This window comes from Ostrea edulis, chromosome 2, assembly GCF_947568905.1.
Source record: "Ostrea edulis chromosome 2, xbOstEdul1.1, whole genome shotgun sequence".
NCBI classification, from domain to species: Eukaryota; Metazoa; Mollusca; class Bivalvia; order Ostreida; family Ostreidae; genus Ostrea; species Ostrea edulis.
This window is the reverse complement of record NC_079165.1, coordinates 13,392,567-13,536,745: the sequence shown is the minus strand read 5'-3', so window position 1 is coordinate 13,536,745 and position 144,179 is coordinate 13,392,567. Positions and strand designations below refer to the sequence as shown.

General features: G+C 34.0%; 4 protein-coding genes, 1 long non-coding RNA gene and 1 pseudogene across 5 annotated transcripts in view; 3 read left to right on the top strand and 3 right to left on the bottom strand.

Annotated features, from left to right (window-relative positions):
* Positions 1-34,255, bottom strand: part of LOC125678817 (low-density lipoprotein receptor-related protein 4-like) — a 141,342-nt gene extending 107,087 nt beyond the window's left edge. Inside the window, exons 1-3 of the mRNA XM_056157235.1 lie at positions 33,978-34,255; positions 7,169-7,613; positions 4,421-4,673 (exon numbers count right to left, since the gene is read on the bottom strand). Coding sequence (XP_056013210.1) covers positions 4,421-4,673; positions 7,169-7,613; positions 33,978-34,047 — 768 coding nt within the window. The 5' untranslated portion in view covers positions 34,048-34,255. The remainder of the gene's footprint in view (positions 1-4,420; positions 4,674-7,168; positions 7,614-33,977) is intronic.
* A 12,742-nt stretch (positions 34,256-46,997) lies between these two features.
* Positions 46,998-50,290, top strand: LOC125678565 (patched domain-containing protein 3-like). The gene is made up of 3 exons (XM_048917122.2): positions 46,998-47,991; positions 48,149-48,355; positions 48,450-50,290. The coding sequence occupies exons 1-3, from the start codon at positions 46,998-47,000 to the stop codon at positions 49,835-49,837; spliced, it is 2,589 nt and encodes an 862-aa protein (XP_048773079.2). The 3' UTR covers positions 49,838-50,290.
* A 7,762-nt stretch (positions 50,291-58,052) lies between these two features.
* On the bottom strand, positions 58,053-81,496 carry LOC125678818 (patched domain-containing protein 3-like). Its single transcript, XM_056157234.1, has 5 exons — positions 81,232-81,496; positions 79,748-79,954; positions 79,227-79,655; positions 78,459-78,800; positions 58,053-58,138 (listed from the first exon to the last, which is right to left on the bottom strand). Exons 1-5 carry the CDS (start codon positions 81,419-81,421, stop codon positions 58,053-58,055), a joined length of 1,254 nt encoding a protein of 417 aa, XP_056013209.1. The 5' UTR covers positions 81,422-81,496.
* A 3,565-nt stretch (positions 81,497-85,061) lies between these two features.
* Positions 85,062-111,231, top strand: LOC130052391 (uncharacterized). The gene is made up of 7 exons (XM_056157233.1): positions 85,062-85,270; positions 94,620-94,780; positions 99,754-99,957; positions 101,948-102,129; positions 102,238-102,412; positions 104,457-110,936; positions 111,059-111,231. The coding sequence occupies exons 1-7, from the start codon at positions 85,062-85,064 to the stop codon at positions 111,229-111,231; spliced, it is 7,584 nt and encodes a 2,527-aa protein (XP_056013208.1).
* A 13,245-nt stretch (positions 111,232-124,476) lies between these two features.
* On the bottom strand, positions 124,477-127,716 carry LOC130052102 (uncharacterized). The gene is made up of 2 exons (XR_008800464.1): positions 127,637-127,716; positions 124,477-124,762 (listed from the first exon to the last, which is right to left on the bottom strand). It is a non-coding gene; the product is annotated as an uncharacterized LOC130052102 (long non-coding RNA).
* An 826-nt stretch (positions 127,717-128,542) lies between these two features.
* LOC130052390 (patched domain-containing protein 3-like) lies at positions 128,543-130,107 on the top strand (annotated as a pseudogene).
* The last annotated feature ends 14,072 nt before the right edge of the window (positions 130,108-144,179 follow it).

Sequence of the window (144,179 nt, the reverse complement as noted above, 5' to 3'; positions counted from 1 at the left end):
CGAAGGACCGTCCCATTTAGTCGCCTCGTATTACAAGCAATGGGTACTGAGGACCTATTCTAACCCGGATCCCCACGGGACAAACCATGATAGAAGTTGCACTAAATTATTCGTGTAGGTGTAGAGTACCCTAATATTTAGCAAATGTATCATGGATGTCATATCTTGTACTGGCGTACGGATCTTCATAATTAGCTAAAATGTCCTTGTGTGCCCCAATTTAAGTATAAAATTCACAAATCGTTGTTTTCAATGGGGTTAATGGGTAGGATTCTATATTTTTTAAATCATAAGTTGTATACAAAAAATGCTTGCATTTCATTCTCTAGCAGGTATTTACTTTCTCACTTTAAATACTCGCTGTTCAAATATAATTTAAATGATAAAAATTATTGATATTATTATTTGATAAACATGTTCAGTTATCAGTACTGATATAGTATATGGAATATAAGTTATAATTTCTTAATTATAGTTCATGGTTTTCTTTTTTGAATTTCAGAATGAAAGGTTTATTTACAAGTTTAATTCAACTAAATATCATAATTAATAATAAGAAAATAAATGGTACGCACTGAGTGTATAGCTATATTACACATATAGGCTTAATAAACATGACATTATACGAATACCGTTGACTGCTAGAGTTTGTATATGAAAATAGAATATACTAGTAATTTTAAGTAGATGTATTCCAAGTTTATGTTCATTGATGGACTGTGTTATTGTGATTGCAATAACTAAACCTTTGTGTAATTATACATATTTTCAGCGTCTTCGCTTTAACTAAGCGGTTGACTTTAATTCTATGTTGTTTTGTTTCAGTCTTTGGGGGAGGGGATGATTGGCACAGCGTCTAATCTTAAATTCAACTATTTGTGTCCACATTGTTTGGCTACCGACGGATGTACTGAAGTGCAGTGTTCGTGGCAACAAATGCATCGCGTCGGAGATTTTGTGACCATATTTTTTTCCTTCTAAATTTGGGACCCCTTGAAAGAGGTACATGGTCACCCCTTTCTACTACCTAATACTGCAATTAAATGCAGAACAATGTGGCATTTTTCAAAGCTATGTAGTTAATACTTAGCTGTACCATATTTATCTTTATGGTTGTTTACATCTCAGTGGGTCTTTTTGACGTCATCAGGAAGGGAGATAAGCCGCGACCATCAAAGATCATTTTCGTGATCAAATACATTTTATCAGCTGTTATGACGTTATATTGAAGTGAAAAAAAAAATGAATTCTTCTTTGATAAACCTTGATTAATGAATCCCCATACACAACTCAATTTCTTCGGAATATTGTTTCACGTGACCTTTCAAATACCCGGATTAGCTGACCCCCACTACTTATTATCTAAAAAATATGTAGCAGTGTGACAATTTTGTAAATAACTTTTAAGTTTTATGATTTAAAGGAATTGAATTTGCAATTGATAAGATTGTATAATAAAGTTCTACTAGAAACTTATGCCAAAACAATGGCAAGCAGCTTTGATTTTATTTTATTTCCAATTTATGTAATTAGTTTTTCCCGCCAAAGGTTTGGTGAGCGTTTGGCGCCTCTTATAGTCATGTGACTTTACACCAGGGTTGGAATTTTTCATATTGTCTAGTGGGTTTGAAGTGTTCAGACGTTTGAGTTTTAATTATAGTTGGAGCTATTTCGCCATCATGGTATGTTTGGTTTTTCTTTGGTTTTATGGAAGCAATAGCATCGCAGTTGGCGCTCTAAATTATATTGCTAATATCTAACAAAGTGCATGTTTAACTTTTATTGCAGTTGCACCAAAGAAGCTTTGATATATAGATTACAGCTTTGCAATTGATAAATATTAAGCCTAAAGTCCATAACTTTGGTAAGTTATACTATTTAGACTGTTTAAGCAATATAAAAGTCAACTAAAGCAATAATATAAATAATTTGTTTTTAATCTTAGTTTTCTCACTTATTAAATATAAATAAGTTCGGTGGATCACTTTTATAAAATTGTGATTAAAGTGCTTGAATATCATTTGATATAACTTTATGCTAAGTTTCAAGTGATACAATATATGTATAAAATTGTATATGTATTTGGCGTCATTTTGATATGCGGCTTTCTGTTTGTTAAAGGGCATTTCAATTTATACTATTTATTGTGCAATTAACTGTGCAAGTTAATGGACTTACATGGATGAAATAAAAACATGAACATTTAACAAGGATGTACGCTGTTGTTGTGTTTCTATGAACGCATCGTGAGTTACACACACACACACACACATATATTTATATATATATATATATATATGTGTGTGTGTGTGTGTGTGTGTCCCACAATGCACCGCGCATTGTAACGTAGCGCAAGGTGACAAATTCTTATAATAGTACCTTACCCGTAAAGACGCCATTTTGATTAAAACTTACGATGCCAGGCTATTGCTGTATCTATAGTTGTAAAAACAAACGGATTCCTAGTGTGGATTTAAAGTTCTTCATAAAGTTCAAGTTTCTTTATTCACTCAAACCAACAATACGTGGTACATGAAGTCAAGTACATGTGATACATTCCAATGGGAAACGAGATACAGGGAAGAGATACACAAATATAATCATGTTCACATAATGGCAGGACAGAAAAAAAAAGGAAGCGAGGAAGAAAAACGCAAACGAAATTAGATTATATATATGAGTTATGGAGGACATACTAAATCATATATTTTTGTTGTACACAAACATAGGTTTCTCAATGTTTTAACACTTGTAGTTGACATTATTTCAGAATATTTAACCACAATTGGATTTGTACAATGCCTTGAATGTAAGGATTGTTTTCTTATGGCACGCATTGATTTGCATTCTAAAATAAAATGAAACTCGTCTACAATTGACCTGAATTACAAAGTGTACAAAATACCTAAAGACCCTCACCTGAGACCTAATTGGGTTTCCGCCATTAAGAGAAACGATTGGGTGCCCATGGAGCATTCGAGGGTATTTGCCAAACACATTTCATCAGCAGTAAATAAAGTTATTTTATTTATTTTATGTTTATTCTAGATGTTAAGAAAGATACACGTTACCGCACTACGTGCCCTTATACTACGTTATAGAGAAAAGATACACGTTACCGTACTACGTGCCCTTATACTACGTTATAGAGAAAAGATACACGTTACCGTACTACGTGCCCTTATACTACGTTATAGAGAAAAGATACACGTTACCGCACTACGTGCCCTTATACTACGTTATAGAGAAAAGAACCGTAACCCTGTATTTCTGGTCGGCAAGGTATCGCCGCCATGAAGTTACCATGCATGTTGGAAACATAAAGCTTCCTAGAAATGTAAATTAGGTATAACTGAGGATTTGTAAGAACACACACACACACACACACAGAGAGAGAGAGAGAGAGAGAGAGAGAGAGAGAGAGAGAGAGAGAGATGAGGCGACCGCCACCTAAATAAAGTGGCAGCCGCCATATAATTTAAATGACGGTTGCCAGTTAAATTAAGTGGCGGCCATCACATAGATCATATCTCCCCACTTTACTATATTCGATGGTCATATTCCTAATTTTTCGCGGGGCCTCCGTGGCTGAGTGGTTAGAGCATCGCGCTCAAAATCACACGGCCTCTCACCTCTGTCGGCGCGGGTTCAAATCCCGCTCGCGCCGGTAAGTGAGAAAGTTTCCGAGTTTACTTTCGGAAGGTCGGTGGTATCTTCCCAGGTACATTGTATCTGGGTTCTCTCTTCCACCAATAAAAACTGGCGCCATCATATAACTGAAAATTTGTGTGTGGCGGAAAACAACAAAACGAACAAACAAACAAAAGATAAGACAGCTTTTAAGTTAAGATAGCTTCACGAAACTCTCGTAAGACAAAGATGTGCCCTAAGAGTGGTCTGATACATATCTTAGTCTTCAGATAGCTTCATAGACATGCCACCAGGTATTTAAGATACTGTCTACAATAGAACCACACAAATAGCTACCAATGAATATGTATAACGAATATCGTAAGATGCCCAATTCACAATTAACACGCCTATCAAGTATTAATCCCTAATGCTATAGTGTCGTGGATTTGGCTTTTTGTTTCTTTACCAAAGAACTCTCCAAAGTCACCCTCTACCTAAATGTCTGATTTGCGAAACTTCTGTGAAAGCCTAGCAAGATAATGGAAGCTATTGTGATTTCTGTTCGATAAATCAACCGGAAAGCAACTCAGTATATCTACATGCTAGATTCTTTCCAAACAGAGATTTCTATAAGATCTAATTTAAGGATTCTAACTCTGCTGAAGTAAGTTATGTAACTCATCAATATAGAATGCTTAAAAAAAACAGCAATGATAGGCGGACGAAAATAGTGGACAATACAATATGCCTACGCCTGATCATTGTATGACCACGCCGTATACAGTACCTGGTGGTATTGAATTCCTGTCACTTGACCCTTTTTAATTCGTATTACAACCCGCCTACTGGATCCATCGTAGTTACAGGCTTCCAGCTTATATCTACCGTTGTCTGCCCAATAGAGTATGTTACTGACAGTGTCGACAGAGAGAGCCAACACACGAATCAAACCCGTGTGCGCTATCACGACCCTGTCGCTCCCATCCATGGAGGCTCGCTCAATGCGGGGATTAGGACCATTGTCGGAAAAGAACATCAATCTGTTAAAACATTTAAAAATGACAAATGGCGATCAAGAAGTGTTTATGAAACACTGATAACATGCATCGATGGCCAAACTCCAAAATCATGAAGTGATAAATTTGGTGCAAAAATAAAGGTCTTGTCAAAGTGATACACATGAAACATGAAAGCTCTATCCTCACCTATTCAAAAGTTATGACCAAGGTTAATTCTTTTTTTTATCAACGGCGGTCAAACCCCAAGGTAAAGGTAGCGAAGTCAAACGTGTTGGTACCAAAAAACAATGATTTTTTTTTCACACGGAATAGAAACGTGAAAAATAAAAGCCATATCGGCATATATGCATATATGCTTTCTCCTCCTAGGCACCTGATCCCACCTTTGGTGTGTCCAGGGGTCCCAACTATCTATTTTGTATTGCATGTAGGAGTTATGAGATTGATCACTGTTTGTTATCTTCACCTTGCATTGAAACGATATGGCAAAGGTTGAAGTTGTTTCGGACAAACAGACAAACCTAATACTATATGAGCCCGAATATCAGATTATGGTGTCAAAATGTTCACAAAATTATGTTATCGTGTATGAATTAAATGATTAGAAAAGCGTAAAAAGGATTGACAAGGAATTTGATTAGCACTAAAATGAGAATTTGAAATCGATGCATACATTTATAGAATTATTGACAGTACTAGCCTGTCCAACGTATAAAATATTGTTTGTAATAATCCAAGATTGACTGCGGAATGTTTATTCACTGTCTGTGTGAGTACGCATGATAATTTCATCATGATGGAAGGTGAAGATAACGAACAGTGATCAATCTCATAACTCCTATAATCAATACAAAAAGAAAGTTGGGCAAACCCGGCCCCCTGGACACACCAGAGGTGGGATCATGTGCCTAGGAGGAGTAAGCATCCCCAGTCAATCGGTCACACCTGCCGTGAGCCCTATATCTTGATCAGGTAAACAGAGTTAACCGTAGTCAAAATAAGTGTGCGAAGAACGGCCTAACAATCGGTATGAAACACATCAGACAACATTTGACCCAGTGATAGGTTGTATTGGCAAACTAGATCGTTATAACGACCATAGACTTTACGAATTCTGCTTTTAAACGAGACTGTTGAAACCCCTGTAACATTAGTTTGTTTGTCTGTAACCTGCCTCGATTTAAAAATTGGCCATACGCAGAACAAGCTCTTCCGTATCGAATGAGTTGAGAGATGTACACCATATGCAAGTGATATTGGAATATTGTTACATAGATATAGGAAGTTGGCGATGGAGAAGCTGAAATCATTGCGTTTATCATAAAGTTGAGTTGTTAGTTTACCGTTAATATATACTTTCAATGAAATATATAAGTATGAAGCAGAAATGGACGACTCTGTGGTGGCTTTTATTTTGAGTTCACTGGGATATATCGAATTGACATATGAATAAAAATTATTATTGTAAATAAATAATACATCATCGTTATTCTAAACGTCGAATTGAAGGCCACAACAAGAGATTTTTTCTCACGTAGAAGATTCTGAATACATTATGTATCATAGAAATAAATATAGATATCAGCTAACAAAGGACCACAATTTGTGCCCATGGAAATTCCAACATACTGTTGGAAGACCTTATCATCAAAGACTACGAAGATATTGTCAATAAGGAAGCATATTTTTTATTTCAACTTCAGAGTACTTGTGCGTGGAATCAGAATGGTGTTTAGCAAAGTAATTTTTGGATTTGTTTATCGTGAGGATTGGTCAGGTAATGTGTTGAAAAGTCATACGTTTTGATGTTGTTGATTTGAGAAAAGTTAATTAGAATTGTTTAGAATCCGCATTTGATTTGCAACATCTCTGGCATATGTAGACACACAATACGTTTGAAGTTTCTCCTTCACAGCTGTTAATATTTTCGTGAGGAGCAAAATTAGGGACTTGGTAGAACACTTACTGGGTCCAGAAATATGATGAATTTAGAAGTTTACTTGCAATAGAATTATAAGTGTTACGTTTTACTGTGTTTGTAAACTATACAACAGTACATTTGTGACCAATTCATCTCGGAAAGTCTTCATCGTCCGTATTGTTGTTGGATGAAGACTGTTATCGGCAATTGCTCCAAAAATATTAATAGTATTTCTGATAGTGACATTTTTTTTCTTGATTAATTGTAAAGTACAAGTTATTGTATAAGTCAATAAATGATATTTAAAATAACATAACAATTGGATCAGATATCGAAACGATTCATTTAGTAAAAATATTGTGGTTTTAGTACCATGCATGATTAATCCGAACCATATATTTGGTGCTTGTACCAATGTGTTTTGTTGTATATGTATTTAAATTAGATCTCGCAATGGATCAATATTTTCTGGAGACTTTAAACTTAAGTAGGTTTGAGTTTACTATGATATTCCTGCCTTTACTGTATTACAAAAAATACAATATATCTGTTCATGGTCATAGTTCTGACGTCATCAATGTGTACAACATTTTACCCATCTTCAGGATCTAGCGCTATTCCTTCTGGCTGTTTCAAGTCTTTTTCAACAACGACTTTATATATGGTGGCATTGCTAGTGTAAGCTGCTTTCATTGCAATCCAGTGCAGTAAGGAGTCACACCAATACAAGTTCTTTGAAACATAGTCAAATGCGATCTGTCCAAGAGATCCAGACCTCCCTTTGAACGTGATTGAATGTTTTTCTATGCGATTCTGCCAAATGCTGAAGTTTGAAAATGCGTTAATTTCATTTCCTATGCTTGTAAACATGGTGTTTTTATTTGGATCAGACGTGATGCTGGTAATCTCGACTATGGGAGGAAGTATCTCGGTAGTAACGTTGGCATAGTGCATCACCTGAACTCTGGGTATTTCTGTGATGGTAATTATCATGGCAGGATTCCACACTCCCAAAATGAGACCCTTGTCTCCAGGAATACCTTCAATAAAAGAGTCAATGAAAAGGTATAGTTGTTTGCTATATATTTGCGTTATCATGAACTAATTTGCAAGCTACGCAGGACACTTAAGGTGACGAATGAACTCGGTATGATAATGAGATCATAATGAGCTGATAAGTCATGACAGTTGCTCCGCCTTGATCAATCCATATTTGGATACACATACAGAAACTCTATTTTTAGGATGGTATAAAAATTTATCGGAATATTGTCTTTATTCTACGCTTAAAATAAATCAATTTCCCCTGATTTGACAACACATCAGAAGGCATTAGACGTTTTCGACTGGTCGTTTTTCTGAAGTAACAGAAAATTGTTTAGATAAATTTTCATTCGACTGGTATTTCGTGATGAGTAACAAAAATCCGTAGAGTACAAATCTCATCGAAGAAAAAGGCGCGATGAGTAGGATCATGTGATCGAAAAAAATGGCGGAGGGAGACGAGCACAAGTCGTAAGTATTTTTCACTTGGCTTTTTGTCATGCTATTTTAAAGGTATTTCATAATAAAATAGATGTATTTGAAATAAGAATAGATAAGGATTTTTTCCCTGAGCTTATGATGTCAAACAGACACTCAGAACGTTTACTATGGACTTGCTTTGAGTGAGTCCGAAATTCCTCCAACAGTAACGGGCTGTTTCGTCACGTGCATATGATATATATTATATCATATTGTATTGTACTCTTCACTGCATAGCATTTTGTTACAGGTTCTGGCAAGAAGTTCAGCTAAATTATCAGGATGGCTTCTCCTTTAAGCAAGTGTTGGACCAAAACACAATAAGAAGATTAGAGAATGGAGGTAATTTTTGAAAATTCTAAATGAAAGTGATAGGTACTGTAAGTGTTATGCAGATTAATTAAACTTTGAAATGGCAGATGAAATGTACAACTTTTATAGTTGAATCCAAACACATTTGTCCATATGATATCACTGATTTCAGGCATTTAGCTGTTGTATTTTACTACAAAAAGATTGCCGAATTTAATTAATAAAAATAATATTATAATCTCGGTTGTCATGCAGATTCAAAGTAGTGAAAACATTTTCTGATATAAATAATAGGATATTCTATCTTTTAATCACTGCATTTTTATCTATTATAATTCACTTATCTCCAGATGAAGAATTACTAGCACAAATGAGAGAAAAATCAGGCATCTAAAGTTAATGCAACCATGGCAACAGAATGTACAAATTTTCTTGAGGATGAAGCAAGTAAGTAAAGGAAAGGTGCAAATTACTATTTCAGAAACTGGATTTATTAAAAAATATTGAAATGTTTAGAAGGGGGGGGGGGTCGTTGCTAAAATTTAAAGGATTTGTAGGAAGTAAATTTAGCAAGCTAATTGGTTGGATTTTTTTCTTAGACAATTCATGATGTTAAGGGAATTTATGAATACACTGTATTTGCCTGGACATATATATACTTAGGCAGTCCTCAAAAATTTTCCATTGTAGATATGTGCCTGCATTCAAGGAAATGCAGAACTGAAGGCATTTGCAGAATTTTTAATCATAACACTCAATGTATACATATGATTGGATATTTTAAACTATTTGGTACTTTCTATAGTTGTTTGGGAGGTTGGTGTTACCCAGAACACGCCCCCCCCCCCTCCTTAAAATTTTCAAATTGAAGGTAAATCGTGGTCGTTAAAAGAAGCAAGTAATACTTTTTCCACTCTCAAAGACATATAAAACAAAATATTTTAAATTTACACCTTTTATGGGAGAACGTATATCCTGAAAATTGTGTCATTTTAAATTATTCATTTTACCTCATTAAAAAGGACAGAAAAAGTAGTACAACTGACTACATAGGAGACATATTTCAAGTGCTATAAAATCAGAAGGCACTTGGGACCTCAAGACAGCAAAAGCCCCCCCCCCCCCCCTCCCCCCCCCCCCCCATGAGAATAAAACTCTTAACCTTCTTTTTCCTTTTTCCTTTTACATAAGTAAACATTTTTGTTTCAGGCGATATTGAAGATTCCTCTGCCAGTACTTCTTTAGGTGAGACTACTAGTACGTCATGTAACAATGCATGCTGGAGTAGAGAAGCCACTGAGTTTTTGATTCATCTGTATGAAGAATATGAAGAGAAAATGGAGGATCCAAGAAAGAAGAACAAAGATATTTGGAAGTTAATTACACAGGGGTTAAAAAATGGTGGCTTTGAATTTTCGCAGACCAAAGTGGAAGGCAAATGGAGAAGTTTAATCGCTTCTCATAAAACTCTGAGGGATAATAAAACTAAAACTGGGCAAAAGCGTAAAACTTTTCAACATTTTGAAATAATAGATGCCATTCTGGCTAAGCGTCATGATGTTCATCCATTATTGTTATCGGGCTCCGATGTAAATACATCAACAGCAACTGTTACAAAATTTTCATTCTCTGTTAGAGTCGAAAGAATGATTTCAAGGGAAATACAGACTCCAGCACTTTAGACAAAGAAAGGGTGGCCTCTGAAACTTCTCCCGAAAATAGCAGAAAAAGCACATCTGCATCAGCATGCAGACGACGTGAAAAAAGAAAGTTTGCTAGTACTTCAGAATCAGGTACAAAGTTGATAGAAGTTGTATTAGAAATGGAAAAACAAAGAAAGGTTGAAAGGGAGGAAAGAGAGAGAAAAAGAGACGAGCGAGCAAAAGAAAAAAATGACCTCTTAAGACAATTTTTGGAAATTATGAAAAACAAATAGAATGGTATTCATGTATTGAAAACGACTATATCAGCAGTATATTTTCTTTTTCAGGTTGCTATAAAATTTGTGAATTGCCACTACACATTTTGAAGAAATTTTTGAGTTTGTTCAAAGGGATGATCTTAATTGTAAATTGTTTTTAGTTTGTAAAAAGTTCAGAAATGTAGTCTACCTCACAAGAACTGAAATAATCATTCACATTGAAACACTTACAATTGACTGTGGCATGAAGTTGATGCCAGACTTGGAAAAAGTGACAATAATTGGACTAAGTGGTGGGCAGAAAACCAGTAATATACAGCCAATTATCAACTTATTTGATGTGAACTTTCAAAAACTTGAAAGTCTTGTCCTGAAAGGATTTTTTTTTAAAGAATAATTGTTTTCAGTTACTGAGTTCTTTGTCACATGTAGAGTTACAGGTTTTGAAATTTGTGTTGTGTGATTACAGAACAGTTGGAGAACTGAAATGTATTCTAGAAATAATTCCCACTCTTAGATATTGTGATGTTGCATGCAATTTGGAAACTGTTTTGGACTATCATGTTTTTGCAGAATTAGCCAATGAATTGGTTGGTCAGGTGAACTTAAATCTGAATACTTTGGAAATGGTGCCATCACGTCTGCTCAGACACAAAAGAGCAGAGTACAGAGCTAAGTGGCCAACAGGGCAGTTGTTTGTTAGGCTGGATTTGCTGCATTCTACTAGATTTTAGCAAAGTCATATTTGTTGAACATTTGAATTGTTTGCTGTAAATTGCTATTCAATGTAGAAAAAATCACTTACCATTGGGGTCATTTGTGGCTGAATTTTACTAGATTTTATCAGTCATGTTTATTTAATATTTGAAATGTTTGCTGTGAATTCCTAGTCAATGCAGAAAAGATCATCTGGGTATTTTCTGGTCAGTTGTTTTATACTTGAAAGTTTATTCATGTATAAACATTACATTGTTGATTTTTTGTATTTTTATTATTTTTCAGTTTCACTTGTTTATATTACTTTACATATGAAAAGATTATTCAAATGTACAATTGTCTATATTTTTTCTACAACTTTTCTTTTTACAAATTTTGCTCAAGTAGAGTTTACATTTTCTTATGCCATTTTTAGTTATATTTCTTATTAAAGAATTACAATTTTATGCCATTTTCAGAGTTCTCATTTCTCATAGGATATGAAAGTAAAAAAGTCCCGATAGTCTCAACCAAGTTTGTGCACATGACTGTAAACGTTTACCATCTGTGTATGCTACTGTACAGTTGTTGATTAACATGTATTTGTAAAGTTCAGTGAACTTTGATAATATTGCCTGTATGGCAAAATAATCAGAGCAGTTAAGGAGGAATACTACACTAGAGAAATTTGATAGTATAACAAAAAGATGGGGGATTTATATTGAAAAACTTCCAAAATTTACTCTATTTAGTCAAAAAATGTCGTTTTCGTACAAATTAATATGAATATAATTTAAAACTCCTCCTGGATTTGAACCAGCGATCGACAGATTATGTGCTACTTTAATAGGCAATTAAATCCAACATGAATAGACAAATATTGCCGATAGTTTTATTTGAGTTTTAAAAGGAAGTTGGCCATTATAATGATGTAGTACGTCTCCTTAACCCTGCTTTCATTTACAGTGCTCAAACCTTACTTTGTGGGTTTAAATTCCCTTTTATCAAGTGTAAGAAAGGCGAATAAGGTTTCGGATGAAACCGCAAGAACCATAGTCCAGTGTTAATTGCTCAAAGATGGCAATGAAAGAACCTGCATTCTGCTTGGATTTGAATATGTACATGTATATTAAATTGCACATAGATCTTTATCTCCTTGATGTGAATGAGAAAAATTTAAAAGACACAAAGTATTTTGAAGTTTTATTATTTTCATCAAATGTTGGTTAAGTGAAAATTAACATTCAATATCTGCTAAAAGAACATGCTTTTTCATCTCAAATAAATAAAATTATCTTGGAATTCAATGTACACTTAAAATGTTACATACTGGAAATAGTTAAAATGGAGTGAAATATGATATAATAAAGTTTTGTTCTCTATTTGGACAGTTTCCCAAAATACACAAAACACATGTGTTGTTTGACAATTGTCACATTTCAACCCCATATAGTATATTTATTCATGTTGAGAATGAAATTATAAAGCTCTTGCTATCTGAAGTCTCTTTACTGATCCCCGGTAGAGTAAATTCTCATCAAAATTTTCTGCACCTGGCAATTGTTGAGGTACTGGGTCATCATTCAAAAATTCTCGAAAGTTATCATCGTTCATGATGCAAATATTGTGCAGAATGCATCCTGTAACTATTGTGTGTATGATGCTCTCCACTTCATTTTGTTTGATGTGTTGCAGTCGAGTAAAACGTCCTTTCAATAGCCCAAATGCCCGCTCAACAGTGCTGCGTATACTGCTGTGTGTATAGTTGTAATGCAGCTGCACATTTGTAAGACGACCATTGTCCCTAAAAGGAGTCAATAACCAAGACATGTTAGGGTATGCAGAGTCCCCTAGTAAATGTCCCTCGCCACATAATGCTTGACCATTCTGAAAGAGTGGTGATTGTCGTAGAACTCGAGCATCATGCACTTTCCCAGGAAATCCAGCAAATATGTTGGTGAATCTTAAACCCTCTCGAACTACCGCTTGCAGAACAATGGAATAATAATCCTTACGATTATAGTAGTCTATTCCTCTGATTGATGGTTTTTCAATGGAAATGTGTGTTCCATCAATCATTCCAACAACACCTGGGAAATGTTTTAATCCCATGTACATATCCTACATTTCTTGTTGCTCTTGAGGTGTAGGCCATGAAATAATTATATTCAATAGATAATCGTGTATAAATGTTATCAAATTACGTATTGCGTAGGAGGCTGTATTTTCGTTCACACCAAATCTGTCAGCTATGGCTGCATATTTATCCATGCTAGCCATGTACCACAAGAATATCAAGAGGCGATCTTCTAAAGGTATCTGTGGCGATCCTCCTGTAGAATGTCTGCATAGAATCCCTGATACATTCTGTTCAACACATATCTCAGAAATTTTACCTCGGAGACATTCTACACTTATTCTGGAGACCCTGAAGAAAGTTTTAAATTCATCAACACGAAAGTGCAATGCAACATTGCCTGTGTAATTCTTCTGTCTGTGTCTCTCTTGTGGTAGGATACACTGGTTTGTTGATGAACTAAAAGAATATGAAATACTTCAGAATTAAGCCTAATAGTTTAGGATTTTATTTATGAGTATCCAATATTTAAAAACTGAATAAGTAGGCTTCCATTCTATTTCTATCCTAAAAGTACTGTTGCCCAATCTTGTAAGTTGTAACTGTTATTGTCAACTGGGGAGGGGGGGGGGGTTCATACCGACACCCCTTAAAAAATGCCTCAGAATGTTTTGACATGCGAAAATTACTCATATATATATATATATATATATATATATATATATATAAAAGAAATGGGTCAGACCCCCCACCCGCGCTAGATCCGATGCTGAAAGTATTGTTAAACAGAAATTCCTGTCTTACCCACTCTCAATCGTTCTTTTATCTATGGACGTTTGCTGTTTGCGGCTGTAATTCCCATTACTGGCATTCGTGAAATAAAGGGTAAGACTGAGGAATTTCGGAATAACACGCATTAGCTGTTACAAGACTACATACGAATCTACAATACTTACAAAAGTAGCAATAACGAAGCTCCAATGTTTTCTTCATCGTTATCTTCCCCATCGTTGGTATCAGGGTCTTCAATAATTAAAAAAGATGCTGTTTTCTCTACCAGATCCATATAGTCTATGAAGCGGAAGTGACGTATCCTACTTTCATTTTTATAGATTATCGACGTTTAGTCAAATTTCTGTTCGACTGGTACACCTCCGTTTAGTAAATTTCTTCTTCTGCGCAAGTGGGCGGAGCTTATTTTTATTCATCGGAAACGTACCAGTCGAAAACGCCAATTATGATGAGAAATACCCCGGTGAAGTTTGTCGTATGGCTGGAATCAGCGTCTGAAATGCGCTTACTACGCACATGGCAAGACGACGTTCAGAAGATGTCAGCTGTACAACTTTGAAATCGGAAAAATCAAGGTAAATTCTTGTAATTGAAATAATGAAGTATGAATACCTGAAACCAAAGTTGTCAACAATGAAAGTAGACAACATTTACGGTGTTTTATACATTGACACAATACTTTAGAGGTAATATATAGTTCTTTGTTTACGTACCGCACACGTCACACGTAGCCGATGTGTATAGGCGTAGCATTAGGTGTACACACGCAAGACAGGCCTATATGTTAGAGAATTGATGCTCAAATGGTACCCGTTGTTTCTTATTTATATAAACATGAGTACAGGTAGGTATCAGTAAAATCCAAAGGCACCTGAAATATGGACATCACATGTACTTACCCTACCCCCCCCCCCCCCCCCCCCCCCCACTCTTTCTTTTGATTTTTTTTTCTTGCAATAATTTCTCTGAAATAAGTAGATTCCCTGTCTATCTCATCCTTCTTTCGATTTATGTAATCGTTTCATGCATTTTGTAAGCTTCTACCGGTATGATTTAATTTATTTATTGATTCACCAAGCATGTTGGCATACAATCATGTTACACAATATGAGATATGTATAATGATGACAAACTAAATACTAACAGTTCATATGAATATATGTAAACACGTGTATATATATTTGGTATGTACATGTGACGTCAAACTGTATATATAATTTAGTATTGCATGTATAACATTAGCAGCCTATAATTTATTACAAAATTTGTGATGAATTAAGAATATTTCTTAAAAATGGAATATACCCCCTCCCCAAGTAGTGGAGGAGTACATGTATGTGTCACTTCTGGTTTTCCGGTAGCTTGTATGATGACTGTATTCTAGATACATATTTTGTTGAAAGCTATTTTGATTTTCAAGTTGTCAATTAAAACTATTTCTAAAAGAAATCCAACTCCGTCGTGAAGTATTCCCACAGATTCTTTTATGTACACAGTGATATAATACACATATTCATTGTAAAACAAGATACATATACACCCCCCCCCCCCTCCATCATTATGTATGTTTCATTGCAAGAGCAGATGTAGCATGGGTCCAGACTCCTACCCAAACCCACTCAATTTGAAAAGTAATTGCTCCATGACATTTTCATCCTTTTTAAAACTATCAAATTAAGTTATCCCCTTCCGTAAACTGTGTCTCATTGCAAGAGCAGCATGGGTCCAGATATAGACAACCACCCCTCAACAGTGTTTCATGAAAACATACATGTAGTGTATCATATTTTTGTATATATTCTACATCTATTTAGTAGATACTGCATGTTTGTACCCTTGTTTAGACCCCCCCCCCCCCCCCCACACACACACATCAAATGCAGGGATTGACACCCGAGACTATATTCCTGGATCAGCGCATGATTTGCACCGCGAATCGTCAGTTACAAAATACGCACTGAGTTTGGTCTGTTATTAAGCTCAGAAATATAAGAACTTGCTGTACTAATGGCTAGCACGTATGATGTGTTCGAGGTAATGCAGAGAATTCAACACCGCACCGATCTCTGTGAAATTAAATGCATACTTCTTTGCATCAGATTAAATTTTCAAAAAATATATATAGATACTGGTGTGTTGTTGCATTCATACCAAAGCGAATTTTTTTTTTTTTTTTTTTTTTTTGAATATATGTAATACATAAATTACACTTGTTTGTTTAGCACATTCACATTGAAGGAATTATTTCGTTTTAGGCCTAGATCGAGGGTAGATGCATATACATTCATGTGTGTAGTCGGATTAAAACCAGCTCCCTTCTACTAATGGTCCCTGACGACGATAGGGGAAGGGGGGGGGGGGTAATCAGACTGTCATTCATGAGGTTAAGATTGGAATTTAAACAATCTGATTATAATCAGATCTTTGATCCGCTCCGTTATTGTTTTGTCGTTACAAACGTACAATGTTTGAATACAAACTAGGCTTTAAAATGTTTCTGAAATTAGCTTTTAAATATAGCTGTCTTGGTTACTGGGAGTACAAGACCAACAGTCCGGTACAATATATTTATTACCAGACTGTTAACAGGCACTGTCCCTTGGTGCCCCCTGTAATCAAGTCAACAATTCATACCAGTCTGATTAAAACCAGCCCCCCTTCTCCTATCGTTAACCTGACGACGATAGGAGAAGGGGGGTTGGTTTTAATCAGACTGCAATTCATACCTTCTTTACTGAACACTTCGTACAATTAATTGTTTTCATTTATATAATCAATCTATTATAACCTCCCTGCATTAGCATAAACCATTCGGAACAACTGGATCCTGCATATACATGTGTTTTATACTTGCGTACTGTACTAGTTAAACTATAATTATACTGATTTTATTACAATTTTATATGCATTCACACAACACTTATCCGCTGTCTCAGAAACTGATGTGTGAAGCAGTTGGGCTATTTTATTGTATATACCATGTTGTTAATTTAAATCTTGTCTGCAATAAGTTTTTCATCAATAATTATAGATATGTGCAGTGCAGAAGTGTGAACTCTGACAGTATTAGTACTTTTGAATGATTTGTTATTTATTTCCATTCCTTGTTAACCTGTACATGCCCCCCCCCCCCCCCCCCCCCCCCCCCCCCCCCCCCCCCCTTCCCAAGGAACCTTGATTGGCGAATAAACAATATATATAGAGAGAGTTAAAAGATTAAAACTAAAGTAAATGTTTCTTGGTTAAAATACATTGGTTGTCCTGTGAACATGTATCATGTATACATTTACATAATAAATTGTAATTTTCCCGCCGTGTTACTCCCCTTTCCAGTATCTAATTTTGGATCAATATTCTACATCAGTACTGCGTTTGAATATTAATTAGATAGCGTGTTTACATGAATATCGAAGATAAAACTGGACGGCGGTAAGAGGAAAATAAGGGTATTGTGATACCATGGGATTATTTGAAAGCTTTGATCAAGGCTTTATCTAGAAATCACTGTCCAAATCTTGAAATATTCTTGAACAATACACTGAACTCGAGAAAAAACACAAATAAACAAAGTGCAGGGGTAAGTTTTCATCTTGCGGGCCATTTTTAACTTATTTGCAAGCGGATGATGCAATTTGGACAGTAAATACTCGATTCTGTGAAACTTATATATTTATATTATGCCATGTTTTTATTGGTTTATGTACAGCTGGCTGTGCGCCGTGTCGATTTATGATCATCTATTTGCGTCTTGTACAATCTGGTCAAATGACGTCATATGACCCTTGACATCTTAAGTAAACATGCGAAGTGAAAGTATAGGAGGCGTATATATGTTGTGGTATTTGAAAAGTGTCTTTAGTTTTGTAATATTAATAAATGAACTACACCCAAAACAATAGGATATAAAGCTTCATTTTTCTGAATAATTCTTACACATGACCTTAAGTCACACGCGTATTACTGAATCGAATGCTGTCTGACGTGTTTCATACTAATTGTCATTATATCGTTCGTTAACTTTCCCTCATTTGAAAAATTTGAAACTATTGAATGTTGTCCCCCCCCCCCCCCCCCCCCCCCCAAATTAAATCCAGGCAAGAAAAACCATTTAGAAAAAGCAATAATTCCAATGTAATTTATTACAATTGTTTTGATTTAACAAAAATAAAGCTGAACGAGAGTTTACACATCGATAAATCCGAAAGCGCGAGTCTTCATACGCGCCTGAAAACAAATAACGTAGTGCGGTGTTAATACAATGAATGGCTTGGAATTATAAGAATAACATTCTTTTTGAAGAATTTATCGGTGTTTAAACTTAACATAAAAGTGTTCAGTGCTTCGCACTTTTTATGTTAATTTTGTGAGTCCGGAGTTTACACATCGATGACTTCTTCAAAGAGAATGTTTAATCCTATAGTAACTGCCTGATGCACCGACATAGAGTAAACTATTGATACTAAATTGCAACTAAATGGATATTTAGAGGGAACAGGTAGCGCTTTACCAGTATAGTAAATTTCCTGATCTCCGGGGTCTTTTCGTTCCAGGGTTGGACCAAAATTATCATAGTCAAGAGTATCGTCTTTATCATTTGAAAGCCTTTTTGATTATCAATTTTAGTGCACATATATCAGGTAGACATTAATATCATAGCAAACAACAAACCATAAGCTGAGGATATGTGTGATATTGGAATTTTAAGAGAGGGATAGAGAGGGATAGAAAAGAGAGAGAAAGAAACAGAAAAGATAGACAGAGAGAGGCAGACAGGCACACAGACAAAGATGAGATAGTTTTCAGAAAACATCTACCCGTGGGGAACCGGGTTAGAATAGGTCCTCAGTACCCTTGCTTGTCGTAAAAGGCGACTAAAGGTCCTACGGATGAGACCGCAAAAACCGAGGCCCCGTGTCAAAGCAGGTGTGGCACGATAAAGATCCCTCCCTGCTCAAAGGCCATAAGCGCCGAACATAGGCCTAAATTTTGCAGCCCTTCATAGGCAGTGGTGAGGTCTCCATATGGTGAAGTATTCTCGAGAGGGACGTTAAACAATATTCAATCAATCAATCAGAAAACAGCTGGTTCCACCTATTCCAATGGGTATCAAACTTTGTGATTTCACCATCTTTATCAAAAATGAATTTTTGTATTTTTATTTTGGTGATACTGTATAAAACCTAAATGGACATCTAAGAAAAGCAAATAGGAAAGTAACAAACTTGTTAATTTCCAAGCACCAGGATTCTGACTCTATGGCTTTACCTAAATGGCCATAGATTATAAAAATAACATATTCTCTGTAACCACTCCAACATTTATCTGAGAGGTCTGATACGTACTGGCATTGACTTGAGGTAGTACCAAACAGATACGTAAACTTTTTCCTCAAGTTTATTTAATTATTTATTTATTTTGAAACTTTAATACACCGATTAGATAGGATAACTTGTAATGTAGGGGTCCCGAGTTCAATCCCCGATAGTTCAAATGATTTTTGTCCCTTCGTTGCAAAAATAACTTTTTGATTAACCAAAGTGTTGCTTAATTGAGCTCATATAATCACCTTAGAGTTTACATAAAACTGAACTAGATAAGAATATATTTAAGGAAGTAAGTTATTACTTACCGTAAGGAAAGGGATTGAATAAGATGTCATTCAAACACACATGTATAATTTAAGAAATACATATTGCATCTACATGTAGTTCCAGTAGATGCAGATGGCATGGGGAGAATAAGTAATACATATTGAATGGGACATAACATTTCGATATTGAAGTCAAATGCCAAGGTTACAAGTCAAGGTCAAAATACTTTCTCATAAGTACCTTGATTGGCAAGTCATGTATTAACAATTGTTAGTTTAAGGCATATTCTGACACATACTTAGTAAGCAGAGCTAATATTGAACTACAGGGTGAGGGGGATCAATGCCTCATGAATCAATCATAAATTACAATCTTTGTTGTATCTTATTAAATTTATTTAACTTGAACAATGTTTTAAGATCAATGATTCAATTTTAATGTCACACTTAATTCAAGTGGCAAGGTGAAAAAGAAAATGTACACGATCGTTTGATTAATTGATTGATTATATCTTGTTTTACGTCTCTTTCGCTTTTTCACTCATATGAAACCAAAATCGGTGAAAGGCTTTACATCTGGGCCTTTGCTCGGCGCTTACGGCCTTGAGCAGTGAGGGTTTTTTAGCGTTCCACACCAACTGTGACACGGGACATCCGTTTTTAACGTCATCTCCGAGGACCCGTGAACATTCACATCTGATGCCGAGTGGTTGGCGATGGAACTGTCACTCCCGGTTTTAACGACTTAGGTCTCTAGCGGCCGGGATTCGAACCCCGACCTTCCGCGTGCTGGGCGAACGCTTTAACCTCTAGACCACCTAGGTCACGATAATTTGAAAAAAGTGAAATGTTGAAATATGCATTTTCTAAATAGGGTAGTTATTTTGGTGAATGTTGATACAACTTTTAAGACATACAATGCAATTTATGATATATGTAAAATACACATATAGAAATCATACACATTTTTAATCAAAACGATAAAAAACAAAAAAATATCATTTCATTGAGTGAGATAGCAACGAGTCAAACAAAATTTTGAAAAATAAAGAGGAAGGATGGGTGTTTCTCGAGGTTTTCAGTAGTGTCCAAACGGTGGGAGAGTGTCCAAACGGTGACTAACAGGCTTAATCTCATATAATCTGAGGTCATAACACATCTGCGGTGCACAAGACCTAACAACCCCATGATCAGCAGAATGACCCTACAACAAAAGGCAAAATGATTCTCTCTCTCTCTCTCTCTCTCTCTCTCTCTCTCTCTCTCTCTCTCTCTCTCGGGAGGAGTGGACGAAAAAACATATAGACAACAATGACACCACCACCATTACCAACAACAACAAATACAACACTTTCAATAGCAACAACACCACTACCAACCAAAACAACAATAACAGATATTGTGTCCTGACATGAGTGACATGCACGTGTTACCATGGCAACCAAATTATGATAGTTTTAAATTACTTTTGCCAAATTAAGTGGATGTGCCAAAATTTGAAGAAGAAAAATCGGTGACAGTGCGTGCCGGACCCCTTATATAAATGTTTAAGCGGTTACGGAGAATGGGTCTTTAAAGCTTGAGTCTGTTCTGCCTTATTATGAAAAACACATAACTTGTGATGATCAATGTTTTATCTAGAGTTGTTTTCAAACATATCCATTCCAGTTTATCCCATATGCTAATTATGATCGACTTTAGGAATTTTGAAAATATGAAGAAAAAAAATCATCTTTTAAAAATCTCTGGAGTTTTTTTTTTTTTTTTTTTTTTTTTTTACAATTTTCATTTAAAAGTCTCTCCATTGTTATATCAGCAGAGGGATTAAAGCTCCTGGAAATTTTTTGTTTACTTTGTCATTTGTTTTAGGAATTTGTTTAGTGAAGTTACAAATCTCATGATTATTTTCAACTTATTTTTTGTTCTTGTTAAATTGTTGTTTAAAGTGCTATATTTTGCTTATTTTAAAGTACTGTTTTACTGAATCATTGTCTCATGTACACACAAGTATTTTTTTTTCACATATCAGTATTATCTTTCAAGGTATTAAAAATGTGTTTAGACTTTCGTAAACTTCTGATCTGTATCTTCAAGTTATGACCAACATGATTTACCATTTTTATTTTCAATGAATGAAATTCATACTCTAGCAAAACTGACATGTACTTTTTGCAATTTTATTCACATCTGAATACTTATTTTGTGATTTCTAATTACATGTTTTGATATTCAAAATTTTCAAAGGTCCAGCATTTCATTTCAAATAGTCTCTAGTGTGATCAATTTGGACATGAAATCTAACATACATACAGTGCTGTATTATTGTTTGTAAGATAAATAAATTCTAGGATTTTAATTGAAAGTTTGAAATATATTTTTAATGTATTTTGTTAATTGATACATTGCTATAACAAGACTGTTGTCCTCTCAGTGCTGAAAATCTAAAAAAAATGTTGGAATCCTAATAGTCCAAAATAAATCTACATGTAGGTCATATCGCATTTTGCATCGGTCCCAACTCCCCAATAAATCTTGACCGGTCCCAAAATATGAATGCATCATATTAAAGACGAAAAAAAAACCAAAAAAAAAAAAAAAAACCAACTATGCATAAGACCGGAAATTGTTGCTTTCTTTTGACTGTTTTTGAATTTAGAAGGCCCATATCTGTATCATTAAAGCGTTTTTGTATTCAAGCTGAAAAGTGATATGACGGTAAGCGGTAAATGTAGTACGGTCGAAAGCCGAAAGTCCCGGATAACGATTTTTTTTTTCGAGATTTCTCTCTTAACGCTGCATTTAATAACACACAATTTGCATAGGGTATTGTTTGTAACCTAGGTACATAAAAAATATAAACTTTTTCTGAGAATTCTTCAACAAAAGTACCAAAGCAGAGTTTTCACTTGCCAAAAAGCGGTAAATGTAGTAGTAGTACTACGTTTTATGAATGTCGGAACCCAAACACGATCGATTGATTGATTGGTTGCTGTTTTTCTGCCAAATTTTCAGTTATCTGGTGACACCCAGTTTTTATTGGTGGAATAGAGACCCATATACAAGTACCTGGAAAGAGACCACCGACCTTCCGAAAGTACACTGGGAAACTTTCTCACTTACCGGCGCGAGCGGGATTCCAACCCGCGCCGACAGAAGTGAGAGGCCGTGCGATTTTGAGCGCGATGGTCTTACCACTCGGCCACGGACAATGACCGATTTCAAAGCCCCTTTGCAAATACTGGGTTTTAAGTTACCCAATTCATGCAAAACTATTGATTAAGACTACATTTTATGTTTCTATGATTATTTCCACAACACGGAATAATAAAAATTGCTGTATTTTGTGATCGTGATATTGTTTTAATCGGAACATGTAGGTCCCCTTAGTGTGGTAAATTCGAACCTAAACAGCGTACTCGTACATGTAAAACGATAGATGAGGAAGTCTGTGGGTAATTAGTGATGATTATAAAATTAATCATTGATTCTGTTGCCCAGCTCACCCAGTCATGATATTTTGAATAAAAATTTTAACCCCGCAAGTATAGAAACTATATTCCCTGAAGTAAATAATGTAACCCGAAAACTGTGCTTTTACAATATTCTGTCATTTTGATGAAGAAAGGAAAAGGAATTGTGATAATACAGTCTTTAATCGTCTTGATAATGGAATGATATTAAAATTTGCCGTTTCTCTTCGATATATTACATGTACATGTAAATTACATATGACTACTTTAAATTACACTTTGTATGCATTAGTAGCCTACACTGCATCAAAATCGTAATTCAATTATAAAATAATTCAATAACGAATACGCTTCAACAACCGAAGTTTAAGAACTTCGCTTAAAATAGACATAGAATGGCGGTGTCAGAGACACATGCGTTTTGGTGTCATGTTTTGGACTTTCACTTTTACAGTGCCAGATAAGGTGTGGTCATAGTATTTTCATGCCATGAAGCATAAATTATTTTGGCAACTATAGTGCCAATATACATCTGTGGGTAAATTATTTGATTCAATGGAGAGGGTCATGTTGGACCTGGGTGGTGGACATTCCCCTCCAAAATACCAGTTATACAGTGGAAGCATCGATTGACGAATATAAAATGGACATCTTTGATAGAATGATGCTGCCAGTGGATATAAATGAAACTCTAAGACTTTTGTTAGATACAATCTTGTTGTAAATTACAGATGTGGTTCAGAGTGATAACAGACAAAATGCAGGATGACATCAACATACACAGTGCTTTGGAGGGCCAACAGAAAAATTCCATGTTTCCCCAAGTGCCCAAACTACGAAAACTGTGCAAAAAGTAGTTTCCAGCTTTCCTGTATTGTATAGCATTGTGGGTGGGTGGGTGGGTGGGTGCGTGTGTGTGTTTTCCGCCCAGTCCTGAACCTGTGTTGCTGAACAGACTCATTGATTTATATCAGTACACATGTGGATGTGAATTACAGGATTTCAAACTTTTAGAATTTACCAAGGACCCCTTCATAAATTCTGTTACACAGATTGTTTGTGAGGAAGATCTTGTCCCATTTGAGTCCAAGTGAGTTGCAGTATTTCAGCGGTGGAAGAAGTGACAATGTGTAGAATGTTGATGATGTCTACCCAGTTTGTGCTAATCACACTGATAAAGCTAAAAATGTTAACATAACATAAAAAGAATATCTAAAAGCAAAATGACAAATGACTGTATTTGAATGTTTACTTAAAATATACGGTATACCGTAGTAAAATATAAATAATGTTGCAAATACAAATAATTTTTTTTTTTTAAAAACCTGTCTGCCTCATTTGATTTTCTAAAATATGGCCTGAGAACATTTTTTTTTGGTTGGGTCTAAGACATGCATACATGCACAGTGTCACATTATAACTACATTCAAGAACCTGGCACACTACAAATAGCTTTAACTAAAACGAAGTAAGCACGATGTGTTTGTGCTACTTCATCAGATACACGGGCTCCAACATGGCAGCCGAACCAGAGGTTCGAACAGTTTGTTCCAAAGAAATACAGATAAGTAGCTGTATGAACGTTTATAATTTTCAGTTTTAGACTTGGTGAATATAATTTTGACATACAATCATTCGAACTGGTTTTGCGACAACTTGCATCTCTTGTATATTGAAACACATTTGGGTTACAGTGTATTTGGCATTTGGTTTTTAAAAGACATACGTTTGTGTATTAGAACTTCAGGACTGACTAAATCAAAGGCTTTAAATCAATAAACAGAACCTCCATACATGTTTTTAATCATTTATTAGTAAGATCAGTCGACGCTGTCTCACGTCAATGGCTTGGGTTAAATCCTGATTGACTATCTGTAATTATCTTCTTCGTGAATAAATATTCATTAAAGAAATTGAAAACACGCCGTCCAATATTACTGACAACTGGCAAAATAGAAACTGGTTTACGAAATGTCATCCCCCTGGTATCTACACTGGAACTACCCTAGCTCTTTTCAGGCATTAACAAATGTACATGAAGATATGTATTTGTTATAATTAAAATGTGAAATATCACACATACCATTAAATAACAACTTAAAAAGTTTAACGGACAAAATATAAATGCCTATGACTTTCGAATATGTCATTTTGGTGATTTCCTTTGCAATAAATGTAACTGTAGTGTGTGGAATTCTAAATGAACCAGTCAGTGTTAGTTGTTCGACCTCCGGTAAAGAAGAACAAAATGTTTGTCTATTACATGTTCTTTATTACAAACGAAATCATTAAAACAGGTAGCCCTAGATTCAAAATATGTAATAGTACTGTTGTCAGTTTGTAAATGTGCACATGATGTCGAACTTTGCTTCAATGACAAAATTGTTTCACTCGGGTTCACATGTCCTTTGGCCGAGTGGTACATTAATCGATTGCCTCATTCACAAAGCCTTGATCTTACAAGGGACTCGATTTCTGCTCGCTCTGTAGAGAGCCCAGTTATCCGCTGATTTGGACCGTAACGCTCTCTCATGTGGGAACTCGCAATTATATATCTCATTCAAAATTTCATCATTGATCCATTTCTCTGATATAACTTTTATTCGCCTTTCTTTCACACCGCATTTCAGTTACATATCTCAATTGTTTAAAGGGAATTGATACTTATCTTAATTCCGAAAACCCCGGTATTTCATATGAACTTTATTTTCCCCACGGACAGCATAAACTAGATGATGGTCATTTATACATACAAATATATTACGTCACAAACACCCCGTGGTTCGGACGCGTATATATGGTCAACGAGGATGTTTGGGTCTTTTGTTACTCTTGTGTGTTCTTTGATTATATGAAAAAATCCATGCATTTTCATTACGTTTTTAAAATTTGAATTCTTATTATCATTAGCATTGAATCACCCATAAATAATTTTTTTATAGAAGGTAATGTCTCCACATGTTTCTCAAAATGTCCACACCATTCACAATTATAATTTTGAGACCTATAGACAATTTCATAAGTGAACCGTCGGGAGTTACCTATTTTTATGTCAAAATTTAAAACTTCAGTGTCCACTTGTTGCAAACCAGTACAAAGCAACTACACCCAGTTGCGGATTCCCCCACCCCCTAAAATTTCCAAATTTAAGGTAAATCGTGGTAGAAAAATCTAGACGATAAAAGAAGCACAATTATTTCCACTCTCGGAGAAATAAATGACAACATCTTTTGATTTATTGAATTCCTTTTAATGGGAAAACTTACATTTTTCCAAAATCCCTTAAAATTTGCGTCATTTTATTAATTTGACCTTATTAGAAATGACAGAAAACAGTAAAAATTGCTGTAAAATCCAGAAACCTTCGGGGGTTCGCCTCCTGGGCCCCAACTCAGGACTTTGCCCTAGGCCCCGGACCCAGTGGGGGCCTTATGGCGGTCCCCAGACCCCTACCTCATATAATTGCGCTCCATCTAACCGCAATTCCTGGATCCGCCCCTGACACCCGCTCTAGGCGGGTCATATTATGGAATGACGTTGTGTGTATTTCATACTTTTAGCCTATGCAATAGATCGTACCTTTCAAAATTACAAGGTCTGCAATGTCTGACAAGATTAGTAACGCTCCAGTGACCTTGTAATTAATATACCCCCTCAGGTGATATCTTACCCCGACGACGTCGTGGTTTTCCAGATCGATACATTAGATTATGATGATCTAAGTAAAGTGCATGGTTTTAGATGGAGTTCTAGATTTGTCATTCACAGTAACAGGAAGTTTTATTCGCGGAGGTCCTTTGATAAGTTCGCGCTCCTTTGTTTATTAAATGCAGACCACGATGAATCCATGTATACATGCGATCGACACAAAAGATAGACAAGACGCATATACAAATAATTTCAACCCTTTTCAACTACCGCAAAGATAAATTCGCCGTATTCTTTATTGCACCCCCCCCCCCAAAAATCCTAAACATTATGTGTCATTGTGTATCAAGAATGAGAGCAGGGGTGATCGTTTGAATTAAATCTGACTTCTACATAAAATGTGCTGGAGCGTTCAATGTCTGCAAGTCTGATAACTGTACGAATAAAAGCCTTGGTTAATATTCCTACGCTCTTTATATGCCTCACTAAAATAAATTACTTTCTGTCAATTAAAAAAAAAGAAAAAAATACGCATGATAACATAGCATAAGGTCGCTGAACCTCTAGCGGTTGGGGTATACTAGTATTTAATCTGTCGATTATATGATTAAAAACAACAAACCGGAATCAATTCTAAGAGGAAAGGGTGTCATCGGCCGATTCACATACTATTTCAGTTTAAGTTGGATTATGAGATGTGTTTGTCACTGATCAATTTATATTTTAGATGGGCAAAAATTGGGAGTTGTGGAAAATGTCTGCCATCACTTCAGCTACTATCTAAGGATCTGACTTTTTACGTGCCTGTCTGCATGCAAAGAATTGTACAGTATATTAAGGACGGGGTTGCAAATTGAGGCAGCAGGCACACCTGCCCCCCCCCCCCCCCCCCCCCAGTTTTCAAAGTGGGGGTCTCTACCATGTTTGCCCCCACCCCACCCCACCGATACCAGTTATATGTAATGTATCATTACAATTGAACTACATTGTTCTAATGCCTGTTTCGTTATCATTTTAATCAGGTGCCTTTATTGAAGTGTAGTTTTGTATTTCTTTCATCGCAAGTGACGCTTCATCGTGTCGATATTTCCACAAACACACTTTCTGTCTCTGTTTCGGCAATCAGACAACAAACTGTATGTCATCGATTCGATATTCTAAACTTTTGCCATGTCTGCAGTTTTGACATATTCATAATGCAACCTTGAAAGGGGTTGAGGGCAGTGACTTTACAATTAAAAGCAAAAATAAAGAAAAAAATGGGATCAAAGAAAATGAAACAAAAACATCCCCCAACTTAAAATCTTTGAAGGAGCTTATCCAATTTCAATGTTGTTTTTATCCAGTACCCATATTATAATAGACCTAGGTACAACTACACATACTTTTCCTCATAATTATTTGATCAATTACAAAAGATGATTGAATTCCAACAAGAAAGTATGTTGCACTTCACTTGGTTTCTGTTATATTCAAAGTTAATATATCCTTAAATGAAAGATGGCAGTTCCTTATATTTTATGAGATTGATTAAGAATCATTATTTTGACTTATATTTTAATTGGATAATTTAGTTATTAAATTTCGAAATTCGAATTCCAAATCTCAAAATCCAATTGAAAGGTGACGATAACGAACGGTGATCAATCTCAAAACTCCTATCAGCAATACAAAATAGACAGTTGGACAAACATGGATCCCTGCATATACCAGTAGTGGGGTCAGGTGCCTAAGAGGAGTATGCACCCCCTGTCTACCTATCACACCCGCTGCGAGTCCTATACCTCGATTAGGTAAACAGAGTTACCCCTAGTCAAAATCAGACCACCGCGGAGGTCTAGAGGTTAGAGCATTCGCTCCGCAGGCGGGTGGCCGGTTTTCGAATCCAGACCTAAGTCGTTAAAACAGGTAGTGATAGTTCCATCGCCAAACGCTTGGCATTATGTGTAAATGTCACGGGTCCTTGGAGATGACCTTAAAAACGGATGTCCAGTGTCACAGTAAGTGTGTCACGCTAAAGAAGCCTAGCCTCACTGCTCAATGGCAGTAAGCGCCGAGCAAAGGTCTAACTTTGAAGCCCTTCACCGGTCTTGGTGGCGTTTCTAAAGGAGTGAAAAATTCGAGAGAGACGTTAAACAAGATACAATCAATCATGATCAGTATGCCAAGAACAGCCTAACAATCACTATAAAGCACGTCATAGAGTATTATAATAAGTTGTATTGGCAAACTAGATCGTTATAACGACAATAGAATTTGCAAATGCTGAATTTCAACGAGACTGATAAAACTCTTGCATCAACTTGTTTATCAGTAGTCTGTCTAAAAACTGGTCAGACACAGAACAAGCTCTCGTGTATCGAATCAGTTGAGATATATACACACCATATGCAGGTGATAATAGAATATTGCTACATAAATATGGGGAGCTGAAGATGAAGAAGCTGAACACATCCCGTTTGTCATAAAGTTTGGTTGTTAGATTGCCGTTAATATATTTTCAATAAAGTATCTAAGTATGAAACAGAAATGGACGGCTCTGTGGTGGTTTTTTTCTTATATCGTATTTCGACTGTCGATTTAGCATTTTGGGCTTTTGTATTTATACAATTTTAGAACGAAGGATAAATAAATGTCTAATATATTGTCCCGCTTACTTCATTATTGGAAAACCACGGTCGGTCGCACTTCATTTACCTCCCATGGGACACAACGTCGATATCTTCGCATAACTCATTGAAATGCACGACCTTACGTGACCTATCGTGGACCAATGGCAATCGCCGTATATATTCCACGAACTCAAAGTGTCAGCAGTAATGGCGGCGCCCATGAAAGTGTGTGTGTTTTGTTGTTGTCAAAGATATATAAATGAAAGCTCCAGATTTGGCATCCAATATGGTGATTATTTTGGCTGCTACGTCACTTTCATATGCCCCCCCCCCCCCCCTGCTATGCTTATTATAATCACTGTTACATAGCATGTCAATAAAATCCGTCATACATGATACAAATTAAAAATTAGATGCACATTTAAATCCAATATGTTCTTACAATCCCGTTCACATGTCTTATTCCAATTATCGTAGGTGAGACTTGAATTGTGTTTGTAAACACGAGAGAGGTATGTAAAGGTCATAATTACTTATTCAAATTGTGCCGACAACACAACTGGAACAAGTTACGACAGTTAATCAATACGCAGGTAGATTTAACATACATGTAACTACATTTATAGGCCTATAAACCGATGAAATACCAAGTCTGTTTAAAAAACACATTGCTCTCGTATGATGGATAACAGTGGGGAGACTACGAGTGCTGAACATGTAAACTTGTACATAGACTCGTACGCAGTAGTAAACGCTTGGTATCACAGGGTTTTTCCTTCCCAGTCTCTATAGACACAAATACAACATCCGCTTCAATAATACAGATAAAGCATCTCGCTGAAAGCTTTGTAACTTGTCCAACTTAAACATAGTCAAATTTTCGCCTCGAAAGCATGTTTTTCTATGCTCCCGAACACTGAAAATAAGGGACTTTTTCATTTGTTAAACATCGCAATAAGGAATGCTAAAGCGACCAATCGCATAAAAAATCCGAGACACACTTTCGAGCGAAAATATCAGCGTTTTGTCCCACGGGAGGTAAACGTGGTACGACCGACCGCGGGTTTCCGACCATGCGCTTACTTTTGCCGTAACCATACCGTCATGAAATTGTCCTTTAAAGCGGTAGGTAATATGTAATTTCAAAATTTATAGAAATTGCCCACTTTGTAATACTGTTTAAATAGTTGACGAATACTTTATCTTAGAATGTAAATCCCTGTTCAATTGTGGAAAGAATTTTGACTCCAAAATATTGTTATGTACCACACACACTGAATTTTAGAGAATTAATGACACATCAAACTTAAAAACATTTTTAAAAAAAACTATACATAATTATTTCTAAAATTGAGAAGTTAGTCTGCTTTTCTCCATAGCATGTATATTTATTGAATTTCCGAATCTCTTTGTATGCAATATGCCTTCACCTCTATTTTTGCTAATTAACATGTATGTGCATGTATTATTTGTATACTTGGCAATATTGTTGACATGACTACAAAATTATATCTATGTACCTCATGTAATTTGAATGAATAAAGAAAATGAATTGGTAATAAACGTTGCTTTTGATAGGTGAATTACTTTTGATAGGTAAACTATTTTTCTTGGTCTAAACATACTATAATTTTCCATGATAATATTGAAGTTTCAGATTCAGACATATAATTACACTATATCATATAATAATCATACTACATATATTATCATAACTTCACAGATTTTCTTTTTCTATGAATGAACAGAAAATTTTATTGATAAGCTAACTTTTGCTTCCTGGATTAAAAAAACCCTAAAAGAGCTAATTGCGTATGATGTGACCTCATTCGGACAGTGCATGACACATACATTGTAATGCACCGTAATTTCAGCTGATGAAATCGAATACAACAAAAGCATGCAAAGATAAAACACTACAACTAAGAAGTCACTAGATGTAAAATCATCGGGAAAAAGATCAAATAATGGTGGTAATCAAAACTTCTTCATAAACATTTAAATGCCCCAGATAATTATGTGTTGTCCACCAGGGTCAGAATTCTAGAAAACAAATTACCATTATACCAGTAAACCAACTTTGAGTACCTCTTTTCGTAAACAAGGAGCGGACCACTGGATGAAGACGCCGAGCATTTCATGTTGATATGTATGCAACGACAACACATTAAATGTAAGAATATTTTAATTTTCCAAAAGAAAGAACTTGACTATCATGGGACGTTTTTTTTTTGTTTTGTTTTTTCGAAATACACAAAACGTGAATGCAGCTATGAATATCTTTCATATAAGCAAATAAACCATGTCATATTTGATACATTTTCACCTTATGTCAACAGACAATTAATTCCATAACATTTTGTTATGTTGCATTGAGAGTTATGAATACCCTATTCGAAGAAGCCAAGGCTAGTCCATACTTGGATTTTTCAGACTGAGTTCTATGATTATAGATGTTGCCCACTACACACTCTACTCCACCGCGAGTTAAGAATGATTCATGCCGTCAGTTCCTTAAACTTAAATTGACTAACAAAGGAATGCATGCCGTCAACATAAGCAACATTCTTCGTCATAACAAAATCCAGTCTTGTATTACAGCATATATATTTCAAGTTCAAGTCGACATCCTATATTTCCTACAACTATACTTCTACTATTGCATCCATTTCTTTAGAATTACAAACAAAATTTACAGTGTGTAGACATATATAGAACATCTTAAACATAATCCGCCTGCGTGTTTATGTTCTTCGTCTTCTCTCAATTATATTCCAGCTGGACATGTCGTTACTGGTGATGATGATAGTGCAGAAAATGAACTACTGAAATCACTTATTTTTAAAGGTCCTCAATTCAGAGAACCCCGGTATTTCATTTCGTGACAGTAATGTACTTCATCTGTTATAACTTCTCTTAACGATCTTGACAGGCAATGGTCTAAATATGAATAATAAGTTGATACATTGTCAAAATGGATAAAAAGCATAAGTTGAATATTTAAAATCACATATTAGATTACGGTCGACAGGGGATACTCACACCTACTTAAAATTTGTTGAATGCGGCGGAAAACATCAAAACAATCAATCACTCCTCTTAGGCACCTGATCCCACCTCTGGTATATTCAAGGGTACGTGTTTGCTCAACTCTCTATTTTGTATTGCTTATTTGTATTGCTTATATCCCGTGGGGATCGGGTTAGAATAGGTCCTCAGTACCCCTTGCGTGTCGTAAGAGGCGACTAAATGGGGCGGTCCTTCGGATGAGACAGCCAAAACCGAGGTCCCGTGTCGCCCTGGTGTGACCCGATAAAGACCCCTCCCTGCTCAAAGGTTATAAGCGCCGAGCATTGGCCTAAATTTTGCAGTCCTTCACCAGCAGTGGTGACGTCTCCATATGCGTGAAATATTCTCGAGAGGGACGTAAAATAATATTCAATCAATCATGTATTGCTTATATAGGATATTGATGACTGTTCGTTAATTTCACTTTTCACACATTAAAACAAACGTACGTACATGCATCATACATCCTTCTGCGTTTAGTAAACTAGAAGTGATAAAACATAAGATATGTTACGCTGGGAATATATTTTGGTTACATCTAACAAAGCATATAGTAACATTGTCTTTATAAGCCTCATTATTATATATGTATTTTGAATGAACTTTGCTTTAATTCCACATTTAATAATCCTACTGAAACTCAGACTGTCCTTTCAAGAGACGAAATTCTTCAAAATCATACTTCAGTTTTAAACACATTTGATATCCCGGTCAATGAGCCGAATGAAAATGACCGTATTGATACTGGATTCCTAAACTTCGAAACAACCCTAACAAAGAAATATGCATTGCTGGATCAAGTGAATGTTTTACCAAGCCGCTATCTTTTCTCCTTACTTAAATATTAACACTATTGCACGGAAAAGGTACTGCGAGTGTCATATTTTGCTGATACTTGCTATTATTGTGCTGTTGGTGCTGATAAGTTCTGATGATTAATGATATTTTTACTGTTGGTACCGGTAATTTTTCTTGGTGCTGATAATTGTAGATATTTACAAAGTTTTATACTGTGATATTTACTGATAAGTGACAAGTGAAGGTAACAAGTGATCAATCTCAAACTCCTATAAGCAATACAAGATAGAGAGTTGGGCAAACACGGACCCCTGAATATACCAGATGTGGGATAAGGTGCCTAGGAGACGTATGCATCCCCTGTCGATCGGTCACACCTGCCGTAAGCCCAATGTCTTAATCTGTTAATAAATAGTCAAACTCAGAAAGCTAAGAACGAGCTAACAATTGGTGTGAAACATATCAGGCAATATTTGACCCAATAATAGGTTGTAATGACAAACTAGATCATTATAACGACCATAGAATTTGCATAATGCTGACTTTAAACGAGACTGTTGAAACCCCTCTACCATCAACTTGTCTGTCAGTAGTCTGCTTCAATATGCCAAGTATTGTCGGAAAGTGTTGTCGGTACTGAGAAGTAATGATAAATTTTGTGGTTATTGGTCGCCTAAATGTGGCGCAGGCTAAATAAACATGATAAAGGATTTAAATGTTTAGTGCTCATTACCCTCTCTCCGAGTGTAATTTACCTTTATAAGAAATGCCATGTTAAAGTAAGATGGGACGTTTAATCATATGTATGATCACGTGGTTTGTTTAATCTAAATAAATTGTTCATAATAACACAGATATGCTAATAATTTAACAAAAGACTGTAATCTAAACTTACCAAAACAGACGTCTCCGTGTATAGTTATAATCGTTAAACATAGTGTTAAATGAATTATCCACCTCATCATTAATGCCCCGTGGGATTCCGGATTAGACTATGTCCTCAGTACCCCTTGTTTGTCGTAAGAGGCGACTAAATGGAGCGTTCCTTCGGATGAGACCGTACAAACCGAGGTCCCGTGTCACAGCAAGTGTGGTACAGTAAAGATCTCTCCTTGCTCAAAGGCCGTAAGCGCAGAGCATAGGCCTAAATTTTGCAGACCTTCACCAACAATGATGACGTCTCCATATGAGTGAAATATTTTCAAGCGCGACGTTAAATAGTATAAAACTGACCAACCACATTTAATGATTAGGTAGAACAAAGCAATCGTACAAACTGACAGAGGGGGGAATACCCCAAATGATTTCAAACATTCTTTGGCAACATACAGTTGATCAATGATGAAGTTTGGTTCTGCTCTACTGAAATGTATTATATTGTAGTTCTCTACATTGCGGTATAGATAGAAAATATAATCAATTGTCATGTATTTGTAAAGTTATTAAAGGTTGTGTGATCTGCTATTTAACTGAGTTTACTCGCGTAGAAGTTCTAACTTCAGCATATAATGAAAATACCAATACAACTGTTATATTTACAACTGACCATAATGCTCTACATACAATGTCTCCTTCTTTACACCTAGAAACCAGAAAACAAACTCTAAAGTCTAAGGCTTTTAAATATCATACATTTTTTTCCTAACGAGAGGGAAACGTGTTTCATTATGCATATTGATAAATATATCCTGTTTATATGGCATTGGGAAAATGTGTCACAAGATGAAATACCTCATGTTTGATATATTGATTTCATTCCATTATATTGTTCATAAATTCATTATTTAATTACATGTAAATAACACAAATAGCATCGTAAGCTGTTCCATCCCATTCATATTCATTGGGATGAACGCTGATTGGCAGAGAGGGGAGTGTGAAAGGTCTGTGTGGTTTGTGTATGGGTGTGTGCTTCCAGTGCTTCCAGTGCTACGATTGTGATTATCTTGTGTTGTTTTACTGGTTGTCTTGCTATATAAAGTTCGCGCCAAATTCCAGACGTATGCCACAAAACACTATTATATATTTACGTAAAAAAAAACCCACATCCAATAAAACTTAGTTTCACGGCAATTTCCATTTACATAAATCATAGACATTGATTGATTGAATGAATATTGTTTAACGACCCTCTCGAGATTTTTTTCACGCATATGGATACGTCAACATTGCTGGTGAAACGTTGCAAAATTCAGGCTTATACTCAGTGCTAAAGACCTTTTAGCCGGGAGGGATCTCTATTGTGCAACACTTGCTGTGACACGGTATCTCGGTTTTTCGATCTCATCTAAAGGACTGTCCCACGTTGTCGCTTCTTACGGAAAGCAAGGGGGTACTTTATAAAGAACAAGGTACGGTTGTATACATAAAAAGGCCCAAAAAATTTCTCTCTATAAAATGTGTCTGGAATTAACCTTAATCAGCGTTTTAAGAAAGTAAAATAAATGCCAGGTATACTATGTCAACAAAATCAGAATGATAGTCCTAAATGGATAGCATTATGACATCATGAATAAGACATTTCCCGCCTTTTCTCAAAATAAGCCTGAAAACTGTCAAATGTCATACAAATTATTGCTCAGGAAAAGATGTGCGCATTTGTCGAGCAAAATGAAAATGATATATATTGTGTATTATTTTGAGATGAAAAACATGCTTCAATATGAATTTGCTCGACGCATGCGCTGTATGTTTTTTAAAAGGAAAACCACCTGAATTTGTGGATATTTTCATTGAAAATGGCATTTTTGCAATTTTATGCCAACTTCAAGCTCTCGTCATATGACACAAATCATTTTGCTGATTAAACTGAGTGAATTTTGGGTTTGCTAAACTATTCCTTAATTGAATGCCAGGATTTGAGCTCCAAGTGAAATCATCAATATTTTGGGCCAGATGACTATAGAAACTGTACCTACTTCTTTGGCAAGTCCTATCAAAGTATATTTGTCTTTACGGTTCATTAATTCTCTATAGCTAATAATATTTCGACAATAAGTTAAGCGTTTTCGCAAGAATCTACACCTTTCAGGAAGCAAATACGTACAGCTGAACAAATAATGGAATTTATCACCCAGTTCTAGTTTGTTACAAAGAGTACATACTCGTTCAGACCTATCAGTACTTAAAAACCTGCCAGATTCAAATGACAATTTATGGCTACTGCATCTAAAGCGACACAAATTATACAGTAAATCTTGTGGTAGTGTAGTTAAATAATTTTCAAAAACAAAACATGTCTTGCACATCCTATAATTAGAACACTTGGATGAATTATATATTTCATCTTTCTAGGTTTCAACAAATGAGTTATACAAAAATTGTTTAACCGTTTTAGATAAATAAAAGTTGACATCAACATGATAATCGTTCCAAATCTGGATATTACCAGTCCTAATTCAGATATCTTTCATACAATTTAACTATTTTGAATGATATGCTTTTCCTTTATATAACTTGTATAATATGTTGTACAAAGTATAGGAGATCTTTTCATGATTACCATTTATAATGCGTTCCCAGAAACCAATCATTCTTGCACTAATAGGAATGGACATAGATATTCTACCAAGTTCCCCATATATTATACAGGTTGGTTAACATTTTTTAACTTTAGTATATACTTACAAAATTCAAGATGCAATCTTGCAATGATATTATTATCTTCATAACCTCATGCATCTGCTCCAGACATCAAGATGGGAGAAATCATTGAATCAAACAATTGTAATAGTATATGTATAGGTAAGCATAATTTTCTAGATTTACTTAATACATAGGGCATGGCTTTTCTTGCTTGTTGTACAAGTTTGTTTTTGTTAGGTTTAAATCCCTTCTCTACCGTACCGGTCAATTTGACCGATGGCGCGTAAAAACAGGGCAACGCAAAAGGAGTGCCTCTAAATCTTTGAAACTACGGTCATAAGATATATGATCTATATATCAAATTTTTGAAAATTTTCTGTATTTTTTGACTATGTAAAAATCAATATAGTAAGTAAAGCCATTAGATTAAAAAAAAAAAGCATTTAAAGTGAAGGATGGCTTCGTCTAAATATGACGCAACGCTTTGTCGCAAGGTCATTTTCCCCTTCGAAATGATTTTTTTTTTTTATTTTCCTTATGAATTCAATATTTTTTATATTTTTGAAAAGCATATATTCCCTGCTTTCAGAAGATATAAAAATTATTTTTAATGCCTGGCAAAGTTATAAGAAAATAGCTATTTTTTGCACATGTACGTTTTCTTACGATTTTATTTCGCAATGTTTAAACATCGGCGTTTTACCTATACTTATATATGGAAATAGGGAAAAGTAAATACAGCCTGTAAAAGTAGAGGAAATTCCCTTTTTGATGGGCCCTTATTCGTGTTATAATTGTTGGTAGTTTTTATATTACGATCAAATGAAATTGGGACATGCTGCGCGGTTGTCTTTAAAATTAGTGACACAACGTCGTCGCTAAAAACGATCGACGCGCGTTGCACAATAACGTGGTGAAAACTATAAAATTTGTATTGTCCTCTTTTAGTAAATTCAGTACCTTTTGATACACTAAAACAATATACTCATATGTATGAAATAATCAGCCAGGTATTCTCTGATTTTTTTAAAAAGCATAAAACCAATATTGGTATATAACAGTTACACAACCTACATATAACTTCATAAAACACCTATTGAGAATGTTACATCGGCAGAGTAAAAAAAAAAAGATAAATAAAATACTTAAAATTGAGATATAAACGTTATATTTGTTCGGAATAGTAATAATTTTCCCCTGCCAAACAAATAAAACTAAAAAGAAGTTCGCATATAGCCTATAGGCCTATACTTTTATTTTTCCGTGATCGGGATCGCGGGCACCGCGGGGTTTTCTGAAAGTGTGCACGGGGAACACACGTGTTTCCGTTTCAACGAAAACATCACAGCTTCATTGTGACAGCGAAGGCTTGTTTTTTACCTCTTTAAAACGACCTGATGTCAGAAGAAGATGCCTTAGATCTCCTGTTGCAGGATGACCCAAACGATCATGCATTCAGTATAAACATGTACATGTAAGTTGATGTAGCCACATAGGCCGACTAGAAACACAAATTGCAGTTTTGTCATGTTATGAAAAATTAACGATTAATCAACGCGATTTGATGCCATAATTTGTCGTTTCATGAAAGAAAATATTCATATTTTATGATATCTAAACCAAGTGAATAACACCCTATTGTTTATTAAGAGCAAACATCATTTAATCTGTCCTGGTCCGGCATTAACCCGTCTGATTAACACCCTCCTTTTCTCAGAATTATCTCCTTACCTGACGCTCGAGTGTAAGAAGGGGGTGTACAATGTAAAATGAGAAGGGGGATGGGGTGGTTTTAATCGGACTGGGCATTCATGGCCGCTGACAAGAGGGCTATTTTCCAAGAGTTTTCCATGTTTATTAAAAATTATCTTTCTATGAAAAGAAAACAATCTGTTAGGAAAGCACATATTACGTCATTGTATTGAGAGAATTTATTATCATAATTTGAATTATTATCTTCATATTGTGAAAGAAATATAAACGAAATGTGTGTTTGGGCCGAAATGGGGGGGGGGGGGGGGGGGGGTAAGTAACATCAATCCACCAAGTCTGATTATGACAGGCTAATGAAAAATCATATATAGTTCTCTTTTATCCAAATGCATGTATTTTATATACACTTAGTAGCTGATGACCATAAATTACATGTGATCCATACATGCTGGTACTGGTATGCTATGAGCTATGATCTTGCCTAGATTTTCTCTAATTTCGACTAAATCCACACCCCATCAGAGTGCCATGCAAGGGGATTTAGACACTGTGTACCATGAAGAACCAATTCAATTCTACTTTTATATCTAGGGTCACATACTTTCCCTCAGAGTTGAAGTATTCTTGCTGGACCCTGTAGGTTTTAACCCGAATTTCTTCAGTATTCCCCCAATGTATATGCTAGGCATAATGCTGACACCTACATGATGCATATCTTTTTTTTTCATTACGCACTCTGCTACACTCGCAATGTAAAATTATACGGTACCAATTTTGATGCACCAGATGCGCATTTCGACAAATAATGTCTCTTAAGTGATGCTCAACCGAAATTTTTGAAATCGAAATAACAGAAAACTTGTATGCCCCAAGAGCTATTTTAGGGAAAGACAGGGTGCCAAAAAAGTGGAGTCAAATTCGTCTAAGGATAAGAGCTATGCATGAGGGATAAAATCCTTTATTTTGAAATGCTGGCAAATCCAGACATGCATTGGAAGGATGCTGATGTGAAGGACACAGGGACACCTGATCCAAGAACTGTGGCATTTCATTTAGAGCAACAACCTGGCATTCAGTTGGTATGAATCTTTGAGGTCGAATATAGGGTTAAATCTGTATACATCTGGTTAACAATAATTAATAATAAATAAATCCAGATAATACGTTCACAAATGGAATCATGGCGTCATGATACACTTATATTCGTTTTTTACTGTTTTTACTGCATTATTTTTTGTCTCTTTTTGTATGTATGTGAATACATACAAAAAGAAACACACACAAAAAAAAAAAAAAAAAAAAAAACCCGGAAAATCATTATTCTGTTTCTAATTATAAGGTATGATAAATTTTCTAAATGCTGACTAATAAGGTATGGTGGCCATTACTGATTTTATTTGCAATTTCCTTTCAGATATGAGACCCGATTAATCAGAGAACTGCAGATTTTATGAAGCTGTTTTGACAGAAGATTTAGTTTTCTTCATCTGTATTGCCACCAACCACTATGCTGAGATGGTCATATCTAGGGGAAGGATTGTCAGTATGCTTCTTAAGGAAGTTCGCACCTCTCACTGAAGAGGAATTGTACAGGTATTACTAGTTTTAAAGTACCGATATTGTGACAGTGATTTCCAGTTTAAAACAAATTATAAAATACACAATGAAAAGATTATCTTTACCAAAATTAATCTTGCTGTGCGTCTAGCACATTTATTAGATGTGTACTGCAATTACCTCTGATAAAATTTCATAAGTAATTAAATGCATACTAGTAATCTTCGGAGGGCCTTGACTATAGAAAACATTTACAGAGCCAATTGAGCATTCAAAAGCTCTGACGATACATTAGTATTTAGGGCTAAGTATTAAGAAATCCCCCCCCCCCCCCCGATTTTTTGTGCATTATCTTATACATGCTTGCTGTGAATTTCCAGTCGATAGACAGATATTGGTCAATGCATGCCCCTATCGGAACAACCCAGTACAGTGTATCAAGAATGAGGTCTAGAAATAAGTTTTAAGAGGTTGAATATAAGAATATTTTTGTTAAATATGATGCAAGTACATTTAAATCTAGTGATTGAAAGTAGGTACTTTAACATTCGTATACGTTGAACTTGGAGAGGAAAAACGGATAGTAATGGCAAAACGTCATATTATTAGAAAATGATGGACATGTACAATGTATATAAAGTACAAAGTTTCCATTTTATGACCTTTGACCTTAATTCTCCTCATCATATTTTTGTTAAAAACCTTTTAAGATGATTAAGATTTATTTAAAGATTATATTTTTAAAATAATGTGACATTTACTAATCATCATTCAATGTAATTATGTTTAAATTGTGTCGAATGTATGCAGAAAGGCAAATTATGGTCAAAATTGTACTATGAGTGTTGTTACTTAGCAACCAAAAATATTTGTTTGTCAATAAAATTAATTTATTTTATTGTGATGCTTTTGTAGTATTTTTATTGGCACATCAGCTCATACATTTAAAAATTCCTATTTTTGACTATAATCTAGTGAGAGGGGTCGTAATATATATATTTCAGAGAGAAAAAATTGCACAAATGTGCACTTATATGACCTTTGACCCCGTAGACATCTTTGAGGTCATGGGATACCTTGACAAACTTTATAAGCAATTATTCCCTGTTCAATTCCTAACAAAATCATATGTCATATACCTATTCCAAATCGTGATACATGCAGATTTTAGTCGATGTAAACATATTGTCATTTAGTCTTTAAAAACCTCTTAAATGTACCGATAGAGAAAGGGTTAAGCAAGTCTATCTTACCCATATTGGTAGTTTTGAGTTATCTTTCTTTTCATTCTACCAAAACATCAATTGATTCGAAATTGACATTGTAGATGTGAAATGTTACGTCTTCATGAGGCTATGGATATTGAAAGGGTTCATATTGAATTTTACGTATTTGAATACAAAGTATATAAGTAATGTCATGGTATATTTTGAAGTTTGGGTATTGATCTATGAAACTATTTTAGGTAAGGGTGATTTGCAATATTGATGTACATTTCAACAACAGATGTGTTAGAATGAAATCATATGCGATTCTGGGAATTAAAAAAACACATAAACTTGTAATATTTGGGTCAGTGACTACGCAATATAAAGTATAAAACAAAAACTATTTTTCGGTCATGATTTGGAATTTTAAAAAAAGCCCAAATTATATCATCCCTGAAAAAAATCTTTTTCTTATAAAACAAGTGTTTCCTGATTCTTTCATTTTAAGTTGTTAAAGCCTGTTTAATAATACATCTAAATGTTGTTTCCAATTGTTAACTAAATTTTTAAACAAATAAATAAAAAGGGTTATATCCACACACTCTCTGAATGTTAACTATGATAAAAGTCACAGGTACATTAACGTGCTAAGACTCGACCATTTGCACTTATGTAACAAAAATGAAGTGGAGGATGGAATTTCTATTTGTATGTATACCATTGAAGGTTGTTTTAACCTGTACTTCTTCATCATATCGTGTTATCAAGCAAAGCCCCCGTTTCCTATATCACTTCTTCTCCAGACAAGCATTCTCAAAAAGAAATTATTTACTGTGGATGGCAATTTGTCAAAATATTTTAATTATCCATGTATGCATCTTCTGAAAACATATAATCCGAGAAAAATGAATGAGATTAATATTTTCCTTTAATGGTTTCTCTCTCTTTTTTTTGTTTGTTTGTTTTTTTGTTTTTTTGTTTGTTTGTTTGTTTCAACGTCCGGGCCAATCCGTTGCATTTCACTCAGAGCAAGAATTATATTACAGATATATAATCGAAATAGTTTTTATTTGCATTTCACTTACGAGTATTGCAAAAAAACAAAACAAAAAAAAATGCACATTGCAGGCTTGTGTTTGGTATAGGACAGGTTATTTACCGAAATACGTCAGAAAGACTTCCTATTGTGATCATCTATACCATTAGACATCTTTTGTATATATATATATATATATATATATATATATATATATATATATATATAATAACGTCTATGCTTCGAATAACTATTTGAATTTAATTTTTAAAACCCGAAAACTTGTTTAAAAATTTCCACGAGAGTATCTTTTTATTATGGCCTCTAAAGAGTTATGTTTTACAAGGTACATGCTCATCACCATTAGGTTATTTTCAACATTTAGACATGATGATAATATTAATATCCTTTATTTATACAGAATTGCACAATTATTCAACAAATTTGTTTACATTGTGGTCCTGTCCATAGCATATATACATATTGCGAACATGTATAACAAAACATGACCCCGTGGGAATCCGGGTTGGAATAGGTCATCGGTACCCCTTTCTTGTCAAATGAGGCGACAAAATGGGGCGGTCCTTCGGATGAGACCGCAAAAACCGAGGCTCGTGTCACAGCAGGTGTGGCACGATAAAGATCCCTACCTGCTCAAAGGGCGTAAGCGCAAAGCATAGGCCAAACTTTTGCAGGCCGTCACTGGCAAAGGTGAAATATCCATGTGAGTGAAAAATTCTCGAGTGGAACGCTAAACGTATAAAATCAATCACTCAGTCACAAAACTTGAAAATAGCACAGTTTAAGTACAAATGTAAATACAGATAAGAACTACATAAAAAGAGACCATAAACACATGAGTATTATTGAGAATCAAAATAATGTTTGAAATTTAAAGATGTGGTAGTGATGCTTTTCTTATAAAATCTGGTAATGAATTCCACAAAATTGCTGCTGAAATAATAAAAGATCTTGTAAAATATTCTGTTTTGGCTCTTTTAACATACATAATTTTATTGGAGACAAATTTATGATAGTATTCATTTTTAAGTCCTTTATTACAATATTGCAATTACTATTGAAGGAGAAGGCTCACATCTGTATAGGCCCAGAGTGCTGTCTAAGCCTTGCTATGATTTACCTAATAAGATATTGTCTAATAAGATCACTTTCTAGTTTCTAAACAATATGCATAAACATGTTAATGGAATAGGACGTGCAGGAGGCACAGGCTGTATATCCCTTTCCTTGAAATAAACATTCGTGTAAAGTGTCACATCATGTTTTACAGCGTAGTAGTACGTGTACATTTCACAAGGTTTAAGTTTCATTATTTCGTGCGGCATAACATCCCATAGGAATTACAATATATATACAAAGTATATGATATATAATACAATTACATACATAGTCAAATAACGTCACGTATTATTGATTTTCTAATTATATTCATGTTTTTCTTCGCCAAGAACAAATATTTTCCTGAACTTTCGAGTTTGTATAACATAGCAATGATAATAATTTAACTTGAAGAGACATAGACTTCGGGAGTGGCAATTTCTTGATATACGTTTCATAAGTAAAGAATGTTTAATAAATAAAAACGTTTTACTCCATTATTCAGTTTTTCTGTGAAATAGTCATTGTAAAATGAAGACATTTTTGATGAATTTGTTTACACTTATGCAAGAATATAAACATTTTAAGAATTCAATTTCCCTTGAATCTTTTCGATTTTCAGAAGATTGTATGTACAAATATAATTTAAACATAGAATTTCCAAGTCCAAAACAATAGATAATTATTACGGAAACGGTTTTGTAAAAATTATTTCTTAGTTATTGTCATTAAATTGGAATAAAATGAATAATAAAAAATAAATAGAATATAAAATCCTTACATTAGGTAAGAATTTGAGATAAATTCTATTTAAACTTAAAATTTTAAAATTCAAAAGGATAATTTCAATTTATTACAGAAACCATTTTGTAAGCAATATCTCTTTGTTACTGTCACTAACTCAAAATTGAAATAAGATTTTTAAAAAAATGAAATCGTGGCATTCACTTAGAATTCGGGACGAAGGCATTAGGACAATGCTATATTTGTTTGGAAGCACACCCATCAAACTATCCGTAGAATTTACTATTCTAAAATTTTCATAATCGCTTGCTGAAAAAAATGATAGTAGGTTATCTATAAAGAGATTATGGGAAATTTTCAGATCAAGTTTTTCACCATACAAGATGGAAATTAAATTGGGGATCAACAACTTTTAATATATTGGGTATTAATTTTTCAGGTGACCTTACTGAACTTGAAGATATAAATTTCGGAATTCAAATACCAAAAATCGTTGTTCTTATTGAACAGTGGAAAAGAAGGATTCTTACTCCCATTGGGCGGGCTACTGTCATTAAAACCTTGCTTATTCCAAAATTGAATCATTTGTTTATATCACTTCCTACTCCAAAGAAAGAAACAATTTCTTATTTATACAAAATTATTTTTGAATTCCAATGGAAATCTAGTGTAGATAAAGTTAAGAGGTCTCTGATAACACAAGACTATCTATCAGGTGGTATCAAGATGGTTGATATAAGCAACTTTATTACATCATTGAAATGCTCTTGGATTAAAAGGCTTACTAGGTCCATGGATGAATATTTTTTTTGTCATGTATGGAAATGATATTTTAAAGAAATTATATGACTTTGGAGATAGTTTTATTGTGGTACAATTATGTGGTAAAAGCAATGTTGTTTGGAAGGATGTTTTTAATGCTTGTTTCTTTTATTTGAAGACCTGTCAAAATCTTCCAAATATTAAAAATAATTTTCATAATATTCCAGTGTGGTACAATTCTAATATTATAATTGCGGGAAAACCTGTGTTTTATGAGAAATGGTATGAAAAGGGGATTAAAGCTGTTCCAGATTTTTTTGATACTGATTGTGACTTCCATACCATAGAAAAATTTCAGTGTTTATACAATATTCAAGAAGTATGTGTAATGAAACACAATAGCATTATTACTGCAATTTCAAAATATTTAAAATGTCTGTCAATTGATAGACACTCAACCAAACAAAATGTTAATCCATGTATGCCTATATTTTTTTAACCAGTTTTATTACATGAAAGATGTTCTAATATTATTTACAATATTTTAAATGCAAAAGAAGATATCCCAACTTCTATGGGCAAGTGGAAAACTGAACTATCTTCATATGGAGTAGATGATATTTCAGTGCAAGATGTGATTAAAATTTGTTTCAAAATATCTAGTGATTCTTCTGTTCAGTGGATACAGTTTAGAATTTTACATAGAATTCTTCCTGTTGGTTATTATTTGAAAAACATTAGTGTTAAAACAAATGATCTCTGTAGATTTTGTACAAGTAATATTGAAACAATAACACATATATTTACTTCTTGTAATAAGACCCAAACACTGTGAAGTGAGTTAAGTCTTCATATATATAGAAAAAATTCAGAAAGAATTGGTTTTAATGTGTCAAATATAATATTTGGTGAAATTCCACTGCCTTTAAATAATAAAGTTATAAACTTTATAATTCTATATGCTAAACAATACATATTTATCTGTTTAATGCAGAATAAAGAACCAAATCTTGTTGGATTACTATGTCACTTAAAGTTTAAATATCATGTTGAGAAATATGCTGCAATTCAAACATTTAAAATACATAACTTTGATAAAATATGGATGAAGTGGGAAAATATGTTTGCAATTGATTAATTATTACTACACGTACTTGTCATTATTTTTAGTACATGTATTATTGTTATTATTATTACTTTCACTATTGTACAGCAAGTAACTTAAACCACAGGGAGATTGAAGCATGTATGCATGTATGAAAGGTATGTTTGTGTAAGTGTCTGATGTACTGTATGTGACCAAAAAAAAAAAAAATGGAAAAAAAGAGCTTATGGGAAAAATGGAAAATAGGTCCTTCCAAATATCCCATATAGCGACACATGTTTCATTTTTTAGAAAAGGTGAAATCATACAGCAAAGAGAATATACATGATGTTAAATTGATTCTTTTGTTTTTTATTTTCATTAACACAATAAAAGTATTAATAGTTTGAAAATGCTTTATTGCTATATAATATATTATTCGCGATTGCACACCGCATGCTATTTCCTGACAATATGAATTAATATGAATAATCTCTCTGTACACACAATCTCTCTTTCTCTTTCTCTCTTGTCTGGCAGAAACGTAAATGATTTAATAGCATAAATACAACTACTGATCGATCTTTCCTCTTAAACTGATAATGCAATGTGTTTTAACAACCTGACGCATAGCGACAAAACATTAAGGAAGTTATATTAATACAGAACTTTCTGTCGTATTTCTTTGTCGTTGACTGTAGAATGTGGTATGTATACATTTATTTAACATTACATTTAATAATCAGATATCAAACAATCTTTGTCGATGTTTGCTTCCGCTGAGAATATTTTGAAATATAAGTATTGTCACAGAAATTACAAATGTTACCGAAATATTAAATCTTAATCAATTAAACAAGTAAAAGGTCAGCATTTGAATCTACCCAAAAACAATATTACTAATACATATTAAGCATAAACATAGACATACATGTATGTATAAGGTTTCCATCTCTACCAAATCATCTTTGTAGCCTTCAGCTTGCAAATGGTAATATTATTTAACGGTTTAATTTTGACAAAGTTCCAATTCGTTTGATATCAGTTTTACAATTGTTTTATAACCCTCCTCTTTACCTCTATTTCAGATTTTCGAGATTTGCAAAAATGGGAAAATGTGAAAATTGCTATGAAAAATATGAAAGATTTACTGAAGACATCTTTGCAAAATTGGGTGGTTTTATCTCAAAACATCCGATAACAATTCTAGCCATCTGCATTTCAGCAAATCTGCTTTGTTTGCTTGGTTTCATAAATATATCGGTTGAAAATGATGTGGAGGTCCTGTACACCCCAGAGAAAAGCCAATCATTTAAAGACCGAGAATTTTTGAAAAATGTTTTTTCTGATCCAACAACCAGCAATTTTGAATCATATCAGTTGGCGACATTTGGCAGATATGCAGACATAATGATTATTTCAAAGAATACGTCAGACATCATGAATCAGTTCTACGTTGATGAAATAAACAATATTGATGACTTCATCAGGAATTTGATAACTATTCAGGAACCAAGTGGATCAACTTACAAGTATGCTGATGTATGTGCCTTAAGCAATTCTGGATGTAATATATTTGGAAACATCGTTTTGACACCAAATTTTCAACAACAATTCGTGTCTAAAAATGTATCATTTCCTATGTTTAATTCAAATGTAATTTCTCCTCTTTTTGCACGTTCGGAAACCAACAATTCCATGCTTCTTTCCACTATCGGGGTAAAGTTGCGATACTATCTCCGACAGAATACGTCATTGTCCGAGATGTGGGAACAGGCATTTTTAACACAAATCACTAATTTAAAAACAAACATAACAGATATTGGGTTTGCAACTTCCGATTCTCTTGGAACAGAGCTTGACAAAAACACAAACGGGGACATCAAGTTTTTCTCGCTGACATTCACCCTGATGATGACATACGCTTGTCTGGCGTCAGCCTCGCCTTGGCTGAAATGTAATAACATAGCGAACAGACTTAATCTAGGGATAGCGGGAGTCATTGCACCAGTCTTGGCGATCGGGTCTGCCCTTGGATTTGTTTGTGGAATAGGGGTGAAATTTACCAATATTGTGGGAGTTATGCCTTTCTTGATAATTGGTGAGAATATTTTCAAATGTGTGCTTAACAGAATAAAGTTCATAGAATCTGTTCAATGTTTACAAAAATCTAATCATATACGTATTTCATTACATGTACTTAAATTATAATTGTATGCAAATATTGTTGCATGTTGCATAATGAAAGCTTCTAATAGGAATAGGCATTGACGACATGTTTATTTTGATGTCTGGAATGGCTGAAGCACCATCCTTGTCGACTGAGTCAATAGAAAACAGGATGAAACACATGCTGAAAAAGACCGGGATAGCAATAAGCATAACGTCTATCACAAATCTTCTGGCATTTGCTATTGGAGCATCCTCTGTATTCATCAGCATCAGGAATTTTTGCATATTTACCGGTAAAATGTTGTATTCAACAAATTCTGAATTTTCTTTGTACAGTCCATTTTATTTTGTAAATACCCTTTCATCGATAGTGTATTTTTCTTTCAGGGGTGGCCGTATTATTTTGTTATTTCAATCAGCTATTTTTCCTATCGCCGGCAATTTGTTTGAATGAAAAACGAACAAAGGAAGAACGACATTACTGTTTATGCTGTCTGAAATTGAATAAAGAAAATTCGGGAAATTCAACAGTCGAAGACAAAATGCAGACAAATATTTGCATGTCCGGTAAAATCCCAGAAACACGAGAAGATGTAGAGAGCTTTCTGGAAAAATATCCTAAACAAATTGCTATCAGAGTGCTTTCTCATATTGCAGGAAAAATTATAATATGCATTTTGTTTTTGGTATATATAACAGCCGCTATCTATGGAACAGTCCATTTGAAACAGGGTCTTCTTTTGTACAATTTAGTTTCAGAAAATTCTTATTTTTATAAATACAGCTCTTGGGATGACAAGTTTTTTACTGTCGAGCTGGTCATTGCGATATGCATTAAAACTGAGCAGAAATATTCCCTACCCTCAACACAATATCACGGCTCGGTAATCATATCCAAAGCTAAGCAAGATCCAGCGATAGATGACACTTTTGAAATTAACTGGTTACAAGCTTACAAGCGATCTCCATTCTATAACAACAATACTGAAGTCAATTTCATTAATGGTTTGAAATCCTTTCTAAACAGCGCGCCCCGTTTTTCAAATGATGTAGTTTTTGACATTTCTGAAACAAAAATCATATCATCAAAATTTTATGTGAAAGCTATCAACATAAAATCTACAGAGAGTCAAGGATCTTTGATGAAACGATTGCGTGAAATAAGTGAGTCTGCGTCACTCCCATGCTTCTTTTTCACACCGGCCTTCATATTTTTTGAACAATTCGTACAAATATTACCCAGTACTTTACAAACTGTTGGTATAGCAGTTGTCGTTATGTTGGTTGTGACGCTTGTTTTCATGCCTAAGCCGTTGATGGTTGTTACCGTTGCTGTAACATTGGTGAGTATCATTGTTGGGATATTTGGTTTCATGTACTTTTGGGATCTGACCTTGAGTTCAATCACAATGATCCACCTCGTCATGAGTGTAGGGTTTTCGGTAGATTTTAGCGTACATATATGTCATGCATTCTTATCGGCCAGATTTGAAAATGATGTGATAAAAAAGGCTATAGATAAGGCGGGTGGACCTGTTTTCAATGCCGCTCTTTCCTCTTTGCTTGGTATACTAATGCTAGCCTTTTCTAGTAGTTACATATTTCTCTCATTTGGGAAGGTCATGTTTCTTGTGATTATATTTGGACTGATTCATGCAGCCTTATTCCTTCCTTTGCTCTTGTTTGGTTTCATATCATTGGCAAATAAGACAAGGGTTGCGAATGCCGAGAAGAAGACAGGTTCTTCTGTTAGAAACCTGAATGCGACGAATTGATATATTTTCATAAATGAATTTAATGAAGACTAAAGGATATTGTCAATGTGATGTCTTCTTTGTGAGTAACTGTAATGTATTCTTATATCATATCGATTGATTGAGTGATTGTATATTGCTTAACGTTCCTCTCGAGAATATTTCACTCATACGGACACGTCATCATTGCCAGTGAATGGTTTCAAAATTTAGGCCTTTGCTCGGCACTTATGACTGTGGTACACGGAACCTCTGTTTTCGTAGTCTCATCCGAAGGATCGCCCCATTACTCGCCTGTTATGAAAAGCACGGAGTACGAATGATCTATTCTAATCCAGATTTCCACGGGGTTATATCATATCGACATTTAGTGAACATTGAATTAATATAATTCACATTGAATAATTCTAATTTATGGACATTAAATTATGTTTAAGTAACCTGCCTCTCTCTCTGCTCTCTCTCTCTCTCTCTCTCTCTCTCTCTCTCTCTCTCTCTCTCTATATATATATATATATATATGGCCGTCTATCTATCTAACTATCTATCGATACGCGTAGTTGTCCACTTCGTGCCACTCACCAGTTTAATGTGATTCATTACCATACATTTTTATTTAATGCCTCTCATCAAGTATGATTTAATATGATTTTTTCAGGAATGTAAAATGGTGTTTTGTTTGCCAATAAGAAATTTTAAAATTCAAACTTGATTTGATTCATGATTTAAATTTCTAATATCACCTGCCAAATAGGCTCATGTAGACGTTCTAATTTATGAAAATTATATCGGCTAATTGTTAATACGTTTGGTTTTTTTCTTCTTCAAATCTACTGCTGAAATTTTAAAGAAACATGTCATTTTGGAGAAATGATCTATGTATATTACAAAAAATAAATTGAAATTAAATGATCAGCTTTACAAAATATTTTTAATCAAACGAGAGGAAAACGTACCAATCCCGATCAAAATTGATAGAAATTACTACATGCGTACATTATTTGAATAGCTGCTAATTTTAAGTACTTTTCATTAAGTAGTGAGTTTGCTTTATGAATTCATAAGACTTGTAAATTATTTTGCAAGTAGGGGGTTTGATGAATCCGTATTTGAAAAATTGCAATATATTTTGATTTTGGCCATTTCATTCCAATTTGGTTTTAGAATATGATTTTCTATTCTATCGTTTTTTAGCTGATATTTTTCTTAAAGATTTAGCAGTAAATTACAAAAATATATTTAAATTAAAGCAAGTTCCTCTATTTTCATAAATATTTTTATAAACCAAATAGAGTGTACCTCAGTCTCTTTAGTATATTTGATTACTTGTTCATATCATGCATCGAATCCTAGCGGAAATTCAACAATAAACTCTTATTTACAACCGAACCTTCCTGTTTTATATCATTCCATGAAAATTCACAAATGCATGTAAAATAATGGAACAACTTTTGTCACTCTTCCGATAGTAAAAATCATAGTTCACACGAACTGCTTTACCGGGCCATGCAATAAGATCATCGCCCCATTTTTGCACTTTTTAGAAGTTCGCAACTATGATTTTTTTTTCTATTATGTACTGTCAACGCATTGTCGTCATTGTTTTGTGTTTTATTTGTCGGATTCGTTTATTTGTTTAACATGCCTTTTTGTTTATACATTAGGCAGAAGTACAGTACATATTTTTATTGTTAGGTGATTTATTTTGACATATATTCTCTCAATAATGAACATTCTGATTCCTGACAAAAGTGTTGTGTTTCATTTTTATAATGGAGCTTTACTGGTGTCAAAGAGAACATAATCCTGCTAACTATATACAATTGAAAAGTTGAATATATTGAACAGTAATCAGTCTCATGACTCCTGTAACAAATTCAACATGTAGAGTAGTGAGGAAATACGGACCCCTAGACTACCAAAGAAGGGACCAGGTGCCTAGGACGAGTGATATCCTCCGTCGGCCGGTCACACCTTCCGTGAGTCCTATACCTTGATTAGGTAGACAAAGTAATCTGTAATCACAAACAGTGTGTAAAGACCTAACAATCGGTATGAAACACGAATGTCAGACAGCATTAGACACAATGACAAGTTGTGTCGGCAAACTTGATCGCTACAACGACCATAGACTTTGCGAATGGTTGACTTCAAACAAGATTGTTAAAACCCATGCAACACCAACTTGTTTGCTAATACCTTGTCTCAATTTTAAAACTGATCGTACCGAGAACCAATTCTTGTTTGAGAGAGAAATGAAACCATACACAGGTGATAATGGAATATTGATACATAAATAGGGGAAGCTGACAATGAAGAAGCTGAAGTCATCCCGTTTGTCATGAAATTGAGTCGTTAGTTTCATCTATGTTCAATAAAATATCTAAATTCAAAGCAGATCTGAAAAGACGTATGATGTTGGAGGGTAGATGTAGGGCACCGGAGGCTACCGGAATCTACCGACGTTTGCCGAATGCAATAGAGTATCCAAAATGGAAGTAGATCTGGGGGGACTTCCTAGTGCTTTTTCATTTCGAATTGACTGATATATATCGAACCGATATATGAATGAAAATGATCAATACTTATTAATGATTGTTGATATATGAAACGCCGTCGATATACATGTATTCGAATGTCGAATTGAAGGCAACAGCAAGAAATGGTGTAGGTTTTTTTCTCATGTAGCTTTAGAATAAATTCTGCCTACTAAGAAAATAATTTTATTTTTCTTGTAACTTGTAATTTAACTGGTTAAGTACGCTGAAAAAATCCTTTATATTGTATAAATGTAACTTGGTTACAGGGACACGACCCTTTGATAACCAAGACGGCACTACTTTTTCTTTTCTACTTTTACATTACACCACGGAGCACTGTTACGCTGGTAAGCTTTTCTAGAGAATGAAATTGAAAGTCAGCGGAATTAAACGTGCACAATACCATACTGTATTGTCAGACTGTTTTTTCCCATTATTTCAAACGAAACGTACAGTCTTTGTTTACAACTATCATAAAAAATTAATGGTAAAATCAAAAACACACTGATACAACAATGTCATATGTGAAATAAAGAAAGGTATATCAAAAATGCAAGTACATGTATATGCAAATTCCTATTTCATTATTTTTTTACTCTGGGGATTGCTTGATCCGACTATCAAAGCATAATATGTGTAATGTCTTGCACAATGTACCAGATGACATATGTGAATTGCTTTCATAATTTACTATGTCGGATTCAATTGGCGACAATGCTGCGTGCTTTGGTAAGTGATATTGTGGTTTGAATTTGTTATTAAATAAAACATTGCAAATTATAATGAATGTTCTGGTGCATGACGCGACGTATTCATGTACATATGTAGCATCCGAAGTTTATGAAACAAGTAGGAACGACTTCAAAGTTGATCTTACACTGCGATGTAAACATCGGGCCTACATAACCCACACATATCTTCTGTTATCAAGGTTCGCTACAAACTCAACTATACGTTTCCAAATTTGATAACTAGAGCACATGCCCCGATATGCAAAGAACTACGATGGCTTCCTCCAAGTTCGATACTTCGTCGGTATGTGGCTAAGCGAATCCTTGCGCGGTGCAAGAAATAATTATTTCTATTCATTGATTACGAAATAAATTTTAAAATGTTTGCATCATTTCGTGTTGAAAATGAAATTATAAGGACTGATTTTAATTTTCTTTAATATTTGATACAATATATTGGTTTGCGACAGTTTTCGCTTTTTATAAACCGCTTCGTAGTTCAAAATCCAAATTAACCAGTCAAAATGTAGGTCACAATAAATTAAAGGTTAGAGAGACATACATATACAAAATAAACTTAAATTATGACAGAATGCTTATTCTTCCAATATGTTTAGGCTACCAAACAACGAAACATTTCTTTTAAAACTACAAATGTTATGATGTATGCTTAGCATCCAGACAGGCACGTAGCTGTGGGTGTTTGGGTCAAGTACTCATCTATTATATATAAAGAATAGAGGAAATTCGAACGGAACCATGAATAAATATTTCTCTCCGATTTATTTTTACATTTATTTAGGGTCCACGAAGCTTAACTACATGTATCATTACGACAGAAAAATAATCTATCCACGTTTTAAAACTTATCTTATCACACTGATTCATATTAAGGGCAATATTTTGACATTATAAATCATGTCATTACATGTATATGCACACAGGCCTGTAGAAATTCAGGTTCATAGAAAGCGGGAAGTGGGTAAAACCAGGTCGAATACACCTCAAATAGTACACTTTAATTGAAATGGAATCGAAGGTTATATGAATAAAATTAACTGATGACACCCCGTAGCAATGGATTCTTATTTTAGATTAATTTATAGGTTTACCCGCATACCATTTTTTTTTTCTGCTTGAATGATCATATTTTACATGAAGATCACCCGAATAGCCTACTTGAGTTGATTTTAATTATTTTTGTTCAACTTTGCATGAGACAATGTCTTGCCTACATGTACCCCAAAAGGCCAAAATAACTCAAAATAAGCCTTATTATTGAATACCCTTAATACCCAGTGACATTATGACTTATAAAATGGGCTTATTTTGATTTATTTTGGACTTTTGGGGTATGCAAGACATTGTTGATATTCATTAAAGAGATGTTCAACAAACATACTTATAACTCCACCCATGTGGCTTATTCCGGGGGGAGGGGGGGACTGAAGCACCTGTGAACTACATGTATGTAGGAAAAATTAAAATGTAATTACCGGTATTGATTATCGGGTGTTTAACCAGACCCGTAGCCGGCCGGCAATTTCAAAAAGGGTGGAGGGGGGTAACTAACTGGGAACAAACCACCCATTTTAGTGTTTGACCAAATATCCACAGGCACCTGAACTATCGACATTACTACCAATACCCACCCACCCCTCCCTTTCTGATTTTTTTTGCGACGAAAATTTCTCTGAAATGTGTGGATTTCTTGTCTATCAGATCCCAATTTATATAATAAGATTTATAGAATTAACTATAAATCCATTTATTTTAGCCAGACTTAAATATATTTTATTTCTGAGGATTTTTTCGAAAACACTATTCCGGAATCCTACCGGAAATAAGTTGGCAAATAGAATATCATTTCCTTTTATGACGAGGCAATTTCGGGAGAACGGTGAGATAACAGTCGAGACAACATTTTAATTGTTTATAAGATTCAGAAGCTACGGAAAATAAGTTAAATTGTAGAAAAAGCATGCCAAAAGAAAAATCAACGAGGGCGAAAAAGAAGAAGGGAGGTGAAGTTATGAGAAAGGGGCGAACAAATAAAAATGTGGAAGGACCAGTTGAATTTCAAGAGCAGACGACAATGGAGACATCAACAAATAATGGATTTGAGGGAGAATTGGATGTATCACCCAGAGATGAACCATCGGGATTCCGCATGGAGAATTCCAGGGAAACCATTCGAGGTACACAGGGCATAGATATACCAAATATGGTCAACAGTTACAACAATGTCATTGGACTTAATGTTTCACAAGAAATTAAAAACAAAATAGTCAGTGGTCAGTATGTAGAATTGGCAAAACTGTTGATTAATTCTAATGAGCCACAAAAACAAACAATTGTAATGGTGAATGGGGAATTACAAACATCCGAGAAAAATTCTAAAAAAATCAACAACATTGAACAATGGACGGATGCATTTATAATTTTTTGCAGTATTTATTTAGAAGCACATCCGGCAAAAACGTTAGAAATTTTGAAATACATGAATGATGTTAGGTTAGCAGCATCTAGGTCAGGAAATCTTGGATTTAAAGAGTATGACCAACAATTCAGATTAAAAATGGCAAAGAACCCTACAAAACCATGGGGTGAGGTTGATTCAGAATTATGGTTAATGTTTGTTTTACCTGCTGTTAAAACTCTGTCTGCTGCTCCAACTTACCAGAGTCAGAGTAAAAAATGCTACAATTACAACTACCAAGGTTCATGCTTCAGATCACCCTGTGCATATTTGCATGTATGTATCAAGTGTGGGGGTCAACATCCCATCAACTATTGTCAATCAAAAAACATCAGCACACAAGGGGAAGGTTTTAGTAATTTTCGTGGACAGGGAAATTACAGATTTTCAAGGGGTCAGTACCAAAACACAAGAGGAAGAGGGGGGTCTCAATTCAGAGGTCAAAGGGGAACTTTCTAATGTATGGAAGCTTGGGACCACCCCTATAGATATAAACAATTTAGAATCATTGTTACACAGTTATCCTCAAAAAAATATAGCTTTAGAGCTTTTGCAAGGATTTAGATTTGGATTCAGATTAGGGTACAAAGGGCCAAGAATAGGGAGTGAATCAGATAATCTTACATCAGTCAAAAACACCCTGAGAGAGCAAAAGAAAAAATAGATAATGAAGTAGAAAAAGGAAGGATAGGGGGACCATATTCAAATAAACCAATATCAAATTTAAAAATATCGCCAATAGGCATTGTACCAAAAAAAGAGGGAATGTGGCGATTAATTACACATCTATCTTTTCCAGAAAATAACGGTGTTAATCACTACATAGATCCCCAAGAATGTACAGTAGCTTATACATCTTTAGATCAGGTTTTAGAAACAGTAGCTAGGTTGGGAACAGGAACATTGCTGGCTAAGATGGATATAAAATCTGCATTTAGACTAATGATAATCCATCCTGGTGATTTTGATTTGCTAGGTTTCAAATTTCAAGGTAAATATTACATTGACAAATGTTTACCAATGGGTTGTGCAATGTCATGTAATCTGTTTGAAAAGTTTTCAACATTTTTACACTGGCAACTACAGAAACAGACAGGTATTGGCACGATTTATCATTATCTGGATGATTTCTTATTTATTGGAAGAGTAGGTACTCAAGAATGTTCACATTTAATGGAAGAGTTTCAGAATTTGTGCAGTTTGGTGGGTGTACCGTTAGCAAATGAAAAAACAGTAGGGCCATCTACAAGCATTATATTTTTAGGTTTAGAAATAAATACGGTTGATATGGTTGTAAAAATTCCTCTAGTTGAAATCTATGCTAAATATGGCCGTTATTAAAAAGTCATTACAGTTACAAGAAGTACAAAGCATAGTTGGAAGCTTAAATTTTTTCAGCAAAGGTGTGCCGAATGCAAGAGCATTCAACAGAAGGTTTTATGATGCTACTTGTGGGGTGACAAAAGCTCATCATCATATCAAAATCACAAATGAGTTTAGGGAAGATGTTAAAACTTGGTTACATTTTTTTTTTTTTAGAACAGTTCAATGGTGTTAGACTCTTGCATGAGAGTGATTGGCTGAGTAACGAAAATATGAAATTGTTTACAGATAGTACAGGCAATCCAGATTTGGGATGTGGGGCATACTGGGAAGGTAGATGGGTTTTCTGGCCTTGGCCAACAAAATGGGATTGAGGTATTTTTAAAGAAATGTCATTTTTGGAGCTGGTGCTCATTGTATTAGCTATTTACATATGGGGCGAAATGCTGTTTAAGAACAAGAGGATCATAATGTACATTGACAACAATGCACTGGTGTCAATTATTAACAAACAAACATCAAAATCAAAAAGAATCATGTTTTTGATAAGAAAGTTGGTCCTTATACTGTTAAAAAACAACATAGTATTCAAGGCAAAACATATAGCAGGTACACAAAATAGTATCGCAGATGCACTGTCACGTAAACAGTTTAAAACATTTCAGGAATTGGCTCCACAAGCAAACAAGATACCAGAAAAAATACCAATTACATCAAATATATTAAATCAAATACTACAACGTTTGCACTTGGTTTGTACAAACTACTATGAATGCAAACTGTTTCAAGCCGCCTACACTTTAGCATTTTTTGGTTTCTTTAGAGTTGGAGAAATGACAGAAAAAAAACCAAAACGATCTGGGACATGCAATTGCTTATGAAGACATAACAATGTTTACAGAAGAAAATAAAATCCAAATAAAATTAAAGCATTCCAAAGTGGATCAAATAGGGGAAGGAGAAACAATTACTATTCAGAATAGCCAATTTGGGTCTCAAATACAACCAATTAAGATTATTCAAGAATATCTAGCAATACGACCTTCAGTGCAGGGGAAGTTGTTCTGTCATTTTAGTGGACAACCACTAACTAGATACCAATTTACGGCAGTTTTAAATAAAGTTTTGTCGATAATAGGGTTAGAAGGTAAAAAATACAAGTCTCATTCATTTAGAATTGGGGCAGCAACCAGTGCAGCAATGTTTGGTATGTCAGAAGAAGAAATCTGTAAAGCAGGAAGATGGAAATCTAAAGCATACAAAATTTATGTTAGGATGTAATCATAATATAAATGTAGGTGTAACCCTTAAGACTGTCATATGTTTAAGTATATATGAAAATGGTTTCAAGTCATATAATTATATAATCTTGTCATGTCTCTATATATATACACTTTCAGAACAACAAGTATGGGTAGTGGGCTCATCAATAGTCAAAAGAGCATTTTTAGCAGCTAGAATCAGACCAGATGGAGTTAACTTGGGACTAATGGATAGATTAAATGTGTCTATTTGGTGGCAAGGAAAAGGGGGTATGGGTTGGTATGAAATGTACAACAAGATCAAAACATTGCTGAAAGTTGCTGACCCTCCTGATTACATTATTCTACATTGTGGTGGTAATAATATTGGGCACACACCAATCAAACAGCTTATACAAGATATGAAAGGTACAATTGACAAAATTTGGAAACTTTTACCCAATACAAAGCTTGTATGGTCACAAATATTGCCTAGAAAGAACTGGTATTCATCAGATAGCATAGAAAAAATGAATAATTCTGCAAAAAGAATCAACAGTTCAGTGGCGGCTTATATAATAAGGAATGAGGGATGTTATATCAAGTATTTGGATATCAAAATTGTAAACACAAATCTTTTTGAGGCAGATGGGGTCCATATATCAAATATAGGCAATGAAATTTTTCTCAACAACATTAGTGCAGGGTTAGAACAATTTATATCGAATGGATGGCAAGTGTATCCAAAGTTATACTAGAATTTGGACGGGGTATTTTGTGGCAAGGTCTTGGCTCCAGGAACTAGCCGCTTCCCCCCCCCCTCCCCCCCCCCCTCCTTGGTGGCGGTGGCTTCAATGGTTAATATTGTAACCATTTCCGCCATGTGGAAGAATGCTCGTCTGGTTCCTGTGATTGGACATTGAATGATTTGATTGGACAATATTGTATGTATTGAATTATTTGGTGACAATTTGGTCACATATATATATGATACACTTTGATTGCCGCTCACCGGAATCATAGTCATATGGTTTTTTGTTTAATTGAAAATTGACATTTTAATGATTGATGTTTGGGGGTGATTGCAAATCGTCTCATTGCCGTCAACCGGAATGAGAAGATCTGCTAAATTTGTTGCTTGATTTTATGATATAACATTAGGCAATGATGTGTTTTTGGCCTGTACCATTTGGGTGTCAATACACAGGTGTAATTTACATGGTAAAATTTTAATGTAAAACTTTAAAATTTTACTCATTGCCTAGTTGCCAAGACCAACAACAGCCACAATGGGGAGGGGGGTGTTGTTATAAAATACAATCAGTGCAAAAAATAAACTTGTATATAGGTAAACATAATGTTATGTCTTTATTTCCATCCCAGGACAAGGTCAGCTTACAAGTACAATGTACACTACAAACTGCTATCATTTTGAAGTTTTGCAAGGCTGGTCTATATTAATATAAATATAAAGTTATATAATAATGATAAGCACGTAATTAAGCTAAACATAAATTTTGATTTATATAATCGTTTCACGCTTTTTGTACGCTTTAGAGATTGGCCTATCCTTCTATTGGTATAACAAATTGTAAATATACCGGTAGAAGGCGAATCTCTATAGCTTACAAAAAGCGTGAAACGATCATATATAAATCGATATAGGGATGGGATCGACAAGGAATCCACACATTTCGGAGAATTTATCGCCGCAGAAAATACTCAGAAAAGGGGTGGTGGGGTGGTGTTGGTAGTAGTGTCCATATTTCAGATGCCTGTACAAATATCTTCCTCACCAGTTCATTTTTTATATGCGCCTGGGTGTAAATAATAGAGGAATTTCGAACCATGAATAATTATTTCTCTCCCATCTATGTTGTCTCTTTTTAGATTTTGTTGTTGTTGTTTGAACAGGAAGCTTAACTACGTGCGTCATTAGTCATTACCACAGAACTCTAATTTATCCACGTTTTAAAAAATTAGCTTGTCCCATTGATTCATATTTGTACATGTATGTTCTATGTTCAAGTATGTATAATCTCAGGAACCGGTAATTTTATCCGTAATAGTAATAGTAGGGTTCTATTCTATATCACCCCCTAATAAATATTAGAATGTGACATAGTATAGACCCCTACTATTATTATATTACAGACAAAATTACCAGTTCCTGCGGTACATGTTCGTAGGCTGATATAATATGAATCAGTGCATAAGATAATTTTTAAAACGTGGATAGATTGGTATTCTGTCGTCATCACTCACGTATTTAACTGGAGCTTAGAAAATGTAAAAAGATATGATATAGATCCGAGATCAATATATATTCATGGTTCGAATTTCCTCCATTGTTTATATATAGATAACTGAAAGAAATCAAATTAGAATCAATTGTTGGAGGGGTATCATCGGTTTCATATACGATTTCACTTTAAGGTAGATCATGATGTGTATTCGTTATTATTTGAAGTGGTTATCACATACAGTGCAGAATTAATATGTGGGAGCTGGAACAAGTTTTCTGTCTGCCTCCTTTCCCGCTTGCTAAGCATACATCAAACCATTTATAGTTTTAGAAGAAATTTTTCGTTGTTTGGTAAACATATTGAAATAATAAGCTTTCTGTACATGTCATATTTTAAGTTTACATGTATATGCATGTACCCTCTAACCTTTAATCTATTGTGACCTACATTTTGATTGGTTAATTTGAATTTCGAATCTCGAATGAGCCTTCTGGGCTTTCGTATATACACGATGTGAAGGTTGGGCCGAGCGAAGCATGTGATGGTCATTGGCGTGCCCAAAGTGATAAGCATAATTCCGTTAGGTACGGTAAGTTATAATTCATTTTAAAACATACATGTATGAAAGGTGAAGATAACGAACAGTGACCAATCTCTTAACTCCTATAAGCACTGCAAAATAAATAATTGGGCAACTCATTATTTTATGAATATGTATATCATTTATGAAATTTCCCTTACTTTAAATGCCCATTAAGGGGTGGGGGTACATGTATATAAGGATAACTGCAGGATCCGCCTATTCATTTAACGCTGAGAAGATAACGACAGCCGACATAAACCGTACATTTTGACGTCATTTTTAGCCTCGATTTCTTTCTATCCTCAATCATATGTAAATGTACAGAAAGGTCACAGGGATGGCAGCTATTTTGATAACCTACTTTTGAAATATCCCCCGGCGGAAAATCAAAGTCGATGATGATATATTTTTGTGCCTTTTAGTTTTTTAGTGTTTTGAAGAATGAAATGAATTGAATAATGAACTCTGAGATATAATATCTATGTGAAATGCTTGCTGTACTCATACATGCAATCTTATCCTATGATACGTGTCTTGGTTTTATTTGATAGATCGTTCATGTTCAGGTGAATATGTGAATTAAGAACATAATTCTCAATTTGTCACAGGTCATCTTAATAAAACAAACCTGGTCATTTTCATATTGCGTTCATATTCCCGGAAAGATATTTCTATTGTATTTCAATGTTATCCTCAACTACATGCAATGTTTATATAATATCACCCGTTGTCAAGTATTGTTTCCCGTTGCCAGATATTAGAACTCCAGATGACGTGGTTTCTGTTCTCAAAGGGCAATAATATCTTTTCTTCAAATGCGTCTTGACCAATCACATTCGATTGAATAACATGAAAGTATAACAATAGATGTTCAATGATAAATTTTTCGTTGACATATTTAACGTTAAACAATTTATGTGCCTCTGTTGACAATGGTTTCTCGTGGTGAATTTTTTCAATGGCATCTTCAACTACATGCACTATCAAAGAAAACAAATAATGCCTCTTTCTTTATCATCTCACGTGGGGGACTTAAATATTGCTAAATGTCAGTTTTGTAATAAATCATCAGTACAAATGTTTTATATGTATACTTCATCTTTAGACTTTGTTTGTATTTAAGTGACAGTTGACGACAATTTGACTCCACAATTTGGGTAGGAATTCTTTTCTCAATCGCGTTTATGATTTGCGAGGGCATCTAGAAATGGCAGATAACAAATTCGACAAAAATAAATCTATTAATTTCTTTCAGTATTCTGCATGAGCTCTTCTATTCTTGACTAACGGAAACAATGTGTATTGGGAAGCGTTCTTAAAAAGACATATGATGAGAAAATATAGATAGGTATTTCTTCACTCAATGGGAAAAGCACAAATCAATTAAAGAAAATATAGGAGAGTATACTGTTACATAGTGAAGTGTTGTGTGGAGTTTGTATGATATCAGCAGCTTTCTCACAAAATAAATTCGTATAGAGTTCGCTCCACTTCTACTCTAGCCGCATTAAACTTACGAGTAAAAACAAACAGCAACCGTTCCAATCCTAAACGGTCGGACTTTAGAAATGAGAGTCGCGGGTTTTTCAAAGGAGACCTTAAAACCGAAATCCCGTGCCGCGACAGACGTTAGCACGATCCCGTGCCGCGGCAGACATTAGCACGATCCCGTGCCGCGGCAGACGTTAGCACGATGTTGATTGGTTGGTTGTATATTGCTTAATCTTCCGCTGGAATTGTTTTTCACTCAAATGGAGACGTCAACATGAAATTGAAATTTCAATTTATCATACGTAGAAAATGCTACGAAATCACTCTCAGGTGTATGGCAATGGGTGCGATATTGAAATCTTACTCATCTACTCATGGGTGTCATTTCGTGGCATGATCTGCGTATGAATAATTTTCAAATCAAGGAAGGCTACTGACAAGTTGGTGTTATAGGGGGTTCAACGGCCTCGTTTAAAGTCAGCTTTATTCGCAAATTCTATGGTCGTTATAATGATATAATTTGCAAATACAACCTGTCATTAGGTTGAAAATTGTTCTGTCAGGGGTGTTTTATACTAATCATTGTTTACATATTGATTTTGACTGTGGATTACTCCGTTTGCCTGATATGAAATATAGAACTAACGTCGAATATAAGGTTCAACGAAGGAATTTTACTCCTCCTATACACATGGTTCCATCTTTGGTGTTTGCGAAGAGACAACAGATCTTGAAAGCTACGGGACATTTTCGACTATGTATTGCCTTTCATAAATGTTGGTGGATAATCAACTATATATTTAGCACTGCGAATTACGTATACGAATATGTTCATCCAGTCGTAAACAGTGTATTTCCGATTATCATTTCCTTATATTACTTTGATTTAGTTTTGGAAACTACATAAGGGAAATGAACTGCGAAACTTACGAAAGCATACTTTCTACGAAGCACTTACACATGCTGGCTTAAGCGTAACAATCCATGCCCTTATGTATTTTCAAACATAAAACTATATTTGTTACTTATATTCTACATTCATTTCTACAACATTGCGCAAGAGCGCTGTTCTGATACGCGTTTTCATACTTTTTCACACTATACATGCGTTTTTGTTGAATTGATGTTTTTGCTTGTGTGGGATTGATGCGAATGTATTTATAAAGATATTTCCAAAATTAATGTAATACGTTTGACGTGATCGTTAACATTTGCCTGCGAATTGTATAATCTCTAAAAATAAATATATTATTATAAACATATTATTACGCATTACGCATTAACATAAAAATGCACTTGCTCTAGAGTTGTCAATGTGTACTGCATTTGTTTTGGATTCAAATTATTTCATTCATTACTTGATATCTATTTCTCCATTCATGAAATACAACAAGAGTTTGAAGACAAGTGTTTTGTGCATTCAAAACTATTTTACTGATTCACTTAAGTAATAATATATCCAAGTGATCTTTAGATGACTTCACACAAATACAGTGTCAGTGTGTCTTTTAAAATCACTATCCTTCTGTATATATTTTTTTTCTAATGGCTATTTCGCTACTATATAACAATGAAAGTGTGAATTTAAAATAAAATAATTTACTCGAAATTGTGTATAAAAATTGAACACTTTTGCCAATAATTTAAAAATTTGATCTCCAGCCCCCACTTTTTTTTAGTTCCATTTTGAATATTAAGATAATACCTTGAAGATTGTGTTGAATTGTAGAAATTGACATTACTCCTAATATGTCTTTTAAACTGTCAAAGATGGTCATTATTTATTACCACTACTTGATTTAATTTTTTTAAATCTGATTTGTTAGAAGACATGGTTATTTTTATTTAATGATTGATTTGTGTTGCCTGTGTTGTATTGACACCAACAGATAAATCAAGTTTAATTGATTAAATCTTGAGCTGATTTTAAGTGCAAAAAGGGTCATGTTTAGAACACTGTAGCTCAATAACAAGCATTGCGACCCCAGTTTTCCATTTTAATTTCTAATTCTCCTTCAAATGTAGAAATAAAAAATACACTTCCCACAAAATTGACATTACTCCAAATCTCAGGTGCGAACCTCTTTAAGACCAAGCCTATATATCGCTTTCCAGTACTTCTAGTAACATATTTCATTGCAGGTAAAACTACTTTCACTAATTCACTACCCCCACAGATTGTTGAATCATTAGAATTCATAATTATTATGTTATCACACATTTATTGGGGATTATATTGTATAATGTTTTAATGTAAGATATTATAGAGCCTATAAGTATATTATAGGAAAACATCACTACATTATGGAAAATACAGATTATGAACATTGATCAATTTCATCATTCCTATATATATATTATTTTACTCATAAACCCTTTATAAATCAATAGAGATTTTATTCAAAGGAAAAAGTTCCATGCATGTTTTTTCATCTCAAGTCTGATTCTGAAAACCGCTCATTTTGAAGAGGAGGTAATGTCAAATGAATGGAAACTGAAGTTTTTTTTATGACAAGCTAATCCATCATACAATGGTGGACCTAAAAGCTTTATCAAATATATTCTCATGCACAAATAATAATTCAAGTGCTGTCTGACGAGACAGATTGAAGTATTTTCCTGTCTTTGATTTTATTTGTTGCATCGCTTTAGGTTTTATATCATTTTAAATGGTTCCATCTTTCAGTCTTGGGGTCATTATGTACATGCACGCATGCATTTATGTCAATCGTTGCATTTGTTGCTAGCACACACATACTAGTACTTACCTGATGGTTAGGGAATAATTTAATGATTTGTGCCTGTATATTAAAGGTATCGGATACTTTAAAATATTATTGCAAATAGTTGTAAAATTACAATTGTATTTATAAATGTTTTGATATTGCTAATTAACATCCCATATCTATCACAAGATTTTCTTATAAAACCATCTTTTCTGAGTTATTCACAAATCTTCAATTCAAAATTCAATGAAAAATGTTACACAAATTCAATAGAAAAGGTTACACAATATTGAAATTCATTTCGGAAGTTAATGTTGTATTATCCAATAGTAGACAATCCCACAGTAAACACAACGAAATCCTATTTCATTTGATGCGTCCAAATTCTTGAGTATCTTATGACCTTATAAACGCTGTGATTATGTGAGATTTACTATGATCTAATCAAAAGAGTGAAAATAGTCAGCAATATATCTATATAATGCATCAATAAAAACACATTTTGGAAGGATTTCAATTTTGGGTAATATTTTTCGATTTAATTATCAAGAAAAGAATCGTGAATAATACAAACATTAAGGTTGTTCCATGTGGAACTTTGACGGCATATATGTATTTCAGCAATATGAAAAAATACAAATAGTTTAACACAATTCTGTATAAGTTTTGGTGGTACAATATGCCCCTAATACTTATTCTTAATATCATACAATAGGCCCACGAACCTTAACGATCACCAGAGTATCATATCCCATACATAGAGATTCATATGTGCATTTAAACCTCAATATTGAGATTTTTTAAACACATACTTATGATCCATCAAAATATACATACAATTCTTATTCAATAACAAAAGAGGGAAAATTGGAAGTTTTAAGCACAGAAATCAGTTCGACACTCCCCAGTCCCCACCCTTTAACCCACCTCCCCCGAAAGCCTGAGCCTCTAAATTATGAGCCATGCATTTGACTATTTCAGAAGATAGTCCTCCACATCTTAGATATTTTATCACAAATAAATATCGTCAAATTAACAACTCAACTTTATGACAAACCGGGTGATTTTAGCTTCTCCATCGTCAACGTCCCATATCTATGTAGCCATATTGAGTTATTACCTGCATATGATGTTTTCATATGACCTGTATATCATATTTTTTAAAAAAATATGTTTTGCATTGATGCCTAATTATGTACAGTAAAACTCTTGATATAGTGAATTTCTGGGGACCCTCTATAAAAATTCGCTGTAAGCGTAATTCTCTATACGTTTATAGCGAATTCATAATTCAAATATAACGAATTCGTTATAAAACTGATTTGTTCTACATGTATACCAGTTATATAAGAAAGCAGCAATCGATATACTTGTGTTTGTATTGTCTTTAAGAAAAATGAAGCCTATATATTTTCGAGAAGATATATTTTTATACAAGAAATATACACATTGATTTATATATGATAATTTATCTTGATGGATTATTAAGTCATGCAAGAACATGTCGAGAGAGAAATGTCAACAACATTTTGCGCAATACATACATGTTCAGTCTATTGCAATTGTCATTTATTTGTTGCTTTACACAAATAAAGGAGTGTACGATAAAAAATAAATGCAATCAAACTTCAAATTTAATTAACGAGAATAGTAAACAATACCGACAATATATTTCCTAGACGTATGTGTAAGTATTGCTTTGCGTTAACAACTTTTTCTTTTGAAAAAAATACAAACATAAATTTTGTAATAAGTGTGGATCCTTTATGTCAATGGAAAACGATTGTTAAAAATCACAAACAGTTGAAAATGAAAAAAAAAATTCGTTATAAAAGGTGATTTTTATGCTCATTTTTAATTCAAGGGGAATAGGAATTTACTTTGTTATATCCGTAAATTTTCTATATCCGTGTTCGTTATAGACGCAAATTTTTATATAGAATATATTTAGAATTTGCCGGGGAAATCGTTTTCACTTCGCTATAGCCGTAATTTCGCTATATCCGTGTTCGCTATATTCGAGTTTTACTGTACTTACATGGACCTATACATACGTATATTGTATATTATAACGATTATTGTATTTTATCGGGTAGGACAATCTTTATTTGCACATATATAACATATTTTGTATACGGGAGAGGTTTCTTAAGTTGCTAGAACTTGTAAAAACATTTCCTTTGTACATTTATGTTCAAATAAAATCAAATTAACAATTAAAATATGTTGATAATGAATAATATACTGCAATTTTTAAAACCGGTGTACACAATTCTGTTAATCAAGAATATTGTGTATAGATACAAATTCATTCACGAATTCAAATCATGCTTATGGATATGTTTGAGAAAATAAATTGTGATATTTGATACAATATGAAACCTTTATTAATTGAAGTATGGTTTTGAAGAATCTCAATTTTGTTAAGGGTAGTTGGACTTTTACTAACTGAAGAAGTACATTGAAATATGATATTGCCAAATGTAAGTATTACATGTATAACATATTTCCTTATCTTCCCATTAACTATGCAGATTAATTGACATAAAAAATTAAATAAAGCGCTTCCCGGTACTTTTAGTGCCTTAATCCATTTCAGATTTACTTTACACTAAAATGGTTTCATTAACTCGTTACACCCGGAGATTGTTAAATCAATAATATTCCTACGTAAGTAGAAAGTCGTTTGGGATCCTATTATATTTCAAAACAAAGTGATAAACAAAATCAGATTTACGAATACAGATATTGTGTAAGATGTTTGCCCAGCTCTTTATTTTGTATTCCTTATAGGAATTATGAGATTGAACACTGTCAGTTGTCTTTCCCTTTCATATGATGAAAATTGTGTGCATATTTGATAAAGGAATCATTACATTGTGAAGAAAGGAATACAACGAACAATGTAAATCCCATATATAAACCATTCTAATGATAAACTACCCATAAATCATTAGGAATTTTATTGTTCTGAATAAATTTCTCACGTGAAGTCTGATTCTGAAAACCTCTCTTTTTGAACAGCACTTAATGTCAAATGAATTATGACCGAAGGTTTTATGTCAAAATCATTTATTATACAATGGTGGACCTAAACGCTATATCAATTTGTTTTTCATGCAGAACTTATAATTCAAGTCTGATGAGACAGATTGGAGTACTTCCTTGTCTATGACTTAATGCGTTAGATCGTTTAGTATTTATATCGTTTTAGTTTGTCTCCTCCATTAAAACCCCAAATCATAATGTCACTTTGGTTTGACAATGCTGGGGTCATTGTGTACATTCACGTTTTCATTTATGTATATCTTTTCACTTGTTGCTATCATGCACATGCTTACCTCATGAATACATGTAGTAAATAATTCAATGACATGTGTCTGTATATTACGAATACATGAGCTATTAAATATTTTGTCATATAATTTTGTAAAATTATTTGTAAATGTTTTATTATTGCTAAATTTGTTTACCACAACATTTTCCTTTGAGACCATCTTTAATTATGAATTGTTTATCATTGAAAATTAATTGGGAAAAAAAATTGGAAAGTTGAAAGAAACATATTCTATTGGTACTTTTCTTGCATTAATGCCGTGTGATTAAGTAATAGAAAACTCCAATTAAACACAGCAAAATCCTTCTTAATTGGATGCGTTCAAACTTTGGGTATGTTATGACCGTACATACACTAAAGAGTTGTAGAATGGCTCGTTTAAGCACCTGATATGAAGCATGATTTCACTATTGAAAAGGGCATACAAGCTTTCAATCAATCCATATGATGTTTTTGTAATTTTTGGTCCGGACTGATTAAAAAGGGATGTTTTATTTACAAATGAGAGATTCTCAAGTCGAAGGTTTGCTGGTATGTGGTGTATATTATGAATATCTCATACACCATGCATAGATAACTCAGAAAAACGTTCCAATGTCTAAGTGTTTAAGAAATAGATGTGAAAATTGAAAATTTGCAATGGTTTGCTATGCTGACAATTAGTCGATTTTAATATTTTAAACTTGTAATTCTTTTTTAATTAATTTGCATGTACAGCGCCATTGATTGCATTTTTGTTTGTAAAATTGCGCGCTTTATAAATTTTGATAATAATAATAATTGAAAAATGATTTGTTAATATATTTGCACTTTTCATCAACAAATAGCTTCCTACATAAATTCCGTTACTTTGTAAACTATTTTAAATCAGTGGAATGGAGTTTTCTGATTGTAACGTTCTCAATGGCTAGATTTTTATAGTTTTGATCGAGCTTTGTTCAAATTTGAACAATCGCCATATTTCTGAATTTTGACCATTTCTTTTCAATACATATCTCCTATGTATCTTTTTATCTAATTGACATATTGTTTACGATTTTTTTCAGAAATTTTAGAACATATTTACAAATGACGTTTTCAATTTTGATAATTTTTCTTTTAAAAATTAGAACGTTTACCTGAGTCGCTAAGGGATGTTTTATTAGATATTTATATTATGCACCAAAGCACAGAGACTCTAGAATTGCTTTTTCGCAAAGTAAACACCTTTTTATCATTAAAAAAATCACAAATAATCATAGAGAATAATTGAGAGCTTGTATCGCTCTTTCGATGGTGACATCATAACATTTTTTTTTTCAACGAGTCAATGAAAAAATGTCGGTGTCATGAGCAAACTTCAAGATATGTTTTGCTTACATGGGGTTTTCTATTATTTGATGAAACAATAAAAAATGTCCAGTATGCCCAATTCTCGATTTTGTATTCTTTATAGAAATTATGAGATTGATCACTGTTCGTTATCCTAATCTTTCATCAATGAAAACACATATTTGAAGGATTGCAATTTTAGGGTAATATTCTTCGATTCAAATTTCATGTAGATAATATCGTAACGTCTCATATTTTGAAACGTTATATATTAGGCAAAAGTGCATCAACGATACGTCCAATACACCATCCAATATATCATTTTTTTTCAAAGCAGGATAAACTTAGTATGTAATTAATGGGATTTCTTTATGATAAGGTCTGCGTGGTTTTATCTTGTTGCCATCAGCCAGATCAATATCTTCAGTAAGAATTGATCTAAACTTTAATTACTTTTAAAGAAAAATTGCCCGTGATATATATTTTTTACGAGTTGGGATTCAATTTAATTGTGTGATGTTTTACAGTTGCTGGATCTTTGTACAAAAGGGGATACTATTGGTATATTAACCACTCTAGTGGTATAAAAATTACACATGACAAACTTATAGGGTAAAAGCTAGTAGCATTTTTATCAAAAAAGAAAGGGAAGAGTATTATCAATCAGTCTGACTTGTATTTGTAGAGAAATTTTAATTCAAAACACAACATGGCACTTTTGCAATGACAGCAAGCAAAATAATGAACAACTTTACAAGATCTACTTTAGAAAAAACATAACACTTTTAACATAAGATTTGGACCATGAACATTTCTGAAAGAAAATAAACTATTTATACGATGGCTATTTATAGCCACTGTCTTATGCTGTTACCATAGTGGGCGTTGCTGTATATACACGGTGACCCTAGTGGCAGAATTTTGCAGGCTAAAAATCATTAAAATAGATTTCTTTTTATAATCAAAATCATATGTGTATGATTATAAACAGTTTTTGAAAAGTTTTTTCAATAAAAATCATTGCTATTTATGCGGAGATAATCCCGGAATACTGGTATGAAATATTACTAGTTTCATAAATTATACCTAATATCACGGCATTGTATTCAATAGTCGGCGCCTTTGAAGTTGCGGTTTATCTGCCAACCTTCAATCTGAATACCCACCATAGAAGAAGACGTGTCCACTGAATGTCCCGGCGTGTTTTCACGGCATCACACGAATACAAAATTTTGTTCAGTGAATATAATAAACAGTGCACTTTTTCTTACAAAATACTATCAAAATGCTGATTATCTAAAGCATAAAGATCTATTTACCATACGCAATTGTAAGTTGTTTAAATGGGGCGATTTCTTGTTTCAACTTTACTTTTTAAAAATTTCAAATCATTGGTAATTTGTGGAGTAAATCATATTGATATTAATTAACGTTGGTCTTATGATTTGTTTGTTAGTTTGTTGATTTAATTAAGGATAGTATGAAGGATGTTTGAACAAATACTCCAAATTACCAAGCCCATCGGACCAAATATACATGACTTATTTTTTAAAACGATTATCCCTTCACCTCGTGAATTCCGGTGTCTTTGATATTGTACGCATTACGCAAAGCAAGGAGTTTCCTCTAGCCAAAGCTGAGGAACCGTTAGTCATAATATTTTGATAATTGTATGCTAATTGTGTGGATATTTCAAATCAAAAATGGAATCAATTGGTCAACGTTGTTAACGGCAATAATTGCTTGGTGGTAGCATCAAATTGCAGTAATTGATGTGAAATTAGCGTTAATTATGACATTCAGTTTCCACTTATTAAATGCAAGAACTTTGCTCGTGAGTTCGACAGTAGATACATTTTACCTTAGTGTGGAAACAACTGGGAACTTTCCCAAACTTGAATTAAATAACTACAATAGATTATATTGTTTGTGTGTGTGTTTTTTGGAATTTGTAATGAAGAAGTTCGACAATCACACTACATGCCGTAGAATTTCAGTTTGGTTTAAACATTTCCCCCATTGCCATGAGGCATTAACAAACTTCCCAATCAGTAAATGTCAGCCGATTGTCAGATGGAACACGTGGATCTCGTGTGTAAAAAATCGGGAAAACTTTAGTTGTCCTTTGCTGAATATATAGATTAAGGGCATTCGATTTATATATTGATATTTAACTAGGCATGTAAGTAAGATTTTACAGCACTTATTTATCACGCTAACTTTCTATAAGCACTAATCTTCTCCATTATCTGTGCATAAAGTCGAACACCTTAAATCTTAGTCAAAATTGCGCAATAAAAAATAAAAATATGAATTTCTGGAAAACGGAAAATATATTCTGTTTATCAAGACAGATGATACATATATGAAAAAGCTTTGTAAATGCGTACATCGATGGTTTGCCGACAGTTTGGTTTTACTGTAAAGTCAATAATTAATCACATCTTAACATACAGTTCTTTCTGTGGATTAAGTAGACAAAAGTATACAATTAGAATTGATAATTGTATACAAGCTCAAGAGGAAAACAGTACATGGATGTGTGTTTCATTTTTCTCTATTCTCTTCAGAAAACAAAGTATTTGCTCATTTAAAAGGCATGATCTTACTTAAATTTTGGAAACTGCAATTTGAGCCACATGTACATGTTTCTTTAGAGTTTATTAAACTCTCCAAGGACTCTTATACCATGTTTTACCATTATTGAATCATTACTGATAAATGAATTACCAGTAATGATTTCTCATTCAGACAATTACTGCCTCTGTATTGATTTAAAGTTCACCTGAGTTAAGCTTTTCGCAACCTATGCCACCATCTTTCAATATTAATACTGTCATTACTTTGCTTTTCATTGTAACAAAGTTCCTTTTATTCATTTATGCGATTTGTCACATCGTTGTATAATTGTACAACTATTGAAGGGTGCATTGAACATTTTTCTGAACAAAATGTGATCTCAACCCAAAAATTATAAACTAGTTATATTTAGTTATCAAACATTGTAGTACCACGTTTTATCAGTTACCATTAACTATAGAATACAAAGTTCGTTATTTTACATGCAAAGATGGATAAACGATGAAGTATCCTTATACCCTCAATATATCGTACGTCTACGCCAGTTAGAAGTCTAGAAAACACGTGACGAAATATCGCATATGAATTCATTCCACTATTGATTTCTAAGCCTCGTATGACAAAAAAAGACCTCCAATAAGCTTTTCTGAGGATGCGGGTCACTTGAAATAAATGTAACGCATAAGTTTATACTTTATTTAACAAATGAAAGATTTTGCCAGCGAATTTTGACAACTGCAAAATAAATCGTGTAAGAACATATGCAAAGTTTTAAAGTCTATTTTTAATTTCTATCTTCGTAAACTTATTGTAAATTTTCCATTGAAATAAATGTAGATGGTGCTATCATTTTTAGTTTCAATTTCAATACTGCATTTTATCCATTAGAAGATTTTCCAAAGATTAACTTTAGATACGGTGATTTATATATATATATATATATATATATATATATATATATATATATATATATATTTCATATATATTTATATATATGAAATGTCTTTATTAGACTTACGACAATTTGAAAGTTGAATAACTTTCAATGAAGGAAAAAATGATATACAAACTACACAATATCAATGGTTCACACTATTTGACCTTTCTTGAGTAGATTCAAAATTGTTTTTGAAATCTATATACGTTTTTTGTTTATACGAGCGTACTTGAACGTAAGTTATCATACATCAATTAACAACATTTTTATAGGGAACTTTGTTTTAAAATTTTATATTGCAAATACATTGCAAATGTAAGGAATAGCCTAAGTTAGATTTTATGATTATCACAGTTTTGCTGTTAACTCAAAATGTATACCACTAGAGTAGTTTATCTTCAAATGATTACTAAAATAAATGTTATTTTTCATGAGAGAATCAGACTTTAAAAGCATTTTTTACTTAAGTGATTGATGACGATGCTATTTGACGGGATGTCAATTAATTGAAATGATAAAACTGACCTAAAAACAAACGTATCTTCTGTGTAACATTTTAAATTAGTTTTACCTAACAGAAATAGGAGAACTGGTTCAGAAGTATCAATATTTTCAGTTCGTTACGATTGTGAAGTGAATATATCGAAGAGTGATCAGGATCAGGTACACACGCCGTGAGCCCTATGTCTTGATCAGGTACACACGCCGTGAGCCCTATATCTTGATCAGGTAAACGTCGTAGTCCTTAGTCAAAATCAGTGTGCCAAGAACGACCTCACAATCGGTGAATATTGAACTACTTTGACCTCTTAAATAACGTATTCAAAACTCTTAATGGAACAGACTAAAGTTTTATGGGAATATGATATTGTCTGTTGACGTATGGTTAAAGTGAGTCACGTGTGATATTGTGTATATTTGGCCTTTATGTGAATGATAACATGACTGCGTTTACGTCTTTGTGTAATTGAAAGACGTCTCATCATATTCACGTTATTTCCTAACAACTTAATTTTACTTATAACACGCAATTTGATTGGCTGAGCAAACTGAAAAGCTTTAGTTTATACTGTATAATGTAACTTCCTATGGGGACACGCCCCCTTGACAACCCAACACGACACTACCTTTTTTTTTAAATTTCACAATGTACACCGTTACATGTAAGTGGTAGGCCTTTTATGATATAGAAGATGAACAAGACAAACTGTGCAGAATAAAATACCTTTGTTTGACTTTTTTTCTCGATCTTAAACAAGGCGTACACATTTGAATTTTATTTATAAGTGAGGAAAATATTAACAGTAAACACTCGTCGGATACTAATTCTGACACAACAATATCATTTGCTAAATAATTGTATAATAAGTACTTGCAACTTTGCTGTTTCATTATAAAATATATTTTCACTTGAGGGATTGATTGGTCTGCCTATTAAAGCATATAATGTGTCATGTATTACAAAATGTACAGATACTAGATGACGTCACGCCATTTGAATCGATGACATATGGATCGCATTCTGTGAATTGTTTACATTTTAATATGTCGGATTTAATAGGCGACAATGCTGCATATGTAATCACAGGCATTTGTTTTTTTTGTAAACGACTTATGACCTCTGTATACTAATAATAACGTGTTATTATTGGTATTCAGGGATCACAGATCATTTACAGAAATGTAATGGTAAGATGTAATCTAGTTTAAAACTTTATAAAGTAAAAAAAATCGCAATCCATGTAGCATTTTCTGGTACATGACGTATTTTCTATGACATTTGTTTAGATTTATAAGAAGAAATAAAGTTTTGGCACATGAGATCCCAAACGGAACCATAAAAAATGCCTCTTAATGGAACATTGGAATATAGGCTATATGACTTTTCATTTCTGTACCCAAGATGTAGTATAATTACACACACACGCACTCACGCACTCACGCAATCATACACATACTGATTGATATATATATATATATATATATATATATATATATATATATATATATATATACAGTATCTATATATATATATATATATATATATATATATATATATATATATATATATATATATATATTTATATATATATATAGATATATATATATATATATATATATATATGTATATATTAGTTAGTTTGAATATATATAATAATGATAATGATGATAACATTTCTCCATGAATTATTTTCTTTATTTATATGCATACATATTTACCAATCATTTATACAAAATACATCGTAACTTCTTAGGAACGTCTTTCTTAAACATTTGTGTATTTACATTACATTTCAAATCAGAAGTGTATGTTAAATTCTGATTGGATATACATGTATTCATAAGAATGTGAAGTTGACAGACAAAACACAAGACATCAAATGATTTTCATTAATATTCGCGAATAATCAAATATGAATTTCGATAAAAGGTTGTTTCGACAATTATAAGGCTCCAACGAGAAATATGAATTGGTCCAATCGCAAATATTCAGGCATGACATGACTAAAACAAAATGCACTAAATAAACTGTCTAGCTTCTCACTTTTATAGTTTAAAAGTGAATCATGAATTGGTAATTTCTAAACCGTGGCCAGATATGTTGAAAACCACGACACGCATAATATATTCGTTGTAAGGATGAGTTTTCAAATTTGTTTGAGTTATTGAGTTTTCTATAATTATTTGTTTACGAAAACATAAAATTACTAAAAGTACAATGCAGCGCATGTATCTACAAAAACGTTCAAGAGCTGTTGGTATGGTGTACGTTGGACGCAGCTCACGGAAGGCTTGTTTTCATTCACTATACATGATCTGACAGAGCTTGCAAGAAATTTCTTTTGAAGTAGCATTCCTCAAAGGATTTTACACAATTACATAAAGGCAGGTGTATAGTATTTATGCGTGCGAATAGGGAACACGAGCGGTATTAAATGTTGCGATTTTCTAATTCTAGGCTACTCATACGTGCATGTCTATTTTCATAAGACGGTTCAACAAGCTACAGATCAAGACAAAAATATTGTTTTGACTTGTTATCCTTTATACTGATCAATAAATATATTTAAAGATGATACGTTTCAATTGCAGTACAGTTCGAATGCTTTAGGTGGGCGTGAGAAAGTTTGTTTATTATATAATGCACATCTACACGATATTTATGCTAATGCATATATCTATCATATGTCTATTAACGCAAGGTGAAGATAACGAACAGTGATCAATCTCATAACTCCTATGAGCAATACAAAATAGATAGTTGGGCAAACACGGACCCCTGGACACATCAGAGGTGGGATCAGGTGCCTAGGAGAAGTAAGCATCCCCTGTTGACCGGTTACATCCACAGGGAGGCCTATATCCTAATCAGGTAAACGGAGTTATCCGCAGTCAAAATCAGTGTGCCAAGAACGGCTTAACAATAAGTATGAAACACGTCGGACAGCATTTGACCCAATGATAGGTTGTATGTTACACTATGTATTACGAAGTATTACAATCGTAAGATTTTCAAGGCATACTCTTTCGTAAATCAGATGTTTTGGTTTTTAACGTGTGTTTTATCATCATTTGATTTGATTTGATTTCTGATAAAAAAAAAAACGTGTCATCATGATGGTGAAGTTTTCCAAAGAGGAAAGGAATATAGAATTGAATACAACCATAATAGATGAGAGAATATGATAAGTGCAATTTTATTTCATTCATTCCATTGAAGTTGGGAGATCATATGGTGATAAACATAGAAAGTAATATGATTATACATTTACTTGGTTTTCGCGGTTTAAATCATAACTCCACATTTACCGGGAGTTTGCACTAAAGCTATACAACCTCCTACAATATACGATCTGTATTGTGTTCTGTATTCAGATTACTTTAAATAAAGACATTAATCATCGATGATGTTTGAAACTAACATCTACATAAATATATGGCGTACCCCTTACTAAGACCATGCATGAAAATGTTAAGACAACGAACAGAGATCAATCTTGCATATTCTATAAAGAATTCAAGAATGGGAGTATGACAAACATGAATGCATGAAAACACCAGGAGCGAGACCAGGTGCCTAGAAGGAGTAGTAACCTGTTGACCGGTCATAATCGCAGTGAGGACTATCTCCTGATCAGTTAAACGGGGTAATTTGTAATCAAATATGTAACAAACACAAAGAAATATTGACATTCTTACACAAACAGCAATTGGTTAGTGTTTAGGATTTTCAAATGGACATTTTTAATTGATATCCTCGGTTTTATTTGAATACCAGTTGTTTGGTTAACAAAGCCTGTAACTTATGGTTTATATTTCTTTGGTGGGGATTAGAAGATTTAAAACAAAATACATCTTACTGGGAAAAATCAAATTCAATGGGAAAAAAACCCAATAATATGTTCACAGTCTACAACGCTCATCCGAGTTACTTTGATACAACTGGGATCAAAATTGCTAAATGCAGATATGCATGGTTCCAGTATGAAATAAATGAATCACCAGACAAACAATAGGGTGTTTTGAACATTTTGAATAACGAACTATGTATCTAAAATGTCAACTAAATTTCTAGTCACAATACAGAAGGCTCTGATTTAGCTATGCGTTCATTTACTTTTCTACCGATTTTAATTGTTTATTTATTTTATCTTCAATTCAATTTAGATCGGGTCGGTAAAGTCCCAGTAGCGTGCTTCATTGTTGATGGATAAATATATAGCTATCTGTTTATACGTATATGCCTTTCCTTTATAGATAGGGTATGAACAGCATACATGTCGTATGGCTTTTCTCATGTACATTTCATTCTCGGTATTCGATATATGAAATAAGTTTAAAACTTTTACTTATATCTTCTATTAGTGCGTTATTTTTAGATATATGTATCGGTCTAATGTTTTCATGCAGTTGGTGCGTATTGCCAATTGTAATATTGTTTTGAATATTACTTGTTATATTGGTTTGATGAAACTCCGGGTGCTTGCTACCGTTATTTCTATTTGAAAAACGTGAGAAAATAATCGAAAGGACGAGAGGCAAAAATAAAGCAGCATGGACTAATCCAAAACCTATAACCAGAAACATGACTTTTCCAAATGATTGAAAAATGTAACTTTGAGATAAGCTGAGCATCGATATCCCAAGCAGAGATGAAAATGCAGCGTTGAATATAGGGCCACCAGCTTTATCAAATGCTTTCTGAAGAATATCGGTTTGCGTTTCTGACCTCACTGCAAGGAATGCATGGCAAACATGCACACTGAAATCCACCGAAAATCCAACAGACATCACCAAGTGAATCATGGTAATGGAACTTAAAGTAAGATCCCAAATATACATGAAACCAAATACGCCAGTCAGAATGCTAACAAGCGTGACCATAACAATGCAAACCATCAGTGGATGAGGCATGAATATCACTGTGATGAAGAACATAACTACAAGAGCAATGCCAACTGTTTGCCAGGTGCTCGGCCAAATCTGAATGAACTGTTCGTAAAAGATAAAAGCTGATGTGTAGAAAAGGCACAATATTGCAGCATTGTCACTGATGCTACGCAAACGCTTCAAAAGGAAACCCTGAGTTGCAGTGGATTTGATATTTTTAGCTTTGATGTATAACTTTGAGGAGGTTATGCAAGACTGATTTTCAGCAAAGGCAACGTCATTGATAAATTGTGGATATTTTTTCATGAATTCTTTTAAACCTACTATAAAGTTCTCCTCAGATGTAATGCTATAAAAGCCAGAATTTTTATATGATTGAAGCCAGCTTATCTGAAAAGTTTGATCAATGTTTTCGTCATCGAATGCAGTGGATAATACAGACGAAATTTGCGATTGTATTCTCTGCGACGAATAATTCCTTGCGTCTGTTATACAAAGCGCAATTATGGGTTCTGTGGTGAAATAGCTTTCGTCCCAAACACTGTATATGTAAAAGTAAGACTTATCAGAAACCAAATTATTCAAAGAAAGACCTTGTTGCAAGTTGATCGCGCCGTAAATTGAACCACCTATATATGCCAGAAAAAGAACAAAAGTAGAGATTTTTCCAAATAGAGGCTTTAAAAGGAAGCGAATTACAAATAATTTGGGATATTTTTCTAAACCACTTTCTACCTCCTCTCTTTTGTTTGGAATACTTCCTGTGCAAAAGAACTTATGTCCCCATGAATTTGAAAATTCCTTAGATTTTGTCCTAAAACAACATAGAAAATGTCTTTTCTGTTGTGTTCTTCTCTCATTTAAACAAATTGCTGGACACAGGAAGAACAACTGGTTTAGATAACAGAAAAATACCGCGACACCTGAAAATAGAAATAAGAGACATATCTATGATTAGAGAATGACTCTATTATATAATAAAAGGACGCTGTTGTGGAAATGTAGAAATAAATACCTGTATAAATGCAGAAGTTCCTTATGCCAACAAAGACTGATGTTGCACCAATTGTAAAGGCCAGCAGGTCTGTGATGGATGTTATAGTTATGGCTACCCCGCTCTTTTTCAACATGTATTTCATCCTATCCTTTATTGACGCAGTCGAAAGAGATGGTGCATCCGCCATTCCAGACATCAAAATGAACATATCGTCTATACCAATGCCTGGTAATTGGATCATTTGATGTATGAGTGATCGATACCAGATAATGTTTTAATATATAAAATGCAATTTTGATATACATATATCAACGAATTAAGTTATCTTCATGAATACTAAATTTCCTTATTGGAATTATCTTAATTTATAAAGCAACCCCAGTTTCTATAAGAGGTATTATCAGAAACCAAATGATATCGCCATTAATGTTGTCAGTGTGTTTAGGTTGATGTTGGTAATTTACTTATCTACTTTCCCATGGACCGACGGTTTGTCTTTTCTGTACGGAATTTAATCCCCTACTTTATTTTCCTTCTTGTTCTAGTTTTGTTAGTGTAATTAGCATATGTGTGAGCGTAATATAATATAATAATTGGTAATGATGACTTGCAGACTCAGCCTGCTATTCAATTGTTTGTTGTAACAGTGTTTATGTATTTGATTTATACATCAAGATGCAATAACTGTTTAGATTGAACAGAAATTAAATTAAGTCACGACATCATTTTTCGTTAATGAATACCATGCATGTCGGCTCTTTATGAAAAGAATCAGTGTTCACAACATATAAACAAAAAGATGATATAAATTATTCAACGCAACAGGAAAATAATGGTTCACGTCGCTTTGCGCAAAATATAGTAAAAAGGAATATCCAATTTTAATGTCCAAAAGGTTACTAGTAGGAAGTTTTGACTTAAATCCAGACATGACACATAGTCTTGCAACATGAAAGAAAACAATTTTAATGTGTAGAGAAAAAACATGATTATACTTTAAAATTACTCACCGTAGACCATCACCTGTATGTTGAATACTGGTAAATTTACCTTGATGATACAATGATCAAAACCAGCCAGTATAAAATTGCACCAATCAAGATAAATTCTGATAATTTTGATTAAAGGATAAGAAACAAAGGATAGTTATTATACGTTGAACAAAAAACGCAAAGAGTTTAAGTACTCGTGCAAAACATGTACTAAGTATGTTGTTAAACTTTTCTCTCGCCACTCTATTTGGTCCCTCGCTTCATTCGACATCAAATCTCTTGGTATTCGAGAAAAGTTTACCAAGTTATACTTGTAAGATATGATACACAATTGGTGTAAATTTTATGCCAGTTTCATTGTCTGAGATTCAGAAATACTTGCAAAGAAGGCGAAAATTAGATTATCACAAAATTAAGCTATAAAGCATATAAGAAAATGCTATATATCGACTTTCTGAACAGCATGCTATCACCATTTCAACAAATGCTGGACATAAATTATATTATTACCGACGACAAGAAACGGCATCACACCAACAATGCTTGTAAATTTCACACCAATAGCGCTGACTGCTCCAAGTGCTGATCCTATTCCAAGTATTGGCGCAAGAACCCCTCCTAACCCAAGCATTAAACGATTTGCAACATTGTTACAAGTTACAAATGATGATGAAGAAGCGAAACAGGCATATGTCAACATTAGTGTAAATGTAAGGGAGAAAAATTGAATATCGCCGTTTGTGTTTTTTTCTAGCTCTTCTCCGAGAGATTCAGATGTTGCATAAGAAATATCTGTAAAATTAGTTTTCAACAATATGATGTTTTCGAGAAAACGACGTTCCCATTTTGAAGATTGAAAACTGTCCTGACGGAGGTAGTAACGTAGTTTAACTCCTATGGTTGAAACCAATGTACCATTAACTGCTAAAGCATTGGCTAAGATTGGTGAAAGAAGTGATCCGTTGTACATAGGAAACGAGACTTTGCCCGAGAGAAAATCCTTTTCAAAACCAAGGGATAGGACAGTGTCTCCAAGTATTCCACACCTCCCCAAGTGTGTCGCACACAAATCCTCATAGTATTTATTCGATCCACCAGTGTCCTTGATGAAAATAGATTTTTTAATAAATTTGTCGATCTGTCTTATTTCCGTTAAAATTGATGTTGAGTTTATGTTACTTCTATTTCTTGAAATGATTATAACGTCGGCATACTTTCCTAAATCAGGTAACTGATAAGGTTGAAAATTCTCCGCAGTCGGATCTTGGAACGTTTTTCTCAAATATTCCCTGTCTTTGAATGATTGACTATTTTCTGGTGTGTAAAGGATCTCTACATTGTTTTCGGACTGGAATCGTATGAAGCCAGACATCAGAGCACAATTAACAATAATACATGTTACTAAAATCGAAACTGGATAACGGTTGATAATGATCCCAAGGCGTTCAAATATAGATTCAAAAAACAATTCATAGTTTGTGTAACAATTACGACAACATTTTCTGCTTCGATTTTGTTCTTCTGTTGGAGATGACATTTTCTCGAAATTCTTCTGTGAAATGAAATAATGCTAATTATATCTTCAGATACCATGTACATTCATCGTCTAGCATAGTTTAAAAATCATACTTTCAACATTTGCGCGAAAAGAAAGTCTTATACATGCATCTAATCATTTCCTTTTTTAAAGGTCATTCATTACTATCAAAACAATGGAATTATGTTATTCGCTTCAATTACCAGCAAACCATTTGCACAATTGTACTCTAGATTATTTCTATTTCTCGCTAAAAGAGCTAGAATGTTGGAATACAACCGGAAAGGAAATATTAGAATCCATCAAATAGTTTCCCTAAATTCTCAAACTCGTGATAAAGAAATTGATTTGTTAGATTCAATTATAAACTTTATTATAACATACTCATTTTTAAACTTAGTTTTAAATGATTTGATATGTCATTAATATTTTTAAAATTAGTTATAACAATCAAATGTAACAACGGTTAGCAAAAAACCCTATATATTCCGAAAATATTTGATGAAGAATTTCCTACAATATATCATAAAGAATTACAACTATTGTGACAAATAGGAACATAGTAACATGACATTGTAGAAAATAGATGTAAGACAGTGATCAATCGCATAGATCATAAAAAAGATTACAAAAATGAGAAAGGGGCTAACACAGATCCTTGGAAAAGCAAAGTGGAATCAGACGTCTTGGTAATATGTTGCTCTTTTTTTCTTGTAAAACGTTTGAGCCTGTAGATGTTCAACAACCGTTTTATAGCAAGCACTCAGTCTAGATTACAAATTTGAATTATTACAATTTTTTAAAAATTGTAACGGATTAAAAGATTTACGAAATTCTCAATCTTACTTCCATCGATTTGATTTAAAACAAATCATGTTGAAGTACTTAAATTGTTGATAAACAATTTCAGAAAACGTTGTAATTCTGCTCTCGGAAATCGAGTACAGTGAAAAAATCTATGATATCGAATTTTTATAACGCAGATTACAACGACTGAAAATCACGACGATCCCATATTGTTTTATAATTGCGAGTTACATCAAATTTTATATTTCGTTATGCGAAAGCTATTCTTTTATAACATTTTTGTTGAATTCATTATAAAAGATTTTAATATTCACTAGCGCAACATACTAACACAATAATAAAATCACAGAAACCAAATTCGATTTTTTAAATATACATGTAACTAATTCAAGTTGTTGTTAAAATAGAAAATTCTTTAAACGGATTTTATTTAGTTTAACATATTTCTGATTTCGTTATGATGAATTTTAAAATTCATTTAAAATTCGTGAAAACAAATTAAATCTATCATGATGCAATTCGGGCATCGGCACAACGATTTGCTGAATGTTATCCCACGCATTTGAACAATCTTTACATTTAATCAAAAATATATCTCAAGAGCAAAATTATCCTGTTTGATAAACTGTCGTCAAAAGTATACACTATGATCCTTAATTTTCTTTTTACCAGTTACTTTTAATGGGAAAATGTTACTTTTAAAGCAATACACGATTCAGGTACAAATGTTTTAAGTGCAAAAAAAACTACTATAACATCAAGATATTTTTTATTTTTGAAATTGAGTGAAAACCACTTTGCACTCAGTGGAAAGCGGGTATGAATTGAAACCAAATGTAACTCATGTTTATCTGTTGCATATACAAATAAGTTTCAAACATTTGACCCTACTTAAAGATTTATGCGGCAAGAACTTTTCAATATTTTAATGCACTAAATATACGAAAATTTGTTGTTGTTTTTTTTTTAGGGGGGGGGGTATTTTTGTTGATCCTCTCTTAATGAAGAAAATCCCTTTTTTATCAAGACAAGTGAATTTAAACATTGCTCTAAATCAAAACTTACATTAGTACTAGTATCAACCCCTTTCTCAATAACTACAGTGTACCATAATGTACATCTCGTATTACTAAAATATGAAACATACCAGACTTTCAAAACATATTCATTCTGCTCACTTGACATTGGTAATTTTGTATATACTAGAGGGACAGTAGAGATTGACTATCATTATTTTTCTTGCATTAACGACAAATTTGTCATAAATTATTTAACAAGAAATTTAAAATTGACAATCCTCATTATGTTCTACTGCGAGGTGAGGCAACCGCTTAGTAATGGGGAAAAACCCCCAGCTATGTCCTGATAGGGAGAGTATATCAAAACTTTAAAGTTAATTTAATTTAAACAGTATTTTATTGTGATAATTCATAATAGAATTGAACAGCAAATATTGCCTACATAAGTCCTCTCCGTAAGTTTGAAGTTGTAATTAAGAAAACTTTCATTACAATACAATTGTTTACATTTTGTAAAAAAGAATGTAAATTTCTAACACCAAATATTTAGAAATTGCAGATGCGTTATTGCGAGTAAAACCTTACTTTGATTCTTTCTCTCGCGGTGCCTTTTAGTCTGTGAATCGGCTTCCGCAATTGATGAACTGTAAATTGTGACATAAAAAGGCTTCAATCTCCTTGGTTGGATAAGAGAGGTTATCTATTCTTTATCTTACCTTATTTGGAATTGTACACCAGAAATATGCAGTTGTCCTACGGAATGTTGTGACTCAAGAGGAGAAAATTTATAATTTCTATGAGAATGACCAATGAAATTATTCCGACGCCATGAATTCCGCTAAGCATTAGATATATAAATACAGGGTACGGAGCAGTAAGATTGAAATGTTCCAATCGCTTCAAATCGTTTTTGTTTCAAATTGGGCAAAACGGTAATGCGATGTAAAATCTGACAGCTTTCAATATACATTTTAGCGATGGATGAAGACTCAACTATTGCCGTAGTTGGCATTGGTTGCATGTTTCCAGGAGCTGACAACATTGACGAGTTCTGGAGAGTTCTTGTCAATGGAGAAGACCATGTTCAAAATATTCCCCCAGAAAGGTTCAACACTGCTGCGTTCTATGATGCTGATCCCGATAATCCTCGCAAAACCTACGTCAGAAAAGCTGGACTCATTAAAAGGTCTTGATTTTTCGAATTATCACTTGCATATTTTGAGCAAAACAATAGCTATCTTAATATTGGCTTAAATAATTGCTTGATTTCTTTTGAAAATGTTGTAAATTGATATATAATTAGACTAACGTTCTCACGTTCTGAAAATGTATAATATCATGAACAAAATATTGCAAAGTAAAATACATAGTAACGTTTGCGTATCTATGATGTTTTAGTGAAAATGAAATCAAAAGATTGTTTATAGCATTTGCGTACTTTTAATGGATAGTACATTGTGTGTGAATTAGTTTTAAAATAATACAGTGGTTCTGAAAAATTTTTGACCATGTTATTATGATTAGGGTTTTTATTGGGATATCCTTTGCTTTCGTCTCTTTAGATGACTTTTGAACATAGTAGGCACATAACATTAACAGCAAGACTTTTCTTTTAAAGGTTCCCATACTGTTTCGGAATAATGATTTTGCTTTCAAATATTACAAAGGTATATATTGGACATTGGGTTGATAGCATTTAGACCTGGCCATTGACGTAATTCATGCGCAAAATATATCGTTATGCATCTTGTGTATCTAAAATCACAAATATTTTATGACTTAGTTGTCATTCTTTACTATTACCATTGATGTGTCACTATAGTATGCAATGCCCGACTTCTTTCGCCAATCGACACGAACTCGCGGACATGGTGGGTTGCTGTACTTGTTTGTTTATATCATGCATTCTTCATTAATTGTATTTTGATATTTACATTTATGATGAAAAGATTACGATAAAGAACATTAATAAATCTCATAACTCCTATAATGAATACAAAATTAAAAGTTGGCAAACACACACCCTAGATATACCAAAGGTGGGATCAGGTGCCTAGGAGGAGTAAGCATCCCTGTCGACCATTCACATCCGATGTGATCTTTCTGTCTTGATCAGGTAAATGAAGTTATCCGCAGCTAAATTCAGTCTGTAGAGAACGGCCTAACAATTGGCTGAAACACGTCAGACAACATCTGACCCAACGACAGGTTGTATTGGCAACCTAGATCATCATAACGACCATATAATTTGCGAAATGCTGACTTTCAATGAGACTGTTGAAACCCCTGTAACATGAACTTGTCTGTCAGTAGCCTGCCTCGATTTAGGATCAGACTGCATACTGATAAATTGGAAAGTTTTGCATTTAATTATACAATAAAAAGTTTTTGATTGTGAAATGGGGACTTAAAGAATAAGTTATATATATATATATATATATATATATATATATATATATATATATATATATATATATTACAAACTAATTGTATCAGCTATTTTTTAATAGTAAATTTATTTTAATTTTAGAAGTATTTCCCTAATTTTCATTTACTTTCACTTCCAAATTTCAGTCACTATTCGCTACCTACCTGTTTGTTTGAAATTGTATAAAAACAGCTTTTGCATTGATTTTTTTTTATCAAAATAAAAAAAAAAAATTAAATATATTAACATTAAATTTGGTTTTACGTCTTTTACATTGTAAAGCCACCATTCGCAAAGGTTTGAACAATATATGGCTGATAAAAAGCGCATTTTCTTGACAATTCGAATACAATAGAAACATCTTGAATGATATATTTATGTGCGTCACTAATACTTGTAGATACCGACTACTTAAAGTTTAGAGGTTTAGATCCAAATTCTTCATGACCAGTATCCAATTTTTGGATTTGACATGAATCCTATCTTCCACAATCAGTAAAACATGGAAATTGTCCCACGTTGGCATATTCCGAAATAGCAATGTAGCATTTTCTCTTAAATCTCAAAATATGTTAAATTTATGATAAAAGCTGATAAGAGTATATAAAAATAAATCATACAACAATGTATTTCAAAAGCAACATTTGTTTAATTTCTTTTAACATCGAAGCTTTTCACCTTGTATATAGGATTGTAAACTTACCCAGCCTTCTGATACGAGTTCTCCAACTTTATGGCGTTTGATATCACAAAATATTTACGAGGGCGTCTTACGTTTTTGTATTGAAACATATTTCAGTAAGATTAGCTACGATTGGTCGGCATACACATGCTGTCGAGTAGGAGTCGTCAAGTTGACTGTATTAATAATATGAGGAAAACACTCATTTTTCAGCACCGTTAAACCATACAATTCACTATCTTGTTCATTCTGATATATTTCTAAAGACTTGTCATTTTTTTCACTTTCTGTAAATGAGGAAATACTCATTCGTAGACATTAAATTGATTCGATCATGCGTTTATATATATATATATATATATATATATGATAGGTATTCTTATCTTGGAAATAAATTTGTTGATTAAGGACGCTACTTCTTAGATATTTTATTGTGGGATGTTTTCAGCTTCTCCATCGTTAACTATCCATATTTATGTAGCAATATTTCATTATCACCTGCATATGGTGTTTATATCTCTGAAGATTCGATACGCCAGAGCTTCTTCCGCGTATGGTTAATTTTCAAATCGAAGTAGACTACTGAAAAACAAGTTGATGGTGCAATGGGTACAACCGTCTCGATTGAAGTCAACATTTTGCAAATTATATGGTAGTTATAACGATCTACTTTGTCAATACAAGCTACCATTGGGTCTAATGCTGTCTGACGTGTTTCATACCAATTGTTAGGCCGTTTTGGTACACTGATTTTAACTACTGATAACTCCGTTTACCTGATCAAGATAAAGGGCACATGGCGGGTGTGACCAGTCGACAAGGGATGCTTACTCCTCCCGGGTATATCCAGGAGTCCGTGTTTGCTAAACTCTCTTTTTTATTGCTTATGGGAGTTATGAGATTGATCGTTGTTCGTTATCTTAACGTTTCCCCTGCCTTTGAGTATGACTGCGCAGAATGCTTTAACTGTGTAGATAATGGTTCAATTCTTCTTTCTTTGGTCCAAATATTTTATACGTTTCTTATCTAAAAGGTCAGTTTAACCGGTATATGGATTTCAATTTTCAAAGGTTTTACAAACACTACATTCCATGACAATGGACTGTTCAATCAAACGTCTTAAATCTACGCGATTTTACAGTTTGCTTTATCAAATAAATCGTGAATTTATGATACAAGAAGTCGATACTTGAAACTAATTCAAATGTTTTAAATTCATTATTTTTTATCTATTTATTAGTTTTTTATTTCACAAATATTGACATAAGATAGAAAAGCATTTGTCATTTTTTTGAAACCACTTTCAAACACTTTCATACTCACACTCATACTTTTGTTGGTAAGTGCTTGCATTTTTAATATAATTGTTAGAGAAAAATGATAACAATACAGAGCTCGAGTAAATGCATAAAAGTACATGTGGCTTCAAAAGTAGAAAAAGATATTGTTTGAAATAGCAAAATTATGATTTGTTTATGTTGTCAAAAAGTGTTTTCCATACATGCCATGTATTTTCAATTTTTTTTATCTCTAAATTCTGATACGCAATACATTTTTCAACCTTGTTTTTGTTGTATAGATAGAACAATAATTCCAAGAATCTTGGCAATTTGGGTTTTTTTTTCAAACAAGAAAAAATATATTGTTTTGTATATAGGATAAGGAAATTTACAATTCTGTTGGCTTTCGACAATGGGAGTTCACCTAATAAAATATTAAGTACATAAAAACCTATTCTTTTAGAAGTTGTTTTATAAATGTGCATGCTCAGATTGCTCCATAATATAGATACTTTTTCACATCCAATGAAAACGTGTTGAATTGTCTCAACTTCATCATTACAAAAGGTAAAACAATCAAAAGACACAACATGTATTTTTTTAAGATAATAATTGACAGGCAGAATTCTATGAATTATTCTATATTGTAACCATTGGATAGTATAGTCCTTGGCAGTCTTAAAACATACAGTAAATACATCCTTAACTCATATTTCTATTCCATAAGCTACCAGATCTAAATCCCACCTTGAAACAGAAGTAGGTATATCATGGTTTACATTTAACTGTTTGTAAACAGATTTGTTACATTTAGTTTGCTAAATCAATGGTTTAAAATATAATGGAATATAAGGTGTAAAAGATCTATTGAATAAACCTTTGTTTTCACACAAATTTCAGATGAGTTGATATTGCACTCAATACACTGTTATATTGTAATATACAAACTTGGATATCAAATTTATGTTGAAAAAGGTTATGTGATAAAAGATTCCCTTTGTCATCTAGGAATTCGTCTATGAGGTTTTTTTTGTACCAGCTTTTGATAAACAGTGTTTTCATACCCACTCTAATATTTGAATTATACCACACAGGAATGCTGGGATAGGTTTCCTTGGAGAAACTTTTGTCAAAGGATTTTGTTATATGGAGCATAGAATTAAAAAACATCTGGCCAAAAAATATTGTTTTCTGGAATGACACATTCAGAGATAAATGCATCTCCAAAATCAAGCAATTTGTGAACAAAATCATGACCGTTAATTGCTTCAAAAATATCTACCCAGGAATTATTTCCCTTCAATAACCTTTTCAGCCATGAACATTTTAAAGACATGAAACAATTGTTGGTGTCCACCATTTTTAGACCTCCATGTTGGTGGTCTTGAGTTACAATAGAACGTTTTACTTTGTCACATTTTCCATTCCAAATAAATTCAAAAATATCTTTACTCAATGAATTAATTATCTTCTTTTTCGGCGTTGGTAGTGATATAAATAAATGGTTTATTTTCGGAATAATTAATGTTTTAACCACTGTAACCCGACCAATTGGTGTTAGAACTCACTTTTTCCAATGTTGTAGCATGCTCTTTATTTTAGGAACCTGTATGTTATAGTTTAAATCTGTAATTTGTTGTAAGTCTACTGAAAAGTTAATAACTAATAAATTGAAAGTTGTTGAACCCCAGTCAACTTTCCATCTAGTGTGATAAAAGACCTGATTTGAAAACTTTTTAGATCCGATCCAAACAATTTTTGTTTTCGAGTTGTTTACCTTTGAACCAGAAAGTTTAGAGAAAAAAATCTAAGGTATATAATGCTGTAAAAAGTTACTTAGGTGTCCCATCAAGAGCAAGTGATGTATCGTTTGCATATTGACTTATTTTGTGTTCCTTATCACATATCACAACACTTTTATATTCTTATTTTGTTTAATTAAAATTGCAAGAATTTCTGCACAAAGGAGGAAGAAATAAGGTGCAACAGGGTCGCCTTGTCTACATCCCCTCTCAATATTGAATTGAGTAGATATAAACCCACTCTGTAACACTGCAGCCCTGAAATTTGTATCAAGAATCTTCACCCATTCAATAATGTAGTCACCAAAACCGAAATATCTTAATACTTTATATATAAATGACCATGAAATGGAGTCAAAAGCTTTTTCAAAATCAATTAAAACCAATAGTCCTGGTGTATTTTTACTTTCTGTATAATGCATAAGATCATAGAAAAATCTGGTATTTTCTCCATGTATCTTCCCTTTATGAATCCAGACTGTGTGTCTGAAATAAGATGATCTATAGTAGACTTGATCCTGTTACTAAGACAACCTGAAATAAGCTTATACAAGACATTTAACAATGTAATAGGTCGCCAGATTTTTTAAAATTATCTACATTTATCACCTTTAGGCAAACATGAAATAATCCCCAATTGCTGGGAGATGGGAAGCTCTTTTTTGGAGAAAATACAGTTAACAGATTTTAATGAGTTCTTTCAAATCTGTCCATAAATAGATTGAAAAATTCTACACTATATCCATCACTACCTGGAGATTTATTGTTTTTCATATTTTTTAATACTTCAAACACTTCTTTTTCAGATATTGTTCTTCCCAAAGACTCTGAAATATTGTTGTCCAACTTTGGAACACAATTTTGAATAATTTTGTTAAGATGTAAATCTAAAAGTTTTAAATCTTTATTTGTATATAGAGTTTGGTAAAAACATTTAACCTCATTAAGTATATCTGCCTGGTCATAGATCATACCATTTCCTTCAACTTCTAATCTTTTAATAGTTTTATTCAAATAATTGCGTTTTTCCAGATTGCAGAAATACCTTGTGGGTTTTTTCCCTTCCTCTATCCATCTAGCCTTAGATCTTATGATATGATCTTCTATTTTTTCTTTTCTGAAGTTTTCTAAAATCAACGTCTTTTCTTCAATAAGATGCAAGTCTATTTTTTCCTCAGTTTCTAAGTGACCTATTTCTTCAAGTAGAGACATTTCTTGCTTTTCCCTTTGTTTTGTCTTGTAGGAATAGTATGAAATATTAACACCCCTTATTTCCATTAGTGAAACCTCCAATAATATACTATCATCAATAGATATTGTGTTATCCGTGTCAATTTTACTTACTATATTGTCTACAGACTTTATGAATAGTTTCTTTGACTTTCTGTAAATATTCTTTATCTGAAAGAAGACTATCATTGAATTTCCAAAGTCCATATCCCCTTTTAAAGAATTAAATTTTAATTCTACAACAACTATGGGGTGATCTGATCTATAACCAGGTTTAATTAAGTATGTTTCCACAGAAATGGACAAATTTTCAGAGATTAAAATGTAATCTAGACGACCCTGTTTTAAGGATGTCTTTTTATGCCATGTATAAACCCGTCTATCAGGATTCAAAATTCTAAAATAATCTAGAAGTTGTAAGTCATCCATAATTTCTAATAATTTCTTCCTTGCTTTTGGGTTATTTATTGAAGTATAATATCTTGGCTTAGTGCAAGATCAAAATTTCCTAAAAGTATATAATACTCATTATCTAGTTCTAACAATACCTCACGAACATATTAATAAAACTCAGGACTATCAATGTTTGGACCATAAATGTTAATAAGAGTGATCCTATTATCCTCTATTGTTAAGTCTAGGGCAATTAAACTTCCCTCTTTGTCCCTCTTTTCTTGGTGTACCTTGAATTCAAAATTATTGTTAAAAAATAAGGCTACCCCTCTTGTATTTGATTTATAAGAGTTGACGAAACATTTATAGCCCCACATGGCTCCAAAATATGGTTCTGCGTCAGGAGTGAAGTGGGTATCTTGAAAACATATCATAGAATAGCCTTTCTATTTGTAAAAAAATTAACACATCTTGACGTTTTGATAATGTAGCCAAGCCCTGGCAATTCACAGTAGCAATTTTTATGGAATCAACCATTTTCTAAAGTAAACAGACTAATATATAACATAAAGCATTCCATAATTGCTAATGGATATTGTAAGCAGACATTTACCGACATATACATATAAAAAAAAGTTAGCATCTTTATTTGTAAACAAAAAATACTCTCGACCACTTTCACACATCTTCCACACTTGTAAATTCATTAATTTGCTTGCGATATATTTTCCAAACAAAACAGTCATTTTTAAACATGTCTATATTAATTTATCAGAATTTTTTGCACGAAAATACAACATTTTGCCCAATAAATCAGAAATATGTAAAAAAAAAAAAAAAATAATAATAATTCTAAGACAAGATTCTGTACCTTTTGGGCAATTTTAAAAATCGACATTATCCCTAATGAAAGGTGAAGATAACGAACAGTGTTCAATCTCATAACTCCTATATGGAATACCAATTAGAGAATTGGGCAAACACGGACCCTTCGACATACCGGGAGGAGGAAGAAGTATCCCCTGTGGAATGTCACATCCGTCGTGAGCCCTATATCTTGATCAGGTAAACAGAATAATCCGTAGTAAACTCAGTGTGCCAAGCACGGACTAGCAATCGGCATGAAACATGTCAGACATCATTCTACCTAATAATACATGTAGGTTGTATTGACAAACTATATCATTATAACGACCATAGAATTCAGGAAAGACCGTTGAAACCCCTATAACAATGTGTTTGTCAGTAGACTGCCTCGATTTAAAAACTGATAATCATAAAAGATATAAACACCATATCCGTGTGATAATGGGATATTGCTATATAAATGTGGGAAGCTGACAATGGAGAAGCTGAAATCATCCCGTTTGTCATAAAGTTGAGTTGTTAGTTTGCCGTTGATATTTATTTTCATTAAAATATCGAAGTACGAATGCAGATGCGGTGGACTATGTGCTGTCTTTTATTTCGAGTTCACAGATATATATCGAATTGACATATGAATGAAAATGATTATTGTCAATACATGTAGATAAAACGTCGTCGATATATCAGTAATGTTCTTTTCAGTTCTCAAATTCAATATGTTGAATTGTTCCATATATCAATTGCAAAAACATCCTCCGTTATTTCCAATCTATCAGCATTAAATTTATCATATCTATATTGTTAGAATACTTGAGCAGGTTTTAAATTTATTCATTGATGGATTTGTGTTGTTTATATTCTGCTGACACCAACAGACAAATGAAGGTTTTGCAAACAAAAAATCTTATGTAAATTACATCTGCAAAAACATCACGTCTAACACATTGCAGCTTAACAACAAGCACCATGTCGTTATAACGATCTAGTTGGTCAATACAACCTATCGTTGGATCATATGCTATCCGCCGTGTTTCATATCGATTGTTAGGCCGTTCTTGGCACACTGAATCTGACTACGGATAACTCCGTTTACCTGATCAGGATATAGGACTCACGGCGGGTGTGACCGGTCGACAGGGGATGCAGACTCCTCCTAGGTACCTGGCCCCACCTCTGATGTATCCAGGGGTCAGTGTTTGCTCAACTATCTATTTTGTATTCTTTATAGGAGTTATGAGATTGATCACTGTTCGTCATGTAAAACTTATACGGTACCAAGTTTGATGCACCAGATGCGAATTTCGACAAATAATGTTTCTTCTGTAATGCTCAACCGAAATGTTTGGAATCCGAAATAACAGTAAACTTGTAGGCCGTAAGAACTATTTTAGAGAAAAACAGAGTACCAAAAGAGTGGAGCCAAATTCGTCTAAGGAAAAGAGCTATGCACGAGGGAGATAATCCTTAATGTTGAAATGAATTTATAAATTTTATCACAGCAATTAAATATACATCCGTATTTTCAAGCTAGTAACGAAATACTTAGCTACTGGGCTGTAGTGACCCTCTTCACCTTTCATGTCCCCCAGTTGGTGGTTTTTTTAATATTTTAATTTTCCTTTGATATAGATATCATCGACTATGCTTCCATAAAATGACAATGCTACAAAACAAAAAAGTGTGAACCTCTTTAACAAACATGGATGAAATTTTGGAAATTGTCTCTACTGGGAAAACAAATACGAAGTTAACTGTACATACATATACACATAGGGAGCATATGTTGCATTGAGGTATCTTTCACTCATTCGTCATGTAGTAATTTATATTTTCATCGCCTATTTATGATTTAGATTCGACGAATGGGATAACAAGTTCTTTGGAATCAGTGATAGGGAGGCTGAAATCGTTGATCCGCAGCAGCACTTTGTTTTGGAAACTGTTCATATGGCCCTTGAAGACGGTGGAATAACTAGAGAGAAACTTAGTGGCTCTGAAACCGGGGTTTATATAGGTAAGGTTTTGAACCCCTTAATACGCTTGGTCCTATATGTCACAATTTTGGCTCGAAATAAGAAAATCCTTTGATCCTTTGTTTGCAAATTGAACCTCGATTTGTTCACAAGGAACACACAGGGGAAATACGTTTATTCACAAAGGATATTACTTTGCAAAAACAAGCCATTCACATCACACATCCGGTAACACTCGACACTCATGCTTGCTAAATAAAGATATATGACAACAACAAAATGATATACTTGTACTTTGCTTAAGACTTATGTAGACCCCGATCAGTATATACAAAGTGTATACATTGTACTTATCTCCAGTACGCGTCATGAAACTTTGGGTCCAAATGTGATAATTGCGTAATAGAGAAATAACGTCACAAACATCGTATATTATTCAGCACGTTAAAAAATTCCGTAGCGGTTTTTTAAATGTTAGAAATCGGGGGGGGGGGGAGGTTGAATTCATAGGTTTAATCTTTCGTTTTCGTTGCCATAAACAAAAAGTAAGAGGGCGGCAACCAGCCAATGCATGGAACTTTTACAAGCAATAAGGACTTTCCACTTGGATATAAAAAGATGTCAAAATCTATCTATCTATCTATCTATATATCCGCTATCTGTCTATCTATATATCTATCTATCTATCTATCTATCTTGATATTGATAAAAATAAAAATGATATGTATAATAATCTATATTTTAGTTTACATTTGTATGTAATGAATTAAATTGTGCATTTGCAACATCAATGTTTATAGGACCATGATTAATTATCAAAATACATATAATAGTTAAGCCTAGTGAATCATTTATGAAAATTCAAGAAATTTGCCATCGTCGGACACCCACGGCTGATCTCGTCTTCTACTCATCACGAGAAGACGAGATCAGCCGTGGGTATCAGACGATGGAAATTTGCATTACCTGTAAGAAATGATAGTTGATGAATATAATTTCAATATCAATTCCTGTACTAATATCCAATTTATACCAACTGGTTTGTGTGTTAATGGGATGGGGGGTGGTGGGGTGATATACGAAGATGTAATTTAATTGATACATGTAAATAATACGCATGTCAAGTTCATAATTCATTGCACCATGATTTGATTTTGTGGGTTATCCAAGTTGTACCCCTACAAGCAGCATTCCATTACAGTTTTAAGTATATCTAAATATACACATCAAGTTCACTGGTCATATTATGCTCCAGACTAGTCATAAAGTTGAATGCAATTATAAATTGACAACATTGATTAGTCAAAGTTGCACAAAGTTAACGTGTTACTTGTACATTATAATGTTAATCATGATTAAATGATCATAGTTATAATAAAACTTGAAACCCGATATCTTACAACAATTTTCAGACTTTTGTATGTTATCATTAATTCTTACTTGCTTTTAAATCGATCATGATAAGTTAGTTTAAAATACAAACTTAGCATGCTAGCTTTAAAGGCAAGTAAGAATAATTATTAAATCATAAGAGAGAACTCGCTACATCTAATGCGATACTAGGCCACTGTATTATTATAGGATTAAACATTCCTTATGAAGAATTTATCGATGTGTAAACTCAGGACATTTTACTCACAAACTGAAGAAAAGTGCGAGACACATTTATGTTAAGTTTGTGAGTAAAATGCCCGGAGTTTACACATCGATTAATTCTTCAAAAAGAATGTTTGATTCTTATAATTCCAATTGATTCACTTTATTAATGTAAAACTTATACGGTACCAATTTTGATGCACCAGATGCGCATTTCGACAAATAATGTCTCTTCAGTGATGCTCAACCGAAATGTTTGAAATCCGAAATAACAATTGTAAAAATTTGAATAGTTTCCTCGCATTATGTTATTTGTTTTTTTTAGGCGTGTATGAATACATCGCGTTTTCGGATTTATTGATGTATAAACTCTTGTTCAGCTTTATTTTTGTCCAATCAAAACAATTGTAATAAATAACATTGGAATTATATATATATATTGTATAACCTTGATGGCATGGTGTATGGAGTTTGGCTGCAGGATAATCGGTAGTTACTATCTATTGACTTCAAATATTTTGCAACACAGCGCTACATGTAATTAGGATTTTTTCTACCTGTAAATAATTTAACTTACTGAGAAAGTTAAAGAAACATTATTTTTCATTTATAATTATATAATAACATTGTTTAGAATTGACTTCAAATTGTGTGCATCATTGAGTTCTCTAAATGAATGAAATTCTACACCATAGTATATCATATTCATGACGTCATATCTCCGGAACCATGCAAGATAAGACCAAAACATTTTCAATGCGCATTTAGGCACACATCTGTGTATTTTAAAGCAAAAATCTCATTTTTGATGAATTCCTCATTTGGAACCAAAATATCATGGCTGGTCATATATTGTCAGAATGGGTTAAAAGCATAAGAGGAATATTAAAATCCCGCATTAGACATATTAAAACAGAAGTACGTAACATCTATGCTTCTGTGTTTAGTAAAACCAGAAGTGATAAAAGAACTAGGTAGGTTACATGAGGAATATGTTTTGGTTCCAGCTGACAAAGCTTGTAATAACATCGTCTTTGTTTGTATTCTAAACGAACTTGGCATTAATTCCACTTTTGGTAATCGTACTTATACTCCAACTGCCCTTTCAAAAGATGGAATTCTTCAAAACCATTATTCAGTTTTAGACACTTTAATATCTCAGTCAATGGGTCGAATGAATATGAGTTACCGGTACGGTATCCTGGATTCCTAAACTACATAAAAACATTTACAAAAAAGATACACTGCTGGATCCAGTAAGTGCTCTAGCAAACCCCTATCTTTGCTCCTCACGTAAATTTTAACAGCTCTGAAGGAGAAACTTCAAACCTACTGTGCAGCTACATATACCAAAAGTGTTGTCAATCAAATGTTGGATTCTTAAAAAAAATCTGAAGAACTTTTAGTAAACTTGAAATCGCAAAACTTTCTCCAAACCAATAACATTAAAACTTATGACTTTTCAACACTTTACACGACTATTCCTCACGATAAATTAAAGACTAGACTTTTTGATATCATAGACAGTTGCTTCTTAAACAAAAAATGAAAACGGAGATACCCATCTCTAGTGATCACTCATCCAAAATATTACTTTGTTAAACACCACTCTGATTCCACGCACAAGTACTATGAAGGTGAAATAAGAAATCGACGACGTTTTGTCTATCAACAATAATAACTTTCATTCATATGTAGATTCGATCTATCCCTGTGAGATCGAAATAAAAGACACCACAGAGTCGTCCACCTCTGCTTCATACTTAGATATTTTATTGAAAGTAGACATTAACGGCAAACTGACAACTCAACTGCATGATAAACGGGATGATGTCAGCTTCTCCATCGTCAACTTCCCATATTTATGTATTATCACCTGCATATGAAGTTTATATCTCTAAACTGATTCGATACGCAAGAGCTTGTTCTGCTTATGGTCAGTTTTTTAAATCGAGGCAAGCTACTCACAAACAAGTTGATGGTACAGGGGTTTCAACCGTCTCCATTGAAGTCAGTATTTCGCAAATGCTATGGTCGTTATAACGATCTAGTTCGTCAATGTAACCTATCATTGGGTCAAATGCTGCCTGACGTGTTTCATACCGATTGTTATGCCGTTCTTGTCACACTAATTTGACTACGGATAACTCCGTTTACCTGATCAGGATATAGGGCTCCCGACAGGTGTGACCGTTCGACAGGGGATGCTTACTTCTCCTAGGCACCTGTTCCCACCTCCGAAATATTTTAGTTAGATTTTCATCAATGTTTTCTTTAGTCTCAATTTTCAAACTATTCATGACGCATGCTACAAACACGTTGAAACAGGGGTTTCAATAATATCGCTGAAAGTAAAAATTTCGCAATTTCTATGATCGTTATAACGATCTAGTTTGCCAATACAATCTGCCATTGAGTCAAATGCTGTCTGGCGTGTTTTATACCAATAGTTAGACCGTTCTTTTCACACCGACTTTGACTACGGATTAATCCGTTTACCTGATGAAGATATAGGACTCACGACGGTGTGACCGGTCAACAGGAGGCGCTTACTCCTTCTAGGCACCTGATCCCACTTCTGGTATATCTGGGGACCCGTGTTTGCCCAACTCTTAATTTTCTATACGTTAGAGGAAGTATGAGATTGATCACTGTTCGTTATCTTCACCTTTTATTGATCACTTTTCGTTAATTCCATCTTTTTATTGGAAACTATTTTCATCCAACTCGAAAATAAATATATCGTCAATTCGAAGAAGAATTTTTTTTAAAATTAAGAAACAACATCATCAAAAACAACGGCAAACAACAAACAAACAAAGAATGAAATAAATTTTAAAAAGTTTAGAGTTTATTCAGAGTTATCAGAAATAGAAAAGTTTTTGTTTCATTTTGTCCTGTAATTAATGTTGTTGCCGATGATAAATGTTATTTTATATATATTCAATGGTAAATTCACTCTCTTTAAGTACAACTACATTGCTATTGTTTTTTAAAAGGGATGTATTTTCAAATTCTCCAATGATCAATTCATTAGAATTTATATTCCGAATTCTGGTGATCATGACACAGGGATGCTGACATCATTAACCATCTTGCCAAATACGAATATTCAATCCAAGAATTATACAATATGATATTAGAATAGTGTAAAAGTCTTCGAAGATGTATGTTACATCGTTTATAAGAAGAACGTAGTTTTGCTTAAAGTTAAAGAGTTAATTCCTAATGATACTGAAGTGAACAAAGAATTCTCAAAGAACAACACAGACGCTGAAGAAAATAAAGGATAAATGTTTAGGCTTTAAACATTTGATTTTATATAGATTCTTATCTCAGGACTCTCTCTAGGAAAAGAATTTATAAACATTTCTTTGAAATAGCCTGGTATATAAATGAAATTACTTTTTTCTCATAGGCGCAATGAATCATGACTGGGATTGCCTGTTGCGTTCAGCAAAACTTAACAGTACAAATACAACAGTCACAGGTGCCGACAGTAGTATTCTATCAGCAAGAGTGGCTTACTTCTACAATTTACTTGGACCAGCAATGACCATAGAAACAGCATGTTCCTCCTCCATGGTTGCTATACATACGGCAGCACAGGCGTTAAGGAATGGTAATCACTTTTACTTAGATATTGCGATACCTACTATTGTCATGATGCATTTTACACATGTCACAGGTTCTACCCCATAGAGAACAATTATTAGTTTCATTGTTTTGTTTTGTGTGGAACAAATCACACCCCGGACAAAATGTATAAAACATTTGAGAAAGGAAATAGTCTAATAATAAAATGAACAATGTTTTTCGCGCAATATCAACGTTGACGTTTATAATACTTACTCTAACGTCATAGTACTTTCGTGTATGTAGTCGGAAAATATTTCTACAAAGTGTTTAGAGTTTTTTCTGTATTTTACTTCCCAAAAAGAGACTTATATATATATATATATATATATATATATATATATATATATATATTCGTTCCACTCGTTCTACTTGAGATTAATTAAGTTAACTCGTTCCACTTGAGATTAATTAAGTCTATTTTTATCTCTTCGTACAATTTTGGATCAGCTCTTGGACAAATAAGGCATGTCCTAATTCGCTCCACTTTTAACATTGATTGGCAAGCCTAAATACCAACAAAACATGTAGTCTGCGTTGTAAATACGTTTGTACATTAGTGTAGTTGTAGTGCTAGATGTATTTATATGTAGTTGTTGTTATTATTGTCTGTTGATATTGTCAACATTATGTAATTCTTTTCGTTTGTCCTGAAGAAGGGACGGGTCGTCCCGAAAATTTGACAATCTGTTTGTTCGTGTCGTTGGTCATTTTATTGCTTTGTATAATTTTTTGTATCTGACCTTGTATCCATGTTGTGGATCCGACACTTTGAGGTATCGGGTGTTGTTGGAACTTTAGTATTTATATATATATATATATAAAAGCACTGAAAAGGCCACGACACTGTTGGTTATTTAAAACTCAAATTTTCGACGCAACCCGCGTCTTTATCAAGAGACATATATTACATAAACAAATAACACGCAAAAACGACAAGTATCGATAAACTACATTGGTGACAAGAGTGATACACTATTGTACTGGGTGATAAAAATGGTGGTGGTTTCGTTGTAAAGCATGTTTACTGATATATATATATATATATATATATATATATATATATATATATATATATTACAAACGTCGAACATACATGTATTAGATCAATATCGTATTTTAAAATTATCGATGTGCCAGATCGCTGGTCTCGGGAGGGGTGTCCTTCGTTGAATGAGGTGTATACAAATAATATAACCATAATTCTTCATTAAATGATACATATGGCCTAGTCAAAACTATTATAAGCATAACTAAGACTGAACACCTATACAATTGTATGCTGATCGTGTATACAAATCGCAAATTCTTAGATTGTTTTTCGGCTTACCGGAAAGGTCCGAGAATGTGCCATTGGTACATGTAATAAAACTAAGAGTCTATGATGTTGCCTCGTTCTGGGCGCTTCGTCTGAAAATTTCCATAAGGCTGATTTACAGATTAATATATTTCATTTGTTCAACAATTATCAAAAATTATTTCTTCTGTTAGATTGAAATCAAGCATCAATAAACAACGGATTTACTTAATATCGTATTATCTTAAGTTGTCATTTAAAAAAAAACTGGCTTAGATCCGTAAAGCGTGTCTACCACTTTACTCTCATTCTTCCTATTCTAGGGTAGTTTATTGAAAAACGAAAGCAAATTTTTAATTTTACGATATTTGATAATCATATGAAATTATCTTATAGCTTACGGGTTTCGCCTCACATCTGAAACAATATCAAAGGTGTGAGCAGTAACTCTGGAGCAAGCGTTTCGGATTGTATTGGCAAAAATTATCAAATTATAAGTATAGCTAATTTTCAAGGTATTTTCATAGAAGTTCTCCTGATTTTCCCGAATTCTTAATTTGAAACAACTGAATTTTATTACATATACTCTATCCAAGTCGTTTCTGGGGCTACATGCTAAAGTCAACTCGTGGTTCTTTTGAATGTGGTGTTTCTTAAAAATTTGCTTATTTTGTTTCAGGTGAAATTTCAATGGCAATTGCTGGAGGTGTGAGCTTTATCCTTGACCCAGAAACTTTCATAAACTTATCATCAGCAAGAATGGCGTCACCCACTGGAAAGTGTCATACGTTTTCAAAGGATGCAGACGGATATGCCCGCGGGGAAGGATGCGGGATTGTATTACTGAAAAGACTTGCAGATGTAAACTTCATGCATTTCATGATACCTGTATCTTGTGGAAATCAAACGGACGGTACTACCTGCTCTCCGCATAACCAATCATCATGTATTCTATTGTCTCTCTTTTAGGCAATCCGCGATAAGAACAAGATATGGGGTACGGTTTTTACATTGCTTAACCAAGATGGCCACTTGAGTTCTCCAATTACTTCCCCATCTGGTGAACAACAAATAAAGCTGATGGAAACCATTTTCCAAAAAAGTAAAATTCCACCCATCTCTGTACAGTACATAGAAGCCCATGGTGAGTAAAAACGTACTGTCATTTAAGACAGATTAGCTTAATTGAGAATACCCAAAATAGTGTTGAGTGAGTAAAAATGGCACTTAATATATTCTACTCTTATGTCACAAAAATATATACCTTTATTAAAATAAAGTGCAGAATACATAATGCTTCCGAAGGGACATCCTATTCAGTGCCCTGAAAGTCACTTGATACGGTATAATCCTACAATAAATTGCCTCTGCACAATGGAGAATACCATTAATGGAAATATAACTTACAGTTTATCTGATAATTTTGGCGTCGAAAAGAAAAAGAATTTGCAAATTTTACTAGTAAAGGTAGTTTGGAATATTGTTTTAGTGCAATTTTATTTTTAAACAAGTGCACTATTTATATGAATGAAATGTGAAGATAACGAATAGTGATCATTCTCATAACTCCAAGAAGCTATACAAAATAGAGAGTTGGATAAACACGGACCCCTGGACGCACCAGAGGTGGGATATGAATATGAATTTTGGCTGTTTTGATTTTGACAAACGTTCTTCATCCACAAGAAAAGCAACGATTTCCAGCTTGACAAATTTATCCGATGAATTAAACCCGGTTAATTAAAAGCGCTATCACATTAACATGAAAAGTGTTGGTGGGGTTACACAACTTTCTAAGAAATAGAATGACTATTGTTGCTGTAACTATTGTATATCATCATTTTTAAAGATATTTGAATTAAAATCAATTGTAAAACAACACAGCAACAAATCGTAGCTTTTACATCAAGATTCGGTAATATTTCTGTCTCCTCTGCAGGTTGGATTCTTGAAAACATTACTAAATGATTTTTGTCATGTACGTGTGCAAATTCGTTGTCCGCACACCTGCACACGATTCATTTTCTTTTTTTAACTGGCTGTACCCTTCAGGATCGATATAGCGGTAGCACATACGTTTTTTTAAGGTATATCCGAAAAATCAGTGATTCTCACTTTAAAATGCCAAGCATTTGGTAAAGAAGTAACCACTACCTATGTTAAGGTTTGACGCGGCCATGGCATGAACGGGGCTTAAGCTCAAGACCCCCGGTTACGAGGCCAACTATGTACCACTGAGCAACCCCGACCGGTTACCTCAGACATATACTTAATCTACAATGTATCGTACATAAAACATATGATTTCTGATCAAATTAATTTTGTCTTTCATCTGTCTTTCTGTATGTCCTTCGTTAAGGTTTCATTTCTTCCCAAAGCTAATTTTAATCAAAGTTCTTGTTACTTCATAGTTATTTCGGATTTCAAACATTTCGGTTGAGCATCACTGAAGAGACATTATTTGTCGAAATGCGCATCTGGTGCATCAAAATTGGTACCGTATAAGTTTTACATTCTAGAGTAAGTAGATTCACATTGAATCCAATGTCATGTCCCAGTAGAGAAATGATGACCAGGAAATCGTAAAAAGATGTCCAATATACAATTACCTCTATAAAGATTTCATAAATGATTCGCCATGGCATATGATTAACCAACATCATTTTCTAGGTCATAAATATCAACATTTACATGATATTTTCATTTGTTTCATTTTATTGTGTAGCGATTGTACAAGTATATGCAAGTAATGGTTTCCACGTCAGGATGGTTATAAGTAAAAAATAAATAAATAAATAAATAACATGCTATTAAGAACAGAGATACATGCAAGGTGAAGATAACGAACAGTGATGAATCTCATAACTCCTACAAGCAATACAAAATAGATAGTTGGGCAAACACGGACCCCTGGACACACCAGAGGTGGGATCAGGTGCCTAGGAGGAGTAAGCATCCCCTGTTGACTACATGTACTACAATTTGTGATGTCAGATTTCGGTCTCTGTATGACCAATACTGCTCTAGAAGAGTGTTTTAATCTATATAAATATCATTATCGTCTTATTTCAGTTAATCAAGTCGAAAAGTAATTTCTTCTACATTATCTATAAATATATGGATATTCCCTATACATATAGTATATGAATGTGTGTATAAAAAACACATGAAATTTTCCTTGGTTATAGGTACTGGAACATCCGTCGGCGATTTCACGGAAGTGAGTGCATTGGGATCTTTCTTTTCCAAATATGCCCATCAAGACATACCGATAGGCTCAGTCAAAACAAATATTGGTCACCTGGAGTCGGGTGCGGGTGCAGCTGCATTAATTAAAGTTCTTTTGATGATGAAAAATGAACGTTTGGTGCCGTCAATTCATGCTGAGTCGTTGAATCCTAAAATTCCGTTCCGCGAATGCAAACTAAAAGTATGTCAATCGGTTGAAAAGTGGTCAAAAAACAAGACGGGGAATCGAATAGCTTCTGTTAATTGCTTTGGATTCGGAGGAACAAATTCTCATGCAATAATAACAGATTTTCAGAAAAATGAAAATATGACCATCCACAAAATGAATACGAGTCTAAGCTTGAAAAGCTACGTCATTTTATCTGCGGAAGATTTAATTGCACTGTACAATTTAGCTAAACATCTACTAGATTCGCTGCATAAAGGCGTTGATCTTAGAGATCTTTCAAGTACAACGACACATTTCAGAAATCATTATAGATATCGCAAAGTTTTTGTCGTAGAGGAAATGTCAGAATTAACCAAGGAAATTGAACACTTCGTAAGTGAAGAATTGCCAGTGAAAGTGGTTGGGAAAGAAAAACCAAAAATCATATTTGTGTACTGTGGAGTCGGCACCACTTGGATAAAAATGTGCAAAGAATTTATTACCTATGATCAGATCTTCAGGAAAACAACACAGGAGATTGATGATTACCTGTCTTCTTTGACTACTGTGTCGATCGAATCAATCTTTGAAAATGAAGAGGACATTTTAGACCCTTTGAAAAATCATCTTGCAATATTTGCTTGTCAAGTAGCCCTTACCCACCTTTGGAAATATGTTGGAATTTGCCCTGATACTATTGTAGGTCAGTCGGTCGGCGAAGTGGCAGCAGCATATGCATGTGGAACACTGTCTCTAAAAGATGCAGTTAGAGTGATTTATTTTCGCTCTCTCAATTTGGCGAACGAAAGTGTCGGCAAAATGATAGTGGTACAGAACTGTCCAATTGAAGTTATCGAAGAAAAATGCAGCAATCTCAAATGCGGAAAAGCTAACATAGCTGTTTATCACAGTTACCTTTCATGTGCAGTATCCGGTGACATTGCAGCTATTGACGAGTTGAAAATGGAACTTGCTTCTCATCAGGCGAAAATCATTCCTTTGAACGTTAAATGTGCATATCATAGTCATTTAACTAAAGATGCCAGTTTAAAGTTAGAGGAAACTTTAGCTGAACTTGAATGGAAGTGCCCAAAGACGACCGTCATATCAACAGTTTCAGGAAGATTGGCAGACGATATGTTTGGATCTCCATCCTATTGGTCTGCAAATGTATTTAAACCAGTTCTTTTTCGTCATGCAATAGAAGAAGCGAAAAGGAGAAACCCAAATGCTTTTTTTCTTGAAATAGGACCAAATCCGGTTTTGCGAGCACATTTATCAAACATATTTCCTGACTCTATTGAGGAAGCCCTTCCCTCTATGAAAAGAAACTGCGAAATTGAAATTTTTCGAAAATCTTTCATTGATATATTTGGAAAAGGCATTCCTCTTCGGTGGGATAATATTGTCCCATGTCGGAACAATATTCTTCCAATCCCAAAGTATCAATTCAGTAAACGGAAACACCTGGTAAAATCTGAGAAAATTCGAAGTTTGCTCAATGGAGAACAAAGCAATAGAAATGCCATGCTGATAACACAGGTCCCTGGACGTGCAGCGCAGTTTCATATTGTAATAAGTCAAGAAAACACACCCTTTGTCCACGAACATGTTGTAGACGGGAGTACAGTAGTTCCTGGTGCCCTTTATGGGGAAATTGGTTTGGAAATTGGGAATTATCTCGTAGCAAGAAGTGGAATTACAGAAGTGTGTGTTTCGTGGTCTATCCATAGGGCGTTCATAGTCAAAGACAGCGAACAAACCATTGTAGTGAAGACAAGGCAGGAGAATCAACACGTCATTCATTTTGATGCATATTCTTCGGGAAGTCAAGCATTATTGTCATCAGGAAGAATAACAGAAGTTGACTTACCAAGAATTCCCGTCTTAAATGTCCAAAGATTCCTTTCATTGCTCAACACAGAAAAGGAATCTCTTATTGTATACAAGGTGCTGCAAAGTTTAGGATTTCAACATGGTCCAGTATATCAAACGATAAAGAAATGTGTGATTAGGGACAGAGAAACTGTCTGTGAAATTTATATCTCCGATGAAGTCATGAAAGAAATCCCAAGAACCTGTCTACATCCTGTCATTCTAGACACCATGTTTCAGTCATGCTTTGGGATTAAAGCTGTGAATGGAAATGGTCAAAAAACAAGAATTTTGCCGGTTAAAGTCTTGAATTTGATACAGAGACAGCGGCCATTGCAGAATATGATTTGCTACACAACCCTTGTGTATGACAACGCAAATAATGCATGCTTCAACATTCTCCTGATACAAATGAATGGCACTGTTGTTGCTGAAATGTACAATTTTGAGGTAGAAAAGGTTAATTCACCTGATGATATACATGCTTTATCATATTATGAAACTTGGAAACCAATCGATTTGACTGCGCCGAAACCTGCAGAAATGACGACCTTTGTTCTGTCGTGGAACACAGACTACCTTTCCTGTATAGAACAGTCATTTCGCCAAACCCGAAAAAGTGTCAAAGTTTGCTCCTTCCATCTAACAAAAACGTTTGACAATGAATTATTGTCAACTATTCATGAAATTGCAGAAACACCGAATATTTCTGTCATTTTTGTCCCGGGGCTTCCAGGAATAGATGAAAATACAACTGGGCAACGCCTAATGGATTCAATGAGAAAAACAACCCATGTTTTTCTACAGCTTTTGAAATCAATTTTCAAGGAGAAGTGGGACATATTGGTCGTTACAAACGAGACACAACCCTGTGTATCAACGACAACACGGGTAGTTGGAGCAGAATTATGGGGCATGGTTCGATCTGTGTCGCATGAGGGAACAGAACTCTCTTTTACATTACTAGATATAGACAGTCTAAGTGAATTTGCACTGGAAACTATCATGAAAATATGTTCCGAAATGCATGGAACTGCGACAAGTAGGCAAGTTCCAAGTGAATATGCCATTAGACGAAATACTATATATGCTAATGAACTTTTAAAGATGCCTGAAAATTTTCACACATGTTTATACAAACAGAGTTTTCAGAAAGTGCAACAACCAGTTTACATTCGACATGAACTTGATGGAAGTGCACCATCTTTCCTTGCCATTCCTTGTCCTGCAGTATCCATTACTCCAAATTCTAATTCCATTTGTGTAATACCAGCCCATATACTTCCATGCACAGCAGGCACCTTTTTCTTTCCCAATAATGACTCTGTTGAACTGCATTGTTCAGATACCAAAGTCACTGGAAAAGAAATAACAATATGTGAACTCATTGGCACCGCTAAACTTGGAAGTAAAGACACCGAAGTAGTCGCATGCTGTCAGATGGAACTGAAGACGAAAATGGAAATTGACAAAAATTGTGTCCTTGCTAAATCGGGTCTCGACGGCTATAAAGTTGGACATCTGCATGCCATAATTATTGCATTGACCATAGCTGATCGTATAGAAAAGAAGTCAAACGTGTTTGTAGATTTCAATCAGAAAGATTTGGCAATTTTTAATTTCCTTTTTCACCTGCTTAAGGATAAGAAATGCAATGTATCCTACCTGAAAAATCCCTGGAGCAAGAAAACGCAAAACACAAGTGCAACTGAACTAGTGTTGTTATCAGGTTATGGATACGAAGACAATGACACTTTTCGACTATTATTTCCAAATGCACAGCAATGTATCTCTTTAAGAGGTACTCTGCCATCAGTGTTGATGGCTGAAGATCGTTCAATCACGTTTCGTCTTATAGACGTCTCTGATTTATTTAAACCCAAACAATTACGCGGTGTATCCCAAAGAGCATTCCGAATTCTAATGTCTGTTTTGAAAAAGACAAAAGGACAAGACGTTCCCGTACATGAAAGCCCATTGCAGGTAAAAGAAATTTTAAGAAATGTCGAGATGAGGACAACACAGGAATGTCTTATTAGAAGCGACAGTGCCTACGTTGTTGTAGGGGGGTTAACAGGTTTAGGGTGGCTCATTGTCAAATACCTTTCTAAAAGAAACGCTAAGAAAATAGTATCACTATCAAGGCGCCCTCTAACACGTGATGCGGAAAAGAGAATTTATAATATCAAGAATCTGTATGGAGTTGAAGTCATTCACAAAGCTGTTGATATCACAAATCTAAACGATCTCACAAAAGTCATCCGCTCATTTCAGCAAGAGATACCAGATTTTCCCATCCGTGGTGTTTTCCAAGGCGCCGCTGTAATTAATGACAGCACAGTACCGAAAATGGCACAGGAAAAATTTGATTTGCCGCTTACTGTAAAGGTGCTTGGTACGTGGAATCTCCATGTTGTTACCAAACATATGGACCTTGACATATTTACCATGCATTCTAGTATTGCATCTGTGTTTGGAAACTACTCGCAAACAAATTACGCAGCAGGAAATGCATTTCAAGACAGCTTTGCATACTACAGAAGATCTTTAGGACTCCCTGCACAGGTAATTAACTGGGGTGCCTTGGATATCGGAATGGGATCGGACCCCACATTGAAAGACATCTTTTTTCACAAAGGTATAAACTTGATATCCGCAGATCAAATATGTCGTGCCCTTACACAAATGTTTCTGTCAGACCAAACTCAGGGAATATTTGTAGATTTTGATATCAAGAGGTTTTTAACTGCAAATAACTTGAAATGGTCTAAATCAAAATACAAGGGTATCATTCCTGTTGAAACTGAATCGCTCCAAAAGTCAGTGTCTGTAGACGAAAAGACCTATGAATCCGGAGACATGTTAAATCTTGTAAAAGAAACTGCAGCACAAGTTTTGATGATTGACACATCTGAAATAGAAGATAATCATACATTAGCCCACTTTGGACTAGATTCGCAAAATGCTATTGAGATCATAAATGCCATATTTTCAATCACAAAAGTGAGGATCCCCATTCTGTTATTGTTATCTGGCGAATATAACGTTCCGGAACTGGCAGGGTTTTTATCTGATAAAATATCCACACTCAACTCAAAGGAATTGTCGGATGATGGTCAAGATAATTCAAAGAGTTTATCACTGATTACAAGACACATGGCAAACTTCCAACAACATAAGTCTTGTCTTGGATTCTCATTTTCAATATCCCCAAACATGAGGAAACCAGAAATATGGAGAGTAGCAATGCAATTTATGATAAGAATAAATTCGACACTGCGTGGTGCAGTAGATATACCTGACCATGCAAATTTATCTACCAGCTATGTAGACGTTGAGGATTTCATTCTTCCATTCGAGCATGCTAAAACGAATGAATCATTCAAAATGAAGATCATAGACAAAGATATTCCGATATCTGTTGTATATCAAGATCTAGGCAACAAAGCCATTCTTCATATATTTTGCAACCGAACGCACTGTGATGTATTTTGTGGAAGAATTGTTGAAAAAGACTTACAAAATATCTCGGCGTATGTCGTTGCAGGAATGCCAGTTCCTGCGTGGCTTGACAAAGTAAACATGGACTTTTTTTCGTTGTATACTAAATCAGTCCATGCTGTTGCAGATAAATCCAAAGAATACTGGAAGAAACGTCTTCGTTTGTGTAAAACCTCAGCAACTTTGAAAAGCAATGCTCCTCTGCTGGATTCCAATGATGACATAACTAAAATATCTCTCTCACTCGCTGATGTTAGTATATTGCAGAATCTTGCATTGGATAATGAATGGGCGATGCGTACTATTGTATGTAGTGCATTTCAAATCGTTTTGCACAAAATGACTAACGCAGAAAGAGTACCACTACTGATGGAAGTTGACTTGCGTTTACAGATTCAGGAATGCCAGGAGGAAATTTCACCGTGTACCAACTTCATCCCAATGATATCACCAAACTTTCTGCGACCTGATGCAATGATTAAAGATGTTATAGATGAAAACAAAAATATTCTAGAAGAGACCAATTCACATATTCTTTATTCAATTGCTGACATAATGGAGCTTCAGGAATTCGACACCAAATTGCACAAAACGCACGCCTTCCTGTTTCAAACAATGGACAATGTTGATCATCAGTACATTAATCTAATTTCAACTCAGACTGAAAGAGATCCAAGTTTTGAAACAATGCTCCATGTACAACATTACGAAACACAAAAATCTATGGCGATAGAGTTCCATTTCTGCCCTCAGCGCGTTTCAGCATATACTGCGTCCATATTGACAGATTGTATTTGGGAATTGATGCAGACTATTCCTATGAACTTAACGAAAATGTTGAACCAGCTGCAGCTTGAGGCTACATTACAGAAAAGCTTGAGCTCATCCCCAAAAGGTGAGAAATTGCTATTTTGAATATATTAGTCGGACAATAACTCTTATGAATGGCTGGTTCTATTTTTAAACCCGACATTAAATATATAGTATCTTATATTGATGCCATGCTATCTATTCAAGGACATTTTCTTCTGGTCAAACAAAACGGCAAAAGAAAACCTGTTGTTGTGGCGTTTCAACGTGTATTCCCTCCAGTTATTTCATGGGGCACAGAATCAAGCAAACAGAGAAAACTGACGGAAATAAAAGATGTTCACATGTTGCAAGTCAATGGTAAAAGTTCTAGAATTTAATTTTGAAGATTTTGCGGAAGACCCCTTATTAATAAAACAGTTTCACTATTAGATGATTAAATCTTTCGTCCCCTTACCCGTCACCAAATTATCTATCCATTTTTTATTTCAATGCAAATCTAACCGCGTTTGTGCTAACGATTTTGTGATATGGAATTTTTGAAAACACTTTGTTGGATTTTTATAAAAATGTCAGATGTGATACACATTGATTTAAAGTTATCCTGTCTTTGTATATCATTTTAAATGCTTTCAATTTACAAATTTATCGGTACCCTTTTGTCCAGGAAAAATTCCCAAATATCTTAAAGATAAAATCTGAATTTTCCAACGAAACTTTAGCAGGCATTAAAGATTTAAATTAGTATCACTTTGATGCTTGCAATTGCAATTTCCGTTTCAATATATTCACATCACAATTTTGTAGGTCATTTTGGATTACGATTGCAATGCTTAAGAGATGAGAATGTAGTTTTTGAAACTTCGGATGCGAAAGTGTGTAAGGCATGGTTGTCTTTCTTGAAAAATCACCTCGGTTTTAGTGGATTACCTGAAAAACAAGAATTTGAAGAAAACTCAAACTATATTCAAGCAGACGAACTGGATATTGAGGATACACATTTATAAATTGTCCGGTAAAAATATTATCTCTTAGATTAGATCAACAAACATTGATGAGGATTGATATCTGAATATTTATTTTTATCGTGTACAAATATGTTTTTTGTATGTATTGATGACTTTCCATATGACTACATTGCAGTTTTCTGAACCCGTACCACCATTGTGACAAAACATCAACAAACATTTTTGTTTGGGAAAATGACCAACCGCTTCTCAGACAGGACTACGGACACAAAAAAAGAATTGCACTATTTGTCTGTTTGTTTATCATTTTTTGTTGTTGTTTATTTTGCTTATTAAGAATCAAATTCTTTTTCCTAAATGAGTCCTTGAAATATACAGTAAAACACATTTATAACGAACACGCTCATAACAAATTCACGCTTATTACAAAGTTATATCTATTCTCCTCTCAGAGGAAAATATAAACGAAATATTCATTTGATATAACGAAGTTTGGTTAAATCGAACTGGGGTTGTTTTTTTTTCTTTTCTTTTTTTGTTTGATTTTTTTTGTGTGTGTGTGTGTTTTTTTTTTTGGTGTCCGTAGAGGTTCGCTAGAACCGTGTTTTACTGTACAAGGATGTATATAATGAATTCATTATTTCTCGTACAGTAACTTGATCGAAAGAGTTGGATCACATCTCGTGGGAGGCACAGATCAAACAATTGAACAAGACACGTCGTGATCCGACTCTTCGAGTTGCGATACTGTACTAATAGTATGTACACACTTACATGTATACTCAGTGTATTCTTAGATATTCTTCGAACACGTTTTGTGAAAAGTGATCGACTGCGTCACAGAGAGGATTGTATACATAGAAAATAATGTCACTGTGTATGTATTTGTGCTAATTAGGAATTAATTTATTGTTAACAAGTACTTAAAAATATGTAAGGGGGTATACTATACAGTTATTTAATTTTGATAGGGTTACAAATGTCTATACGACCTGATTAGCCATTTGCTGGCCAACGCCCAGCCCGAGGTCAACAGATGCCTGATCACGTCCGTACAGTCACGGAGAGACTGAATTAGATGTCAATAATTATTTCATCAAATGGTCTGGAATTTTCAATAGATTTTACAATATATTTCCTTTAAAAAGCATGTGTGTTTTAATACAACACAATATAACAATATTTCGAAAGTCAAAACCTAGAAACCCCAACAGGAATAAATGTATTCTAATTTCTTACAATGTGGTTATTAGTGATATGGACATAATTGCACTGTAGCAATATTTGCAAGGCGATATTAGGCATTGAATTTGATTTAGCGATACATGATTTAAAACACACAGGTCGATAAAAAATATCACCGTACTTATTGTTTGTCAAAAAGGAAAATCCAAAGAAACCCCCTAAAGAAGAACGAATTTTGATATATACATGAACCCTAAAAGAGACCCTCTCTAGATCATCAAATTTCCTGAGCATTTAATGAAAATTGATTGATCATTATGATATACATGTATACATGTATGTGTATTCAGCATCTTTTTGGATATAATGACATAGCATATTCTGATAATATCGAGTGTACAAGTACATTGGAAAAGGTAATTTGCAAGCTAATTAAATCATGTATGATTAATCATTTTACACAGCATCGATTCTAATGAAAACATACTTCATTTATATAACTTTGTATCAGCCATCAATAATGAAAAACAAATTACATTAATTGTATAGAAATAGAACATATGATAATGGCTATTTTATATTAAATATTCTACGGATTATTACCATAAATCAATAATACTATTTACATTTACCAATATGTATTCTTCTGAATTGACATTTGTTATATCATGGTTTCCATTTCTCCATGAATAATAATGTATATTATTTAACGTCCCACTCGATAATTTTTCACTCATATGGAGATGTCACCATTACCGTTGAAGGGTTGAAAATTTTAGGCCTTTACTCAGCATTTACAACCTTGGCGCAGGGAGAGTTCTTTATCGTGCTATATCTACTGAGACATGGGACCTCGGTTTTTGCGGTCTTATCAGAAGGACTTTACCATTTAGTCGCTTCTTACAACAAGCAAGAGGTACTGAGGACCTACAATATATACTAACCCGGAGCCTCACTTGAGAAATCTCTCCATGAAGATATTGCGATTCATAAAATGCAATGATATTGAAGGAATAGATTTGTAGGCTGTTTGTAATATGGGAGTGTAAAACAAAGAAAACATATGGGCAATTTACATAAGCGGCGATTATTTGTCTATCTCCATTAATGAAAGCACCTCATTATTCTTCATAAAATTACCGTAATTCTGTTTGTTTCTTTTTATAGATATATAGAGTTTCTATGTTTTGTTGAATGGTAATTTCCTTTATCGAGACAAAGATATATTGCATCACCACTTGTCATATTCATTTGTCACAATCAATAGATGCATTTTCATATATAAATAGATATTCCAATGGGCTATCTCAAATTTTGTAACCCTTTTGGTGCCTCACGTTTTAGGCATTACAGGTATTGGTCAAAAATGGGGTTAACTCGGGATATTCTATGTTTCTTGTTTGCCTACTATAAATACACTTGGTGAGCGAGTCGGGTTAACCAATCCCCAGTGGGGGTAAGTTCGATTTTTGTAATGATTTAAGTCTTGTATGTAGAGTAACTGTTTAAGACTTGAGGTATTTTTAGTTGTATACGTGTTCGATTGTATTTTTCTAGTTATTGTTTACGTACATGTTTATTTTCCGTTTGTTCTACAAGCGGTTCGTGCTACATCTGTTTGCTAACTTTGCAGTGTGCCGTCTGATACGGTGTTTATCAAGTAGTGACTGTTTTTTATAACGTTAAAGAGTCTTATACACTTAACGATGTAGTACAGCGAGTGTTGTACAGTTTGTTACTTGCACGATTGTATTGTACGCAGTTAAGGCAATCAGGAAATATGTATGTAGAACTTTTACCTTAAGGTTCATTGTACTCATTCGTTCACAAGGTTCCCTGTATATCTTCCAACAACCTTCTAACTAACTTCAATAATCTTCAAACAGTTTTCCATGAGTGGGCCATTCCAATGAAATTACTCTCCTTTTGTATTCATTGAATAACACTGTAAGCCAATTGCATTGGGCGGGGTCGTCTTCACAGGACGAGACATAGGAACATTACACAAAGCCCTAGGAAGGGCAGACAACCCGGGCGATTTCACGGTGTCACGGACTTTTAGTGTTCTTTCTTTCTTTTATAATTCGTAAAGTGTAGCATGTTTTGTATATTTGTAAAATTGATCAATTTTATATATAGATAAAAAATTCAAATATATTGAGACTTGAGTCTTTATTGCCCGACTGATGAGACTAGCGACGGTTCTTGTGACATCATTACTGATAGAACATTGGTATAAATAAATATTCATATAAGAATAAGAAAATAATATGAATTTTAGGTTGTTTGTATCATGGTGATGAGCAATATAAAACATGGCGAAACAGCAGGGGTTTTCTGTATATTCTGATATAAATAGATCACTCCATCCTTTCATTGTTGTTATACATTCATAATACAAATAACTTTGGCATGGGTTTCTTCTATGCCAAAATGAATATTCTTATGTGGGCTAACTAGGTGTTCAGTCATGTTTGCACATCACGCAATGTAGGATTTATTGATTGATTGTATATTGTTTAACCTCCCCACAACGTAGGATAAATGGTATTGATATATAAATGAACCACCCATACATGAAAATTCTGATACCTCATGACACATCTATATGATACCAACAGTTACATTTCAAAGATGATTTGGCTATTGCATGAAATGTAAGAAGATGTCTGGGAACCAAGGACTTTGTTTGTCGAAGAATATCGTGTTTTATCCCCCTATGGCCACAAGATGAATATGCAAATTCAGAAAGCTTATTGCACATCTATATATGGAAGTTGAAGATAACGAGCATTGATCAATCCCATAACTCCTATAAGCAATACAAAATAAAGTTGGGCAAGCACGGACCCCTACATATGCCAGCGGTGGGACCAGGTGCCTTGGAGGAGTAAGCGTCCCCTGTCGACCGGTCACACCCGCCGTGAGCCCTATACCCTGATAAGGTAAACGGAGTTATCCGTAGTAAAAATCAGTGTGCCAAAAACGGCCTAACAATCGGTATGATACACATCATTTGACTCAATGATAGGTTGTATTAGAAAAATAGATCGTTTTAACAACATAAGAATTTGCGAAATGCTGACTTTAAACGAGACTGTTGAAATCCCCGCACTTTAGAAACCGTTAATGAAACAAGTACGCATAATGATACAAACTACATTTAGGGGTATAGTTGCAACGCTTAATGATATAAATCATCACATTAACGGTCTACAGTATAAACCGTTAATTATAAAATCCCTCCTAATGAAACAATTGTATCATGAAGCGTTCCACTTGCAGTGTCGTTCCGACGCTTAATGATACAACATATTTGCAGTCCAAACCGCTAATGATACAACAAGTTCTATCATTAAGCGTTGTAATAGCAACGCTTAATTGTACTTTGAATCAATCAGTGAAATTTAATTTTGATTTTTAATTATTTTGTTGACAATAATTTTCAAAATCATCATGATCATATCGACAGTTAATTGTCCTTATTTACATGGACTTAAGTTTCACACTGAGAAGAACAATGGGTTTTCTTTAATTATGAAAAGGTGTCCATAAGAAAAAAAAATAAAATGATGTTAAGAGACGAATTTCTCACCTATAGATTAGGTTTGCCTTACTCCGTTTACCTGATCAGGATATAGGGCTCACGGCGGGTGTGACCGGTCAACAGGGGATGCTTACTCCTCCTAGGCACCTGATCCCACCTCTGGTGTGCCCAAGGGTCCGTGTTTGCCCAACTATCTATTTTGTATTGCTTATAGGAGTTATGAGATTGATCATTGTTCGTTATCTTCACCTATAGATACAACTAATTATCAAGAATTAGAGACGAAAGAAGACATACTTATGAATCTATGATATAATTATCAACAAGATGTGTTTGTGAAACACAAATGCCCCTGATAATGGCCAATTCCGAAGATGACCAAGGTCACAAAGACAAATATCTTGGTACCAGTAAAAGGTCCTAAATACAGAGAACCTCGGTCTTTTAATTGGCGACAGAAACTTCATCTCTATTATGAATTCTGTCGAAGATTATGCCAGACGATGGGCTAAATATAAAAACGAAGAACTTGATACATTGTCAGAAAGGGTTAAAAGCATAAGAGGAATATTAAAATCCCGCATTCGACATATGAAAACAAAAGTACGTACCGTCTATCCTTCTGTGTTTAGTAAACCAGAAGTGATAAAAGAATTAGATAGGTTACATGAGGAATATGTTTTGGTTCCAGCTGACAAAGCTAGTAACAACATTGTCTTTGTTTGTAAGGCTCATTATTAAAACTGTATTTTCAACGAACTTGGCATTAATTCCACTTTTGGTAATTGTACTTATACTCCAACTGCCCTTTCAAAAGATGAAATTCTTCAAAACCATGCTTCAGTTTTAGACACATTTAATATCCCAGTCAATGGGTTGAATGAATATGAGTTACCGTACCTATACTGGATTCCTAAACTACATGAAACCCCTTACAAACAAAGATACATTGCGAGATCCAGTAAGTGATCAACCAAGCCCCTATCTTTGCTCTTCACGAAAATATTAACAGCTGTGAAGGAGAAATTTCAAACTTACTGTGCGACTACATATGCCAGAAGTGGTGTTAATCAAATGTGGATTCTAAAAAATTCTAAAGAACTTTTAGTAAACTTGAAATCGCAGAATTTTTCCCAAATCAATAGCATTAAAACCTTTGACTTTTCAACACTATACACGACCATTCCTCACGATCAAGTAAAGACTAGACTTTTTGATACCATAGACATTTGCTTCTTCAACAAAAATGGAAAACGGAAATATTCATATCTAGTGATAAGTCATTCAAAAACTTACTTTGTTAAACACCACTCTGGTTCCACGCACAAGTACTCTGAAGTTGAAACAGAAAATATGCTAGAGTTCCTCATTGACAATATCTTCGTGGTCTTTGGTGATCAGGTCTTCCAACAGTATGTTGGAATTCCCATGGGCACGAATTGTGCTCCTTTGTTAGCTGACCTGTTTCTATATTCATATGAAGCAGAATTTATTCAAAAACTTCTACGTGAGAAGAAAAAATCTCTCGCTATGGCCTTCAATTCGACATTTCGATATATCGATGACGTTTTGTCTATCAACAATAATAACTTTCATTCACATGTCGATTTGATATATCCCTGTGAGCTCGAAATAAAGGACACCACAGAGTCGTCCATTTCTTCTTCATACTTGATATTTTATTGAAAGTAGATATTAACGGCAAACTGACAACTCAACTGTATGACAAACGGGATGATTTCAGCTTCTCCATCGTCAACTTCCCATATTTATGTAGCAATATTCCATTATCACTTGCATATGGTGTTTATATATCTCAACTGATTCGATATGCAAGAGCTTGTTCTGCGTATAGTCAGTTTTTAAATCGAGGTAAGCTACTGACAAACAAGTTGATGGTACAGGGGTTTCAACAGTCTCGATTGAAGTCAGCATTTCGCAAATTATATGGTCGTTATAACGATCTAGTTCGTCAATACAACCTATCATTGGGTCAAATGCTGTCTGACGTGTTTTATACCGATTGTTAAGCCGTTCTTGGCACACTAATTTTTACTGCGGATGACTCCGTTTACCTGAACAGGATATAGGGCTCACGGCGGGTATGACCGGTCAACAGGGGATGTTTACTCCTTCTAGGCACCTGATCCCACCTCTGGTGTGTCCAGGGGTCCGTGTTTGCCTAACTATCTATTTTGTATTGCTTATAAGAGTTATGCGATTGATCACTGTTCGTTATCTTCACCTTGCATTTACCATTTAGAAGTTATGACCAATATCAATTTTTTAAAAGTAGGTCAAATATCAAGGTCAAAAGGTTTAGTACCAACGGAAAGGTCTTGCCAGAAGGATTACTCATCTCTATCACTTACTGTTCAGAAGTTATTAGCAAGGTTAGAGTTTTCAAAAAGTAGGTCAAACTCCAAGGTCAAGGTCACGGGGTCAAAAATGTTGGTACCCATGGAAAGGTCTTGTCACAAGGAATACTCATGTGAAATATCAAAGCTCTATCGCTTACTGTTCAGAAGTTATTAGCAAGGTTAAAGTTTCAGACAGAATTACGGTATGACAGAATGACAGATTTACAGAATGACAGACAGGACAAAAACAATATGCCCTCCGATCTTCGATTTCGGGGTCATAAAAACTATCTGATTGCTTTAGTTATTTTGGCTAGATGCCGTTCCGGCAATTCATGTGTTTCAACCGTTATACGATTGCTTTCAGAATCTGTTTTTATTCAAATATATATGCGTTAATGCTGGTATATGAATGGCGGGAGTCGGACGAGAATTGTCTCGTTGCTTGAATAAATTCACATTGCATTTGAATGAAGTTTTCAAATAGGAGCTTATTAGCGATTATTAACTTAATCAATATCTCCGAAAATTATCCAGAAATAAACCAAAAGTTGAAACGGAATAAATTCTACATTTCTACATCCATACACTAATTCATTGTTTGTGCGGTGAGAAATTAGGGGGAAAATAAAAAAGAGAGTGTGTGCACTTGCGGAATGATGAGGGGGAACGCACACAGCGCGCGACTCTCTACAAATGTCATATTTAGGATACATTTTATCATGCTCACCATTAATCACGCATGACTAAAAGAAATGGTCAATATGTATTTTTGAAATACTTCATTCTTGCCTTACAAAAGCACTAAAATCCGATGGCTTCCGTGGACTTCACTCCTGACCCCCACTAGGACTTCCTCCGATGACCTACTACCCCCACCCCCCTTTTTGAAATCCTGGATCCGCTCCTGGTGAGAAAGGCATTACTTGAATATCGTTTGATTACAATTATGATTCAAGAAATCGGGAGGCTTTAATGATCCGACTTTAAACTGTACACAAACTCTGCAATAGAAACTGTACACAAACTCCGCAATAGAAACTGTACACAAACTCTTCAATAGAAACTGTACACAAACTCTGCAATAGAAACTGTACACAAACTCTGCAATAGATTCATTGTCAGGGGGCTATACTGTACACATGACAAAATGACAAACGACGATCTCTAGTTAAAAATAAAAACATAAAACAAGAGGCCCATGGGCTAAATCACTCACCTGAGTGACCTTTGGCCTGTGGCTGTTCAGCAAATGTGATTTTTAAAAGAATTATCTTGCTCTGTATTCCCATGAAAATTTTTGATCCCATATTGTGCCGAACCTAGCCCCAAAGGATCACAGCATAATTGAAAATTGATCCACATAACACGGATATGCCTCAACACCAATATCACTAACATTACCTTGCTGTACTGGTTAAGACAAATATCACAAAACCATACATGTACATCATGATATGAAATGAAAGATCTTTTTTATTACTGCTATGCACCCCCAAAACGGTTTAACCCCATGGAAAAAATTGTTTACCTGAAAAAAAAAACGTTCAAAGAAACACTGCATATTTGTAGCATTAAGTGTTGCTATTTTAACAAGTTGTATCATTAAGCGTCACAATAGCAAAGCTTAGTGCTACAAATATGCAGTGTTTCTTTGAACGTTTTTTTTTTTCAGGTAAACAATATTTCCATGGGGTATCATTAGCCGTTTGGCCTGCAAATTTGTGGATGTAGCATTAAGCTTTGCAACAGCACTGCAAGTGGAACGCTTAATGATACAAATGTATCACTAGGGGGATTGTATCATTAACGGTTTGTACTGTAGACCGTTAATGCAATGATTTGTATCATTAAGCGTTTTAACTGAACCCCTTACGTAGTTTGTATCATTAAGCGTAATTGTTTCATGAACCATGAACCTGTTTACCAGTAGCCTGCCTTGATTTCAAAACCGATCATATGCACAACAAGCTCTTGTGTATCGAATCATTTGAGAGATATAGACGCCATATGCAGGTGATAATGGAATATTGCTACATAAGTATGGGAAGTTGACGATGTAAAAGCTGGAATCATTCCGTTTATCATAGAATCGAGTTGTAAGTTTGCCGTTGATATCTATTTTCAATAAAATATCTAAGTATGAAACAGAAGTGGACGACTGTCTGGTGTCTTTTATTTAAAGTTGACATAGATATATCGAATCGACATATGAATAAAAATTATTATTTTCAATAAATAAAACGTTGTTGACATATCTAAATATCGTATTGAAGGCCAAAGAAAAATATCTTTTTCTTCTCACGTAGAAGTTTTTGAATAAATTCTGCTTCATAAGAATACATTTAAAACCATATATAGGAGACCTCCAATTACTTTCCAATCCATGATGTGGCTTCTGCGTAAATTGTTGGAGGAGTTCTGGAAACCAGGATGTTTATGTAGAAATGAAGTCGGGTTTTTTTACCCCATTTTGAGGGTAAAATGAAAAAGTCGGAAACCTTATTGCACATCTACATGGCACCGCCCATCGAATTCCGAAAATTAATTGGCTATTGCTTGAAATAAAAGATGAGTTTGAGGGAGAAAAAAGTGTGCCAGACGGAAGTACCAGAGTAACAAACACTATGTCCGAAATTTCTCTAGAAAGCGCGGGTATAAAAATCTTTTAGTGTGACCTTTAAAGGGATATGGACACGATTTAAGCTGAAAATTTTCAATTTTTTTTTTCATTTTTAATGTTTAGAATGCTTAACTAAGGTATTACTAATGATCAGCAAAAAATTGAATGTCAGTAGTCAAGGTACATGGGAGATATAGACGCGGGTATGTTAAGGCAGGTCATGCTCCATTTATGCACGTAAACTGCATAATTTTTAAAATCTGCCCTACACAGAGAAGGGGAGCTACCAATTCTTAAAAATTATTTTGGTTGTTTACATGAGAACATTTTGTATCATAACAACATGACAAACATGCGCTTTCGTATGACGTCATTGCATGACTGTTATAAATAGATCATGGATGTACCTTAATAGAAAATGGAAAAGTAGCACATTGCCCCAGGATTTAAATATTGTTCTAACTGACGATAATGACGATAAAACACCTATAGTTTATCAGAATTACTGATAGAATCCTACCACTTTCAGTAAGAAATAATCATTAAGCATTTAAACACGAAACCCTCTAGACCATGTTTTACATTTGGCACTGATGGTATGCAATTTTCTTTAAAAGTGTTCTTAACAGGCGATTCTAGCAGTAATTGCCGTGTACATTAGTTTATGACCTTTCACACGGTGTATAAAAAGTCTCTAAAAGTATGCGGCGTAGTGTGCTACTTTTGAAGTTTTATTTCAGTGTGTGGCAGAGGAAAATCGGATTGACATGCTACATGGAATGTTTTTCCCGTTAAACAAAATTGTCAATGAATGAAATCAACATACCTTCATAATATCAATAAATTCTCAGCGTTTCACATGTATATTTCATATATTCCATGTCATATATTTCAAATACTCCACATTTTGTCGATATATTTATATGACACACATTAACAAATTCCTTCCATGTGTCAACGTCACTCGATGTATAGTCATGACGTCATCAGTTTACTTTCATATCAATCAGACAGAAATTACACGACAGCAGTATACCATTTCGAATTTCTTTAGATCTTAGTAGCTGCATGGTTTATTTTATGCATAAATAAAACTTGCATAAAAAATAAAATCGGAATTTAATATATACTTAGTGATATACTTATTTCAATTAAGACGTAACATTGTTTCGCGGATTTTATCTCAGTAAAGATTTTCATGACCTGCCTTAACGTACCCGCGGAGGTCACAATTCCTTGTTATGTAAACAAGGTTCATGCCATGTTTTTGTTTACATAGGCTAAATAAACTAGTAAAAGTTTCGTTTAAAGCAATTTTTTTCAATTTATACAGTATAAGTGAATTCTTAACACAACTAAATTGTTAGTAGTGTTTGGCACATCTCATTTTGTTATAAACACACTGTTTCCTATTAAGCAATATATTGTAAACAAAAATAAGGCACGAGTCTTGTTTACATAACAAAGAATTGCGAGTGCTGCATCTCACTTATAACTCAACAACTGATTTTCAAATTTTGGTTGACCATTAAAAATACCTTAGTTAAGCATTGTAAACAATAAGAATGCAGAAATAAAATTTGAAAATTTTCAGCTCAAATCGTGTCCATGAGCATTTAAATTGACATTTAAATATATTGCGGGGCAGAGGTATACTTTGCTTTCAAAGGACATTCTCTAAGATTTTTTCACAGATTTCGTTTGGTTTAGCAAATTGGACAGATCTTCAGGGTTGAAAATGGAAATATTCAACAAACTCGCAGAACTGGTCAAATGTATATACAGCAAAGCATTCCAAATTGACCGCATTTAACAAACTCATAACACTGGTGATGTTAAGATGCAGCAAAACATTCCAAATTTACTGTAACTTACTTTGTAAAAACTCCTGCTTGATACATATAAAATGAGGAGTTCCGTGACGTGAAAAATTTGATAGATCTTGGTATTAAAACAGTGGACAGTGAACTACTTAATCCCAATGACGTAAAACCAAACAAACCAAAAGAAGAAAATTGATTTGACATAGAAAATGGTAGTCATCACACGGTATCTGTAGCAGCCAATTTTGACATTAAATTTTTTGCGCCAATATGTACACGTTATCTGCGTGTTACGCCATAGTTTTAAGGGCACAGATATTTTTTTGTGTATGCACGAGCTCTCTGGGAAGAATGTGGGCATGTTCGTGTTTCGCTGGACATTGTACTGAACTGCTGTTTCCTAGAGAAACTACTTATTCGGTAAGACAAAGATGAACACTAGCATATTCCATACAATTGTTTCAAAACGTGTATTTATTTGAATTGATATAGTATGTATAGTATGTTCTCTGAGTAAACACATGCGTACGTAGATCTTGTCCCGAATATTTATGCAAATTATGTTTACAGAATTACAGTATTGTGCAATATAATTCAGCGATAGTATAAAGATATATATGACATATAGTAAGACCATGTATAGATATTATTTTTGCTCATAAGGCGCAAACTGGTTGCACTCAAACTTTTTGTAACTTTAGGGGGCAATAATTATGTGTTGTTGTGCACTACAGATGCTCTTTAAATTTAATATATTTTCTATCAGAGTAATGTTTGTTTGACGCAGTCTGTGTTATAAACAGCAATTTTCTGTATTGAAATCAGTTTTTGGATAGTTTGGATTATTATTATACATGTACATGATCATATGTGTTGTCAGTATCAATTCACTGTTTACAATTATTGTTTTGTTTTATTAAAGTATATCGTGTGAAGTTGAGGAAGTAACATAATGCCAATCATCGACTTAATAATAAAATTCCAGGCATACGCATAAACGAGTTGTTTCTAGTCATTTTGGACAATGTCCAGTACAGTATCTAATATGCTGTATGATAAACAATGTTATTAAATGAAATGTACAATGTTGTTGAATTAAATCACAGAGATTTGATTGACTAAATGGTCACTGACTTAATATCAAGTTTAATAAATCAAAAAATTCAAATCAAATACGAAGGATAACATGTTCTTGAATTAGCATCATTTCAGTTAGAGACCAGATATGGGGTTGAGATAGGTTTCTTTCACTGGGTCTTCGTAACTGGAAGTGAATGTGTCGTCAATGGTAATGTACTGATCTAAAACCGGACGTTCTGACATGTTACTGCCTGTCAAGTATCCGTCATTTCTGAACGTTAAGAAAGAATTGTCACCCGTTGAAGACGATCGTTGGTAAACGTATCTACAAAACAATATGGTAACGCCAGATTTCGATGGATGGAGAACGAGAGAGAGATAATGAGGAAGAGTGAGAATACCTAGATTAAGAAATACTATATTATCTATTTCTAATCTCTAGATACAATTTCATTTTGATTATTGATTTCTTAATAATACCTTATAAATAAACAAATGAAGATCCCAATGGATTTCTTTATCAACATCTGTATTTTTCAGACAGATACTTGAAATGACGCATTATTGTCATGACATAGAAACAATCTTAAACTAGTATCGAAATTAGGCGGTATGCAAGAACACGATTAATATAGGGGTTGGTGTTTAGGAATAGGGGTTCCAGCTCTATTTTCTTCCGTCATTTTTCTGTTTCGCCATCTCCTCCCTATCTCCCCCTCCAACTTCCCTTCCTTTTTAAATTTCTTTCCCCCTCGTCTGTACCCCGTCCTCTCATTTACCTTGAAGTACGTTTGTTAAACATTTGAATGTATATCAACTTTAATGCTCAATGGAGATTGAAACTAGTAATATGATGTACAAAATATAGATTTAAACATGAATATCTTGTTTGCATAAAGCCGTCAATGACAATCCAACTGAGGATTAGTGATCAAACAAGAGACCATCGGGTCTTCATGGTCACCTGAGTATCACCTAACAAGGTATTAATACCCAAAGTGTTGATAACACAAATATGAAAATCATCTTAATGATATTAAATTAGAATATACCGAGTATTTTGATTGGCCATTGTTCGTGACCTGCACTATTTCATATATAATTCAGTGTTTAACAGTTTTGATACTATAATCTTTATACCATCGCGGCGTGCCAAGATTTCCCCGCCAAAGCGTCAGCTTGTGGAATTCTATACAAGAAAAAACCGGTATCGTTCTCGTATTCTGCATTTAGTCATATAATTCATATAAAACACGACCTTCGATCCAAAAAAGTGACTGTAGCCTATCAAAATCTATCAATACAAATAAATTTTGCACGAGAGATTTTTCGGATCGAAAAGTGTGCTGTTGATGAATATAAACTTTGAACTAAATCGAGAGCAATGCGGAATTATTTATTTTTGTGCGAGTTGTGGGTATTTTATGAAATATTTTGCTTTGAAAAAATAAAACAAAGTACGTATGTGGAGTCAATATCATTGATGCCACTATCATTGATGAATGTGATGAATCTGATGGCAGTGATGATAGCATTATTGAGGAGTAGGAATATGGATTCTTGTCATTCTGATTCATGTCACCCTTGCCATCAAATTTTTGTTGCACATATTATATCATCCTGAAATTCAAATCCCTCCAGTATCATATCATTATCAGATTGAACTATATTATAATATTACAGGGCTTGAAACTAACTTTTTATGTCACCAGTCCAGTCGGACTGATGGGGTATAATTTCAACCAGTCCGCAGAAACATTTATCAGTCCAACAGTTTTCCAGAAATAATTAAACATATTTCGTTAATGTTATTAAAATGAAATTTAACTCAATATGCCTCAGACAATATTGTAACATTTAAATGTGGGATTTATATTTACGAACCAGATTCGTCTAATATTTACAGATCAAAAAATGCCAAATGTGTGTATAACATTTCACAAGTATATTTTCCAAAATGATGCTTTAGAAAATTAACCAGTCCCATCGGACTGACTAAAACAAATTGTATGTCAGTCCGCCAGACTTTTAACCAGTCACAGACTGACGGACATATGTTAATTTCGAGCCCTGTATTATAAATGTATTATAATATTAACAAGGTTGTACTTTCATACCCTCATGTATTTTCATTGATATAGAATTAAGAAAAATTACATTCATGTATTCGGTTGGGACATGTCTCCAACTAAACAATAGGACAGTTTAGCTACATGTACATTTAGACTGCATAAATAATTCTATACACAAACATTTCATTTGAATTTGACTACCCCATGGCCATCTAATAATTTTTGTTGTAGCTAATGCTGAATATCATCTTACTAAGTTACTTCACAATTCTCAGCAAATTCACAAAATATTTTTATTTTTTATTCTCTTTCTTGTGTACCTAGATGTATAGAAAAATCGAATATTGAATAATTACATGAGATAAACTAACAACAAATTATATGCTTAAATCATGGTATTACCCATGAAATTCAACATTCTCTGAGTAATCCTACATGTATAATTCTTGTAATCCCAATGCTGAAAATTAAGCTCGACATGTTTAAAATTTATCTTGAAATAAGGCATTTTTAAATTATAGAACCAAACAGTGTTCTTGTGATATTCTTGGCTTAATGGTGCTTGTAAGTATTTAAAAACTATTGAATGTAAAAATCATTCCAACTATTCCTAACCCATGTTTTCGTGTAAATGTTACCCCAGAGACATATACCATTATGGAAATATACATTAGATACAATTACATGTCTCTTTAACTATACAAATACTTTTAGACTATACAGGAAGTTCAGTGTCACAAGAGAGCCAAACATCATGTAAGAAAATGCAAATAGACCCGAGAAGTTCATGCACTCGGAATTGGAAATGGCATGATCGTGTTCTTTGAACAGCTTATGTTTCTGATCAGCTGATATATATACAATTTAAAATCTTTACAATATATAATTATAATAGATAAACAATAAATATATGTTGACAACAGTTACGTTAATAGACTGGTTGTGGGATTTCCAACAGCGCAATGTGTGAATACAATGTATTATGAGTTTATGTCAACACACCACAGGTGCACCATACTATTCGTTCCATGTGACTTGTTTATTATTTCAAAGACCAATTAGTACACCCATTTGGTTATACCGTTTAATGAGTAAAGGTGAAATATATTCATATTTTTAAAACTTACGTTGAAATGCGATGAACACATCTTCTGCAACTTCCACGAACTGCGCAAACAGCGTGTGAAGCGTGTAAAAATGGCCGAATGGATTGAAAATATGGTGTGCCATTCAGGTTATAAGTAAAAAAAACTTTCTTGCGTATTGGGAGAGGGAATTTCTTTTTCAAGATCTTATTATAATATTACGTCATTGCATAATTATGTTTTACAATACGTTACCACTTCTAATAATATATAGCGACGTTGTATGACGCAATTTTGAAAGGTAGCGCAAATTGCAGGTTTTATACCTGTGATATAAACCTAAAATTAGTGTTCTTTCACCAACTCAACATAACAAAATCAGTACATTGTAGGACAAGAAAAGAAAATGTTAAAGAATATTTTTAACAAGAAATTATTCACTTTGGAGGTTAGGTCGAATTTCGCTAAACTTGTTCTTTGTCCTTTATTTTTCCGATGCATTTGTATTTTATAATTTAGGCATGTAAGCATATACTTTACATTCTGATATACATTAAAAACTATTACTGATAACATGGGATTGGAGCATAAAGGGTCCGATAACAATCCATCCCTTTCTTGTGTATCTAATTTGTATATTTAATTTCTAACGACCTTCATGAAACTCTTCAGAAACGTTCCACTTGCAAAATAGGAATTTTAACCCCTCCACCATTACTTAACTATGATGATATCATATTTCCCTACAAATTTGTATTGTTTATCATTCGAATGTACATGTGTTATGCATTTAGTCAATTGCATCAAAGGCATATCAATCATAAATATAAATTAACTGTTACCGAAAAAAGTTTTAATTTCTGAACATGTCCATAAGAATTAAGATATCTTGAAAATTCTGCCTAATCTGATATAACTAATAACCATACACACATGTAAAATAATAAAATGATGATGCAGACACATATGGCATCAGACATCATGAATCAGTTCTACGTTGATTAAATAAACAATATTGATGACTTCATCCGGAATTTGATAACTATTCAGGAACCAAGTGGATCAACTTACAAGTATGCTGATGTATGTGCCTTAAGCAATTCTGGATGTAATATATTTGGAAACATCGTTTTGACACCAAATTTTCAACAACAATCCGTGTCTAAAAATGTATCATTTCCTATGTTTAATTCAAATGTAATTTCTCCTGTTTTTGCACGTTCGGAAACCAACAATTCCATGCTTCTTTCCACTATCGGGGTAAAGTTGCGATACTATCTCCGACAGAATACGGCATTGTCCGAGACGTGGGAACAGGCATTTTTAACACAAATCACTAATTTGGAAACAAACATAACAGATATTGGGTTTGCAACTTCCGATTCTCTTGGAACAGAGCTTGACAAAAACACAAATGGTGACATCAAGTTTTTTCGCTAACATTCACCCTGATGATGACATACGCTTGTCTGGCGTCAGCCTCACCTTTGTTGAAATGTAATAACATAGCAAACAGACTTAATCTAGGGATAGCGGGAGTGATTGCACCAGTCTTGGCGATCGGGTCTGCCCTTGGATTTGTTTGTGGAATAGGGGTGAAATTTACCAATATTGTGGGAGTTATGCCTTTCTTGATAATAGGTGAGCATATTTTCAAATTTGTGCTTAACAGAATAAAGTTCATAGAATCTGTTCAATATTTACAACAATCTAATCATATACGTATTTCATTACATGTACTTACATTATAATTGTATGCAAAAATTCTTACATAATGAAAGCTTCTTATAGGGATAGGCATTGACGACATGTTTATTTTAATGTCTGGAATGACTGAAGCACCATCCTAGTCAACTGAGTCTATAGAAAACAGGATGAAACACACGCTGAAAAAGACCGGTATAGCAATAAGCATAACGTCTATCACAAACCTTCTGGCATTTGCTATTGGAGCATATTCTGTATTCATCAGCATCAAGACTTTTTGCATATTTACCGGTAAAATGTTGTATTTTAACAAATTCTGAATTTATTTGTACAGTCCATTTTATTTTGTAAATACCCTTTCATCGATAGTGTATTTTTCTTTCAGGGGTGGCAGTATTATTTTGCTATTTCAATCAGTTATTTTTTCTATCGCCGGCAATTTCCTTGAATGAAAAACGAACAAAAGAAGAACGGCATTACTGTTTATGTTGTCTGAAATTCAATAGAGAAAATTCGGGGAATTCAACAGTCGAAGACAAAACGCAGACAAATATTTGCCTGTCCGGTAAAATCCCAGAAACACGAGAAGATGTAGAGAGCTTTCTGGACAATATCCTAAACAAATTGCTATCAGAATGCTTTCTCATATTGCAGGAAAAATTGTAATATGCATTTTGTTTTTGGTGTATATAACAGCCGCTATCTACGGAACAGTCCATTTGAAACAGGGTCTTCTTCTGCACATTGCAACCGAACTTTCCTGTTTTATATCATTCCATGGAAATTCACAAACTTATGTAAAATAATGGAACAACATTTGACACTCTTTCGATAGTAAAAGTAATACTTCACGCGAACTGTTTTACCGGACCATGAAATAAGATCATCGCCTCATTTTTGGCACTTTTTAGAAGTTCGTTACTATGATTTTTTCTATTATGTACTGTCAAAGCATTGTCGTCATATTGAATGTTTTGTGTTTTATTTGTCGGATTAGTGTATTTGTCTAACATGTTTCTTTGTTTATACATGAAGCAGAAGTACAGTACATAATCTTGTTGTTAGGTGATTTGTTTTGACATATAGTCTCTCAATAATGACCATTCTGATTCCTGACAAAGGTGTTGTGCTTCATTTTTATAATGGAGCTTTATTAGTGTCAAACAGAACACCATCCTGCCAACTATATATAATTGAAAAGTTGAATATATCGAACAGTAATTAGTATCATGACTCCTGTAACAAATACAACATGGAGAGTGGGGTAAATATGGACCCCTAGACATACCAAAGAAGGGATCAGGTGTCTAGGAGGAGTGATATCCCCCGTCGGCCAGTCACACCCTCCGTGAGCCCTATATCTTGATTAGGTAGACAACGTAATCTGTAATCACAAACAGTGTGTAAAGAACGACTTAACAATCGGTATGAAACACGTATGTCAAACAGCATTAGACCCAAGGACAAGTTGTGTTGGTAAACTAGATCGCTACAACGACCATAGACTTTGCGAATGGCTGACTTCAAATAAGATAGTTAAAACCCATGTAACACCAACTTGTTTGCTAATACCTGGTCTCAATTTTAAAACTGATCGTACCGAGAACAAATTCTTGTTTGGGAGAGAAATGAAACCATACACAGGTGATAATGGAATATTGTTACATAAATATGGGAAGCTGACGATGAAGTGATTGTTGATATATGAAACGTCGTCGATATACATGTATTCGATTGTCGAGTTGAAGGCAACAGCAAGATAAGTTTTCTTCTCAAGCAGCCTTCGAATAAATTCTGCCTAATATTGATTGATTGATTGATTGCTGTTTTTCGCCACACTCAACAATTTTTTAGTTATATGGTGGCGCCCAGTTTTTATTGGTGGAAGAGAGAACCCCGATACAATGTACCTAGGAAGAGACCACCGACCTTCCGAAAGTAAACTGGGAAACTTTCTCACTTACCGGCACGAGCGGGATTCGAACTAAGAAAATAATTTAATTTTTCCTGTAACTTGTAATTTGACTGGTTAAGTACGCTGAAAAAATCCTTTATATTGTATAAATGTTACTTGGTTATGGGGACACGTCCCTTTGATAACCAAGACGGCACTACTTTTTCCTTTCTACTTTTACATTGCACCACGGAGAACTGTTACGTTGGTAAGCTTTTCTAGAGCTATGAAATTGAAAATCAACGGAATTAAACGTGCACAATACCATACTGTATTGTCAGACTTTTTCCTCATTATTTCAAACGAAACCTACACTCTTTGTTTAAAACTATCATAAAACATTAACGGTATAAATTAAAAACACACACTGATACAACAATGTCATATGTGAAATAAAGAAAGGTATATCAAAAATGCAAGTATATGCATATTGCTGTTTCATTATGTTATTACTCGGGGGATTGCTTGATCCGACTATCAAAGCATAATATGCGCCATCTCTTGCACAATGTACCAGCTGTCTCGTCGATTAACATCTGTGAATTGCTTACATAATTTACTGTGTCGGATTCAATTGGCGACAATGCTGCGTGCTTTGATAACTCATATTGTGGTTTGAATTTGTTATTAAATAAAAAACTGCAAATTGTAATGCATTTTCTGGTGCATGACGCGACGTATTCATGTACATATGTAGCTTCCGAAGTCTATGAAACAAGTAGGAACGACTTCAAAGTTGATCTTGTAAACATCAGGCCTACATAACCTACAGATATATTTAACCTACACATATCTTCTGTTATCAAGATTCGTTACAAACTCAACTACACGTTTCCAAGTTTGATACCTAGAGCACATGTTCCGATATGCAAAGAACTACGATGGCTTCCTCCAAGGTCGATACTTCGTCGGTATGTGGTTAAGCGAATCTTTGCGCGGTACAAGCAATTAATTATTTCTATTTATTGATTACGAACTAAAATTTAAAATGTTTGCATCATTTCGTGTTGAAAATGAAATTATAAGGAATTATTTTAATTTTTCTTTAACATTTGATACAATATAAATCGGTTTGTGACAGTTCTCGCTTTTATAAACCGCTTCCCACTTTATAAGAGTAAACTGCCCCAAACCAATTTATATCGCATAAAATAATATGTATACACGATGTGAACGTTGGACCGAGCGAAGCATATAATGGTCATTGGCGTGCCCCAAGTGATACGCATACTCTCGGTTAAGTAGGTAAATCATAATTCATTTTAAAATACACATGTATGAAAGGTGAAGATAACGAAGAGTGATCAATCTCATAACTCCTATAATGTAAAACTTATACGCTACCAATTTTGATGCACCAGATGCTCATTTCGACAAATAATGTTTCGTCAGTGATTCTCAACCGAAATGTTTGAAATCCGAAATAACAATGAAGTTTTAGAGCTATTATAGGGAAAAACAGTGTGCCAAAAAAGTGGAGTCAAATTTGTCTAAGGATAAGAGCTATGCGTGAGGGAGATAATCCTTAATTTTGAAATGAATTTCTACATTTTATAACAGCAATTAAATATACATCCATATTTTCAAGCTAGGGAAAAACAGTGTGCCAAAAAAGTGGAGTCAAATTTGTCTAAGGATAAGAGCTATGCATGAGGGAGATAATCCTTAATTTTGAAATGAATTTCTAAATTTTATAACAGCAATTAAATATACATCCGTATTTTGAAGCTAGTAACGAAGTACTTAGCTACTGGGCTGTAGAGACCCTCGGGGACTAACAGTCCACCAGCAGAGGCCTCGACCCAGGGGTCATAATGTAAAACTTATACGGTACCAATTTTCATGCACCAGATGCGCAATACAAAATAAATAGTTGGGCAACTCATTATTTTATGATTATGTATATCATTTATGAAATTTCCCTTACTCTTAATGTCCATTAACATCTAAATATTTTAAGGGGTGGGTAATTACAGGATCCGTCTATTCATTTAACGCTGAGAATATAATGTCAGCCGACGTAAACCGTGCGTTTTGACGTCAGTTTTAGCCTCGATTTTTTTAAATCAAACACTTACAAACAACATCAATGCATCCCGTTTGCAATTTAAAGACAGTTAAATCTAAACAAAATTAACCACCAACAAAACCAAAGTGATAAAAAAGTAAAGGTAAATGTATATTTTTATTTAAACAACCTGATGAACTCGTTCATCTATTTAATCGAATTACTTTTTTCTATATGATGATTGGCTAAAAACTGTAATAATAGTAATTATAACATTCATTTTTAACAAACTGGGTGTTTGAATACGCCAGTTTTGAGATATAAATTCTTCTGTATAGGAGGTGCATTAAGTGGGACTTTGAATAACTGAGTGGAACAGAGCGGACCTACAGTCAGCGAGGAAGACGATGAAATGTATTAAACGCGGCTTCTCTTTTAATATGTAAATGTGATAAATACAAAATACTATCGAAAGAAATGTTTTACAAATAAGTAATATCTTAGGTATGGTACTTATTACCAACGAAATAACGTGATATGATAAGAATTCTATGTATTTATTTACTCCCTAAATACTTTTAACTTACTTAGTTTGTGTATCAGTCAAATTCGGGTGATCAAACAGTGTATGGGAAACTTACTGAGTATAATCACTTACATAGTGGTGAATATTATTCCCACCCTCGCATGTAAACAAATTGTTTCGCCCTTCACTATATACGAGAGTTCTCCAAAGGGAAATAACTCGGGTGTATCTCGAAACCGGCGTATTACAAATTGCACGTCAGTCTTGTATTTTGGGCATTCAAAATTAAAACACGAATAATTGTAGAAGCAACTAATGAACAAAACAAAATGGCGGCGATCACAAAATTTTCAGTGAACATATGTAAAGATTATCTCTATTAATTTGCTGTTTTTCTCATTGTATCTTTTACATACGTGTTACCATTAGAGCCTTGCTATGCGGACGGACCGAAGGTCCGTCCGAGCTTCAATGGGTATAAAAAAAAAATCAAACTCATTTATAAATAAAATAAGAAAAGTAAATTTTGTAGTAATTAGCCACAGTAAAGTTTTTTTGGCGACTTGTATGTATTTTTAAGTCCTATTAGAAAATTCCTCAATGATATGTAAATGTATAGAAAGGTCACAAGGGTGGTACTTATTTTGATAACCTACTTTTTGAACAATCAAAGTCGATGATGATATAATTTTTGTGCTTTTTAGTTGTTTTTTTTTTAGTGTTTTGAAGAATGAAATGAATGGAATAATGAACCTTGAGATATATTATTTATGAGGAATGCTTGCTGTACTCATTCATGCAATCTTATCCTATAACACGTGCCTTTTATTTGATAGATCGTTCATGTTCAGGTGAATGTGTGAATTAAGATATAATTATCGATTTGTCACAGGTCATCTTAATCAAAAAGTGGTCATTTTCATATTACGTTCATATTCCCGGAAAGATATTTTTATTGTATTTCAATGTTACCCTCAACTAAATGCAATATTTATATAATATCACCCGTTATCAGGTATTGTTTCCCGTTGCCAGATATTATCACCCCGGAGGGCGCGGTTTCTGTTCTCAAAGGGCAATAATATCTTTTCTTCAAATGCGTCTCGACCAATCATATTCGATTAAATAACATGAAAGTATAACAATAGATGTTCAATGATAATTTTATCGCTGATATATTTAACGTTAAACAATTTATGTTCATCTATTGACAATGGTTTCTCCGGGTGAAAATCTTCAATGTCATCTTCAACTACACGCACTATCAAAGAAACCAAATAATGTCTCTTTCTTTATTATCTCACGTGGGGGACTTAAATATTGCTTAATGCCAGTTTTGTAATAAATCATCAGTACAAGTGCTTTATATATATACTTCATCCTTAGACTTTTTTGTATTCAAGTGACAGCTGACGACAATTTGACTCCACGATTCTTTTCTCAATAGCGTTTATGATTTACAAAAGCATCTAGAAATGGCAGATCACAAATTGGACCTCAAAACAAAAATACACCTATTAATTTTTTTCAGCATTCTTTATGGGCCCTTCTATTCTTGACTAACGGAAACAATGTGTATTGGGAAACGTTCTTAAAAAGACATATGATGAGAAAATATAGATAGGTATTTCTTCATTTAATGGGAAAAGCACAAATCAATTAAAGAAAATGTAGGGGTATGCTGCTACATAGTGAAGCGTTATCACAAAATAAATTCGTATAGAGTTCGCTCCACTGGTACCCTAGCCGCATTAAACTTACGAGTAAAAACAAACAGCAGCCGTTCCAATCCTAAACGCTTTGGACTTTAGAAATGAGAGTCGCGGGTTTTTCAAAGGATACCTTAAAACCGAAATACCGTGTCGCGGCAGAGGTTAGCATGATATTGCGTGGTTGGTTGTATATTGTTTAACGTTCAGCTCGATTTTTTTTTCACTCAAATGGAGACGTCAGAATGACATTGAAATTTCAATTTATCATATGCAGAAAATGCTACGAAATAACGCTCAGAACTGGAATGCACAAAACTTTGGTTAAGCTTAACCAGTGGTTAAATCCATTGTCCACCGGTTAACTTTTAGCCAATGGTTCAATTCTGTTGCTCAAAAGTTAACCAGTGGTTATATTGCCAATCTGCAGAGGTGGGTTAAGTCATTTAACCAGTTGTTAAACATGACCGCTTTCTTGCTTTTTGATGTAAACATGAGCAATTAACACAAGGAACGGGAGTTTGGAGACATTTTAATCATGATTTCACTGAAATAGAGTAAAAAGAAAGTTAAATGTTTTCTAAAGAATCAGTCAGGTGCATCACAGATCTCGTAGAGCCTCGGCTGTGTCGTTTCACCATGTTTTCATTGTAATATATTGTTTGGTTTCCTACAACATTAAGAAAAGTTATAATTATCATGTAATTCAATGCATCTCTTTCTTTAACAACATGAATGAAATTTAAAGATTTAACAAATTCATAAACATGATACATAGGTGAATTCACCGAGGTAGGGGAGGGGGTCATGGGGGAGAAGGTGTAAATTGACCCCCTTTATCCCTAAGTTTACTGCCGCAGTGCACCAATTCCTAACCATACCTTTATGTTTGTACCCCCCCCCCCTATACTCTAAAGTCAGCTGTTTATTTCTATACCCATTTCATTCATTTTATTAAATTATTCAAATCATATTATTATTTATTTTCAAAAAACAAATACAACTTTAAAAACTATACAATTTTTGATAAATTGATGATTAAATTGATTTAAGCTAATGGAGTTATTAATCATGTACACACATAATTTGTATTGTACATAAATATTTATTTATTTTATTTATTCCATTTATTTATCTTTAGTATTAATAAAAAATTAAATATTGATATTCGGATTTTATTTAGGCGTTTAAATTATCTGAAAGCAAACAAGTAGTCTTAGTAAATTAAAAACAGGTTATACACTATTCTTGTGATCACTTAATTAGGTGTAAAAAAAAAAAAAAAAAAAAAAACACAATGTTGACAGGTGGAGTTGAGAATTTCAAGTCGTTGTCTAAGTTAAAGTAAACCCGAGAAAGAATGTAATAATTATCAATCTTGTCACAATCCTCTGAGATATCTTTTACTTCTGTGATAAAAAAAAAATAACAAACAAAAAATTCCCCCAGACACCCACCCCCCACCCCAAAAAATTAAAAAGACAAACCAGCTACTTCAATCTCGGTATTTGTATTAGGAAAAGTGCAGTTTTAGTTTACATAATACAATAATGTAGGCTTACCGTGAACATCGAGGCCTCCATCCTCAACTCCTCCTGAAATCCCGATGAATTAATTAAAGTCACTGATTCCCGGTGAATCTAAATAATTTTCTAAGAGACAGAGTTGAGTGACAAAGGAGGTGGACTCCCTGTAGTCTATATTCAGTGAGTTTTCTGCATACAGTTTCTTCTCCTTCGCTTTCGAACAAGTCTTCCTGTACATCTCTTTCACATTCTCAACTGTTTACCCCTTCCCCCTTTTTTGAGTTAACGACCTCGGTTGACTGCTGAATATAACTTGTACAACTAAGAATAGTGTTTCATTGGGTGAAAAGTTCTCTGTCTGCTTCATTAACATTTGCAGCAGCCATTATTGTTTACATGTCCAGACGACCATTGTTGAATTATGAGATACTAACCACTGGTTAAATGTACTTAACCGTTGGTTAGTAAGCTCTAGGGTTAAACTCAATTTGAGCAATAGCATTTTGACCAGTGGTTAGTTTAACCAGTGGTTAAATTTAAGCAAGGTTTTGAACAACCCAGTACGGGTGTATAGCAATGGGTACGATATTGAAATCTTACTCATCTACCCATGTGTGTCATTTTGTGGCATGTTCTGCGTATGATCAATTTTCAAATCAAGGAAGGCTACTGACAAGTTGGTGTTATAGGGGTTTCAACACTCTCGTTTAAAGTCAGCTTTATTCCCAAATTCTATGGTCGTTATAATGATATAATTTGCAAATACAACCTGCCGTTAGGTTGAAACTGTCTGGGGTGTTGTATACTAATCGTTGTTTACATATCGATTTTCACTGTGAATTATTCCGTTTGCCTGGTATGAAATATAGAATTAACGGCGATTATAACGGTTCAACGAAGGAATTTAACTCCTCCTAGACACATGATTTCATCTTTGGTGTTTCCGAAGAGACAACAGATATTGAAAGCTACGGGACATTTTCGACTATGTATTGCTTTTCATATATGTTGGTGGATAATCAACTTTTTTTGCACTGCGTATTACGTATACGAATATGTTCATCCAGACGTATACAGTGTATTTCCGATTATCATTTCCTTATACTACTTTGATTCAGTTTTGGAAACTACATACGGGAAATGAACTGTGAAACTTACGCAAGCATACCTTCTACGAAACACTCACGCATGCTGACTTAACAAGCGTAACAATCCATGCCCTCATCTATTTTCAAACATAAAACTATACTTGTTACTTATATTCTACATTCATTTCTACATCATTGCGCAAGAGCGCTGTTCTGATACGCGTTTTCATACTGTTTTCACACTGTACATGCAATTTTGTTGAATTAATGTTTTTGCTTGTGTGGGATTGATGCGAATGTATTTATAAAAATATTTCCAAAACTAATGTGATAAGTTTGAGGTGATCGTTAATATTTGCCTGCGAATTGTATAATCTCTAAAAATAAATATATTATTATAAATATATTATTAAGTATTACGCATTAACATAAAAATGCAATTGCTCTAGAGTTGTCAATGTGTACTGCATTTGTTTTGGATTCAATTTATTTCATTTATTACTTTATATCTATTTATTCATTCATGAAATACAACAAGGGTTTAAAGACAAGTGTTTTGTGCATTCAAAACTATTTTACTGATTCACTTAATTAATAATCTAGTCAAGTGATCTTTAGATGACTTCAAACAAATACAGTGTCAGTGTGTCTTTTAAAATCACTATCCTTCTGTATATAATTGTTTCTAATAGCTATTTCGCTACTATATAACAATGAAAGTGTGAATTCCAAATAAAATAATTTACTGGAAATTTTGTATAAAAATTGAACACTTTTGCCAATAATTTAAAAATTTGATCTCCAACCCCCACTTTTTTTAGTTCCATTTTGAATATTAAGATAATACCTTGAAGATTGTGTGGAATTGTAGAAATTGACAATATGTCTTTTAAACTGTCAAAGATGGCCATTATTTATTACCACTAGTTGTATTAAATTTTTTATAATCTGTATTGTTAGAAGACATGGTTATTTTTATTTAATGATTGATTTGTGTTGCCTATATTGTATTCACACCAACAGATAAATCCAAGTTTAATTGATTAAATCTTGAGCTGATGTTAAGTGCAAAAAGTGCAAAAAGGGTCATGTTTAGAACATTGTAGCTCAATAACAAGCATTGCGACCCCAGTTTTCCATTTTAATTTTCTGATTCTCCTTCAAATGTAGAAATAAAGAATACACTTCCCAAAAAATTGACATTACTCCAAATCTCAGGTGCGAACCTCTTTAAGACCAAGCCTATATATCGCTTTCCAGTACTTCTAGTAACATGATTCATTGCAGGTAAAACTACTTTCACTAATTCCCTACCCCTGTAGATTGTTGATTCATTAGAATTCATAACTATTATGTTATCACATATTTATTGAGGATTATATTGTATAATGTTTAAATGTAAGATATTATGGAGACTATAAGTATATTATACAAAAACATCATTACATTATGGAAAAATACAGATAATGAACATTGATCAATCTCATCATTCCTATATATAAATTATTTTACTCCTAAACCCTCTATAAATCAATAGAGATTTTATTCAAAAGAAGTTGCATGCCTATTTTTTCATGTGAAGTCTGATTCTGAAAACCTCTCATTTTGAAGAGGAGGTAATGTCAAATGAATGGAAACTGAAGTTTTTTATGGCAAGCTAATCCATCATACAATGGTGGACCTAAAAGCTTTATCAAATATATTTTCATGCACAAATAATAATTCAAGTGCAGTCTGACGGACAGATTGAAGTATTTTCCTGTCTTTGATTTTATTTAATGCATCGTTTTAGTTGGTTCCATTCATCAGTCTTGGAGTCATTGTGTACATGCACGTATGCATTTATGCTAATCGTTTCATTCGTTGCTAACACGCACATACTAGTACTTACCTGATGGTTAGGAAATAATTTAAAGATTTGTGCCTGTATATTAAAGGTATCGGATACTTTTAAAATGTTATTAAAAATTGTTGTAAAATTTCAATTGTGTTTATAAATGTTTTGATATTGCTAACATCCCATAATTTTCCTTTAAAACCATCCTTTTGCATTATTCACAAATCTTCACTTCAAAATTCAATAGAAAAGGTTACACAAAATTGAAATCTTTCAAAAAACCATTCATTTTGGATGTTAATGTTGTATTATCCAATAGTAGACAAACTAATTCAAAACCTGAGCCTCTGAATTATGAGCCATGAATTTGACTATTTCAGAAGATTAATTGTATATTGTTTAACGTTCCGCTCGAAGATCTTTCACTCATATGGAGACGTCACCATTGCCGGTGAATGGTCGCAAAATTTAGGTTTATGCTCGGTGCTTACAGTCTTTGAACGGGGAGCGATTTTTATCGTGCCACACCCGCTGTGAGGGCCTTGGTTTTTCCGGTCTCATCCAAACGACCGTCCCATTTAGTCGCCTTTTACGACAAGCAAGGGCTACTGAGGATTTACTCTAACTCGGATCCCCAGGGGACAATTTAAGAAGAGGACATTGCGGACATCATAACCAGATTATCAACAATGGCTGTAAAAGTAGAAAAACGATACATTTTCATGATATTTATAAATAAATAGAAATATGTATATATGACGGGAAAAAACAGCCGAACTCCCTACCTTTTTCATAATTAATTATGTATTTCATGTGTAAATATGATATCAATCTCAAACATAAAATTCTGATGGGAATAATACCTATTCAGTAGTTCGATGAATTCTTATAGTAAGAATCCCCTTAGTATTTTTATTGATCATGGATTTCGTAGATATGAGGTTCCACTTTTCGCATGGTTAGGTCACAAATGATTCGGTGAATACTTTCTATCAGAATATGGATATGGGAATTTCTCTAAATATACATCAGTGTTGAAGGTGGCGGTGGAGTGTCTAGGGTCACGTCTGAAAATTTGTCCTATTATCACATGTTTCACGCCGCAGCCATACGTTAAATATTGTGCATATGCAACAATGTCTTTAACCAGCTTAGAAATGTTTGGGGTGCTGCAAACCAGGTCATTACCGCCAATTTGTAAGAATGCCAAGTCCGGTCTTAAAGTAAACGATGTAAATTCACGTAAGGAGCTGAGTCTGGTAATTGTTAGACCACCCCTGGCCAAACATGACACTTGATACTGTCCATTATCAAGGCGAAGATTGTAACTGTCAGGGTTGTGATTCATGAAATCCCTGAGACGGCGAATAAAGGAATGTCCAATTAGGCTTACCCGTAGGGGGCCTCCACTATCCGCCATTTTCTCGTAATTCGTTTACATAAGCTGAACCAGAAAACTTCTTGATTTAGTACGAAATACTGACCTGAGAAGATGCACAGCGGTGCAGATCAGATCAATGAACTAATCAATAACAGCAGTAAACGCACAGGGCGTACAAGTAGGGAAAAACAATCAAATTACTTGCTTTTTCTTCAGTAAAAACTTTCGTGGCAGCACTCCGAGTAAACAAAGGATTATGTAAATAAGATACCTTGCGCGGCAATCTGATTGGCTAAGACAGATAAGGGCTTTGATAAAAGTTGTGGAACAGATAAAAACGGATCACAGAGAGAAAATTGGGGGGACTCTTTATTCCAAGTTTAATAATTCATGTTTTGTAAATGACTTAAAGAATACAAAACATTCCAACATCAAAAAAGGAAAAAATTGTATAATTTTAACATAAATTGTTTTATTTGAAAATAAACCTTATTTTACGACATAAGAGTGATTGTATCTTGTTTAACGTCCCTCTCGAGAATTTTCCACTCATATGGAGACGTCACAAAGACAGGTGAAGGGCTTTAAATTTGGGTCTATGCTCGGCGCTTAAGGCCATCGAGCAGTGAGGGTTCTTTAGCGTGCCACAATCTTCACTTCAAAATTCAATAGAAAAGGTTACACAAAATTGAAACTTTCAAAAAACCATTCGTTTCGGATGTTAATGTTGTATTATCAAATAGTAGAAAATTCCACAGTAAACACAGCAAAATCCTGTTTCATTTGATGCGTCCAAATTCTTGAGTATCCTATGACCTTATAAACGCTGTGATTATGTGAGATTTACTATGATCTAATCAAACGAGAGTGAAAATAGCCAGTAATATATATATAATGCATCAATAAAAAGACATTTTTGAAGGATTTCAATTTTAGGTAATATTTTTCGATTTAATTATCAAGTAAAGATTCGTGAATAATACAAACATTAAGGTTGTTCCATATGGAATTTTGTCGACATATATGTATTTTAGCAATATCAAAACATTAACAAATAGTAACAAATAGTTTAACACAATTCTGTATAATTTTTAGTGGTACAATATGCCCTTAATACTTATTACTAATCTTATACAAGAGGCCCACGAGCCTTACCGATCACCCGAGTATCACATCACATACATAGATATTCATATTTGCATTTAAACCTCAATATGGAGTCTTTTAAACACATACTTATGATCCATCAAAATATACATGCAATTCTTATTCAATAACAGAAGAAGGAAAATTGGAAGTTTAAAGCACACAAATCATTTCGACACTCCCAAGTCCCCACCTCCCCGAAAGCCTGAGCTTCTGGATTATGAGCAATGGATTTTACTATTTCAGAAGATTAATTGTATATTGATTAACGTTCCGCTCGCAAATCTTTCATTCGTCACCATTGCCGGAGAAGGGTCGCAAAATTTAGGTCTATGCTTGGTGTTTACGGTCGTTGAACAGGAAGGGATTTTTATCGTGCCACACCTGCTGTGAGGGCCTCGATTTTTGCGGTCTCATCGCCGTTTACGACAAGCAAGGGGTGCTGAGGACGTACTCTACCTCGGATCCCCAGGGGACAATTTAAGATGAAGACATTGCGGACATCATAACCATGCATTTAGATTATCCCCAATGGCTGTAAAAGTAGGGGGAAAAAGATACATTTTCTTGATTTTTATTAATAAATAGAAATATAGATAAATAGATATAAACATACATATGACCAAAAAAAAATACCGAAATCCCTACCTTTTTCATAATTAATTACGTATTTCATGTGTAAATATGATATCAATCTCAAACATCAATTCTAATAGGAATAATACCTATTCAGTAGTTTGATGACTTCTTATAGTAAGAATTCCCTTAGTTAGTCTTTTTATTGATCATGGATTTCGTATATATGAGGTTCCACTCTTCGCATGGTTAGGTCACACATGATTCGGTGAATACTTTCTATAAGAATATGGATATGGAAATTTCTCTAAATACATTTACGACATAAGAATGATCGTATCTTGTTTAACGTCCCTATCGAGAATTTTCCACTCATATGGAGACGTCACAAAGAAAGGTGAAGGGCTTTAAATTTAGGCTTATGCTCGGCGCTTGCGGCCATTGAGCAGCGAAGGTTCTTTAGCGTTCCACACCTACTGTGACAAGGGACATCCGTTTTTAAGGTCATCAGGACGACCGTAGCAGTAAGTGTTCTTCAACTTCCTAGCGCCTGCCGCGACACGGAACTTCTGTTTTGATGTCAAATCTGAAGGACTCGTGATTTGCGTTTGGCGAACGAGCAATCACTACCTATGTTAACGTCTTGGGTTTGACGCAGCCATGACACGAGTGTGGCACGAACTCATGACCTCCCGATTAGGAAGAAACCTTCACCGCTGAGGTACTGCGACTAATTAGTATGGATTGCATATACTTGTTATGTCGTAACGGCGGTGGTGGTCTAGAGGTAGAGCGCTCGCCCCGCATGCGGAAGGTCGGGGTTCCGATCCCAGCCGCGACATACCTAATTCGTTAAAACAGATAGTGACAGTTCCATCGCCAAACGCTCGACATCAGGTGTGAATGTCACGGGTCTTCGGAGATGACCTTAAAAACGGATGTCCCGTGTCACAGTAGATGTGGCACGCTAAAGAACCTTCACTGTTCAATTTGCCGTAAGCGCCGAGCAAAGGCCTATATTTGAAGCCCTTCACCGGTCTTGGTGACGTCTCCATGAATGAAAAATTCTCGAGAGAGACGTTAGCAAAATACAATCAATCAACCTTTCCAACGGCATAAACACGAGG

Bases quoted from the DNA above. Each gene is read 5' to 3' on its own strand.
- LOC125678818 (XM_056157234.1), bottom strand. From the start codon at position 81,421: ATGTTGACATATGCCTGTTTCGCTTCTTCATCATCATTTGTAACTTGT. The intron at 79,955-81,231 runs GTAATAATATAA...TCCAATTACCAG, and splicing joins GATGCCGTTTCTTGTCGTCG to GCATTGGTATAGACGATATG. The intron at 79,656-79,747 runs GTATTTATTTCT...TTCTATTTTCAG, and splicing joins GAACTTCTGCATTTATACAG to GTGTCGCGGTATTTTTCTGT.
- LOC125678565 (XM_048917122.2), top strand. From the start codon at position 46,998: ATGGGAAAATGTGAAAATTGCTATGAAAAATATGAAAGATTTACTGAA. The intron at 47,992-48,148 runs GTGAGAATATTT...AGCTTCTAATAG, and splicing joins TATGCCTTTCTTGATAATTG to GAATAGGCATTGACGACATG. The intron at 48,356-48,449 runs GTAAAATGTTGT...TTTTTCTTTCAG, and splicing joins GAATTTTTGCATATTTACCG to GGGTGGCCGTATTATTTTGT.
- LOC130052391 (XM_056157233.1), top strand. From the start codon at position 85,062: ATGGATGAAGACTCAACTATTGCCGTAGTTGGCATTGGTTGCATGTTT. The intron at 94,781-99,753 runs GTAAGGTTTTGA...TTTTTCTCATAG, and splicing joins TGAAACCGGGGTTTATATAG to GCGCAATGAATCATGACTGG. The intron at 102,130-102,237 runs GTAAACTTCATG...TCTCTCTTTTAG, and splicing joins TACTGAAAAGACTTGCAGAT to GCAATCCGCGATAAGAACAA.